The 112,500-nt window shown below is 44.7% G+C and overlaps 4 protein-coding genes across 5 annotated transcripts in view; 1 reads left to right on the plus strand and 3 right to left on the minus strand.

Annotated features, from left to right (window-relative positions):
* Window positions 1-12,356, minus strand: part of kalrna (kalirin RhoGEF kinase a) — a 103,444-nt gene extending 91,088 nt beyond the window's left edge. The window contains exon 1 of one of the 2 annotated variants that reach the window (XM_035603616.2): window positions 12,014-12,356. In XM_035603616.2, coding sequence (XP_035459509.2) covers window positions 12,014-12,080 — 67 coding nt within the window. In that variant the 5' untranslated portion in view covers window positions 12,081-12,356. The remainder of the gene's footprint in view (window positions 1-12,013) is intronic. The other variant, XM_035603615.2, reaches the window with a different exon arrangement.
* Window positions 12,357-15,871: 3,515 nt separating this feature from the next.
* Window positions 15,872-48,751, minus strand: LOC118283127 (aryl hydrocarbon receptor-like). Its single transcript, XM_035604844.2, has 11 exons — window positions 48,108-48,751; window positions 44,629-44,816; window positions 28,729-28,838; window positions 27,059-27,148; window positions 25,790-25,922; window positions 24,205-24,338; window positions 23,321-23,523; window positions 23,115-23,224; window positions 21,232-21,373; window positions 19,398-21,015; window positions 15,872-18,693 (listed from the first exon to the last, which is right to left on the minus strand). The coding sequence occupies exons 1-11, from the start codon at window positions 48,146-48,148 to the stop codon at window positions 18,541-18,543; spliced, it is 2,922 nt and encodes a 973-aa protein (XP_035460737.2). The 5' UTR covers window positions 48,149-48,751; the 3' UTR covers window positions 15,872-18,540.
* A 7,479-nt stretch (window positions 48,752-56,230) lies between these two features.
* LOC118320367 (aryl hydrocarbon receptor) lies at window positions 56,231-79,462 on the minus strand. The gene is made up of 11 exons (XM_035651057.2): window positions 78,838-79,462; window positions 71,432-71,622; window positions 63,385-63,485; window positions 61,273-61,362; window positions 60,644-60,758; window positions 60,417-60,544; window positions 60,104-60,306; window positions 59,881-59,990; window positions 59,619-59,760; window positions 57,577-59,248; window positions 56,231-56,720 (listed from the first exon to the last, which is right to left on the minus strand). Exons 1-11 carry the CDS (start codon window positions 78,894-78,896, stop codon window positions 56,640-56,642), a joined length of 2,892 nt encoding a protein of 963 aa, XP_035506950.2. The 5' UTR covers window positions 78,897-79,462; the 3' UTR covers window positions 56,231-56,639.
* Window positions 79,463-87,759: 8,297 nt separating this feature from the next.
* Window positions 87,760-96,531, plus strand: ndufa10 (NADH:ubiquinone oxidoreductase subunit A10). Its single transcript, XM_035651058.2, has 10 exons — window positions 87,760-87,917; window positions 89,573-89,741; window positions 90,084-90,299; window positions 90,607-90,693; window positions 90,905-91,026; window positions 91,903-91,982; window positions 92,529-92,583; window positions 92,700-92,785; window positions 92,894-93,002; window positions 96,316-96,531. The coding sequence occupies exons 1-10, from the start codon at window positions 87,843-87,845 to the stop codon at window positions 96,382-96,384; spliced, it is 1,068 nt and encodes a 355-aa protein (XP_035506951.1). The 5' UTR covers window positions 87,760-87,842; the 3' UTR covers window positions 96,385-96,531.
* The last annotated feature ends 15,969 nt before the right edge of the window (window positions 96,532-112,500 follow it).

The raw sequence follows: 112,500 nt of genomic DNA on the forward strand, positions 1-112,500 counted from the left end.
TGAACATATGGCTCATGTTCGCACACACACGCGCGCTCCTGTCGGCGGGAGACTGTGGATGAACACACGCCGTCTTCCTCTGGTCTGTCCAGGTTTCCTCTCAGTGGCAGCTCGATGTTGTTGTTGTTGTTTTTATTCCCTGCGACTAATGAGCGTCGCCGGAGGACGAACAGCGAGACGGAAACTGTCAGATCGCCGAGGCAAAGCCCCCGAAAAGATCAGATGATAATTGAGGCCCTGAACTCGGGAATATTACGGATTAATGTTTCCACTCGCGTTCTCTTTGTTCTATTAATACTCGGCAGGTTCTGTTCGCTCAATTACCGCCTGACACAAACGCTCCTGTGTGTGTGTGTGTGTGTGTGTGTGTGTGCGTGTGTGTGTGTGTGCGTGTGTGTGTGTGTGTGTGCGTGCGTGTGTGTGTGTGCGTGTGTGTGTGTGTGTGTGTGTGTGTGTGCGTGTGTGTGTGTGCGTGTGTGTGTGTGTGTGCGTGCGTGTGTGTGTGTGCGTGTGTGTGTAGCCTCCTCTAAGAATGAGCTTTATCAAAGCTCGGTTCAAAGAAAAGAAAGATTAGAAGCAACGACAGCAGAAACGCTTCCACGCTTGTTGGAGGTGAATAAAATAAAGAGACGCACAAAGAAAGAGGGAGTGAGAGGAAGAGGAGGTGGAAGAAGAAGAAGAAGAAGAGGATGGCGATGGTGAATCAGTCCCAGCTGCTTCATTCATTCGCTCCGCACGGAAACTATGAACAGAACTTTTGAAAATGAATGAAATTTCGGGATTCACGCGCGCCCACAAACGCACCACGGCGGCAGCGCAGCGACTTTTGTTTTCCAACAGTCTCACACACACACACACACACACACACCGCAGCACACACTAAATCTTCGTCTGCCCGAGAGGCTCAAAGCTTTAGGATGAACCGAAGTTAAACTGAGGACAACGATCCGCCAGTAAACCTAGAAAAAAACGGCGAGTTCGCGAGACGCGTCAGTCGTCACGTTTTCGCAAACCGTCCATCGGTCGGGTCGTCCGTCGGCCCACAGTCTCCGATCGTGTCGATTGTTCTGACTCTGTGAAGACGACGTCGTGAACGTGACATGAGCTTCGAGTGGGAGTTGTGTTGTGTTCAGGGACCAAACGAGTAACGCCAGGAACAGTGAGGGTTAGGGTCAGGGGGGTCAGCGGGGTTAGGGTTAGGGTCAGGGTCAGGGGGGTCAGGGGGGTTAGGGTTAGGGTCAGGGTCAGGGGGGTCAGGGGGGTCAGGGGGGTTAGGGTTAGGGTTGGCCAGAAGGTTCACATGAATTTCAACACCACAGTCGAAAAATTCAACACTTTCTTTTCAATCAATCCTTCTGTCGGCCCTTCGACCAATCAATCAATCAATCGACTGATTTCACATCAGCCACACAATCAATATCAAGTCGGCAAACATGATAAACGTTGTTAAAGATGTCATTCGAAGAGATTGTCGGATGGTCAGATATCTTCGGAAACTCCCCCACATACACACACACACACACACACACACACACACACACACACACACACACACACACACACACACACACACACACACACACACACACACACACAGAGTCTGGCAGGAAATGAGTTGGAAATGTGATGAAATGACAATTTTTTTCTTCACGGCCCCGTTCAAGACAGACTTTGTGTACAATTGCGTCCGGACATTTTAACGTGGCTCATCTTTCACACGTCACCCGACGCAGCATCGGCCGGACGTCGGTGGATGTGGGACAGCAGTCGTGTCCGTCAACCGGCAGACGACGCAGAAAAACGAGTCAGACAAGAAATCCCTTCATGCGTTTCATCACGTCGGAGTCAGAGCACATGCTTTTCATACACCTCATTTGCACCCACACACACTTGTAAACACACAGTAGTTTCCCTGTTTACTAATGTCGGCCAATAAAGTGTTTTTACTGCCGCGTTGTGCAGGATAAGAGGCTAATTACTGACGGCAGTGAACTAATGAGCGGCGCCGGCGTGAGCACATGGCGACGGCAGTAAAATAAAAACCAAACTAACCCACCGACAGACGGACGGGTCACGTGTCGGGAGGCTGGAGCGCGTGGGGACCTGGTTCGTGTCGGATGGAAACTACAGGTCAATACACGCACGAGCATTTGTCCAATCCACTTCCTGATTCTCTTGGATTGGTTGGATTTTTGGTATTAAGCGCGCGGTGTTCGTCCCTCTGTACTCGTGACATTGTCATGTAATGTGCCATGTGATCAATAAAATCACGCCGCTTGTCATCACGGTCGACAGACACTGCGGTTCCCATGTACTGTAGGTCCACACTAGATGATTCTACAGTGTTTGATTTGATCTTCGTGACTCGAAAAAGTTAAAACAGTGGACGTAATATGTTGAAGCAAAGCTTCCGAACGCGGTGCGATTCGGGCGACTGGGCCGCGAGGGTTCTCTTCATAACCCGATCATGTTTGAGTTGTGGACTCCTTGACGTCATCGGTATCAGGCCCGGAACCTCAGAGTTTAACAGTTGAATTGAGAAAATAATTGGATCAGCAGATGAACGGATGATGGAGATGAATAACCGTTAGTTTCCCAGGTGGCGATATGGCGTTTCCCGAGAAGCACCTGAAGGTGGAGTCCCATCGGTTCAGAGTCGACAAGTGTAAAGACACGGGGCTTCAAATCTCGTCTGCTGGCTACTTGTGAATGTTTCGAGTTGTTTTCCAAATTCAAATTTTTCGAGGCCACTTTGTTGACGACGATTACACGGAGGAGAGTGAGCGTGCAACAGAGCAGGAGAAGCCGGAGTCGGCAACACGGACAAAATCAAGGAGCTCGTGCCTACAAGGAAAGAGCACGCAAAACAACCTTTTAACCTCCTACGAAATAACCATGACAAACCAAAACCCCCTATAGACTTCAACCCAAAAGATCACTGCACTATCCCTTTAACATTGGCCAGTGGAAGAGGGGGTTTTAACCCACATCAGCACATGTGGCGATGAAAAAAGAATCAAGAAGATGGAGGAAGAGGAAAACAGCTGCTGTTACAAATTAGATCTGCAAAGATGTGCCCCCCCCGGTTTACAGAAAAGGTCCGAGCAACACGCAGCGTTATGTGTGGCTGACGGGACGTGACATGACCCGTATCAGGGGTATGAGATTTTGATTTATCGCAGCGACCGTTCCAAGACACGCGTCAATGTCAAACATCTGGATGTCTGACTGTGTCTTCATCCGCGGCAACGAGACATTCACCAATCAATTCCAGCGTCACAATGGAACAGAGATTATTTGTATTTTTTTATTGCCCGACAGACACGGACTCCAAAGTATCTACCGACGAAATTGAGCTTCGCTAAAACGTGGCGAGCGAAGGATCGGCCCACGTGACGTCGTTCTGCTTCGAGACGGAGCGAGACAAGAGGAATCGATGGCAGATGAGGAGGCGAGAGAGAGAGAGAGAGTACAGGTCTGACTGACTCGCCCTCAGGACGCTTATCTGCTCTCTGACAGCTCAGCCCGCCACAGGGGAGCCATCACACACACACACACACACACACACACACACACACACACACACACACACACACACACACACACACACACACACACACTGGTGCTCTCACAGGAAGCCCTATTAGGAGGGCGTGTGTTGACAGGACCACTCGAGCTGTGATTGGTCGCAGGGGGAAAAAACACCACTCTGATTGGATGATTGGGCCCCAGAAAAGAATAACTGCCAACTATTTTGATAATCGATTAATCGGTTAGAGTCGGGTTTTTCTTGGGGGGGGGGGGTAAAAAAAGATCTGATTTCAGATGGCGGACAATCAACCTAACCTTTTATTCAATTTCATACTCATTTTAATGCTGCATTTCCCTTCAATCGTGTGAAGGTTGTGGCGCCTTAAAGACTAAAGTGAACATTCCAAAAACAAATAATCACTAAAGCTTTCCGCCATATTTCTATTTTCCAATGCTACATGATATGTTCTGAACATTGTCAAAGGTCTTGTTAGCGTTGAGTGTTTCTAATCTGAAACACTTTCGCCAATCAAAGTTGATTTGAACGGATAAATATGATTCAATTCTATATCATTCCCCATTTTTGCCTGATAGTCCGCTTATCTGTGGCTTCGGCTTTCAGCGGCTCGGTGCTGCTCCGTCAATCAGGGTGAGAGCTTCCTGTCTCCGACACACACACACAACACACAACACACACACACACACACACACACACAGAGGCAAACACCTGCCCACAGCAGTTAATAACATCAAAGTCTATTAGCCAGCAGCACTAAGCAGCTACTGACACACACACACACACACACACACACACACTCGTGTCTGTAAAATGTCTTTGTGATCGATTATAGTCAAAACGGATGCTCATTAGACACACACACACACACACACACACACACACACACACACACACACGGCCACATGCACACACCATATGGCTGCAGCTGTCCGAACACTAGAAAGCTTTTAAGGAGGGAGGAGACAAAAGGAGGAGGAGGAGGAGGAGAGGAAATCCTTTCTTTGTATTTATCTATTTAACAATCTCTCTCTCTCTCTGTGTGTCTCTGAGTGTCTCTCGCCCCCTCTGTCTCTCACTTGTCCCCTGGTGGGTAATAAGGGATAATCCACTTAAGCTGTTTCTCTCTCTCTCTCTGTTGCTGTCTGTCACACACACACACACACACACACACACACACACACACACACTTCAGTCTTCACACCCATCTGCCACTGGGTCAGACAAAGAAGGAGATGGATGGAGGGAATCCCTCTCTCTCTCTCTCTCTCTCTTTTTTCATTTCATTTGTAGAGGGCCGTGATGTTCTCTGGTAAATCTTAATAAACATTGTGTTTTCAAATCAAAATCAAAAATCTCTCATGGAAGGAATCTCTCTCTCTCTCTCTCTCTCTCTCTCTCTCTTCTCTCTCTCTCTCTCCTCAGCAGCATCTTATTGTTCCTGATGACGGTGAGGGCGACGGAGAGACTATCTGAATCTCTCTCTCTCTCACACACACTTCAATAATTGATGAGTGGCTCCTCCCTCCATGTTTCCTCACCATGACTCAGGAGCGAGGCCTCATTTAAAGGGACAGCGCCGCCGCGCCGCTCGCCGGGCGTCGCTCTCGCTGTAAACCTCACGACAAGAGCGCTCGGGCGTCACGACTGCATATGGTGTATGATTTATTGCTCAGCAGTCACGGGTCATACGTCGGACGTGGTTCCAGCAGATGCAGCTGCATTTGACCATGACACAGGCACGCACACACACACACTAACTAACACACACACACACTAACTAACACACACACACACACACACACACACACACACACACGGCAGGTAACACCAAGGCAAGTCCGGCGTTGATCCTACCGATGTCCAACTCCACACTGGGGGACATGCTCCTTCAGTAATATGAATATGGAAACTCTTTCGACCGGAGCATGTTGTGTGGATGACGTACAGTAGACGTCGAAACTTACACAACGTTGGTCAAACTCGAGTGAATAGAAGCCGCTGGTGCACATTCGGTGGCTGCATTAGCCGCTAACTGACAGATCATACAAATGGGGAGGATTAGCTCCGGCACCAAAGCTGCTTTTGGGGGGGAAATTACATTTTAATGACGAGATATTCCGACATGCCGTCCGGTTGTCCCCCAGCGGCCCTTGTCGGCGGCGGCGGCGTTGAAGTCGCTCGATGTTCAGTTGTAAAAAAAAAAAGTCAAATCATATGTTAACATGTATAATGCACGCCGGCAGCACGTGGTCGGGGGTGTCGGTGTAATGCCGGTGGATTAGTGTAAGTCCAGGCCAGTGTTACCGACGCTGTGATCTCATTAAACTTTCATTTAAACAGCAGCCTTTTTTCATCATTAGCCTTAATCCCGCCGCATGAAACTGGGCTCATCGATTTTTAACGTTCAAACGTTGCAGCCGGAGATTCTGAAACTTAAGAATCACACATCATAATTATAATGCATCCAACTTCTTCCTCTCTCTCTCTCTCTCAGAGTTTCCGCGCTTACATCGCAGGTTAATCCGGCTGCAAGACCGGAGGAAACGGTGTGTGTGTGTGTGTGTGTGTGTGTGTGTGTGTGTGTGTGTGTAGAATGAATGGATTACTGGTCGTTCATCCGTGTAATGTCACTGCTCGCAAAACCCACTCAAACACACTCACATACTGTACGTTTTCCACTCTTATACACAGGCTAGTCTTTCTCTCACACACACACACACACACGCACACAATATGTCTGCAATGTCAAGCAGGAGAATGAAATCTTTTTAATCATTTCCCCGTCATTGAAAGGAGCCTCGGGGCGAAACGAGGTGCGGCCGGCCCAGGACGCTTCGCCCTCGGGGTGAAGCGAGGTCTCCGCTCTCCCGACTTTCTTTCCTCTCAAGAGTCCGCGGACGTTTGCTGCTCAGGGTGAGACCAGGTCTCGTCCACTCCTGAGTGAAATGAGATCTCTCCTCCTAAGGCTGAAATGAAATCTGACTTTCAGGGACGTGGTATGCATCAAATGAAACGGGTCTTAAAAAAAGGAGCCTTCAGGGCTGTGGGGCAACGGTGGTTGTTGCGCGGGATGGGACAACTAAAACCCTGGTGCGTAGTCGCACCTTGATGGCCTGCATTTATAAAGCACTCTATATGTACAGTCTACACACGTACTACTGGGGGTTGGGGGGCAGACTACCCAGCTCCTGGAAAGCCTGGCAAGACCGGTCCAATCACAACCGACTATCTGATAAAGGGGCGGGGTTTATACGGTGACGCGGAGAGCAGCAAACAAGATGGCTGCCGCTGACGAACGAGCATTTGGAGCTCTGGTTGAGGTCGTGTTCTTGGGCCACAGCCAGCTAAGAGATCGCAACGTGATTGGCTGTACACGCTTCTTTCATCTTCTTCTTCTTCTTCTTCTTCTTCTTCGTTTTTGATGGCGGTTGGCAACCAAGCGTAACAGGCGCATTAGCGGCACCTTAACTGCCCCGGAGTTTTCCCCCTGTCCTCCGACAGCGGCAGATATTAAAATGTGGCGGAAAAGCGAAAGAACAGCGCTAGATGTACTGGCTTTTTTATTTGTAGTGCTGTCGGTAGAAAGAAGTTGTCGTTTGATGTTGGTGTACAGCGACAACTAACCCTAACCGAATGAAACGCCGCATTTAAATGCTCTTAAAAGTGTGAAATCAAAGAAAATATGTGAGACGCAACGTCGTCATCGGACCGATGAACGAGCTCATTCCTGGTCGCAGGTGCCGTGTTCTCGGCCGCAGACGTACCTCAGCATTGGACTGGTTCACAGACATCGTGGAATCATCCTCACAGACATCACCTCCTCTCTGCTCTAAGCCTGTTGGCGGTGACAGACGTCACGTGATGCGTTGCTCTCGCCCGGCTGGTGGTCTGTCCAACTGCTGTGTCCGTTGGTAACGGCTCTCCACCACGGACGTTTTCAAGTTCGCGTCTCGTACTAATCGGCCGAATTCCCGCAGTGTGTGAAGGGAACCACTGACTACCAATCTGATCCGGCAGATTGTTTTCGTGCGTCGACACCGGCCTGATTAGACGGACCCCACGTTCCCGCGCTGGCCTTTTTCTCGTCCTCATTAGAAAGGTCATTGTTTTCCGTGTCAGCGGGGGGGAAACAGTGTGCGTCACCATGGCTACAGACGTTGCTCGTGGCTCTCGGCAGATCAGCTGAGAGGAATGAAATCGAATTACCTGCTCATGCAGACAAGGCGAGTGAGAGTGTTTCTGTCTCCTCGCTGCTGGAACATGGAGAAAGAAACAACGCGCCGGGATTCAACCTCAATGCCGAAGAGCAACAGTGTGAGGTCGCGATGAAACCAAGTGTTAACCCTGTACTTCGGGGAGAAGTTGGTCTTTTCATAATTTTGAATCTATAGAGAAGACTTGTATGAATCTGGTTCCCCTTCTTTTAGCGCGTCGCCGCCGCGGATGCTCTTAATCTCCCGGCATGCCTGAGCGACGAGCCGCTGCGCTTCACCTGCTCACCGAGCAGAAAGACACAACCAGCTTCCACTTGTTACGTCTGTTGTTCTAATAAAAGAAGAAGAAGAAGAAGAAGAAGAAATACATGAGACAAGAGTGACTAATGATTATTGTGGCAGCTGATTAAACAGCAGCTGGCGTCGGTCGTCGCCGGGGCAAAGGGAGTGTGGGTACGAAGGCGTGCGTGTCACTTCCTGCCCCCCCCCCAGATCATTTGGGATCCTATTTATAGACGGACTGATTAGCATAGCGTTCAGCAGCCGCGCCTCCTGCGAGTGTGCGAGTGTGTGTGTGTGTGTGTGTGTGTGTGTGTGTGCTGTTGCTCATTTCTTTATGGAAGCGAGGATTCTCGGTGTATAATTTCCATTTAATATTTCTCGTTTCACTCACTTCCTGTAGATTCGAAAAGATCAACTTCACTTTTCCGAGTGCGATGAAAGGAAACCGGAATGACACAGAAACTGAACGGAAGGAACACGAGTAAAGTAAATGTTGACTGTTAGATTTTTATAAAAGAAATTGTGGAAATCCTACAAAGTCTTCAGTCTGTAAAAAGCACGTTACGATTGATGAGCTGAAACTGCAGCTATGATTTAGAAGTTTATGTGGCCAATGAAAAGATATGAGATGAAAAAAAGTTGTGGGCGGACAGAATTAGGAAGAATCCATTGTGGCGGCAAAGGGGGGGACGTTACATGCATATGGCCAACGTACGGTTAAAACTTCACTTCACGAGACAATGTCAGAAACACGCGAAGGGATTTATGATGGGCTCATTAACAGATGATGATGCTCGTCTCCAGTTTTCTCTGAACCATAAAGTCAGAGAGACGTTGAGCTCAGACGAGGACGTCGGCCCGCTGCTCAGACTCAGCGGCACGTTTAAACGTCTTCACGTGGCTTCTGTTTGTTTTTATGCGGGGAAAAAAAAACCCCATTCAATTTCAATTTACTGAGCAGAGCAGCTGTGACAAAGATCCATTCAAGTACTGAACGCGGTTCATGCAACATTGATCCACAGTTATTAAATATCCATCCATCGTCTACCGCGTTATCCATTGAAGGGTCGCGGGGGGGCTGGAGCCAATCCCAGCTGACATTGGGCGAGAGGCGGGGTTCACCCTGGACAGGTCTCCAGCCTATCACAGGGCCACATACAGAGACGGACAACCATTCACTCTCACATTCACACCTACGGTCAATTCAGAGTCTCCAATGAACCTGACCCCATTCTCATGTCTCTGGACTGTGGGAGGAAGCCGGAGAACCTGGAGAGAACCCACGCACACACGGGGAGAACATGCAAACTGCACACAGAAAGGCCCTGGTTGGTTCGAACCGGGACTCGAACCCAGAACCTTCTGGGTGCTAACCACTACGCCGCCGTGCAGCCCCAGTTATAAAATATGTTTCATTCAAACTTAGGAAACTTGAGCCTAATCATTTCGCTGACATTCAGGGCCCACACCGGATCTCGGACCAGGAATCGAACCGCCGACCTTCGGTAACCAAAGTCACAGGTGTAACTCACACGAATTTGTTTCACCGTCAGAGCAGATCTCATTAATGGTCAGGAGGAGTCGGCTGGAAGATTTCCACGGATGTAATATATGAAGTTGGAAGAGGAGACCATCCCACTAGGAGGAGGAGGAGGAGTCCTGTTACTGGTCTAGACCATATACGCTCGACGTGTCTCACAGAGAGAGAGAGAGAGAGAGAAAGAGTTAAGTGTGTGTTTGATTTAATAAACTGCCTTGGCTTGGATTGTCCATAATAAAGTAACGGAAGTGAATTACAGAGAGTCAGGGTGTGTCCCCCTCCAGCTCAGCTGCATCTTCCTCATCAGTGTTTAGTCTATATAACATACACCTACATCTTCAGAACGTCAACGTAGGTTCCCCTCATTTAAATGTCTGCCTCTGTCAGAGGACACAGGAAATACCAAACGACTGTACAGCACAGCAGGAAAATCTCCGCACCACGAATTCACGGCGAGCGGCGACTGTAAGCGAAAAAAAAAACCCACCACTTTTCCGCGGCAGGATTATTGTAACGCGTGGCTCGACGCAGACGCAGCAGAATATTCCGCGAAATGTTCCTGGCGGTGTGAACGCGGCCCGACTCCCGACCGCCTCCTGCTGCGTTTTTTTCGGGGACATTTCCCGGAGTTCACGTCCGAAGGCAGCTCTGGACAAAAGAAGCAAACGAAGACTTCACTTGGCCACCATCTTGGACGACTGTGTCTGCAAGGGGGACCAACCGGGGACTGTTGTTCTCGAGGAGGTCGAGGGGACTAAAGGTTGACCACATCGCTCGTGAAATCTTTTACTGAGTCCATTTCAGATTTTGCAACCATCTGCTCGTATTACAACGTCAGTGCGGCTGACGAGAACAGGATACGGAAGTTTGTTAAACCCTAAGTTTATGACATTAGAGCCCACTCACCGTCTCCTGCCCTCGGGGGTCAGGTGAACCTTCCTCAGGACGACCTGAGCTCATGTGTCCCGTCAGCTGTTGGGAATTTTAAACAGACTCTTATTGTTTCTAATGTTTCATGATGATGTCAAAGTCATGACTCCAGCTGTGCGTCTACGTATCTATGACCTTTGTTTGTCATGTTGTCTTGTTTCGTCGGTCATGTGCGCCTTTGTGTCGACTCCGACTGGGAGCCAAACGGCCCCTTAGGGATAATCAAGACCATCCAGTCGGACATTTATAAAGGACAAATTATCATTTTGTGCAAATTAATCAATTATTCCTTTGGTTTCTTTAGGACAGGGAGACGGTTATGGGAAGAAGAACGAAAAAACAAACGGCAATCACAAGTTCCCAGAACTCAGAAGAAATTGAATCTACGATGATTCACGACGACAAAGACGAAGAAGAGCAGCCGGAGCTGGAGAGAATTATTGATGTTTTTATATTTCATCATCATCATCATCATCATCATCTGCTGCCAGTTTGAGTCCACGACTCAAAGTCGTTTCAGCAGCTGTGAAAACAAACGGACGTTCACTCTGCTTCTCTTGTTTTTCCATCGTGTGGCCGATTGAAGACGTCAGGTCAGAGTCAAATATTGATCGACCCCCAAATCAATGTGATCAATGGTGAAGAGAAGTTGCCAGTTGCAGCAACCGCTTTTTGGTGGTTTAGGCCCCATTATGCACTGGTGGGACACACGCACACGCGCACACACACACACACACACACACACACACACACACACACACACACACACACTCTTCTTACCAAAACACACACACACCATCACACCCTGCACATATAAACACTCTCTCACCTTCAGACCGTTTACATCAGTTCAGTCCGACTCATCAGTTCCCTTTCCTTCGAAATGCATCAGCAGAAGACGCACACACACACACACACACACACACAAACTAACACACACACACACACACACACACACACACACACACACACACACACACCCTGCTCATTTTAAAAACCAATGGTTTGTCGTCATCTAGCAGAGTATTTAACAGATTCTTTGGGATTTTCATCCTGCAGCTGATCTCAATTCCTTATCCTTCCTTTGTAGAGACCATCAGCATCATCAGGCACATGAGCTCTCAACACACACACACACACACACACACACACACACTGTAGGCTACATGCATGTAGAACCCTTTACCCGTTTCCACATCATTGTTGCAGCTGAATCGGAACGACTCCCTGCTGGATTCCCACCCGGAACACACACACACACACACACAACAACACAGACACACACACACACACACACACCAACACACACACACACAACAACACACACACACACACACACACACACAACAACACACACACACACACACACACACACACACACATGATTTTGCTTCTCTCCTGTATATTCCTGCTGATCGGTGACATTCATTCTTTCTTTCTGTCTGTGGCACATTTCTTTTCTTTTCATTTCATTTCCTTTCCTTTCTTTTCTTCTACCTGTTTTGTAGAACGCATCCGCGTCGGGGTCGCCGGGCGCCTCCTCGGCCGCCTCTGCAGGGTTCATGCCGGGATCCGGTTCGATACAATCCCCCGACAAAGAGAAAGGCAGGCAGAGAGGGACGAGGGGTCCGTGCAGCTCCTCCGCTCCCTCCGGTACAATCCTCCGGTGGTGGCTCCTCACATGTTCTCCGTCCGCCGGCCCGCGCCCTCCATCCCCCCGCGCTTCTTTCTCTCCGTCGCCCGCTCGGTTTTCTTCGCTGTTCCAGGAGGTTGGCTTCGCTTCTCTCTATTGTTCCCGGTCCAACCTCCCTCCGCTGCTGCTGCTGCTGCTGCTGTCCGCCTGGGTCTCTCCTCCTCCCTCCTCCCTCCTTCTCCCCCTCCCCTCCCTCCCTCCCTCCCTCTCACTCGCTGTGTGTGTCGCTCGCTGTGTCGCTCGCTCACTCGCTCCGTCACTCTCTCTCTCTACCAAATTCAATTCATTGACCTTTATTGGGATGTTTTCTTCAAATTATGTTATTTTTTTAGTTTTTTGTCATAACGACAATCAGATTACTTTCAAATGTAATCAGGTTACGGAATCCAAATGACATGGCAATTACATTTTTTTAGTAATCAGTAACTTAATGCATTGGATTTAAAAAAGTGATCTGAAAACAGTTGGATTACTTTAGAATCAAACAATATCAAAATATTGCACATTATAGTTTACCTTTTTAAATGGGCGCAAACAACAAACTTTGGAGTTGCATAAATGTAAACGTCTTGAAACATCGAAAACATTTTCAATGCAAATCAAATGCGTTTAGTATATTCAGAATTGGTTATTATATAAATATTTGTTTACTTTTAAATCTCGATTTTTAAAAATGCCATATCTTAAAGACATAATAAAAAAGGAAACAAGTAATCATTGACAATTTTTTTCTAAATGCAATCTTGTCTTGATTTCTTTAATCAGATTAAGTAATCCAGATTACATGTAATTTGTTACTACCCAACCCTGGGTTTGGCTTCAATCTCCGGACCCTGTGACTTTGTCCATTTTTATATACAGTCTATGGTTCTTTCATTTTGTCTTTATTGTCTTGGCATCTTTCTTGCTAATGATCTCATGTCTCTTTGCCCTGTTGTGCAAATAGTATCTTCAAAATTTAGCCTCTCACATGATTGTTCTTTATTACTGCACTCGTTTCCTCCAGGTGATCCAGTTTCCTCCTGGAAGGTTGAGTGTGTACAATTTAGGGACATCTAGTGGTGAGGGTGCAGATTGCAAGCAACTAATACCCCTCACCTTACCTCCATTTCCAAGCCACAAAGACACTCTCTCTCTCTCAGATTTTTTGCGAACAAATTAGCCCTTACAAGCTTGTATCCTTGTAAGGCTACGGCAGATTGTTGTGGTTCCCAAAATGAAGAAATAGCGACAAGTCTGAGTTGAAAAGCTCAGTGGGTTGCACCGTTGAAAATAATAGAAAGACCAGTTATTGGAAGTCATATTGGACAAAAGCGTCAGCTAAGAATGAATGAATGAATGTCATAAATGTTGCGGCAGTATGTGATGCTTTGGCAGAACAAGACGTATTTCTATAAGTTTTGTTAATTCAGAGTTTTAAATCACAACTATTCTGCTCTTTTTGTCTATATCTGCTTTCTTGTGTTTCGTTCTGGGTAATGTATGAGATGTGGTTGGTGACATTTAAAATCATGAATCCATTTGTATCTCCAACGCCTCCTCACCTCATCAGCATGCAGGCCGTGTACCCTACCAGCCTCTCCAGTGTCTGTGTGAAGCTTCTCGCTGTATTTTACTGCCACCTAGTGACACATACCGCACAGAACAGAGAGCTGAGCGAGGTCCTTTTAAAACGGTCTTGTCCTATGATTTGTTTGTTACACTTGACCCCCCTCAAAGGGCCTCGTTAAATCCTCGCACCAGTCGGTTTTAATGGATGATTTTGCCCTTTTCCCTAAATAATAAAATGCTCACTGACTCGCTCAATGACGCAGAGGACACAAAAAGAGAAGCAGCTCTGCTTTTTCATCATTAACGTTCTGGCCCTGAATCATTGCCCACTTACAATAGATTGTAACGGCTCCTTTTTCTCAAACTCTATCTGTTGCATTTCTTTCTTCTTTTTTAAACTTTTCTCGTTGTCTCTAAAAGTTGTGTTGCAGGCATGAATTCAGAGATGTGTCCCAAAATGTGAGGAGGTTGTGGCTGTCTCTCGTTAACTCTTAATATATGAAATTCATGACGACTACCTTGACTCTCTTTTATCACTGCTGCCCTCTGGCCCGTGTTGTCTCCAGTCCTTGGTCCAGTCCTTGTATATTATAAGGCAAAAAGCAAACACATAGAAAACTCTCGTAAAATCCTGTCACACTACATTGATGTAGAAAAGGAAATCATCATATCATCATATTCACGCTCTGAAATCGAGTTTTGCAGGATTGAGAAGGAAGGAGTTTGATCTGCTCGATATTCTCAACACAAAGGAAGTGACTCGAATTGTCTCTCCTACGGTGGAAGAAACTTCTCAATAAAGGTTTTCAATCCTCCACACGGCTGTTAAACTGGTCCCACAGTTCATAAACAGAGACCCTCTCATTATACCGTCTTATATTGCTTGTTAACAATGAACCAAACAAAGGCGTAATAAGCAGCCCTGCCGTAAAAAAAAAAAACGGCCCTTAGAGGTAACAGTAAATACCCGCAGGGGGGCTTTTTACAGCAGGGTTGCTTATTACAGCAAAACAACAGCGAGTCTCCTCCTCCTCCTCTTCCTCCTCGTCAATACTCCGACTTCCAACCCCGCATTCCGAGAATCCAACATCCAGTCGGTGCATTAAATATCCAACGTCACGCTGCCGCGGCGGGATCCTTTCAGGAGAACCGACTCGAGGGCTTCTACAAACGTGAACTTAAAGGTCAGGAGCTCGGAGCATCTTTGGGCAGCGGCAAAGCCAGGACGGTGGTTTTCTTTTAGGGTTTAGTTGACGTGGTCACGATTTATCTGTCGTATCTACAACTCTTTGTCTTAAACTTGTCATTATGATGTTAAAAACTGACACCAGCTGCGTTCACATTGGTCCTTTACGCCTTGATTTCACTCTTGGCCACCTGGACGCAGTTTTCCGTGGGAAAATGTCGACTTGATTTACTTGATTGCGTGACTAATATAAGGTAGAGAGTAGCGTTCTGCCGGTATCTCTCCTCATTGATGGAACAGCAGAATTGACCAAAACCTCAACCCCCGAGAAAAAAAAGTAGAGTGAATGAAAAAGAGATAAAACAAAAGTGGTACCTCTTACGAACATTCGCTCCGCGGAGAGAAGCTCGGGGACTTGAGAGGCTTCGAGTCCAACATGCGGATGGTTTTCGTTCGTCTACATCAGTAAGTAACAAAACCAGATACTCAATAATGTGACCAGACATTTAACTCGGATTCATTTGTTCAAATTGTGATTTTTACGGCCGATTTCTGCTCCGGACAGTAGCCAGGCTGCCGGCGTCGAGTTAGCCATGATGCTAACGCTGCCGCTAGCCAACGCCAGGAGCCAGAAAACGAGGTGGGAGGTTCAGCGGACCAACTTCTTTCCTCTCCTCCGTTATATTCAAAGTGTTGTTGAGAAGCGCCTGCGTCCTTACCGGCGCCTTCATGACAGGGACCAAACCGTCGTACCAACCGGGGGCGCGAAGCGTTTTTCTCGGCGTTTTTTTCCCCGTTGTCTCTTCAAAAAACCGCGCCACAAGCCGAACCTTCACACGTCAGGTCCCCACAGGTTAGAGCCGCTGACGGAGGTGGTTTGAGTTGACGTGAGTTCATGTACTCGCGAGACGTTTGTGTTGTTTTTTTTCCCACTGTGATTGAAGAGAGCCTTTATTTTCAAAGGAAGAGAAATGATACATTTGAAACAAGCAGTCAAAGGACAACGGGTCAAATCTACAACACCTACACCTCGTCCTGTTCACATGTTAACGTCAGAACTGTGGCTAAGCAGAGAAGACAAAGGTAAAACTCTCCAACACTGTAGCCTATTCAACAAGTCTCAGTAGTATGGCACCATTTTCAGGCTGTCATAGAGTCCAGTGTTTCTGTGATGACAATACTATTTACAATCTTAAACAAAAAGAGAAAAGGAAAAAAATGGAATCAACAAAGGAGTTTGATAAGCGTGTGTTTTAAAAATAGTGCTTGAAACGAGTGACTCGACGTAAAACTATGTACATACCTGTATTTGTCAAAGCCAGTTTGCCTTTTTATATATACACACATCTTTTTTTATTTTCTTTTCACACCGTTAATAAGTCACATCGATCATATTAAATATAGCAAACATTGCCGCTGTAGAAAATAAAAAGAAAGGGAAGGAGGAGAAAAATGAAAGTCAATTCAAAAAAATAAAGACGCGTGTATCACATTGTCAACATAAAACATAGAGCAATAATATTAATACCAACAGTAATGAACATTGTTTGAACAATTCAGTGTAAAATCTCTTTTCAGCATCTTTTCTTGATGAAATAATTCTAACTCTGCATCGTTTTTCCAGTCGTTTCACTATTTACAAGAAACATTCAGAACTAAATCCTTCCAGTTGAGACGAGATCTCCTTTTTTTAATACTCACATTTGGTTTTTTTCAGTGTTTTACCATTCTGTACCTTCCCCAAGATCCAGTGTAGACCGGAAATTACTCACCTGATGATATATATATATATACACACATAAATATATATATATATCACAAAGTTTTCTACCATTCAAAAGGAAAAGTCTGACATTTTGGGTGAAGAATTTTTGATCTCCAAGCGACAACACATCAGATGAAAAGATCGATATCATTTCATCTCTCTGTATGTATTTTTTTTCCAAACATGTTAGACTTTTTCTTTAAAAACTCGGATCTGATTGTAATCTAACGGATTCGGGTTTGGATTTACTGTAAAAAAACAAAAAAAATTAAAGATTTTGCTGATTCCCCTCAGGAGAGCTGAACATTACATTTTCTATATTTTTTTTTCCATACAAGAACCTTTCTTACACATAAACTTCATAAACAATCCAGAATGCTTACTTGCTGTTGGACACGAATAAATACAGTAAATTAAAACTAAGTGACTTCATCTAATCAAGTCAAGTTAAACTTTTTTTTTAACAAAATAGAATTTTAAAAAAAGAAAAGAAAAAAAAAACTCATCCAAGAGGTCCAACATTTTTTCACCATTATCAACGACGACAAAAATAATTCAAGTGGAGAAAGATGAAAATGATTACACTAAAAAAAAATCGTACAGGAGTGTTTGTGCTCATGAGGACATTGACGCATCACCTGAAATGTACCTCAACATAGGAATCAAAAATACAAACTTGTCCATCTCGCATCAGCTGCTTCAAAGATAAACAATAACAACAACAACGGGAAAAAAACAGGGTCTGTCGTTCGCCAGTGTCCCTGACTACAGATCTGCGTTAAGTGGGTGCTTGAAATAAAGTGCAGGATAATTTCTAGCCACAATTTCCGCATTCTATACTTGTTTTCGTCAAACACATACGGAATAATCTCATCGTTGACAAGTGAAACCGTTCAACAAGGAAATCACTGAACACTGAAAGGTTACATTCTTGTTGCGTGACGAGGAACTAGATGAGCGGCTGCTGACTTTTCCCGTCGACCTTCAGTACCAAAAAAAACCAAAAACCTGGAGTCACGTTGGAGTTGCACTGGGGGGGGGACGGTGTGTTGCATTCAGATACGATGACAGAGTTGTCATAACCCTAACCACAATTGGAATTTGAATCTGGAAAAATTCAGGACAAAAGTAGAACCCTGTAAACTCAGAAGACAAAGAACTGCATACGATAGCTGACGTCTTCCAATGTCTTGCTTTGTTCGACCGACAGTCTAAAACTCAGAGAAATTCAAAAGCAGCAGCAAATCCTGACATTTGAGAAGTTGGAACAGGAAATGTTTCGTATCTCTTTTTTGCTTCGAATGTGATTAAACTGATTCATACATGTCTTCTTCTTCTTCTTCGAGCTTCCAGGAGGTATCAATATCAATCATCCATCCACCAACCATCACCGTTAATCCCAACGTTTTCCGGAGATCTCCTCCTCGGCTTATCTCGATCGTGGTACGCACAATCCCAGAGCGATACGAATTTTTTTCTCGCTGACTCTAAATCTAAACTTTGCGTTGTATCTGTGACCTCAGATTTATAAAAACTTTTTTTTTTTTTTACCTCTGTACGTCTTCAAACAAACTTCAACTCAGCTCTCCTGACTGCATTATTGTAAACAAAGGACTCATATGATAATCTGACTTGAAACACGACACATTGATCCAAATTAAAAATGAAAAAAAAAAAAGAAGGAGAGAAAAAGAAATACACATAGGCCTACGTTTTATTCAGCTTTGTTCGTTGTGGTATCTAGTTGTATAAGGCTGGTCCAGTCATTGTGTGTCTCTGGCCGTTTTTAACAAGTGTCCTGCTGCGTGACTGTTCCCGGGTCGGGGTGGTCAGAGGTAGAAGCCAGTGGCTGGCGGGTCGGGGAGGCCGGACAGGGCCTCGGGGCCGGGCATCTGGACAGCAGGGGGCGCCGCTGGGCCGTTTCCGTTGGGCAGGGCGCAGCCTCCTGGGTACGCACTGTTCAGGATGCAGCCGTTCTCCATCTGCACAGGGTGGAGGAGGAAGTATCATGAGTAATGTTATAAAATACAGTAATACAGTAAATCTTTAGCAGCTGTAAGTTTGGAACACTCATCTTTTCTATATCATATTAATCAGTTCTGGAAAAGATATTCAAACCCAAGATGCTTTGCATATCTAAAATTAAAATATGCATTGTTTATTTCTACATACATTCCCCCCAAAATTAAGGTAATATGGGTTTGGCTTTAACTTTTAAGCAAACGAGGGTCACCTTCATCAGAAGGGGGTAGTTTTGTGGGGAGTATGAATTAAATGTCACATCTGCCTTTCTGTTAAGAGTTTGTATGACATGTTGACAGATGAACCTGAAGCGGCTGCAACTGGACACATTTTTAGCATAACCATCGGTGGAAAGGTCAGGGTGAGACGGAATCATCAGTCATCTACTGTGTCAGGACAATCGACAGCTGATGTAATTTCCTCATTTTATTATAAGTTAAAATGTTGGACAAATAAAATTTCTTCATATTGACTAATCAACTAATTGTTGCAGTTCTCGACCAAAGTATTTGGAACAACCTGTAAGACAAAACCTGTTATAACAAAGAGCAAAAGAAACAAAACTAAAAACACTGACTGTTCCCAGAGCTCGAGGGGGAACTTCCAAACAAACTATTTTAAACTGCCAATTATTTCAAATCCACGACGACACCGGTGAGCTCACCTTACTGTGACCGGGGTCGTGAGCGATCTCCGAGGTTACCATGGCGTAGTGGTCCAGCTGCCAGGAGGCCTTGCCCACGCTGAGGATCTGCTCCAGGGAGGCGTTGGGGGGCGGGGGGCACTGCGACAGGCCCGAGATGACCTGGGCCAACGGGACCGGGATCTGCTCCTGCTGCTGCCGCTTGTGGTTCATCACCTGGAAGGACGAAACCATGGGCTCCGCCCCCCCGTGCTGCTGCTGCTGCCCTCTCCGCCCGAACAAACCGTTCCCGCCTAGGGCGTAATCTGCATTCTCAATACCGGACATACTGTAATCCATGCTAGAGTCTAGTGAGGTGCTCGTAAGAGGTTTTTGGCTGTTATCAAGGCAGGGGTTGCCGGACAGACTCTCGCTGAAGCCATAGTCCTGCCACTGGGATTTGCCCGCCGCGTGCTCTGTGCCGGAGACGCCGCTCAGTCCGTTGAGGTTGGCTGCCTTCTGTTTGGCGTGGCACTGCTGTGAGAGCTGGTTGTTCTGCATCCTGGGCTGCTGCTGCTGCTGAAGGAAGTGTTGATGTGTCTGATCCCCCTCCGAGGCCTTGCCGTTGAAAACAGTCTGCTGTGTGTTAAAGTGTCCCAGTTGTATCCCCGCAGTGACCAGAATGTCTTGGGCCACCCATTGACCGTTGGCGAGGGATTGACTTTGCCCAAGCAGCTCTCCGTTAACTATGGTGGCGGTCAGGCGATCGCTCTGCTGCTGGCCCCAGTCGTGCGCCGCTTTCGCCGTTCGCATGTTCAGGTGCTGCTGCATCTGCTGCGACAGCTGGAGGATCGGCGCCTGCCCCACCAGGGGAGGCTTGTGCTGAGAGAACTGCATTTGCAAACTAGTGTCAGAGGAGGGGTTGCTTTGAGGAAGTGACAACGTCGTGGCCGTCGCCGAGGGCGTGCTCGGAGGTGCCTGTCCAACTCCGTGCTCTGAGGAATCGATCTTTCCCTCGATGGAGTCGTAGATGTACGAGAGGATCTCGTCGTTCGTCAGCAGGTCGTCCAGAGTGGGCACGCGCTCGGGGTCCATCTCGACTCGGATCATCCGCTCGTCGAGCAGAAGCAGCTCCAGGTCCTCCGCGCTAAGCCCCAACCCCTCCAGAGCGCCGAACAGGTCGCCGTTCGAACAGCCCCCCTCCTCTGCGTCCACCACACCCTGGCCCTCCAAGGAGAGGGAGTCCAGCGTGGCCAGCAGCGGATCGAAGCTCGTGTTCGGCTCCGCGATGCCCGGACCCACCACACCGTTGCTCGGCTCGTCCCAGCTCCTGTGCAGGCCGGAGGGTTCCGAGTCGGAGAAGCCCATTTGCTCTCCGAAGAAGCTGTGGAAGGACATCTTGGGCTCCAGGGCGGGCTGACAGACGTACACCGACTCGTCCTGACTCATGAGCGCCCCCAGGAGGGAGCCGGGGTCCAGGCCGTCCCTCACCAGCCTCTCAGTCCGGCTCTTCTTTGATTTGCTGCCGTTTTTCTCGTGGCCTCCGTCTCCGAAGGCTGCGATGGGATGGTTGGACTGGTAGAGCAGAGCCTCACCGGTGGCATAGGTGAACGGTAGATGCATGGAGCGCTTACGCAGGTTTTCTCCCCCCTCTTCGTCCCTACAATGACAGAGAAAACATGATTATTATCATCTGGAGTCCTCGGATGGAGGATTTGGTACTTACCCACTTTCCCAGTCACACATAATTTAAAATGTAAAATGTAAAATGTGAAATTAAAAGAATGCTTTCTTCTGGAGATGAACCAGATTCATGAGAAGGTAAGAGAGGTTCTGTTTATCTATGAACACAACGTGAAGGCGACGGGGAACGTACAAGAGAGGCCTCTGGGTGGCGATGATGTAGTCCGGTTTGCCGTTCTTGTACACCAGTCGGGCGTTAGCCTGGACCCATTTCCAGCGGTTCTCCTTGGTGAGGAGCCGGAACACGGTCAGACCACTCTCCCCCGTCTTCATCACTGCGAACAGAGAATAGAATTAAAATAGAACAGAAACACAGTCGGGAGGACTATGAACCATCATGAAAGCACCTGTAATGACGCCTTCACACCAAACCTTAAGCGACAAAGATGCAAGTGCGCGATTTTGCGTCACTTTCCTGCGGGTCATGCCCCAAACCCCTGCACACAATGTCATGGAAATCAGTTCTGTAGTTTTTGTGAACTCCTTCTGACGGACAGACAAACAAACGCCAATGAAGACACCAGAACTCAATAGAGAAATACCTCCACCAAGGTCTAACTGTCTCCTTAAATTCAATCAAGCTGCACCAAACTGAACTCACTAATAGACATCAGTCCCTTCTATATGCCAGATTTTTTCCAAGAAGATCCATGCTCTATTCCTTGGGAAATGTCGGTGAAACTGTCAAAAAAAAGCGCCAAAATTTCGCAATATCAAAGAAGTGGGGGAAGAAAAATCCTTGTTCCGCCCCAAGATTTAATGGGCTCTCTCTTGGATCCATGTCCCAAACCTGAATTCTGGCCAACTGTTGTTGAGGAAGCTATGGATTGACAACCCAACTGACTTGGCATCCTCCAGGGATTCATTACTTATTATTAATATATTCAGTCATGTCCTTTCACTGCTTTATATTACAACGGAGAGAAATTTGGGTTCTACTTGGATCATCGAAAAAAGATTATCCCTCAAGCCCACGAACAACGTTCCGTCATCCTGTTGTACAATTTCGAGAAGAATGAAAAACTAATTCTGAAGGTGACCCAGGGCACAAAATCCTGCTCTGACGTAACACCACGTCCGACTGACTGGACGAGATCAGTCGTCTGCGTACGAGCTCCACTCGCTTCTCGCATCTTGATTAAAACGGCGCCGATCGGTCGGTAACATCGCGTCCGACCCTTGTGAAATGTTTGTGTTGTTGTTGGCTGTGCGGTTATGGATCATCTCTCGCTCTTTGCTCATGCACTGGATTTGCGGCTCCCTATCCTCTCTGCTGGCAGCTCCGCAAGCTTTGCTCAATCTGCTTCGTAATCCAGCGGGATTACTCGTGAAAGCTGTCTGAACTCTCTGACCAGGTTTCGACCAAACCGCCTCAACTTTTCATATCTGAACTAAAATTGAAAATAGCAAAACGTGGTTCTGCCCAATAAACATCAAGGACAGAGGACGTCTTATTACATTTCGTCTTCGTTGTTAAACAGCCTCCGATTTCAGGACCATAATCTCTCTCGGACAGGTTCTTCATGAGGCTGCAGGATTATGTTTTGCTCGTGTCAAGTCTTCAAGATCATTCAATCATATCAAGTCTGATAAAATGCTGCTTGTGGAACAACTGTGTGTGTCTTGTTTATTTTTATTGAGTTGATGTCTAGAGCTGCAACTAACGATTATTTTCTAGATTAATCGATTCGTTGTTTGGTCCATAAAATGTCATAAAACGGTGAAAAAAGTCGATCGTGTTTCCCCAAAACTCCAGCATGATGTTTTGTGTTGTCCAGACGCCAAAGATATTCAGTTCACAGTCACAGAGCAGCAAAGAAACCAGAAAATATTCACATTTAAGAAGCTGAAACCAGAGAATTTTGACTTTTTTTTTCATAAAAACTACTTCAGCCGATTCATCGATTATCAAAATAGTTGTGCCTGGCAAAATTTAAGGGAGTCAGTTAAAGTGATTTTCTTGGCTTCAACTTCACGTGGTATTGATATGATATCGACATTGCAACAACGACTTACTCCTGACGTGGTTCTCCGCGCAGTACAACATATCCGCCGCGTGGATGAACTGATAGCCAGATCCCCGAACCCGCAGTTCCGCCTCCGTGTAGCCCAACACGATCTTCCCCCTGTGCACAAAGACAGTGATTCAACAGACGGTTCATCATATACATGTATATTTACATTCAAACACAAAGCACTGGAACAGAAGGATGTTCCATTACTTTGCGTCGCAGGCCAGCGGCGTGAAGTCCAGCTTGTGTTTGGTCCTGAAGATCATGTTCTTGGTCCGGATCTCCAGGATGGACGGAGGCTGCAGGGGAGTGGCGATGGCGAAGAGGGCGAGCTGCGGCGGCGCCTTCCCCCCGTTCTCCTGCCGCTGGTTCTGCCCGTGCAGGAACTTGAGCCTGCCCTGGATGTTCAACGCCTGGGGAGGAAGGACGACGAATACAGATTCAAACAGAGTCCACTTGCACATAAGGACAAAGGATTGTCGTGTTTCCATGTGAATCACAAAACATGTGATATTGGAAAAGTTATCCCCCATCCCCCCTTGTATTCTTTCAACCATTTTTTCTCTCCCGATATTAATTCTTTCTCAAAAAAGAATCTTGAAAGTTCTCCTGTCTCGGCTTGAAGCTATTTTTTTAAAATATATATATATACATTTAAGAGCACATTTCTTCACATCTCTAGAATATAATAGAATGATCTTTATTGTCATTATACTCGGACATAATGACATTTCGTCTTCTGTCATATAGGAAAAGAAATAAGAAAAAAAAGTGGGAATATATATTTACACATTTACAGAGAATGTATTTACATTTAGGTAGAATAGGCCTCTGACTGTAGTAGTATTTCTATAATCCATAGAAGCTACGTGTGCCTTCTTTTTTGTTTACATAGATATTTATGTAAAGAAAACCTAAGTGTGAGTGGAACATGTGTGGGAGCAGCTGGAGATCTTGCAGAATTGGACTCAAGATTCTGGAAGACATCTTTAAAAACCCGTCACATGATATAAAAAGTCAGCAAAAGCAGAAATCAAGTTAAAAAAAAAGAATCTATAAATCTCTTCTCTCCCTGGTTCCTGCGTGAAACTCACCAGGAAGCCGGACGAGTTGTCCAGGAGGCAGCGGAAGCGACACATGAAGCTCCGCTCGAGGAACGAGGAGTTCTCTGGGGGAAGCTGCTCGGGCTTGTAGGTGACGAGAGCCGAGCCGCTGTCGGGTTCCATCTCTGAGGCGGAGAAGAAAATATGTACGGCCCAACCGTCAGTGAGAATGATTATTATGATATATTATTATACTAAAATCAAGAATAGAAGAAAGAAAAGACTCACCGTTAATGATTTTTGACTTTTTTTAACGACTGTTATAGTTCACTGGAACACTTGAACAATATTAATTTTAATATTAATTCATATTTTACTATTTAATATTTCATACTCCCATGTGCAATTATTCTTACTGTTGATCTTGTTTATAGTGTTTATATTCATATGTATATTTAGGCTTGTGGCACTTACATCTTTTACTTATCATATGTTATTGCCTTTTTACTGTATTTTTGTCTTGATAGAGATTTCCTTTTTCTGCTTTCCACTTTGCTGCCGTAAAATGATCCCGGGGGGACGGATAAAGGAATATTTTATATTATCTTATCCTAATATGGAATCACATTCTGGAGGCTGAAGACGGTTGAGCTGTAACTTTAAAAAGCACAAAGCCCTGGGATCAGGCCGCCTTCTGTATTTCCACACCGAGCGAGTGCATTTGTTGCCGTCGCGGCCCGTGAACACGCCCCCGGTGTGTGTGTGTGTGTGTGTGTGTGTGTGTGTGTATGGGGGGGGGTTAGTCTTGTCGGAGCTGTGGGTCTTTAACCTGAACACGCTGCTCAGTAACCAAAGCGTCGAGAGACACGTAAGCATCTTAAAACCCCAAATACAGATCTGAGATCTGGGACCACTTCACCTCGTAAGCCACCGTGGAGGATTACGGGGTCATGTGACCTGACCTGAGGATGGTGTTACAGTTTAATGCCTGAACTGTGTGTACTTAACCATCTAATGTTGATGTCCCAACGCGTGTAATCACACACACACACACACACACACACACACACACACACACACACACACACACACACACACACACACACACACACACACACACACACACACACACACACACACACACACACACACACACACACACACACACAGGGCTGCAGGGGAGTGCAGCACATTTAGCAGCGGTGCAGATTTTGCGCTTGCAACGATTCTAATTTTGACGAAAGGACATTTTGTTTGGACAAAAATATAAAAACCTGTTCAAAGTACATGTTATATGCATATTCGCAGACACTGTCCTTACCTTTCAATCTCAGAGGGGGAGAAAGGAAGAGTCTTTGCATACATAAAAAAAATATCTACATCACCTCTTGTGTCTAATAGTAGATATTTCTCTGAAGCCAATTTTTTTTTGCATAAAATAATCCAATTCAGAAGGACTCTCACGAGCTCGGTTCAAATACTGATGAAACCCTCATCTCTGCAAACTCTCTCCCAGAAGTTTGACCCATAACTTCTCGATTTAGTGTTTTGTTGTTTCAGTTTAGAGAGATTCCTGAGTTGTGGTGCTGATGAGAAGCTCGTGTCGGATGGAGACGGGAGGGGAGGGAGCGAGCACCTTGGGGGGAGTCCTGGGTGACGGCAGGTGCGGCGGCGGCAGGAGGGTTCAAGGCCCAGTGCAAGTTTCTCCTGAGCTCCTGCTGGTCCTCGGTGTGGACCAGCTCATACACGCTCTGGTGCATGACGTCCGTCTGAGGGGGGGGAAAAGAACAGCGAGAGGACGAATTAGAACGTGACAATCTCATCGATGCTGTTTGTCTGTCTCCTCCCTGAACAGTTTGTCTTTGTCGTCTTTGCAGGACAATGCATCTTCTTCTAGTTACTAAGGTGTGTTGATAAAAGTCTTGGAAGGCCGTTGCTACCTGATTGTTGGCATGTTTGGATGCAGCTACTGCTGGTTTGTGAATGGCTGCTCAGTCCACAATGGAAGGTGGTTGCTAAGGTGACGCTAAAAACATGCTACAGCTGTATGAGATGGTTATTAAAGATTTTTCCTGGATGTTCCCGTTGTGTTGCTTTGAAAGGTTTGATCGGTCGGGCAGAGTTGTGTTGTTGCTCACTGTGACTGGTGGTTTCTGCAAAAGGCCAAGCTATAAATAGCTCATGTCTTTTTTCTTGTTTCTTTTCGCTGTTGTTGGAGCCTCTGACTCTGCACCATGCAGGGAGTAAACCGATAGATCGCACAAGACCCCTGAGCGGCTCCCAGCGGATGCTGCACGCAAGCCATCCACCCAAAACCCCACAGTCGACGGCTACAACAGAGCCTCCACGTGTCCAACACTGGACTCAGGAAATGTAGGAGTAGGAGGTAAATGGAGGCTAGGGTAGATGATGAACACGAGGACATTGAATGCCGTTGTCGTCCACCGCTAGCGGTTCTACCAACTGTCGGAACACTTGCCAAGCTGTCTGATTTTAAAATGGAATCTCTTAAGGTCATGACTATGCAAGTATATGTAACTGACTAAGGTCGCCAAAGCTAGCACTAAACATATTCTAACTTATTCTTAATAGGTTTACTCCAATTAGGACTCCAATATTTTGGACGACCCCAACGAAGGAGCGATAGCAAGGAAAGGACGCCTTCCTTTGTCTGCAGCTCGGGATGCCTGATTCACTACAGAATTGGTCCGGTTGACTGTCAGATGGTCTTTACGGTACCAGTACCAAAAAGAAGCAGCCATTGTTGTTGCTCTGTCAGCCACAGGGTTTTGTTCACGCTCATCACCTCATCGCCCTCAAGAGTGTCCATGTTCGGGAGACAACCTCGGTCCTTGGATTGCACAGAGAAAAAGTCAAAAAGAAGATCGAGGTAGTGATACGATACCTGGTGGAAGCCCAGGTAGTCCTGGATGGTGTGGGAGGAGAAGAAGATGGTTCCGCTCGCAGTGATGACCATGACGAACCCGTTGAGAGCCTGCGAAGGGAATCAAAGGGAGTTTAGAGAGACTGTCCTGTTGAAAAATGTTGAGGAAAGGAAAATGATTTAGCATGTAAAGTGAAATGGAGCGCACTCATGGTTTCTCTTCAAAGGGGGAACAGCTGGTCCAAAATTTCCACTTCACTAAACGCACTCGTGCCCCCCCCCCTCCCCTGGCATGGCAACGAAACCCCCCACACCGACAGACATGTAGACACAAACACAACTGTACAAATATATATATATATATATATATATATATATACAAACATTCCTACAAGCACAGTTAATGTCTTTTTTCTAAACCAGCCCACGGGGTGGAGGGATGATTGATGCTGGCGACGCCATGTTGTTCTTATTACTGATGCATCAGGGATTCAGTTATTTGCAACACTTCCTCCAGAGCAAACACATACAACAGAGTGTCGATTATTGAAAAAAAATATTTAAAATGTTCAGTTATCGAGAGACGGGATGTTATGACACGACAGTTTCCTGTTCACTTGTTGATCTCCGAGCCGCAGTCACGAGCGACGGCTTCGAAAACGTTGCAATGACACAGAGGAACAGATAAATATGCGAAAGGGGCCAGTTCATATCGTCGGACGTCACAATTGAACCACGTCTCCTCCATTTTTTTTCCCCCTCCGTCTGAATAATTGATGCGCTCACGCAGCTCTTCTATAATTCACACGCGTCTGATGTGAGCATCAGCAAAGACTCAGACTTCAAGGTTCAGAAATAAACCTGGAGCGATTCCTCTGCCCGTGAACCAGAGGTCCCGTGTCCATCAGCAGGAGGAGGAGGAGGAGGAGGAGGAGAAGGAGGAAGACTGAGTCTGTTTCATCCAAATCAGCTTTCATTTCTCATTGCGAGCGAGCCGCGGGGAAACGTAGGGCTTGTTATAATAACCCCACCTCGCCGGTAAGGACCCGGGGGGGGGGGGGGGGGGCAGGCTGTTCCCTCTCCTCTCCTGGAATGCCAGTGTGATGCACATTGGGAGGAACTGGACTGGAAAATCAGTGACTCGGGCAGATCCCGAAAAGATCTGGCAGCCGGCGAGCGCCGCCCTCGCTGCGCCCGCTCACACGTACCGTCGGTACGCCGGCGTTTCCGTTGCAGTGGGAAACAGGTCTGTCGGTCGCCTCCTCCTGAAACAAAAAAGCTGGAATTCCAGTGCCATGTCCGGTTTCAGAGAGATTTGAACTCTGCTGCAGGCAATAGAGACAGTTGTTTCTGTACAGACTTTGTGCTCACATCGTCTACAACACAGACTGACTGGTTTGACCGAACGCCTCACTGATGTGGGATGAGGGCGCCGCCGACAGCGCCACGCGTGTCGAGGGGGAAGCCGCCCTGAGCCGCTCGGCCTCTGTCATCGGCCTAAATCGATTTTGGCCCCAAGAAATAAAACAGCAACAAAAACAAAGAACTGAAAACACAGAGGAAGGGTCCCGACATTCGCAGCCACTGTCCTCTAATATCAGACATAGTGCACGTGGCTGTTTGAGTGACCTGAAGAGACAAACACGTGGAAGGGAAATAACTGCTAGATGTCGTGTTTTCATAATACCGACCTGCAGCAGAAGTTCTCCCTCGGGGATCTTGGCGTCGGCCGCGCCTGCTGCTTTACTGTTGCCATCGCTGCCGCCGGCTGGAGTCGCTCCGCTCCGACTGGTCAGGGCGACTGGAGGGCGGGAGGAGGGGGGGGGGGGGGGGGCGACAGGCTTTAGTCCTGTGATAATGTTTGCGAAGCACTGCTGTGACTGTCGTCTTTTGCCTTATGCTTCGTACGCCGAGGATTTTATTACATTGCACATAAATATGATTTTTTTTTTATGCAATCATGATGTCAAATGTCATCTACATGGAAAAAAAGAATTGGTTAAACACACAGATTAATTAAGTTGGTTCAACTAAAAGTTAGGACGATTGAAAACTTTGATTTGAAACTTTTTTGGGGGGATTGGAAAAGCATTTTCTTTTTTCAGTTTACAAAAATGATTTAACATATTTTTCAGATCTCAAAGACCCAGAGAAGATTTTCTCCTGTTGAGATCTTTTATTGGAGTTGACTGTACTTAACTGTCCCTCCCCCAATCCTAAATAAAATTATTTGTGTTTCTGTTATTGGAGTTTTATAATAGTTTTGTTCATTGGACGACGTCTCTGAGCTGTAATATCAATGTGAAGAATAACATTTGGCAACAAAAGAAATTCATGTTTGCTCATACAGGATCCACATTATCGATAAAACGTGATGTATCTGAGTAACCGCTTAATCTTCTTACTTTTTTAAATGAGGTGAGAAGAAAAGTCAAATATATGTGTTTTAAGGTTATGATTAAGTGTTATAATCTTTACACATAACAATGTGACCTGTGGGTTCCTTAAAGACAACAAGGAAGTAAAACCAGTGTCCACAGAAAACAAAAATGTAATAAATCATATTAAGGCAGAATGAGACTTTTGTGCAAAAATTATTTTGTGTTGCACATTTTGCCCCAAACTATGATTAAAGTGTGTTTGTGTTCACAGGGACTCTATCGGCTGAGCTAAGCCCCGCCCCCTTCCCCAGCCTTACTCCTCCCCCCTGGCCCCTCCCCCCCTCCAGCCCCTTCCCCCTCCCTGCCTCCCGGTCGCTCATTGGCTGGTGGCCCCCAGCTGTTCTCATCCTGATGGGATTCTCCCTTTTTTCCCAGCATGACATCATAACGTGTGCGTGAAGGGTTCGACAGATAGTGTAAGAAAATGTGACGTTACAGTCAGAGGATGACGAGACAATTAATGGAAAGCAAAGATTCTGTCAACTATGTGCATCACACGGGGGAAAACATCAAAAACGTTGCACAAACAAATAATTCTAAGCGATTTGAGCTGTTGCCATGATACAATTTTAGAGAAGACATTTTGAAAAGGCCCTGATTTTTTTTTAAAAACCAAAATGAGAAAAATTTGAGATTAAAAATAAAAGTGATGTTTATTTAGTGATTCAGATTCATGCAAAAATCATGAGCATTGTTCAACATTCATTTCCCTCGGCTCTGATCAACTTCCTGTCTGTGCACGTTTCGACCACTAGAGGCACCGTGGAGCAAACTTCATTAGCAGGCGACGATTGTTCACAAAGACGGAGAACGTATGAACTCGACTCCAGTATTTTCCATAACTTCTGACATTCATAACATAACCATGTGAAGGTTCTTCATCCTTTGTTAAAGCCTCATCTTCTTGCGATCTCCTTTTTCAGTGTGTTCATATTTTTGCTCCAAGCTTCCGACCTTATTAGGGGATCTTGGATATTCAGTCTTCTGATTCAGAACATACTTATATATATATATATATATATATATATAGCACAGTTCCAAACATCAACACTCTTATAAGTATCTCTTTTCTTGCAGACTACTACTGTACTTTGGTACATTTCCCTAAAATCTGTTTGTCAGCTGAGCAGCAGCTCACTCTGCTGTTGAAGAGATTTCAGCTTTGCATGAAGGCGTCTGATTCCTGGATCCTTTGTTATTTCTTCCTCCTTTAATAGATCTGAATCCATTGTCCTTGATTTTCTTTTAAAAACCCAAATCTGACAGAGCATCTCTCTCTGACTATTTTTGCGGGAAACAATGATGTCCCAGTGTCCATGATTCCTCCTCTTTATTGTTTTTCTACAAAACTTTACTAAAGAAAAAAACCTGTTCCTGATTCCTGATCCATGAATCAAACTTCCTGCGTCACCTGGACTTTGCTTGGAAACAGTATCACTGAACATATTTCTGGTTATATCTGGGCACTAGGTAAAGGACATTAATATTTATATATAAGCCTGTAAGAATATACAATTATGAATTTGTTATTTTCTATTAATCAACAGTTTCTGTCCAGTTTCTCCAGTTGTGAGGATCAGCTGCGTATCTGGACAGAAAAGAAACTGATGATGTGACAATTTCAGCATTTTCGATCGACACAGATCATCTGTTGATCGATCGTAATGCAATAGGCCGTTAGCTGCAGCTCATATCATCACCATAACAATTGGTTATGTCTCTAACGATGTGACGATTAGCGGCGGTGATGTCATGAGAGAGAGGGAGAGGGCGAGGGAGCGCCGGTCAGGCACATTAATCTCTGACCCCTGCAGGACCGCGGTGCCGTGACCCGCGGTGACCTTTGGCCCCGAAGGTGATGTCTGACATGATTGGGTGACTGGGTTCTGGGTCAGACCTTTTGTTGTCTGCGTTGCGGGTTAACTCGGAGTCCATCGGCGGAGCGGGGCGGGTGTCAGGAGTGTCGGCGCAGACACTGGAGAGCATATGGGCTTCTACCTTCACACGGGACGGAGCTTTGGCCGGGACACCCCTGACCTTATTCCCATACACACATCTCGTCTCGGATCGACTTCTGGAGCGGCCGGGCCCTCGCGAGCGAGCGAGCGTGTGACATAATCCCGACCAACTGGTGCGGGGCAACGGCGTCGGGGCGATGCCGTTCGCATATGCCAGATGCGCTCGAGTGTGGCGTTGTTGACTCACAAACCGAGAGAATGTCCAGGTGCCACTCGGAGCAGGAGCGACGGTGGGAAACAAAAAGGCGATGGCTCCGATGAGGCTTTACAAAGAAACGTGCAAATAAACGTATAGTTGTATTTAAGTAATTTACAGCCATTTATGCAAAGTAATAAAAATGCTTTGTTTAAAAGGATATCAAAAGATAAATAAATACAATTAATTACTCGTAATAATTATTTGAGGAAATCTACTAAGTTGCAGTAGTTCTTGATGTCTCTTTGTTGTTTTTTTAAAGTACATTTATTTGCGCATTTAACCAATGCGATGTCCAGATTATTGAAAATTGTACCAAAGATAATAATAATAATTTAAACTGCTGAGACAAACAAGTTTATCCTATTTTACAAAGACAATATAATTCAATTGTATTGTGTTTGTAAACCTATTTATCTTATTTGCAAAACGCCAAATCACAACATATATTATATTAAGGCACTTTACATAGTAAGGTCATTTTGTGAAAATGTCTCATGCTGAAGGATATTTACTTATATTTACAAATCTCATCTCAACACTACATCTGACGCTTCAACAAGGATCATCTCATTTTCAGTTAATCCGTCATCAATAGAAAACAAAGTTTATCGTATCGTGGTCGTGTAATAACTACTTACGATCGAGAGAAAACAAAGGTTTCAACGTTAAGATCGTACAGAAACTACTTCACCACTGTTTCTACTGTTTCTAAGTGTTGTGGTCCGTTGACATCAGAAACCGCAGGTACTCGGCAGCAGCAGCAGCAGCAGAGTCAGTAGCACAATCCAGCCAAAAAAGAAAAAAAAGTGGGCCAACACAAAGCCTCTTGAACGGCCAGAGGAGCACAAAGAGCAGATCTTGTTATCGAGCTTCAGTGGGCACATAATGAAGACTTTACATTCCCACTGCCGTCACAGTCTCACACACACACACACACACACACACACACACGCACGCACGCACGCACGCACGCACGCACGCACGCACGCACGCACGCGCGCGCGGCGTAATGGCGTTTCAGCAATCACCCAGAGGCGTTCCCAGCAAACTGAAGAGAACAGCTTGGCTTTCCCATGTACTTGTGCTGGCTTAACGGAGGCCAAAAGTTACTGGACAACACACCAAAGGGCCGTTATGGAGAGGCCAGCGGCCCCAAACCCTCTGCCAGACCCTTCTCTTTCTTTTTCTACCGACACCTGGAAAATATACCAACTAAAATCAAAGAATTTACGGACAAATGTGACATTTTACTTTGTGGGAGCATGTTTTTTAGTCCCAAAAAAAATGTGTTGCATCATTATGGATCATTAAACTGTACGTATCTTTAATCACCAAACTTTGTCGGGTTTTAATCTTAAACCCGCCAACACGACGTTGACATATCGTCACGTTTTAAATCAACGATGGTGAACTCTTCCAAAAATTGAGCAGTTATGGAAATTGTTGACGGCCTCATGATGACGAATGCTACACGTCCAAATATTTGCTCTGTTCGCTCTCTGAGTTTGGTCTCCACCACCTCCCGAGGGAAACATCCGGCTCTTGAGCTGCTAAACGGGGAGTCGGGGAGTTTGACGGTGAAACAACGATCTCACGTTGAGGCCGACGGGAGCTGCAACTTCAGGAGATACAATTCTTTGTAGGTTGATCACTTGTAGGGTCATTTGAAAGTTTATTATAAAAATATAGATCATAGTCCCTTTCAAATCTGGTACTGCTGATACCAAGCGTTTGTGAACTTCAAAAATCTCCATCTCAATAGGGAACGTTTTCAATTAGTCTAATAAAGGCTGTTGGCAGCCTTTTGATTTACCAGCTACTGTACGGTGCCAAGTTCTGATTCCAGAATTCTATATCTTCTCCTGTTGGAGCCATTAAGACTTTAAATCTTGGGGGCAAAAAATATATTTGCAGAACGTCGAACGGAATGACTCGTTCTTCAATCTTCTTCTGGAGAAATGAAAACGCTTCGTGAGGCGTGAGGCCGGTCGACCTCTCCTCTCTCCGGGCCCCCAGCCGTCGGCCCTCGGCCAAACCTATCTGACGCTCCGGTATTTGAAGGATCAAACCTGACAAACGAGCGGTGACCCGGAAAATCAGACAGTTTGTCATATTTCAGCTGCGTTTGGAAGCAATTGGGTTGTTTTTTTAGTGCACCGTGTTGCTCCTGGAAGGCAGCGATGCAGCGATGCAGCGATGCAGCGACGTGACTCGAAGCTGATGTTTGTTTTCATTTAGAGAAGAGTCAAACAAGTTCAAGGTTCTTTCTTTTTCCTCCTTTGAGAAGCTGATAACCATGAAAATATGTAGAGTTGAGCCTGGAGAATATTTTAGTTTTAACTGATGTTTTTTTGCATCTAATATGACGTTTATGGTAATTTGATGATCCAATTAACTTTTTCTGAATGGTGCAGTCTTAAATGAGGTCCTAGTATCTCAGAAGGCTGCAGAGAAGAAACCATCTGGATTTCAACACTTCATACATTTTAGTTAATATCTGTAAAGAGCCATAACAGCAATGAACCTGGAGCCCTGAATTTGTTTTGCATGTGCCAAGCACAAGTTCACACGAACCACTCGAAAGAATTTGTGAGTGGTTCGGCGCTAGCGCCCAGTGGCACCCCGCCGTTGTCTTGCGAGCCTCCACTTTGGAGCCACATGTTCGGGCATTTCGGCCGACGCCATCTTGGATTGTGGAAACCAGAAGTAACCATATTTAGGGGGTGGGGCCTGACTCGTCCCCTGCACGTCCACCTACACCTGGGACCTTCCCCCAGGCGGAAGGTACTAGCTAGCAATCAAATGATTTCCACGCCCACCCCAATGGATACGCTGCTTTAGCGTCTACTCGACTGTAAATGGACCATAATTCGTGCTGTTATTGGAGAAAACTAGAGATTGAACCATATAAATACTGACGTTATGAATCAGGTGAGTCACTCTCTCGATGACTACCTCCATGTTAACATCGTCTTTGAGTTGGCATTCAGCTTGCTCACGTTAGCCCGGCCCATGTAGCTATGGCATCGCTAGTGTGGCAAACACATCGGACAATACATCCTTAATCTTCAAGGTTCCCTAATGAGGAAAAATGACGATTTTGCTTTGACTTGAAGAACAAAGAAGTTTTAGTATCTCCAAGCTAACGGCACATGGGATCCAGTCTGTGGTGTCAAACTCCTGCTTTTTGTACACAGAGCCTCCACCACCGCACAACGTGGCACTTCTGGAATTAATAAAATCCAGACAGGAATCACAAACGTCCTCCAAGTAAAAAAAAATTGAAGGACCCAGTTGCAGAAACACGTCGACCCGCCAAAACCGAGATCCAGTTGTCAACAACTCCTGAAGTCTCAGAGTATTTCACTGCTTGGCTCTGGTCCCGTCCAGCACGAAGCTTACCGACACCGCCCCGCAGAGCGGCGGGCCAGGGTTCACCGGGGGCTTATCCCCACGGAGGGCTCTGCCGTGCTGGCGGGCCGAGACCCAGAGGAAAACATTTAAGCACACGGCAAATATTTATCAAATGTTTGTCCACTTTCAATTTGTCCCATCATGCTATTTACAACGGGATTAGGGGCGGATTTTCCTGCGCTTCAGCCTCCTCGCCCCAATCCCTTACATGTCACCCTGGCATTCTGTCCCAGCGGGCGCAACGGGGCCGCGTAACCTCCACGGAACACCGACGGGACACGACGCTGCCAAAAGAGACGTTGGGTTCGTTTTTCCGACCAATCGTGGCAAAGATTGGGGCATGAAAAATGGTAACGTAACGCAAAGAGGGAGAGGTATGATGATCAGGGAGAGGTATTTTTGGACAGAAGGGCGTTGTGCAGACTTCACTAAGCTTCGCCCAGATTGACAAGTTCACTCAGTGCATCCGCTATTAATAGTACGGAACACGTCTGATTACAGATCAATATACTTATCAACCCAAATGCCCCCGAAAAATATAAATGCCTCAAATGGAGCAGCTGAAGAACTGACGTCCTGCCACGTCCCCGCTGTCGGGTCACGTGCGACAACAATAGCAGGAGTCTGAATCATGAAACAGTTCTATATTTGGACGCATTAACCCAGCGTATTAAGCTTTGTGGGGGGGGGGGGGGGGGGGGGGGGCGTCTGGTGACACAGACCCGCTGGTGGTGGACATCCTCAGCCGCCACCGCGCCGCGTTAATGCCGGCGATTAGGAGAGGAGAGGACACGCCCCCCCCTCCTCCCACATGGCGGAAAGCAAACGCTAACCCCAAAGTTTACTTTGGCCCGTTGCCAGGCCGGACTCAGGGCGGCGGCGAGGACGAGCGCGCGCGCAACAAAGACTTTACTTTTACTTTCTCGCGGCTCAGAGGGGGGCCGTCGGCCCGTCGTGGCTGAAGTCGTACACTTCCTGGTTATTCATACGTAGGTTTGCACAATTCCCTGGAGTGTCTGTGACTCACTGTCCATACGACTGAACCACAGAAGACGGTCAACTGTTGTTTTCTTTACTGAAGCATCATAACAGAACCATTTCCTCCGAAATGTTGTTTGACGGCCGTTGCGTCCACGTGGCCTCGACAGATTGGCTCCAACAATATTTTTTTTCAGATTTCTGATCAACGTTACCAACCATCGGGACCCAAAGAGTCAAATTTAATTTTTCATTTTAATTCCCTATTTCAATCTTTTTGAATTCTTTTCGGAAAGCTTCTCTTTTGCTGTCGTTGCTTTTACAATTGGAAATTTGTGCTAAATAGATAAATCTGTCGTGGAATCTGTTTCCGCTTCATACCTTAACATTTCTGTACAATAAACCGAAGCGAACGAAAAGCTCGAGGAAAACAATAAGAAATGACAGAATCCACAAGAAGACTTCTCTCGTAACATTCACTCGACTTAAGTGAGTGACGACAGCCTCACCAGATAATAATAAATAATAATACATTAATAGAGATCTGCTGCACGGTGGTGTAGTGGTTAGCACCTTCGCCTCACAGCAAGAAGGTTCTGGGTTCGAATCCCGGTTCAACCAGGGCCTTTCTGTGTGGAGTTTGCATGTTCTCCCCGTGTATGCGTGGGTTCTCTCCGGGTTCTCCGGCTTCTTCCCACACACCAAAGACATGCAGAATGGGGTTAGGTTCATTGGAGACTCTAAATTGACCGTAGGTGTGAATGTGAGAGTGAATGATTGTCCGTGTCTGTATGTGGCCCTGCGATAGGCTGGCGACCTGTCCAGGGTGTACCCCGCCTCTCGCCCAATGTTAGCTGGGATTGGCTCCAGCGACCCCCCGCGACCCTTAAATGGATAAAGCGGTAGACGATGAATGAATGAATGAATAATAGAGATCTCAGCAGAGATGTGATTGGATGATCCAGGATCAATTATGAGGATAACGTCCATGGGATCTGTTTGCTTGTTTCTTTTATAAAACTTCTTCGAGTCTCACACTGTTTTCCAGGAAGTGTAAATGCGTTTTAAAGCTTTCTCCTTAGCTCAGGTCTTAATCTTCACGGCAAACATGTTCGCAGCTAATCAGGAAGTGCTGGTCAGTGAAGACAGAAAGAACACTCTGGATCCAGATCAGTAGTGACAATCGACATCCCGTGTGCGTGTGTGTGTGTGCGCGTGTGTGTGCGTGTGTGCGTGTGTGCGTGTGTGTGCGTGTGTGCGTGTGTGCGTGTGTGCGTGTGTGTGCGTGTGTGCGTGTGTGCGTGTGTGTGTGTGTGTGTGTGTGCGTGTGTGCGTGTGTGTGTGTGTGCTCATTCAAAGTATTGTTGCTTTGAGAATCTATTAAAACAAAACTACATCCCATTTTTCCCCCTCCGTACGGCCTTGCAGGGACATCAGCAGCCAATGACGGGGCGACGTGGGTGAAATTCATTTCCATAAGTTCACTCCATGCACATGCAGCGACACACACACACACACACACACACACACACACACACACACACACACACACACACACACACACACACAGAGCAACGCATGCATACAGTATGTGTGAGTGTGTTTGTGCGTTAATTATTCTAGCGGAGTGTGAATGGCAGCGAGTAAATATAGAACGTTTCCAACTCCTTCACCCCCCCCCCCCCCCCCCCCGCCTCCTCCTCCTCCACCCCCACCCCTCTGCACACTGCAGTAGATGAACACGCGATGCACACGTACCACCCCCCAACATACACATGGATGCACGCAACATACACAGTCCCACATATAGAGGCTGAGCATGAACACGCGGTCGCTAATGCAGGAGGGGGGAAAGCACGCACACCCTGCGCTGCCTTCGTGTCTCCTGAGGTTGTTTTTTCTCCCCCCTTTCGATCACATGGCTGCATATTTGCTTATGAGGGGCGATCCAGAGAGATGGGAGGAGGAGGAGGAGGAGAGGAGGAGGTGAGGAGGGGTGATGGGATTCGGGGCGGGGTAAGGTGGGGAGGGGGGTCACTCCTGATGACCAGTCTTTTTTTTCCCTTTTGGTGGCCTGCATTCCTCTCAGAGCCGTATCGTGATCAGCGGGGCTGGGGGAGGGGGGGGGGGGGGGGGGGGGGGGGGGTTAAGCCCCTGTAGGGGAAGGACGGAGGGAGGGACGGGCGCAGGGAGGGAGGGGGTCGTCATGACGGGATGACCCACTGCCGATCGTGTAGCCCGCTCGGTTGTGCGCAGATAAGACGACCCGACAGGAAGGTGGGGGAGGGGCTGTGTCCAATGGTCGTCGCCTCGTCCGGGGCGGGAGGAAAAAAACAAAGACGTGTATCATGACATGTCACAAGACCTTTTTTTTGTCTCGCAGCCGCCGCGCAGCTTACGTCACAAATCCCAGAAGCGCGGAAACTCTGACGGTCACGCTCCAGCTGTGTGCCAGTGCCGCGTCGCGTCGGCAATGTGTGGACATTCATCTCGTTGAAATGGAGTTGTGTGGCCTCGTTTCCTCTCAGACAACACGTCCCGCCCTCCCACCGAAACACATCGATTGGCATGAATTCGGCTCCATTATTTTGCCACGATACACTGGTTAACAACGGCCGTCGAGTGACGCTGCTTCAGCGCACACACCAAACTTCACGAGCACAACAAAGCCGCTGTACGTTTTCTATTAGGAGCAGAATGGGCTTTTACATAATTCATTTTCCTATATCCACGGCCTCCTGTGGGAGTTGCATAATGCGTGAGCTGTGCAGGTCCATGTTCCCCGTCTCTCTATTAATGGAAGGCGGCATTATTGCCGCTGCTTTTTTAATAAAGAGAATCGTCTACCTTTACGGAAACTTTAAAAAAGAATGAAAGATTAATTTCTCCTCTTCTGCTCTGGTTATATTTTAGTAAGTTAGTTAGTTTTTGTGCAAAAGCTCCTTGTGGTTGGTAGCTTAAGTGGAAATCCCACTTGAAATTATATAAAAAACATATATATTATTATATAATGTTTCACTTTCAGTATAATTGATTGGGGCTTGATATTTTTTCATTATTTTTTTTTTGTAATAAATAAACAATTAATCCCAAAAGGGATAAAAATAATTAGAAAAAATGTAAGGATTTAAGTAAATTTTGGATTATGTTGTATATTACAATCACAATATACGGGAAGAAATTGTCGCCCGGTGTCAGTGTGAGATTGGCTCCATCCTCCAACGACCGTCAAAGAATAAGCAGTGTGACGAATTAATAAATGGGTAGAAATGCGGGTGAATTGTTCCGATACACGGATTTAATTCATTTGTAACTCTTTTTGATTTTTGGCCAGTTGGGGGCAGCAAAACAACAACAAGCTGTAAAAACAACATTCACATTTTATCACTTCATTTAGTTTTCACGGCAACATTGTTGTTATATGTGATTCATTCAAGACCAATTTTAACTCCACTTTTGGCTCCATTTTGGTCTCCACCTCCGGAAATATGTGGCCGTTAAGCTGCAAAATGCTGCACTTTGTTCACCAGCTAGCTGCAAATTGTGCTCGTCTGCCGTTTGGTGCCGAGCAGTTGGCGTAGAACAACCTCTGCCGTCCACAGGGATTATTTCTCCTAATCTCCATCTATATTTGCAATGGAGTGCAGTTCACTTTGACAACAGCCATGCTGTTACGATGGAAAAAAAAAATCACAGGATTAATCATAATTTCATCTCCTGTCCATCACAGGAGTTTTTCTACTCTGTGATCTATGAACTACAATCACTGCAGCGTTAGCTGAAGCTCATCTGACATGTATGAGAGAGAGTGACCGTTACCTAACCGCAGTCACCTGACGGCAGGTTTGACTTCTTGCATCTAAAACTCACGGAACCTTTTTCCACACAGACAAGAGGAAAGGGATCAGGGGGTGAACGAGGGGGCACAGGAAAAGGAAAAAGGGGACGGTCGAGCCATTTGGCTGCGGGCGAGGACTCTTCCAGGAAACCCAGGAGAGCTCGTATTGGCTTAGTTGTGTCATCCAGGATCTCGTCAGGGTTTCCTCCGCCGTAAACGCCACAACAATTTGCCCCACAGGACCGATCCTCGCTGCGATCTCTGCAGGATGACCGAGTGAGGATGTGAGATTTAACTTCATTAAGCCACGTTGTTGTTGTTTTCACTTTCCCTCTGATGTGGAAGAAATATTCCACATTAAACAAGATGTATCTGAATCATCAACCGCTCCGCTTGAGCAGGTTGATGGAAGGTTTTAGAGTAACAGCACAAATCTAAAGGAACTAAACCTTGTCACGTTGGAGCAGCTTGGGAGGAGGAAACATTGGAGGGGGGATGCATACCCCAATTAGGTAATTTTCTCATTTCATTGTGACTTCTTCATGTGACAGTCGCAACCCACTGTAATATTTAAAAAAAACCCAGATCTGTAACTTAGAGCTGTGTGCAGCGCTCTTTGCCTCACTGTCGCTCTCGCTCTCTCTCTCTCACACAAACACATTGGTATGTCTTGTCACATTGAACATCCCGCCCACGTCGGTGGCCCCTAAAAACATCCATAAAGTTTGTACCGTTTCTCGTCCACATGTAAAAGAATACAGTTCTCAGCAGGTAGCATGACCTGCACCGGGTGCGCATGGCTACTGCGCAAAATAACCGGCAAGGTAAAAAGCCACAATGTGTTTAAGTGTCTTGCTTTAATTGCAAGATAAAACACTTACAGAATAATAACTAAAGGTCTGTAGGCCTTGCATGTTGTCTTTCGGACCTATCCTACGTATCCTGCATTACATACAAGTCTGTCCTATCTCTTGCACCTTACCAGCAGTATAGGCCTGCGAATGGAAATTATAATTTGTCCCAAAGGTGACACTAGAAGATATGAACTGTTCCTCATCTGCTAGGCATGAATGTGTTCAGTAAACCTATTCGTTTTCAAGAAACTTCAGTAACACAAAGTGCTGGTCCGTGGAAAATCTGAGCCTAAATGAGAGGGAAGCTCAGGGTGTCGAATTTGATGGAAATCTCATAATTTAGATATGTCTTTCTGGACCAGCGTTTGACACAACACGCGTGGATATAAAGAGGAGAGAGCAGACTAATTCTAACAAGCGTTTCAGTGATTCTCCACGCCTGATTATCGGTGACCGTGCCAACACCGCTGGAAAACCACCAGCGATGGCGCTCTCGGACCAAAATGCAACTCCTGCAGAAGTTGACTGGGCTTCACATCCATGGGGTGGGGTGATCCCAGTGTTTTAATGGTGTTAAGAGAGGTGACGTCCCTCTCGTCTCGTCTGACTGACTGAAAGGAACAATGCCATTGTGCAGCTCCAGACAATAACAAAGATGGCCGCCGGGCTGGATAATATACCGTAATAATAACTGGGCTCCACAAGGGACTTTGTTCAACTCTTGCGATATATATTCAATTCCACGCAAACAGCCATGGTGGCGAGTGTTTCGGCTGCGACAAACCTCAAATATTAAAACCATACGAGAAGTGTACCTCTGCACAGCACAAAGCAAATCTAATGCATTTTAATACTTAATGAAGGACGGAGCTCCGCGGGGCGTTTAACAGCTTCCTCTACACATCCAAACAAACGATTCAACAGCGGAGCGTTGGAGCAGTGGCAGCGTTCCCAGACTGTACTGGAGCTAAGTCTTCGCCCCGCTGACCACCCCGGGTCGGATGCCTGGGACGGGCGGGATTTTGCGCTGTTTACATACAACAAATTATGGCTTACCACAAAAGGCGGACCCGAGCGTCGGCCCTCGGGGACCTTACGGAGCTTTCCCTCCGAGGAGCCGCCTCGTCAATGTAAAGAGCCCTGAGCTCGTTAATTACTTAGACACTGTCCAGGAAGTAGGCTAATGCAGTTAGACAAGAGGGCTTGTCTATAGGCTCCACTGTGACCTGTTGGTACTGAAATCCACTATCAATAATTCGCCCTGACAGGTAGTCAATGACTTCCATATGTTACAGAATGGGAAATAACAAAAACGCAAATCCTATTCGCGGGGCTGAAATGAATGGAGGCAAATTAATCCGATGAAAGGAAAATCTTGCCGACCTCAGCGACTTCCGCCCACTTCAGGAGTCGCCACATGTACAAAACATACGGACCGCACACAGCTACCACACAACACACAGGCAATAACGATATATGAAATGCATAAACGCAGCGAACACACTCCTATCACCGGGCGCTGCGTCCTGTCCTGTCCCCGCCCCCCCCCCCCCCTCCCCCAGCCCCAACAGCCATTTCAAAAAAGCCGCCACCTTAAACAAACATTGCTCTGCTTCCATTTCATAAATTCTTTAAACTCAAGGGTTTCTCTCAATAATTCATGCGCCGAGAGCATCCGACGGCCGCATTGCAGCATTCTCTTTGAAAGATCGCCGCCTAAAATAACAATGTCCTCACTCCGCACAGTAGAGAAAACTGTACACATTCAGTCCGCTGGCATGCGACTCCTGCTCGATGCTTCGGTGTTCGGTTTCTAATGGACATCCTCATCTTCGTCACACACACACACACACACACACACACACACACACATTCGTAGACCAGGGTCTGGATGAAATATTGAGGGCCTCTCCCTGGTATGAAATCATCTGGATAAGGCGGTGGCTGCCTTGCTCCCCTCTCTCTCTCTCTCTGTGTGTGGTGGTCTCTCCACATCTCTGGCTGATGAGATGAGCCGTGAGATGTCGGCAAACATATCCAGCGCAAATAGAGCGAGCGAGCGAGCGGGCAACTCGGCTCGTTGTGACATTCTTGTAATGGCTGCAGGGACCGGAGCAAAAACTGAGCTCGTTCCGCAACAGCCGCCACTTAAATAAAACAAAGTGCTGCTTCCTGATCCTCGTTTTCCTTCCTTCCCGAGTGTACAGCGACTGACAAGAGATGCTGTAGGCTTCTGTTTTGCTTTCATCCAGAAATGAAGTTGAGGTTGGAAACTTATAGCCAAAAGAAAATAAACCAAAACATCTTCACCTGTTATATAATAATAATAATAATAATTTTCATTTATAGAGCACTTTTCATTGCTAAAAGCAATCTCAAAGTTTTCACACATGGCTGCTAAGCCATAGCCACCAGTTCATGGTGGCACTGTGAAGAACAGACTGTGATCACAGACTCTTCTTCTTCTCCGGGACGTTGGGGATTTAATGTTGATAGTTCTCTCCTGAAAATCTCTTGAGTATCATTTCTTGAACCAGTTGACATCAATCTAACCAGAACGGGCTATTGGGACGTGTTTGGGACGTGAGGCCATTTTGGCGAACACGACACCTTCGGAGTTTTGTCTCCTGCCATTAGAGAGGAGGCATCACTCTGCATATTAATACTTCCAGACGTTTAACTTGAGGTTATTTTTAAAAAGTTGGTATTTCTACAGTATTTTTCCGCTTCGGACAGTATCCAGGCTGCTGGCGTTTAGTTAGCCATGATGCTAACACTGCCGCTAGTTAACCTCTAGTCGCCAGAAAAACGAAGCTTCAGTGTAAATTCTTCTTTCTCTGTTATCTCCAAAGTGGCGTTGACAACTTCCTCAGGAGCTCTGAGGGAAAAGTATACCTGCGTCCGTAGTGCCGTCTTTACGACGGAGACCAAACTGTCATACCACATGGACCCACCAGGGGGCACCAACGTTGTCTGTTACCTCTTTAAGCTCATTCTTCCCATCAGCTGTCAACTGGCTATTGCATAACAAGGAGGAACAGACTTGTATTGTTCTTTTGTATTTCATTACAATGTCAAAGTTATGAATCCCACTGTATGTCCATGTATTTTTGTCCTGTATTTATTTTTTTTATTTTTTTTATTTGTGTTGACTACTACCATAAACCAAATTGCCCCTTTGGAGATAATCCATCCCTCCATCCACCCAAGCTATGAATTCTTTCTCTTCATATTCTCAGGTAAAGCTGTCATGACATTTTCCAGTGTTTATTGTCTTTTGTCCATAACATCCGAACTTCCAGACTCATTTAATTTCATTACTCCCTAATTTGTTCGTCTCAAAAATAAGCCCACTGTGGTGTCGTAGGGCTGGATCTCCAGGCATTGATCATCGATCAAGAAACATCCAACATTAGCTGCCCCCTAAAATCTCTTTCCCACTGCTTTTCAACAAGCAAAATGCAAAATGTGAAAAGGTCGACATGGGAATTGATGGGCAGATTTTTTTTCCATGCATCATGGAGGCTAGGCTAACAGTGTCCTCCCCTCTCTCTGTGTGTGCTGGCCACACAACTCATTAATTTGATATTGATCTTCTGTGAGTTTCCCAGCAAACAGGATGATTTCCCAAAACTGTGCTACTAATCAGGTTTATGTGACAGATGAGAACATTGCCATCGGTGCAACTGTCGTTACGCGAAAGAGTCAACCAATACCGAACAATCAGAGACAGCACTGGTCCGGCTGAGAGTAGATACAGTATAATTCATGAGCAACGCTCAAGTTTTTGGGGCTGAGCGTGGCCTTTCAACTCTCGTTTAACTTTCGTAACAAGGACTGGACCTTTACCGGAGAAGAAGTTCTTGGCGCGCAGGTAGCTGACGCTCAGGCGGAGGATGGACAGCTTGTCCAGACTGGCGGTGACCTCTTCGGGGAAAGGCAGCAGGCTGGCCAGCCGCTCCAGCTCGCCATTCAGCCGGTCTCGGTGCCGTTTGGACGGGTTGGATTTGGCCCCTTCGGTCGGCGCCTGCTTCACCCTGATGAACATTGTAAAAGAGGACAAAGTGTCAGCTTGGGGCCACTCTTGGGCCATTCAGGGGCCCCAAACAAACACAAAGAAACAGTGAGATCTCTTTAGGCTTTTCTCACTTTTGCCGTTGTTTAATTGTGAGCTTGGAGGACATTTTGGGTCAATTGACTATTTTTGGGTATGCCAAAATAAAGTATAAAAAATTAAGAAGATACAACTGAATTAGGATTAAATCCTGGGATTGCAGCAAATATATTTTATAGTCCACTATACCAAATATTGGGATTAAAACAACACATTTTTGGGGTTATTATCCCAGATATTTGGGGATCTTGGTCATCCTACAAAAAAAATTGGAAAGGGTATTTTTAAGGTCATGATTAACTTTGAACATACTTTTGTTATTTGCACTTTCCTTTTGATACATTGCTACTGTTAATTAAAGCAGCATTATCTTTTTAAATTTAGATACCTATTTATTTTCACCTGTTTGTTCGTTTGTTAGCAGGATTAGCCAAAAAGTAAAGAACTGATTTCCACCAAACTTGGTGGAGGGGTGGGGCCTATCTCTGGGAAGAACCTGTACAATTTTGGTGCTAATGTTGATTAAGTGTCAGATCCAGAAATTTTTGTCTACTTTATTTAACGTTGCAACACGGGGCATTTTTCCACATTTTCGTAAATTTTTCTGGGAATAAATCTTGATGTTGTTAGGAAAAACAAAAAAAGCAAGTATTATGCTGGACAGATATTTAAGAGTGTGTGCAATTTGGTGGTGATCCAAATAAAAATGAGAATCTTGCAGATTTTTTATATTTTAGTCTTTTTTTTGCCAGCGTACGTTAAAAAACAGAGCCAGAAACCTCCATCTGCATCTTTGATCGTTTTTAGAAAGTATAAAGAAACAAATATGACATATTTGTTCTTTTATATTTATACTATAGGAACAAGACAATCATGTTTGGATTGTTGGGCCTTGGCGTGAGGCATGTGCTCTACATTGTACCACTCTAGTTTATCATATGTGAAAACACATACAACATATGTCTAGTCATTAGTTATAGTTATCTTTAATTTGATATCTTATATAATTAGATGTAGTTTAAATCTCTAGTTATTTGCTTGTACTTGCGTCTGTGTCATCCTAAGTAAAGTGTCCTTGAGGATTGTTAAAAGCGCCATATAAATAAAATGTATTATTATTATTATTATCATTAACAAAACTAATGATTTTTTGATCATATTATTAAAGGTTTAATTCTTAAAGAAATGTTGTGTAAGCAAACAACCATGTAACAGACGGAAACATTAGTGAACAGGATGAAGTTGCTGATAAAAGGCCTTGTCAATTGTTTGGCCTACATTTGGCCGGAGGTTCAACGTTTGGATCAAAGACTTTGTGCATCAGAGGTTATTAATATTTGTACACAGCCGAGAGAAGGTGAAGAACGTAATGGAGATGCGAGTTGACGGGATACAGTGTGTCGGCCATGGCTGCTCCCAAATCATACACACTGACACTGTCACATTTCATCACCGGGCCTGAATGTGGACGGATGGAGAGATGTTTACACTGAACCTGACCTCCACTGCTGTTCTTTCTCTGTGTGTGTGTGTGTGTGTGTGTGTTTACTACCATAAAATGTATCACTATCAATTCTATTATCTGTTTAATCTATACCATCATAACACAATCGCATCAAATCATTTCATATATTTCAGGATGTCTTACAGCTTCTTATTGAATTTTGATTAATCCAGAAACCAGAACATATTTTAGAGACCAGTTTTAATCTGCACTGTACGTGTTGTAAATTCCATGTTCAATGTTTTTATTTTTTTATGTTTGTACACATTGTTGTCGTACATATTTAAAAAATATATATCTTTAGATATTGTAAATATTCTTGATGAATATTGTCATTGTACAATAATTACAATGTCAATAAAGCCTCTTATGTCTTATATCTTATGTTTATACAGTAAATCTTCATAATAGGAAATGATAATGAAAATAGTAATTATTCAATTAATTTATTTGAGTTTAATTTCAGCATCTTTGTGTCTGTGTGAGTCTTACTGAACGTCTGCAGAGGCCTCAGCCTCCTTTTTGTTAATTTTTTTCTTTGAGGGAATCACCATCAACCTTCGAGCACAAATGTTCAGAGGAGACTGAAATTAATCATCACTTCACAGGTGACGAAGCATGAACCTGCAGCTATTGACACATACAGTACAGTACAGTACAGTAGAGTGCAGCTGTAGTCGAGTTCATGCAGCATCAACACAGTCTGACTCACTGAGTCCTGCTGTGCACAGTTCAAAGCTTTTTCCAAAAGTCAGTCACATGTTATACATATGGAAATGAACATAGACACAGTTTTTGATTCACTGTCCATTTTCCTTTCACCCTGACAATTATTGTTTATATTATTATTTTTTTTAACTCATATTCCTGAAATATTGGCGTCAATGATGTCATACCAGAGGTGTTAGACTATACTGTAAGGATAAATTAAATTTAAATATCACAATATTTTTTATATATACATCTTAAGTTTATTGCCAAGTAGGTTCTCAAATACAAGGAATTTGCTTTGGTGACTGGTGGATAACAAATATAGCAAATAATAAATACAATAAAATAAAATAATAGAGGATAAAGCAAAGCTGAAGACTAATTAAGATGTAATTTAATGTTTGAGACAATTATAGCCTTGGAGTCACTTCAAAGAAATCAGGGCCAAAATATTATTTATGTGGTCATATTATGATTTTTTTTTTTCCAGTACCGATGATAAAAATTGAATACGACTGAACATTTATTATCCCAAACTGACCAACCAACTGTCAGTCTGATCCGGTGAAGGGGGTTTGACAGAAAAATGGCGCAACACGCTGCGGGACATGTAGAGAAGAGGGGGAAATAAATAATAATCTTCATATATCTTTATGAATCGTGTTTTTTTTCGTGCATTAGTCATAAACAGCTTTATGAACATTATGTAATTCAAAAGGGAGAGAAGTGTTGAAGGTTAGAATCTCTGTGCTGCCGCTGCAGGCCTGGAATAATCCGCAGGCATTAAAGACACAGCAGCTCCGGGAAGTGACAATATTAAAATGAATACAGATAATATAATTCATTTGGCTTAAAATAATTAAACGGATGTATTTTCCAAGAACTTTTCCCGGGTGTATTAAACAAAACATTTTCTTTTTACACTTGACAACGAGGCTGTTTTTTTTTTTAATTGTGTGTTTTCTTGACAATGAAAAAATCAAACATGGATGAACTCACGCTCTCTGGACCGGTTTTCTCCTCTTGCGTCCTGCATACATGACGACCGAGCTTATATAAGCCTCTGACGAATCCCCTCACACACACACACACACACACACACACACACAGGGAGGGAGAGCCTCGTCTACATGTAGAAGGAAAAATCAGCTGTAATCCTCAAAATCAACACTTGCACACACATTGTTTATTAAAAAAAAAAAAAAAATGAAGAAGACGAAAAAGAAAAGTGGGTAAAGAAAGATGAAGTGCAGCTGGAGCGCGACGTCCTTGAGCCTTGTTTGGTTTGTTTTGACGAGCCGCGTCACTTCACGGGATTAAAATAAAATCGGAACAAAGTGACGCACATTAGAATCCGACCCGCTAGAAGCGCTCAAAGTTGGAAGAAGAGAAAGAACCCAGCCGACGTGGTCCCGTCCATCGGGCCTCGTGGAACGAACATCCACCTGCTCCAAGGAAAAGGAAGAAGAGAACGAGAAGGACGTGCTGTTTTCATCCGCGGGGAGAGATCTGGATGGGATTATGAGAGGAGGCGCGGTGTGCGCACGATCCCTCCTCGTCTCCACCTGCGCGGCGCAAACACGAAACGACGCAAGTTGAAATAACCGCAAGAGGAGAAAGAAGAAGAGGAAAAAAAAACCTTCCTCCACCATCTACATTTCATAATCTACATCAGCGGTTCTCTCCAATTAGCGGCGGAGCTGCAGAGGAGGAGGAGGAGGAGGAGGAGGAGGAGGGCCAGCGGGGCCGCGCATTCCACTGACGGGCACGCCCCGGCCGCGCGCTCAGGAAGCTTCTTATGTACATGCGCGCGGGCACGTGGGAGAGTCTCCTGGAAACACGGGCCGGTTGCGCGCTCACGCCCCGGGCCGGGCGCCGCCGCCGACCAATCAGCGCGCAGCTCGAGCAGCGATGGAGGGTTTCTGTGCGGAGCCCCGTGAATGTGGGTCAGGGGTTAGACTTTTTAAATTATGTAGGTGAATTCTGTTTTTAAGGCGTTCAGCAGCAGCAGCAGAGGGGGGGGGGGGGGGGGGGGGGGGGGGGGGGCACGTCTTCTTCTTCTTCTTCTTCTTCTTCGTGGGCCTGCGTGAAGCTGCAGTCGGTGGGAAAGAAGGATGAAACCTGCGGTCGGTGTCGCTCTCGTCAGGAGGCTAAATAAATAAAAAAATAGCCAAAATGAAATATTCTTTTGAGAGATTAATCCCTATTTTGATCCCGTTTTCAGTACAGTAACAATTTGCGTTAAAGAGGAAAACAGACGACTTTGGTGCCCCCTGGTGGTTCCAGGTGGTATGACTGTTTGGTCCAAGTCGTAAAGACGGCGGTATAATAATAATAATAATAATAAATTTCATTATAGAGCACTTTTCATTGCTAAAAGCAATCTATGCAGGTACTCTTTCCTCCTCCTGAGGAAGTTGTCAAAAACGGTTTGGAGATAATTAGTTATCTTAATTTTTTCCACTGTAGCTCCTACTTCGTTTTTCTGGCTCCTAGCGTTAACTAGTGGAAAGCGTTAGCATCAGGGCTAACTCAACTCAACGGCGATTAGTCGATTAGCAGACAAATACAATGAATTGGAGAAAAAAATGTTAGAATTTTGTAATTTTTAAAGTTTAAATACCCTCCCCCCCAAAAAAACTGGCACCAGCTTTATTTACTTTGCAAAATTTTCTATCATAGTAAAGTCACATTTTTGTCTATTGAATATTTGAATATGCGACAACAATAGTTCTCTGCGGTCTTACAGTAGGTCTGCGTAGGAATCAATACAACCTCGCCCTGGAAGCTTTTGAAAGTTTTTTTAAACTTTCCTGCGAAATGTCACACTTCTTCCTTTTAATTATTAAAAACAACAAAAATCAAAGATGTTGCTTGGTTTTGAAGGTGTGGAATGCTGGAGGAAAAATATATACATTATATTAATTGTTTTGCATAATATTAACATTACAAAAAGATGCTGCTATCCTCTGCCTGGAGGACTGAAGCCCACGGCTCTGAGCTCGTGGTCGTGTGCGTCAGTGACTCAGACGAATGAATCAGCATTTCCTATCAGCTCCCATCTTTTCTCATCTCCAACGATGAAATGAAAATTATAATCCACAACTAAAAAAACAACCTTTAGTCACAGGCCTGAACCTCACAGCTGTGGACGGCGTGCGGTCGGCTCGTGTTGTGGGTGGTTTGATTTCAGGCAGTTGTGTTTAACGAAAAAGACAGCAGACAAAGACAGATGACACTAAATGTGCAGCTGTACATGGAAATGCATATATTGAGTCATGTGACCAGATGAGACCCTCGAGGCGGCAGAAGACCCCCCACAACACATGTAGGAAGAAAACTAGGCCAACGTGCTGATGGGCCGCGTCGCAGTCGACTCAGTGTTTTTACTGTTTGGTTTTTTTGTGGAAAGTGCCTGAAGCCTGTATTACCTGTAATGACCAGCGGAGGGCGACTCCACTGGTTGTTTCTAGAGAAGTCTACGAGAAAATGACTCGCCTTCTTCTCACTTGATTCATAACGTCAGTAGAACATTTTCCTGAGGAGTGTATGGTTCAACCTCTCAGTTTCAAGTCTTCTTCAATAACAGCGTGACGTGTTCATTTTGTAAATTAATGATCTCATTTAGAGTCAAATAGACGATAAAGCAGCGGATGAACTGGGGCGTGGACACAGCGCGATTGACAGCTGGTACCGTCCAATAGGTGCAGGTTGCGGGCGTAGGTGGACGTACAGTGGACGAGCTCTCAGTCAGGCCACACCCCCTGCTCCTCCAAATATGGTTACTTTTGGTTAAAAAAACAACAAAAAACAAGATGGCGCCGGCCAAATTTCTAAACAAGAGGCTTCAAAATGGCAGCTTACAAACAAATAGGGTGACGTCCATCCACCACAGTGAGGGTGATATTTTTTAGGTTGTCTTTGTGACAAGGGTCTATCCTCTGGGGTACAGGAATATGCCCTAACAATGTTACGGCAAGCTGCTTGTTACATTACAGATACATGATGTGCAAAGTTGGCATTTTGTTGGAAGGATACAACAATTTAAAACACCAATTCATGTGAACCTCTTCTTCTCCTCCAACCGCAACACACACAGTTGTTCTTCAGCGTCCTGCAGACTGCCAATCATCCTGAGCGGTGGCCACTCTAAACACACATTTGTGTTGCACACACACACACACACACACACACACACACACACACACACACACACACACACACACACACACACACACACACACACACACACACACACACACACACACACACACACACACACACACACACACACACACACACACACACACACACACACACACACACACACTTTGCCCTTCATGCCTCCAGGAGCGGCGGGTCGGGAACAAGAGAGGGTTTGTGTTTGTTTGGACACAGTGCGTCCCGGGGGACGGACGCCACCGCAGCTGCAAATGTGTTTTCTGTGCTCCGAGCGTCGGCAGAGCGGCGAGGAACAGAGAGCTGTGGTCTTGTTAAGAAGTCTGTCTGCCCCGGTCAAGGTCGTCAAGGTCGTCAAGGTCGTCGGCCTGCAGGGGAGCGTGCGCGCGGGCCGAGGACTTCACAAAGAGCGCGAGGAAACACGCCGAGCTCCTTCTACGTTGTACGGGTGAAAGAAGAACGACCTCCGCGTTACAGAATGACCAGACAAACGCGATGCACATTTTTCGTGCGATGAGATTACATACGAAGTCGATGCAATTCGATGCATTTCGTGTTGCGCGGGGTTTGTGCCGCCTGAATTGTTATTATTATTAATAATTCTATTATAATAATTTACTGCCGTGGGTAACGCGAGTGATCGCAACCCGAGAATATCCGTCCGCTCTCTGTCGGATGCAGACGTCAGTGACGTTAGCGAGGAGCTCAACGCTATAATCGCTAGTTTCGTGACATCGCGCAAATATTTCACTCGAGTCCAAATATTGGAGTGGCCCTGGAAAGCCTGGAATTAGTGTTTTCTAAGTAATTAGTGTCATAACGTAAATTTAAAATTGGCCCAACACTTTCGTGAGAGACTGAACAATGTATTTCGTAGTGGAGGTTCTCCGAGGGTCCTCTCACTGAAATGGTTTAGTCCGCCCACCAGGACTCAGCACGAGAATCTGTCCGCTGATCTACTGACCAGTGACTTCGTAATGTCTCCCCTCAAGAAGGTAACGTCTGGGCTCCAGAAGAGGAAAGAGAGAGAAAGAGGAAAAACAACTGTTAATTAATGCAGAATTAAATTCAGTTGAATTCTGCAGAAACACAATCTGAGGAGACCTGGTGAACTCGACACACACTCAGCTGTACAGTATATAATATAATATCAGCATGCAGCATCTTTCTCTGTAAACCCGGGGATCTCCCTTCGCAGGGGGGGGGGGCTGTTGAAATATGCATGAAGGTTGTGGCTTCGTAAGTGATCATTTAAATTGTGGCTTGGAGCCAAACTGTGTTTGGGACAAAACAAGAGAAACATTAAATAATATGAAAAATTATGTAGCAGCTATATAGTCTTTTTTTCAACAAATAAAAGCAGATGAAGGATCCTGTGAGCTGGTCACAGATAAACAATATATAATTACTATAAAAACCAGACGGAGGTTTTCTGCAGCCTGTCAATCATATTTGAAGATTTGTGAAGCTTTTCACTTTCTGTTTTATGTTATAAATAATTCAACCTCTTTTTTTTTGTTGCACTGGATAAAGACAATTGTTGACCAAATTACACACAAATGATTTAAGTTTGTTCAATTCAAAGTTTACAGGCTCAAACAACTGAAAGCTGTTAAGCAACTTCCTTTTTCTTTCTGTCATGAAGAATCTCGGACATTTTAATTCAGTTACTTGATGAAACAAGTGTAGAATTCAAGTGGACAAAATAGAAGGTACATTAGGCATTGCATAAAGGCATTGAGTTGATATTTCCAAATGTCATTAATGCAATTTATAATCAGATTATATTACTAAATGCAGCCAAAAGCCAGGTTCGTGTTTTCATCCATGATTGATTGAAAACATTAAAAGATATGCACATTGTTATCCTGTAAATTCTTATTTGAATATTTAAATACACTATGTGCAGAATCCTTGTAGGTGAGGACAGGGAGAGTGAGCCCCCTGGTGGACACAAACCATCATTACTTTCGACACACACACACACACACACACACACACACACACACACACACACACACACACACACACACACACACACACACACACACACACACACACACACACACACACACACACACACACACACACACACCATTTAAATCCTCTTTCATCACTTTGAAATTGAACACACCTGACACCTGTTTCATTATCGATTAAATCCGCTGACTATTTTCCTCGAATAATTTCTCGGTCTAATGGTGAAAAAAAATTCCATTATGTTTTTCCCCCCGCAGCCCAGGGCGACGCCATCGAACTGCGTGGAAACACATATCATTGTTAACAGCAGAGAGAAAATGTCTCCGACAACCTGAAAGATGAAGGTTAAGGTCGGACAGGAACAGGAAGTTCTACAAACTTAATTTTTAAGTTACTGTAAATATCCAATAGATATAATTAACAAGCAAAAAAATTTGTCAATATTTCAAGATGTAGATTTTTTCTACAAACCAAACCACTGCACATCTTAGTCTCTTTTTCACAATTCACTCTTTGTATATAATGAACTGAATTTAGTCATTTGTATAGTTCTCCTCTATTTTAAAAAAAATATATATTAGTATTGACCTCATTTCCCTGAAGCCTTTGATTCTTGCTGCTGCTGTAACGGGTGAATTTCCTCAGTGTCGGATTATTTTAACAGTGACTTTACAATAAAATGAGCCAAACACAGTTTTTAATCGTTGCACACATGTATTTATGAAAAAAAAAGAAGCATTGAACAGTATATAGACAAAGGGTGGTTACTTTTGCTGAGCATATATATATTGTATTATGATATAGAAAGTTCGACTACTTGGCTAAATAAATGTGGTTTATATCGAACTGAGCAAAGTTCCTGTACAATATGGCAGCGGACGAGGCACAAGTTAGTTTTTATAAAATATCAACACCACGGTGAGGAAATCCTTTTGGCTCCGGCCAAATACCCCGTAGAGTTCGACGTTCCTGACGCGTCCGTATCAAAAAGTCCGACATGACGGACGTTACCATCGCTGCTCCTCCATCACAACAAACAACAACCAGGACAGAGAGACGGCGGCGGCCATTTTGATCTGTCTCCTCAGACGTTCTATTCCGTTTTTTAAAAACCAAAATTTGCTAAAAGAGAGAGGTTTTTTTCTTGTTTGTTTTTTTATGAAAAGGTATAAGAGTGATTTCCCAGACTGCATCAGGAAATGCGGTAAAAGCTGCCATGTTAATGCTGTTCCCGCTCAGGGTTAATCCAGAAACCGTTAATGTCATTTTTTTCGTAGTGTGGATGTTTGCGAACGTGGTGATGAAAAAGTTCGTATCTCCCCATTCGTGAAATACTCCGATTGGTTTATTGATGAAGACATGTTGCATGTGTCACGACTCCAGATTTTCCCTTTGTTAAGGATGTATTTCGTATTATGGAAAATAGGACTTGCGTAGATTCCCCAGACGCCGGAAATTGCACTTTTAGGATAAAATCGTTTTAAATTCACAGAAATTAGACCGGATCAATCTACGAAAAAACAAGCCTTTTTTTTTTTACGTAAATCAGTTCACGTGAGAGAGGAATCGCCTCAGAAAAACAAAAGCTACTGAGAAAGAACGACGCTTTATAGAGAGAGAAGCAAAGATGTTTTATAAGAAGAGATGTTTTTTCCAGCTGCCTGTAAGACGGCACAAGAAGAAAACATTTTTTATAGGGTTATACTGTATATGGCTATGTGAGAAAAAAATATATTTGCAAAGGTCGCAAAATACGAGAGGATGGAATTGAACCTTTTTTTTGGTTGAGAGCTGCAGCAAAAAAAATAAAAAAAGATTCCGCTGCATCTTTGATGCAAAGTGTTGAAATTGAGCCGTAGGTTCAGAGGACGTCACAATTCAGTGACGTGTGTGAACAGAACCAGGCAGGAAATCTCGATTCATATTTATATATCACCTGTCCAGCACATGTTTAAGTAAGTTTAATTGACCACCGGGCTGTTTCTTTATCACCTTGTCGTCCCATTGGACGTGAAGGGGGAGCCTCACGTTCGGTAACGAAACTTCCGGTAACTTTTGTCGAAAAGGTCGTACGGACCAGTGTGAGTAAATCTGTGTGTGCTGGACGAACACAGGGCTGCCCAAAACACTTTTGCCCGAGAAGAAGTGTTACGAAATCGGTGATTTCTCAAAGCTAACTTTACGTGCGGCAAACTGTTGACGTGATGTGAGCGAGAGCTTCCATTAGCGCACGTGCATTCATATAAGCCCAACTGCAGCTATGCTCATGTATCAGTTTTAAGTAGACACGTAGCTCAAAAGGAAATAAAGAAAAATCAAACTGCGATTTCCTCTGCTTGTTCCCGACCACGTTCACTGCGGAGCTGCTTTTCAGACATGTGACCGAGGTCCGGACATCTTCCGTAGGAGCTGCTACGAAAATGACAATGTCTGCAGACGCTGCTCCGGACGTTCTGCGGAATTTTTCCGGTCAAATGTCGGAGTGAGCCCATAGAAGGACGACCTCGGCGAGCGAGTTGGCGCGTTGATGTCTGTAAACCCCCCCCAAAAAAACTCTGCTTTCCACAGCAGAGGTATCGTCAGGTCCCGCTTGCTCTTCCCGGAATATTGTGGAGAGTTTCCTTCTGTCGTTGGAAGGCGTCTGACGTGCACAGAAAAAAATGTCCCAACGCAATTTTCGTGTCTGAAAACAGCTTTGGTCTCGATTATTGGGAAGGCAAACTTTCTAGTGAAGCAAATATATAATAAACAGTGACTTACAGACTGTATTCATACACTTAAATCAGCCACTTAAGGATTTCTTTTAAAATATACAGGTAGTTTCATCTGTAATAACATTGTTTTTTTATGCTGCAGCTGCGTTTTCAGGCATTTATCACTTTCAGTGATTCTTTATACTTATATTTTATATTTTACTTTCTTTAGAAAAAATTCTCAACATTTAGACGGATTTGATCACATTCTTTTTTTTTTTTTCGCTTTTTTTTTAATGTATATAAATCTGGAAAATAGGTGGACGTGACCACTGTGGTTTCCCTTGTAAAAAAACAAACATAAATCTTTGGCTATTTGGATTCACAATCTCACTTAGCTCCATCCTGGTACAGGCACTTGAGGCTTTATATACTTCATTATCATTCTTATGATTATTGTCATCATCATAGTGTATCTATAACTAGAAACTGAGTGAAATTAAAACATATGATATTAAAAGGAGGGGGGAATCGTGAGAGTCTGAGGATGAAAAGGCACCGATTCAGGAAAACTCCGGTTCCCGGCGAAGCAGCGTCGTCGTGGTCGTGGTCGTGGTCGTGGTCGTCGTCGTGGTCGTCGTCGTGGTCGTGTTGGTGCTGCAGTTTGCTGCTGATGCTGCTACTCCGCCAGGAACATGGCGACGTCATGCGGAGGAGCAGCGGCGAAGATTCCACCGAGTTCAGCCGAGAGTCTGTCGTCCTGCGGAGGAAGAGGAGGAGAGAGGAAACACAGTGAGAGGAAGTCACATCTTCACTCCTGTTAACCAACAGCCACAGAGCTGGAAAAGAAAGAAATTCACAAAAGAGTAAAAAGTAATAGTGGAGTATAAATAGAACATTTTAAATAACAGTCTGTTATTGCATATTGATTTTTTGAATACACATTTTATTCTGTATATTTATCTTTGATTATTATTGTTCTGTCTTTTATTACCAACTTTAATTTGGCTATTTAAGCCATTATTACATGTTATGGAAGAAAAATGCAAACTTGTAAACAGATTGATTCTGATTCAAATCTGTGATCAATGACAATAAATTTGTTTCTACTATTTTCTTTGTTTATTCATTTGAGTGAACAAACCACTTACGCTTTTTAAAAAAAATTTAAAAGAAGTTTTCATGAAAGTTTTTTTAAATATTTCATATTTTTTTCAACTGTCAACTGTCATTATTTATTTATTTTCCCAAAATATTTTTTAAAACAACTCAAAATCTATTCAATTTTTATTTTTGAATGGTTGGTCTGAAAAAATATAGAATGTATTTTTGGATCTTGGAAATTGTACAAGGCAGTTTTTTCCAATTTTATTATAGATATTAAATATTTTAGATTATTAGATATTTCATAGATTTAACAATTAATTTATTAGTTTAGAAAAATAATTGGCATAATTGATCATGAACGTTTATTTATAACAGAGCCCCGGAGAGGACATGAAAAAATTTACTTTTGCGAGATCTGGCAAAACCTCCCCCCCTCCATGTCCTCTCCACGGCTCCGTAATTTATGGCCTGAAAACAATCATTGTTATGAATCGTTCTGGTGTGTTAACCTGCGTCTGCCTGTGGTTTTCCTGGTAGTGCTGGATGTTAAGTGCAAGCTCCGAGGGGCCCATGATGTTGGCTTTGTCCCGGTCGGTGGCGGGCGTCCCGACCGCCGGCTCGCCGCGGCTCCACTGGAAGCAGCAGGAACCTTGGAGACAACTTGGATCCAGAGTCGCCAGGTCTGCCTCACTCAGGCCCGCGGAGCCGGCGAACGCCAGCATGTCGCCCACTGCTGGAGCGGAGGAGAAGTGCTGGTCGAACATGCAGCTGCTCTGAGCGGCTGCCTTGCCACACGCCAGCCCCCCCTGCTGACTTTGGTTCAGTCGGTTGACGTGCCGCGGCCAGAGGCCGTTGTTGTGCGGGAATGTTTGACTGTCAGGAGTTTGGCCGTGGCGCGCCGTCTCCGCGTGTCCGTTGTGCGTGACGCCCGTTCGTGGCAGCTTCTGCAGCTGCTGGCTCTGCGGCCACGGCTGAACCTTGTGCGTTTCGAACGGGGCGCTCGCCTGCAGACACGCCGCGGCGAAGGGAACGGGAATATTAGGTGCGGTGGAGGAACTCAAGTCATTGCAAGGGATCAGTGGCGGCAAAATGTCCATCACGCTGGGCGCGCCGCGGTTCGGTTGTCTGACGGAGCTCGGCAGCATGTGTCCGTTTGCTGCGATGGCGTGAGACTGCAGATTGTTCCCGGGATGCGGCAGCTGGTGACTGGACTGCGTCTGTCCCATGTGGCCAACGGACGCCTGCCCGCAGGACGGAAAAGAGGCAAAGGCATCGTCAGCCGAGGCGACAAACTCGGGCAGCTCTATGGACGGGCTGAAAATGTCCCGGAGCTCCAGCGGCTGCAGCGGCGGCAGGTTGGTGTCCGCCTGAGCAATGAGCGGACCTTGGTGGGAGAGTTTCTGGCTGCTGTTGAAGATCTGAGCAGACTCCTGCTGGCGAGCGCAGAGTACGTTCTCCGCAGCGTACGTACGACCGGGGCTCGGCGTCTTGAACAACTGCGGCTCGCAGAGCGGAGCGGCGGGGAACAGGGCGTTGTGATTACTATAGTCCTGCGTGAGGCCGCCGCCGCCTCCTCCGCCGACGCCTCCGCCTCCCTTCTCCTGACACAAGACCCTGTCGATGTAGTCGAAGATGTCGTTGGTGAGGATGCTGTCCAGCTCATACCTGGCGTTGTTCTGATGGTCCTCGTCCTGACCGAGCCTTTTCAGGGTGTTTTCCCACTCCATCAGCTCGGCGTCGTCCACCTCCAGGTTCTGCAGCGCCGCGCTCAAGTCGCCGCTGTTCGCCATCTTCTCCAGGTTGTCGATCACGGCCATCACCGACTGCTTGGCCTTGTCCTTCACCACGACGGGGTCGACCGTGAGGGCCGCGGCGCCGCTCTCCTGCCACCCGTCGCCGGACACGCTGACCAGGGCGTGGCTGTCCATGAACACCTGGTCCACGGGCAGGGGGAGATCCGGTGTCTGCATGTAGGCCGTCTCGTCCTGTTTCAGGAAGCAGTCCAGCAGCGAGCCGGGCGCCACGTCCTTGCTCATGTCGCCGTCGCTGAACATCTTGTTGAACTGGAACAGCGTGACGTCCACGGTCGGGCCCGTGTTGTAGAGGATGGCCTCTCCCGTGGTGAAGTCGAAGGGAAGCTGTAGCCTCCTCTGACGCAGATACTCCTCTCCCTCAGCGTTCCTGGAAAACACCAAATTATGGACAACTTGTCAAGGAGGCGTCTTATTTATTTGGTCGACAGTCATTTCATAATTTGAGGAACAAAGGTTCCTGTGAAGACCCAGGTGTCCTGAGAGATCCGGACACAAGTGGAAAGCTCTAAAGCTTCATCCACATGACTACGCTTTTGTTTTAAAACCCCTGACATCCACGCTACTCAGGAGTTTCCCAGTTCCTTAAGTGGAGAAGTTTGGAGACGCTGCTTGCCCCGTTTTAGTTTAAAAAACTCCGGGGACTCCACTTGTAATCTGGACGGACAAAGACTGAGACGTTTGGACACGATGAATGATTAAACTCGTGGAAAGAGAGGTTGTAATTATTAACCACTCACACTAGAGCTTTCTGATACGCGATGATGAATTCAGGTCGTCCTCCTTTGTAGATGAGCTTGGCGTTGGACTTGACCCACACCCAGCCGTTGGACTTACTCAGGAGCCTGAACACGGTCAGTCCGCTCTCGCCCGTTTTAATCACTGTGGTGGAAAAGAAAACACACACACAATGAGAGATTAATGACGTGGCGTCGTAACGTTAAACCAGGTGAACTAACTTTACAACTGCCAGAAAGACAATCACTGCGCTGCGAAACGTACTGCGGATGTGGTTGTCGGCGCAGTGCATCATGTCGGCCGCGTGGATGAACTGGTAGCCGGAGCCTTTCATACACAGTTCAGTCTCCGAGTAGCCCAGGACGATCTTCCCCCTGGAGAGAGAGAGAGGGAGAGAGAGACGTAAATAAAAAGTTTGACTAAAATGACCTGCCAAGAGAAACAACAACAACAACGAGATGGCATAAAAAGGAAGAATCCGTGGCACCTGCTGTCGACGCCCGTGGGCGTGAAGTCCAGCTTGTGTTTGGTCTGGAAGAGGAGCATCTTGGCTCTGATCTCCACGATGGACGGCGGCTGAACGGGCATGGCGATGGTGAGCAGCGCCAGCTGGGGCTTGTTGCAGGTCCGGTTGTCCCTCAGGAAACTCTGGCCGTGGAGGTACTTCAGTCGCCCCTGGAACTTCAAGGCCTGGAAAAGAGAAATAACATATTCAGGGGACTGATATCGATGAGCGGCTTGATTGAATCTAAGGGGTCTGGTGAAAGTTTAAGGTTTGAGGTTACAAGCGTTGTATTCACCAGAAAGCCAGAGGAGTTGTCCAGGAGGCAGCGGAAGCGACACACGAAGCTCCGCTCCAGGAAGGAGGAGTTCTCCGGGGGAAGCTGCTCCGGACTGTACATCACCGTGGTCCCACAACTCTGCACGGCTGAGAACAAGGAGATAAACTTATCACAACCACGAAACCAGAACTGACGGACACTGGACTTCGTGATTAAAAAACCTTGCGTTTGCCGCCATTGCTCACCGTTGCCGCCCGTGTCGGCGGACGGGGGGTCCAGGGCGAAGTGCAGCTGCTGTCTGAAGATGTCCCGGTCGTCGGTGTGGATGAGATCGAACACGCTCATGTGAACCACGTCCGACTGTTGGCAGAGGAGGGAACGCAAAACACTTTATCTGGTCTGTACATGATTTATAGACGTGAGGCAGTTTACGGAACTTGGGGCTCCGCCTCCTATGAAAGTTTTTAGCCATTTACCAGGTATACAACGAGAGTTTTAGAACATAAAGAAAAAAAGAAAATGTCCATGTTAGCTGATCAATAGTTATTTGATTTTATAAAATTGGTTGACCGGGTGGCGCTCTTATCCCGAGATCATTTCGGGAGTAAAGAGAAGACTCGTCGTCCATCTTTATTTACCGTCTCGACAGTCTCGCTCATCCGATCGACTTCAAGAGTTATATATATCATAACACGGCAGTGACGTGAAATTATCGGAGGATGATCGGATATAATATTGAAACTGTTCGGGAGAAAATCTTTTTGTGAATTCAAGGGAGAAAAAAGTTTTAACGGCAAAATTCCAAGTGAAGACAGGATGAGATTAATATTGTATTTAATATTAAAAGTGCTTTACGGGAGGTCCGGCAGCTCACCTGGTTGAAGCCCAGGTAATCCTTGATTGTGGCTGATGTGTAAAAGACCAAACCCTCCGATGTGACGACCATCGCAAACCCATTCAACGCCTGCACAGGAAACAGAAACACACAACCAAAGCTTTCTGTAAGTGGACAGTAGCCAATAATAATCTTTCACCATCACCATAAAAAAAAGTATATTGACATGGGATATTGTTCATATTCATATAGCTCGTCATATCATTTGCTACCAGCCTGCAGAGCAGTGACAAGTGGATTCGAGTTGAACTGATTTTCGTCTGGATTTTCTTCTGCAGATCTTTATTGATCCCTCTGGATCAATGAAAGTATTTATCCCATGTATCTATCTCTATGTCTCTAGAATGACAAACAGTGGAGCTCATACCTCCGCCCAAGGGCTAACGCCCTGACTGGCCACGTTTAAGAAAGTGAAAATGAATTTTAAAAAATTTCCCGGATCCGCCTGTTTATCTGGATCCGCAACAAAATGTAATGAGTTCTTCCTTAATCCTGCTAACTAACAAATACACACACACACACACACACAAACGTGTGTGTGTATAAATATAGATTAAGTCCCACACAACTGCTACATATGTTATATTGTATTTTAAACTCATTTCCTTGTCTCAGTCATTCAGACGCTTTGCAGAACAGAGCGAGTCAGTTTACGTCAGCAGCTGCTGCTGCTGCTTCTCAAAGGCCCTTTGTGTTACATAATCACCTCGTTGTTGTTGATCATTATTATGCGGCGCAACGTGTGAAAACGTCGCTGACAGGTGAGCTTCAGTAAACAAGGCGCAGGTTTTGTTTGACACCCCGAAGCGTGGACGAGCTGAGGGCTGAGCGGCGGCACCTGTCAGTTTAACTTCCTCCCTAAAACTGGATACACCTGGATTAGTCTCAACACAACACGGCCGGCGCACAAATAAACACACCGTCTGACTTGTGCGTATTGTGCACCTGCTGCCAGCCTCGGGCCAATCAGAGATTTATTTCTTCAGTAAACAACAGAAACAGCGAGGAACTGTCAACATGTGTCCGGGCAATTTGTTTTTTAAAATTTATTCACTTTGGCAAAGACCACCTCCGGTCAAATAATCTGCTATGCCTAATATTTTGTTTAACATTGTTTACCTCTGAAATGGGGCTGGAAACCATACACTATCTCTCCGTCATTGAGGGATTCTGAGACTGAATATTCATGATATGCAAATAACACAGGCCTCGTCCACCACAGCTGCTTGCGCCAAGTCGACTGGTGGAAGAATGTACGCAACAAGACGGTTAGAGGCAACATCTATGAGTTTCAGCCATAGAACTTTCACGAGCTGCTAATGCTAACGCTAACTGTCTGCTGACACACCTGCCGTCCTCTCGTGGATGCTAACTGTTAATGCTAACGCTAACGGTCTGCTAACTCACCCGCCGTCCTCACGTGGATGCTAACTGCTAATGCTAACGCTAACTGTCTGCTGACACACCTGCCGTCCTCTCGTGGATACTAATGCTAACGCTAACTGTCTGCTGACACACCTGCCGTCCTCTCGTGGATACTAATGCTAACGCTAACTGTCTGCTGACACACCTGCCGTCCTCTCGTGGATACTAATGCTAACGCTAACTGTCTTCTGACACACCTGCCGTCCTCTCGTGGATACTAATGCTAACGCTAACTGTCTGCTGACACACCTGCCGTCCTCTCGTGGATACTAATGCTAACGCTAACTGTCTGCTGACACACCTGCCGTCCTCTCATGATTCGCTGCCTCTGCTGCACTTGAAGTAAGGATTCTTTGCCTGACATTTGCATATTCGACAGGTTTTCTGCGACTGGTTTTCTGTATATGTCACGTACCAAATCTAGCTTGGACAGGATTCGTTTTGAATTTCAAATTGCAGAGAAGTGAAACAGAAATCTCCTCCTCCCGGAGAGGGATGTGAAAACACCAGATACAAATTCCCTATAGTCATTTTCTCATAGACTTCTATAGAATCAACCAGTGCAGTCGCCCTCTGCTGTTTCTGCAGGTTCCAGCCACTTCCACATTGGCTTCACTTCCATCCACTATGTCCATTTTTACAAATACAGTCGATCTACGCTCGTACCTGGAGCAGCAGGTCGCCCTCAGAGAAGCCTGCGGTGTCCGCGTTGTTCCCATTCTGCCCGTTCAGTCCAGGAAACATCAGGCTGCTGCTCTTCATGGTCGCTGCAAACAGAGCAGAGGAAAACATCATCATCACAGACGTTTGAAGAAAAGGATTTTTTATTTGAATCCCTCAGCTACATCAGTGCGAGTGACAGGGACGTGATCAGGATTGATATATTTTAAAGTATTACTTTGGAAACTACCTCCAGATGTAAATCCACACTACATAGTTTAAACTGTGGGGTTTTTTGTGGGATGACTGCATTTTTTACATCCCTGTGCAAATTTTTTGTGGCTCAATAAATAATATGGATGTTAGATCGTGAGTTTGCAAAAGAAAAAGCAAAGGCGGCTCTCTGGCTCGGTCGAGCTGTGATTGTCGGGCCCCCCCCACACCAACCCCCCAACAGGGAACAGGTTTTCTCATTGCTGGAAAACTGATCTGGCATCCTGCACATCCGCCAACACACACACAGAACACGTACCCAGAAATCTCTCTCTCTCACACACACACACACACACACACACACACACACACACACACACACACACACACACACACACACACACACACACACACACACACACACACACACACACACACACACACACACACACACACACACACACACACACACACACACACACTTGCATCTGTCCCTGAAGGGTTTTTTTTTTGTTTTTTTTTTTGTAAGCAATAGTTGCCAAGAGTGCTTCCCTTATCTGGAAGGCCACTACAGGAAAATCCCAGGATGTGGCCTCTCCCAACACATCGGTGCAGTCCTGTCACGCTATTTCTTAAAGGAGGGAAAGGGGCCCCCTGAAAACACACTGGGACACCCCCCTCAGAGAGAACTCACACGGCGTTTCACACACAAACACCTGCACGCATCCAACGCCGCACGGAGCGGCAGGCCTGACACACAATGCAGGATTAACATTGGCTTCAAATGTGACCTGCTGCATGTGCGGCCAGCGCGCTGTCATCGAAAAACAAAACTTAGGAATCGCGTCAGGAACAAACAGATGTGCACACACACGGTTAACTCTTCCAAACATTCCTGCAAATGTGGACCACGCTACTTCAAGTTAACGTCCGTGTAATCCAACACATCCCTCGTGTTGTATTTCTTTTCGTTTTTTCCACTCTCTGCTCAGCGTTCGCGTGAGTGAGTGGGCCTCTCTGTGGTCGTCTGTTTGTTTTCATTCTGTTTTTTTTTTGTTCCCCCAGCGGTGAGGACTCTCGGCTCCGCGTTCTCTCCTCCCCGTCTTTTTTCCCCCCATTGTGAGCGCCGGCGTCGCACTCTGGTTTTTGTGCCGAGCTGCTCGTGTATGTGCACTTTTACACTTCTACCGCCGCCGCTGCCGGAGAAAAGACGTCGAACGATACTTGACCAGAGGGCCGCGGAGACATTCCTGCCAGTTTGTGAGGAGGCAGTGAGGGAAGCAAACACAGGACGCCGTCTTCGCGGAGCAGGGAGAGGACGTTCAGGTTTTTTTTAATCAAGACTGGACCGACGTGATGTTTTAACGGGAAACTCTTAAATGTTTTGAGGTGTTGAAGCCTGATTTACAACTGAACGTGAGATTTAGATTGACGCACATCTAGAATTTAGCTGGATGGTCACTAATCCTGAAACGGTTTTGTTTACATGATTCACTACATTTCCCAATTTGTCTAAATAAGAAACAGCACTTCCTGGTTACATTTTCTGGCATAAGGTCACACTCGGAATAAGCAATAATCAAATGAAGAGGTGGCGTTTTATGTAGACATGTATACGTCTTGAACGGCTGTTACTGCTTGACGTCATAATCGGACTATGCTTTATGATGTGTAAACTGGAATATGAATGGAATATTTAACTGGCAACTCATGGAAACATGTTTGATATACTGTCTTATTCAGAGGTCAACAGGTCAACAGTCTATAGCTGCTCTCAGACGTGAACTGTAGTCCGGGTATTTTCCTGAACTCTTTTCCGGAGGAGCTGTACGTGAGAAATCGTGTTGCTCCAGCCGGCCCGCCTTGGAAAAGTTTTCCGGAATATGTCAGACATTTTTTTTTCCGGAGTTCATGTCTGAAAACAGCTATTGAGAGTGATTGTGACGGAGAGAAGGTTTCAAAGCGATGACACACTTGCAGACTAAAAACAACAACAAAAAAGAAGAAAATGGCACACGATGGAAAATATAAAAAGTTTGGCACTTTATAGTTGCTTAAAATTAACATTTTACAGCCGACCTAAAAGAGTGTTCCTCCACTACTTCCACATAGTTTGTTCTTTTTAAGCCACAGTGTAACCTGACACCAACAGAGGCCGTGTCTCGGCATCAAACTGCAGCTTCCTGTTTCTGAAAACAGGCCATTACAGGATGATGGTGAAATGCAGTGATTGTTTTTTTAAAAAGCAGGTTTGGTTGCACGAGGAACAACAGCCTTTAAAAGGGATTTGACGTCTTTTCAATGTCGGGAGGTGATGAAGAGAAATCCAATGAACTACGGAGGTGCCAGAGTTTGTCTCCATGAAATCTAGTAAAGTTTGAATCACTGAATTGTGAGATTACAACACGAGACATAAAGTGGCTAAAGTCATAAAAACCAAACAGAACCCGAATCGCTGTGAGATTTAGCGTTAAAACACGAGCATTGTAAACAGTGTCTACTTTGAAGTATCCGCTGACACACTGAAACTAAGGAGAGACGAAAAAAAAGAAAGAAAGAAAGAAAAGGAAATGCTGTCACGGACTGGACGCCTGCCACGGTCAAAGGTTGGGAGAGAGAGCGAGAGAGAGAGAGAGAGAGAGAGAGAGAGAGAGAGAGAGAGAGAGAGAGAGAGAGAGAGAGAGAGAGAGAGAGAGAGAGAGAGCATAAAGCATGCCAGCAACGCATGGGGGAATATTATCTTGATTTGAAAACATTTAGTTCCAGTAGATCCTGTAGCGAGATCTGGGTTTCTCACGCAGATGTGCAGGAAAGGGGCGGAGCTCGCAGAGCGAATAAACCAGCCAATGAGCTGGGTCAGCCGAGGTCCACAGGTTCGTCCTTCCATCGGCCTTTCTGATTAATGTCCCTGTTTACTTTCATCGACTTTGGCGAAAAAGGAAGCGGCTCCCACCGGGGGGGGGGGGGGGGGGGGGGGGGGGGGTGATCAGGCAAAGTGTCATGTAGGTATTTCAAAGAAGAATTAAAAAAGGGTTGTTATGAACATGGGGCAACAATTAATAAGAACGATAGTTTAAGAACTGCAACAGGTAATTGATTAGTTATTGATTATTAAATTAATCGGCAACTATTTTTGATAATCGATTAATCGGTTCAAGTAGTTTGTATGAAAATAAAAGGCAAAATTCTCTGATTTCAGCTTTTTAAATATGATTTTTTGGGGTTTCTTTGCTCATCTATGACAGTACTCCGGGTTTGGGAAACACAATCGACATTTTTCACCATTTTATGACATTTTTTGAACCTATTCATTCATCAATTAATCAGGGAAATAATCGACAGATTAATCAATTATGAAAATAATCGTTAGTTGCAGCCTTGGATAGTTTTATTCATCACAACATTGTGGAGCATGTTAAAATTACAAGTTATAAGATTCCCTCAACAATGACACCATTTGTTTATTTATTTTCTTAACTTGTCTATGTGAACATTGTCATCATGCCCCTTTTCTTTTCAGGGCTCCAAGTCCCGGCAGGTTTTTCGAATACATAAAAAAACCCTTGATCATCCTGAGTCAAAATAAACAGCAATTATCTGCTATTCAAGATACAATGTCTGCTTCTTGTGGTGGTGGAGGTGGAGGAGTCAGGTGGCACCAACAGCTATTTTTGGCCATCTGTCTTTTTTAAGCTGCTTTGAAATGTAATTGTGTCTTGTACTGGAAAAAAAACAAAAGCTGTTATGCTCAGAAATTATTCTTATCGTTCTCCAGGTGCTAAGTCAAAGAGCAGGAATACAACCAGGCAAGTTGTAGCTGTTGGTAGATGGAATATTAAAATAATATGATTAAAAAAATATGCTTCAAAGTCTGGAAAATGTATGCAAATTATAATCAACACACTATTTCACTGCCCCTGAATAACAAAACCACTGTTTACATTTTTCACAATCCCTGTCCCCCATTTGAAATTACAGCCGTTTAAATAAATATAATAATACATCTTCTGTGTTTCTGATTCCCCCCGACCAAACGTTTTTGTGGGACGACAGCTGATTTTGGTTCGGCACATAAACAAACAAAAGCGGGGTTGTTTTTATTCTTTCCTTTTCTTTTTTGGACGACTGTAAAATGTCACAGAAAGCCTTGGTGGGCGAGCGGGTTCGGCTCGGAACAGGAATGAAGTTCGGGTACCGAGGGGGAGGATGAAGCGCTGTGGTTCAAAGCTGGAGAGAAGACGGAGAACAAACCTTCCAGAGAATGGAAATTGTTTAAAAAAATGAAAACATGATTAAATCCGTCTCCCAGCGGTTGTTAACATTCTCACGATATAGTAAAAAGGCGAGTCGTGAATCGAAAGCCGTCACCCCAGTTAGATGTCCTCTTCTTCAGACTTTGACAGGTGATTTATTGTTGAGGTTTTTAAAGGAGCTTGTATATGTTATCCTCCCAATGATCCCATCGGGATTCAAAAAGGACAAGACCGGGCTTCCCCACAACCGATACGTGTCCTTACCTCCGTAGTCCTTCTCTCACACTTGTGTCGTGTGTACACGGTTCAGAAATACCAAAATACCAAATTATATTAAATTATAGCAACATAATATGGTGTTACCACATCAACCCTGATTGCTAACAGGCCCTGGATGTTTTTCGATGGACTTGGAGAGAGCCGGTCCACATTTTTTCCCCCCCTCAAATTTCTAACAGCGTCACGCAAACATGTCAGCGGCAGCTGCCTCTCGAGCTCACGCTATGGAGGCGGACGGTCCGGCTTCTTGAGGCAAAAAAGAACCTTAAACAGCTTGTTTCATTATCAGGTCTGTAAATCTTAACGTGCTGCTTATGTTTGATCTTTTCTCTAAAGCTTTTTCTTTTGCCTTTTCAACGGTTTATAAGATCTTTATCTCAAACTCGAGGCATGTCCCCGCTTGAACACCCATCCCAGGCTCATGTTTTGGCTGGGATAACCCCCTGAGAGTCAACGTTCGACGATGTTGTTTAGATAAACGGGCGAAGGCTCCGCGTTTTTTTGGGGGGAGTCTATCATCCGACTAAACGTTTCATCTTAATCCAACTTGATAGAATTCAAATTAGGGCCGAGTTTATACTCTTCATATCTACAGTTTCGTAACGAGGGGAAAGATAAGAGCTTTATTAACACTGTACAGCTGTTGCCATGTGTTTTGCGTGTAAGCGTGTTGTTAACTTTAAGCCACTGCTCTCCAGAGTGTAGGCCACCGTGTCTTTAAACACATCACCCCCCCCCCCACGGTGGTCCCAAGCCAGTTGCGCCCGAAGTCGGAGTTTTCAGAGACGAGGTTATGCAAGCCCAATCAATCTTTTACACCTAAATTAGCCGGTATTTCAAACAAAAAAGACGATTGACTCCTTTACCATTACGAGAGGGGGAGTTTGCCTTTCTGTTGTTCATGTTCGCCGTAGAGGAAGCGGCATACACAACACAAAGTGCCAGTGTTGCACCTTGCATGACTCGACCAAAACAAATCGCTGTTGCATGTAGTTCCCAAGATGTAAAAATACCCCCAGAAAAGTACACAAACAAATTCATGGCTGTTACTGCGCCAACCCTTGGGAATTCAATACCCGCCATGATGTTGCATTAGCTAGAAGGCTTATCAGCGGTGCGCCACCATAAGGTGTCCCCTGGGGCATTAAAAAGAATATTTTTGTAGCCATTTGATGAAATGTCCAACAAATCAAGAGCGACACGCTGCCATCCCTCCCAATTATATTACCCTTACCCAGGTGTGTGTTCTGGCGCTACAGTAGTGTGTGTTGTTGGGAGGAACCAAAGGAAACGTTTGTCTATGAACAGAATTCCCCCAGTCTGATAATTAACCTGCTCAAATTTGAAGGCAGGGCGTTAACTTTAATATAAATTTCATGATGTAGGGATGTGCAAAACGGTTGACTCTGTCAACATTGTCTTTGCAGGGTCCAAGACGGTTTAAACCACTAGGTGGCGTAATAAGCCATGTTCCTTTCTATTGTTGTTTCTGTCACCCACACGTGCAATATTTCCCTTTCTTTCTTTCTTCTTTAAAAGAGTCAACGTTTCAAATTACGTTTGAACGTTTAATTGAGTTTCCAGCCCTAATACAGAGCCGTCCGTGGTCAGCGGAGCCAGACAGCGTCTGACCCAGTTTTGCCCCAGTTCAAGGGGAGTGACAAAACACAGAGCTTGAAAATCAGCCAGCAGGTGACGACCTTCACAAACACATCACTCGTAATGCGATTAAAGCTGTAGTCCGGTGATTTAGCGTGTCAATTCCATTAGGCGGGGGTTCTCACAAGATTAGAGAAAGAATGGTAAAAAAATTTAAGCAGCGGCCGTTGAGGTATCCTAGCTAATGGATAACGTGGCTCAGGCTTCGAGAACACAAGCTCCTACATTTCTCATAATTCACTGCGAACAACAACGACTCCTTGTCCCTGGTTAGTATCTCAAATGATCTGTTAAAGCCGAGATCATGTCTCAACCGACTGACCTTTATGTGTAAAGGCAGTGAGTGATTTGTAGAGGCAGTACTGCGAGTAATGTAAGGTGCAACCTCCATATTTCATTTGGTTTTCCAGAAAAACATTCCAGGACATTTCGCCGCTGCTGCAGTTGTTAGCATTTCCCACAGTTTTAATGATGACTTGTGGTCACGACTCCAGAAATTCGACGACAAAAGACCCAGTTAGCTGGAAAACAGCACTGCATTCCATTTACGAGCAAAACTGATTGGGGGGGAAGTTCAACAGCTCGACATGAATCCACCGTTATTGCAGACTCATTACTTTTGTCTTGCTGATTTAAGTTTCCTGTTTTATAACTTTTATCAGTTTCCAAAGAAAAATAAGCTACTTTAAGGCTTTGTCTCTGCAGCTGCTGCCTGGTCAAAGCATATTTTCACCATTTTCCCGAATTTGCCACCATCAGGCCACAGTTGGTACACGTTGCCGCATATAAAATGATAATGATTTAAAAGAGGTGTATAACCCGGTTAATATCATGGTGTTGGAACACATTTTGTGTACTTATAAGGCCGCTTCTTCACTACAAGTCTTGATATTTATTCTTGGCAAGTGAACTACTCATTAATCCATTCACGTGGGTTTTTTATGGACGGGCAGAGCACACAATTTAGTGCAGTAAAACTGCAAGATTACAAAGTCTGAACAATGCGCACACAATGATACCAAAAGGCAACAGAGACATGACACACAACTTCTAAAGTCAGCGAAGCCACAGGCACCGAAACAACTGACTCACCATCTCGTCTGCCAACACCTCAACTAGTCCGTATAACTCAAAGAAAACTATCATTTGCAGGTGGTGATATTATGCGAATGACTCATCACATTTCCTCAGCCTGAGTACCTGCCAGTCTGCTCGACTTGAGGCCTGAAAAATCTTTCATTGTGACTTCTCATTGTAGTCGTTGTTCACAGAGAGGGTGGAGTAAGGTTGCAAGAACTGAGGATGTGTTGTTTCCTAAAACCAGATTCCTACGTGCTTCTCATTCCTCCCTTGTCTGTCAAAGGTACAGCCCGTACATTTGCATGTGCTACTCTCAGATCACGTACAGTTCCAGCAGTTGTTGAAATTGTTTCCCTGAATTTGTATTGTACAGCTTTAATTCTACGCAATTCATGTTTTTGTTATGACTTATTACTTATAGTACTAAATCTTCGTCAGTAGTTTTAGTACAGTTTTAAGTAGGGGCACGTGTGGCGGAAGGGCCCAGGTTCACGTCCTGTGTCATTTGGGCACAAAAAATCTTGGGAAACGCAGTTGTGAACTTGTGTTTGACCCGGGCTGGTCCTCACCTTTGAAGTAGCTCTTGACCCTCAGGTATCCGACACTGAGGCGAAGGACTGAGAGTTTGTCCAGACGAGAGCGGACATCCTCGGAGAAGGGCAGGAGGTCCGTCAGGCGGTCCAGCTCCCCGTTCAGCCGATCCCGGTGTCGCTTTGAAGGGTTTGATTTAACAACTTCATTGCCTTCAGAGGGCTTCTTTCTGTGGGGGCAAAAAGAGAGAAGTCATTGAGATTGTGGACCAGGGCCGATTCAGTTCAGGCTAACTGGCCCTTTCAGAGCGTAGCATCTGTTGGGGGCTGAAGTATGACACACTCTGATTAAACATATTAACTTGTGGCAATGCTCCAAACAGCTTCAGACCTACTGGAGTGAAAAAATATACGCTGTCATAGAAGTGACTAACAAATATACGGCTGAGTCAACAGTACATCAGGTCCCGTGTTACTGTTAGGGTCTTTTAACACCTGCTTGTTTCAGGTTAGATCCGACTCTGGTTCATTCACTTCCCCCCTTGGTATGATTCATTTGTGCAGGTGTGAACACTGCAATCGCACTCAGGTGCAGACCAAAACAACGGCAGAAAGACCTTTCAGAGGAAGTGGTCTCAGGCTACATTTTTGCGAGTTTTCATTTTACGATCTCTGTCCAGACGAGCGTTTTAGGTCCTTATCAGTATTAATCCTCGTCCATAGTAACACACCTTAAACCATATCCATACTACAATGCAGGTCCAGAGTTGTAGCTAGCACGCAGCTAGCAATATAGCAACAAGGAACAAGTTGCCTTTCTTCCTGTACAATTGCTTCTCGTGTGAGATGCCCGTGAGCAGACGAGCGACACAGGAGTTGACAAAATTACCGTGAGTAATTTCATGGGCTACTCACGTAGCTTGTCAAAATTTGAACCCAGTTTTTGTCATGACAGCAGCTTTTATTTGCTCTGGCTTTGGACTCGGAGCAAGGGTGGTCCGAGTGCAAAATACAAACTCACGAGGCTCACTGGCGATGTCACAAATCAGACACACATGCTACGCCAGGAATGTAACCGAGTGTAGAGAAAGGGAGCAATTGGGGCGACACACAACACACCACTGCAGTAATACCTCCACCACACACCTGCTGAAAAGTCTTTATATTCACAAATAGTAATCCCGACGGTTGACGGTAAAAGAACCCTGTTGGAGAAATCAGAACCCAAGCAACCTCAAAATATACACAAACCTCATTCCTGACAAGAACAAAACAACTAGTTAACTAACACGGAATAAGTGTCAAGGGTATACGACGAGTATCTTATTATGAAAGTGAACCGAAAGTGAGATGTTATGATAAATATTGAATCTTGCATTCATAACTTAAGTCAAAATGACCCTCGGCTGATTTTCATTACAAATTATCCAGTTATTCGATTTCAAAAAAAGACTATCTCATAACAGATAAGGCAACTAAATAAACATCCCCTCAGGCTCAAGTGTAGACGAGCGCAGAACCCAGAGTTTTATCAGTTAAGACATTATGGTGTGACAGGGCTCGGGGGCAGAGCCGAAGGTTTACTGTCTGTCGGAGTGTCCTTGAGATAGACCAACCCCCATCAAGAATTATACAGACGATGTAAAGCACGAATAGTGGTTGACAAACTAGAAAATCACTGTATGTAGCAATTAAAACGGTCAATAAATTTACTATTTACCAGTCTAAGAAATCACATGTCTTTTTATATAACTGGTTATGATCACAATGGAAGGCACGATAATTGGAAAAAAATATTAAAAAACAAACATAGGACTACATCAATAGAAAAAACCTGATTGTACGGATAACCTTCAAAGTCAGTGTCTCTTTCAGATGTTCTCTGTATGGAGGAACCAATCAGAGATCTATATCAGTCTGAGCAGTTTTAATCCCAGTAAATAATTTCATTTCAGCCCCTACAGTGCATCAGCGCAGCATCGGCAGCTTTAGTCATTTCTTTGCATTTGTGAAGTTTCCGGCTGCAAAATTCTCCACCTTTCCCATAAATTTCTCTCTTTACCAAAACCCATGCTAATGGAACGCTAATGCGTTTCCTCCTCTGCCACTGACTGGTGCACAGGGAATGCAGACTAAACTCAGCGTTGTTGGCCTCCGATCCGAGCTGTATACCTTTTCCCAGAAATGGAGCGGGACTGACCTCACTCTGAAGAAATGCCTGGCGGAGACAAAAGCCAGCATTCACAACCATTTTTTTTCTCCACCTTGATTTGCTATGGATCACGGGGTAGAGCAGCAGACACCAGGGCATTCATTGTCAGACACAGAACCATGTTTTACCTTATCCATTAATTTCTATTGGGATTCCTTATCTCGAGAGCAGAAGAGTAGAACTTTGCCCGAGAAATGAACTCAAACACCCCTCTCTCAAGTATGAGGCAGCCCATGTTGCGCCTCAGTCTGCTGTTATGACACTGACACATATTTGTCTACTTAAAGAAGATGAAGTGTCTGCAAGAAACCAGAGGAATGACTCAGTGGCTCAAAAGTATTGAATGCGTGCTTTCTGCATACACATGTTTGGCTGCAGACGAGAAAAAAAAAAAAAGACTGCAAAATTGGACGCAAGATAGTTTACAAGAGCAAAAATCTTTCCAGACAGAAATAGAATAGAGAACTCGCACAAAATAACTTGTTGCACAAAAACAAAGAATCATGTAAGGGGTTACAAAAAAGAGCAATTCTATTTACCATCATCCTACAGAGGAGCGGCGCAGCAGTTTTTGTTGATCGCCCAAAGCGTAATGCAGTAACTAAAACTTGAAGTCCTCTATCATTTTCTGCTCACGCTAAGAGGAAACCAATCTTGTTCACTGCACACATGAATCATGCTCAACCACTGCATCATTCAGCATATAACAAAGTTAAGAGGTGCCATGAAAGCTTACAACAAACACGGGTAGATACAATCTAGGGGTCAGGGTGTCAGGATTCCGAAACGGAAACAAAAAAGGAAACAGCAACTCAAACTTTCGCAATCTTTCATTGTGATAAGGAACTGACGCCAACCCCCCCCCATCACCTCTTCAAGTCCAGCCTGGTGAACTCATTACTTTGCTAATGTAACAAAAACCCATGTTTTAATTTCACAATCAACACTTCAACTTGTAAATCATGAAATTGCTATTCTATTTAAAGTTAGGGCAAGCTGTATATATTGTAAGTATAACACATCACACCTCATTGCTTTAATAAGTTTAAGATGGACAACAACCCTACGGGTGCGTTCACACCAAATGTGAGGCCAATTATTTATTCAATGAGATTACGTACAAAGTCAATGCAATGGTGCGGGTCGACAAGAATTTTGATCCATTCGCTCAATCGCTAGATTTCAAATATTTGAAGCGAGTAAAACATTTACGCAATATCACGAAAGCCAGTCTTGCATCTGACAGAGAACGGGCGGATATTCTTGAGTTGAGTTTACTCACATTATCACGGCGGCAAAATTCCCTTTTTGTATTGTGTGAATGCAGCATTAGACTGCAAACCCCCAGGGGAACATTAAAGTCAGCAGTGTTGGAACATTTTCACCCACACTTCCCTTAGAAACAAAACACCACCAAAATAAAGGAAGGTATGAACCAAACTGTGGCTCAAAAATCAAGGTCTAAACTAAACTGTTACACTCGTAAAGCTGCGGCATTGCCTTGCCACGAAATTGCTAGATGTGAACTTGCAGAGCTATGCAGAGGCAATAGCGTGACATGAAAGTAGGGTATTAAATCACAATATGTTCTGGAGAAACTATGGACTGTGTGGCCAGACATTGGAGAATTGGGATGCAAGAGTTTCTATCACAAGTTTCTATTGATTCTTTCCATCTTTTGGAGAAGGGGGGGGGGGGGGGGGGGGGGGGGGGGGGGGGGGGGGGGGGGGGGGTGGCTTTGGTAGTCCACTTAAAAACGATCATCCTCTGGGAAAGGAGCAAACCAAAAACACTTTTTTTTTTTTAGGGGGCAGTCAAGTTTGTGCCAAGAGGTTTTAAAAGCTCTTTGGGCTGAAACTTCTGGCTTGTGTGGTAAGAAGCAGCTTCTTGAATTGTCCAAGAGAAAAGGGAGGGAGGCAAAGAAATGTACCCAGCTTGAGATATGCATTTGGCAAACACTTTTTCTGAGGGGATTTTACTTTACCCCTACACTTGGGGGCAATTTGAGCTTCAGCGTCTTGCTAAAGGGCTTTAATGGCTTCACCTGCGAGCAACAACCTGCCTCCTCCTTTGTTTCACCCCGCTCTGCCATCAGACAGAGACAATGATATATCAGACTAATTCAAAAATAATTACACCTTTCATTTTTAATGATAAAATAACAATGTAATTGTCAACAAAACAAGTTTTACTCAAAGTTACAGTGGTTTAATGTTCCAATTATAACGCAGTTCTGACATACGGAAGAAACAACGTTGTCACTCTATTGTTAGTTACTAGTCTTATTTATGAAAACCCGTCATTTAGGTGAGATTTCAAAGTCTGGCTCTGAAGGCAACGATTTTTCCTGTAAGAGTGTGTAGGAGGTAAGATTAAAAAAAAAAAAGAGGACTCCTCTTTGAAAATGACACAATGGGCAAAGAACAAAGGGTAACTGTGTTGGCGTTCACCAGGAGTGTGTTGGCTTTCTGCCACACCCCTTATCAGCATGTGTGTGTGCGTGTGTGTGTCTCACTAGATTTCTATGCAAAACAATATTTCCAAATGGTGAGGCTAAGTATCCCGTCTTATTCAGGATACACATGCTTGCCAGGAAATAGTCACTACATTATAAAATCATATAACGTATAATCTACATCCACGGGGTTAAGCACATATTCACACACGTTACTGTAGCTGTTTTAATGAGCCCTATAAACCACTATTGACTCATATGTTCATAAAGTGACTGCTTTGACTTAAGATACATAAGATAATGTACTGAGTGATGCAATAAATTGGACGACTGCTGTAGCGTTATAAATGTGGGCTCCTGATAAAATGGTTGTCGCCAATTTGGAACAACAAGTGACTTTGCATTTTCGGAAAGTTATGACTGAGTGCTTGAATAGTTCAATGCACAAGAGCAACGTTGCCTGCAAACTCAGTAAAAAATGGTTGCTGCAACATTGGGAAGTACATATATTACATTAAATGAATACTTTGTCATGGCGAAAGAGACTGGTAAAATCCACAGAAGGCATCCGGGTAATACAGAGAGAGAATTTTTTGGGACGGCCAGATCTGCCGTGGAATTCCCCTGTGTGGTGACCACAGCCTTTTACAGCCGGGCTCAGTCACTGCAGCCGAGCACAGCTGGGCCGTCCAGCAGAAACCTCAGCCTGCCCTGCACTGCACAGTCCCACATCTGCATACAGGCCAAATTTGTATTTTAGGATCAACATTGTGAACAGCCCATTTTTAATTTTACATTGATGGAGACATGTCGTCCATCTTTAATCACTGTCTATGATTCAGCATCCAAGAGAAGAAGAAATCTCTGCTCTTACTTTTCACCATTGTTGTTTCTGTAACCAAGTAACCGACTGCAGAGTAGAGAATCTACTTCCTGTTTACACGGGCATGCACATGCTCAGTGTACTTAGCTGGTCATGGACGATTAATACTGATACCGGGCGATTAGGTTCTTCAGGATGGAGATCATGTCAGATTTAAAAACGAAAACTTAGTTTGGATGTGCCATTCAAGTTGCATTGTTTATTACCTACCACACTGACCTTTACCTTTGTGACTGTCTGTTTACCTACCTACCTACCTACCTAACTATCTACCTACCTACCTACCTACCAACCTCAAGTGGCAGGCCACCGTGACTTCACCCACGGGATTCTAAACTGCTGCATGGAAGCCTTGAGTTCCAAAACATATTTGGCGGAGCTGGGGGTTGGGCCTCACTGACCTATTGGACAGTACTAGCTGTCAATCACGCTGTATCCACGCCTCCAAAGCAAACTTCATAATCTACCTCTACTCTAAATGAGACCATAATGTACAATATCAACATCGTGTTGTATTACAGAAGACTTGAAACTAGAGATTGAACCAAAAAAATACTCAGGAAAATTCTGGCTGACGTTATAAATCAAGTGAGACTTCTAAAGACACAACCAGCGGAGTCGCCCTCTGCTGGTCATTACAGAGAATAGACTTCAGGTACTTATGAATGATTAATCTGTCGATTATTATTATTATTATTAGTTGTTTGGTCCATTAAATGGTGGAAATGTCAATTGTGTTTTCACAAACACCAAGATATTTAGTTTACTGTCATATAGGAGCAAAGAACCAGAAAAATGTTACATTTAAGAAGCTGAAATCACAACATTTTGATTCCCCCCCAAAAAAACTACTTGAACCAATTAATCGATTATCAAAATAGTTTGCAATTAATTTAGTTGTCGATTACTAATCGATGAATCGATCAACTGTTGCAGCTCTACTATCTACACATATCTAAAAGTCCTAGGTTGACTCAGATTAAATCAAGTGGTGTTAAAAAAGTATTTTATACTCTGGTGAAGAATGAGCCAATGTCCACGTCACGTGTACAGTGTTTGAGAGAGCAAACGCATTGCAGACTTTTCCGCCACTTATGTCACAGTTCGCTTAGTTATAATAAACATTGTGAAGTTACGAAAAGAAGAAGGGAGGAGGAGGCCTGACTTATATATACAGTACACATGCAGCCAGCTCGGATCCCACAGCGGGGAAGGCGGGGCCATATCAGATTACAATAACATATTCTCAGCCCGCGACCAGGCTGCAGCAGCAGCGGGGGCCCCGGCGGCCCCCCTCCACCCCCCCCTCGCCCCGTCCCGTCCCGGAGCATCGCGTGAGAGCAGCAGCCGATTCTCCGACTTGATTGTGATTAATGCGCGAGGGCAACATATCCATGCCAGACCCGAGCCGCGCGCATCAGGTCCTGTTTTCAAAAAAAATGTTAAGGTAGTCCCCAAAAAACAACAACAACGGAGTTGAAATACATAACCAACGCACGGGATCATACTTTTACAGTTCGCTTAGTTATAAGAACTTTTACACAATTTGTTTGTGTATATAGTTATATATAACTATCCATCTATCTTAATATAACCAAGTATTAATAAATAACATCACAACAACGCTCCTGCTTATGGACGCACAGCCGAAAATATCGATGTGCAGACGAAAATATGGATTTTTTTTTTTTAAATGTTACAATTTAATTTTACAAGTTTATGATTTTGTAGAAACTTTGTAGGAGTCGCGTCAAGTTCGGGACATTTAATATTTTATAAATTACATTTTTTTTTAAAAAGCAAAGTTGCGTCATACGTGTTCGACGAAAGTGTCGCCGCGAAAAAGAACCGAGCAACTTGACGGCGACGTGTCCCTTGAGTGTCCGGCGTCTTACTGTTTGAGCACGGGCTTCTTCCTCTTCTTGTTGGCGTAGGTGCCCGCGTTCCCCGACATGGTGTCGCTGTGGGGGGGTTTTGACGTTTGACGGCTGTTAGACTGTCTCGCGGTTCACTCCTCCGCCGACACCTCCACCGGGGCTTCCTCCATCCAGCGGCGGCGCGGCGTCGTCGTCGTGTGTTCCGCCCCGGCCAGCGAGCTCATACCCCGGTGTTCTACTTCTTCTGCTTCTCCTCCCCGCCGGGGGGGGGGGGGGTCGCGGAGGTCCTGCTGCCGCGTTGACAGACCCTGCGGGCGGTCACCGCCGCTGACCTTGGTCGGTGAGTTGTGTGGAAGACGAGACAGCGATATAGTCCCTCGCGCCGCCGCCGCGGAGGTTTCTGTGCGAAGGACGAAGAAGCGGAGGGTTTTTAAAAAAGAGCGACAGAGAGAGAGAAAAAAAAAAGTTTGGGCCCCCAGCTCAGTTTTAAGTCCAACCTCCTCCTCCTCCTCGTTTTAGATCAACAGCGCCGCTTTAATAGTATTATTAGTATTATTGTTGTTATTCAGAGTCACTCTGAGTCAAGTTTTCCCCCCTTTCTCTCTCCTCCGTGGGGCGTTTTCAGGAAATGTGTGCGCTCGGTGTGACGGAGCGCTTCTTAAGGTGGACCGGACCCGGGGCCGCTGCCCTCGTATGGAAGCGAATCAGTGTCACGAGGCTTGGAGATATCAAAGACACTTTTTGCGTTCTTTCTTCTTTTTTTTTTTACGGAAAAAAAATACGGAAGAGTATTAGGGCCAGGCATGAGGAAAAGAAATGAGAGGAGGAAGATATATATATTTTTTATCTTGCATTTCGAGAATAAAGTCGAAATGTTGAGAATAAAGTCGAAGTGACGAGAATAAAGTTGTTAACGGGGATGAGTGACAGCTAGCTGACCACAACACAGCCGTTAAGGGCTATTTCAACTTTATTCTCAACATTTCAACTTCTAACATATGGAAGCGTATTAGGGCCAAGCATAAGAAGAAGAAAAATAAGAGGAGGAGGATTTTTTTTTTATCTTGCATTTCGAGAATAAGGTCGAAGTTGTGAAAACCCAGAAGCACTTTTTACCAGAAGCAAACAACGAGATGTTGATATTTTGCTATTTTTTCCAATTCTTTTATTTTACATTTATTTGTGTAGATATTGTATATATTTTGTGCTGTGTGAAATGTGCGTCGGATGAATAAAGTAACTATCTTTCTATCTATCTATCCATCTAACGCTAGCTGTTAACCAAGTGGGAAAGTTCCGATATTATTATTGACAGGCTGAATCTTGAAGATAAGATGCGGGACAACGGGTGTTTGCACGTGAGCGTCAACGTGTGTCCTGACACAATAATGTCCAATTGAAAACAACCGTAGCGTAGTTTTGCTCACGTTAGTTAACGTGGATGTGTGACAGCTAGCTGACCACAACACGGCCGTTTAGGGGTATTACAACTTCATTCTCAACATTTCAAGTTTAATCTTGACATTTCGACTTTATTCACGAAATGTTAAATATTTTTTTTTAAATCTTCACCGCATTTTTTTTCTTATGCCTGGCCCTAATTACTCTACTTCTACTACATATTATTTTTTGCATTATTGCATTGAACTAGAAAATGGGTCGTTATGATGGATAATAATGCTGTAGCTCATTGTGAACCTCCTTTTTTAACATTGAAAAACTCAGCTGAAAATCAGTTATTGAAATTTTGAAGTTTTGAATTCCAATTCAATGGAAAAAAAAATTTCAGTAGTAGAAATTCTGTGTCTTTTACATTTTAAAGTCTGGTGAGACAGATTCGCTTCCATACTCTGTAACATCCACAGTGTGTTGTGATTGTTTGGGGGAAAAGTGTATTTCTGTTGAGATTTCCTACCAGAGCAGAAACTATCATTACGATTTATCCCGTTAATTGATGGATGGAAGTTCATACAAAGTGTGAAAACCCAAATCCAATCGACATTTGACGTGACCACCCTCGGAACACTCACACAGTTTTTCGATGTATTTTGCAGGTAGGTCGTTCCAAGCATCTTCTGAGGATTTAGTTTGTCTCATCATCATCTGTGGAGGCGACATCAGCGACAGTTTGACACATGTTGCCGAGTTGCCATGGAGACTATTCACACCCTCGGCCCCTCAGTGTTGTTTATCTTGGGGCACACTTCACTTCCTCATAACAGTCGTCTGTCATGTTCACATTCCCTGCGCGGTGTTTGTCACTCGCTGAAAACTGAACACTTGTGACGGCATTAAAAAAGCGAGCGCTCTTACTTTTTAATCGCAATGGGGCGAGGTTGTATTTACAGACACAGGTTTTTGTGTCACTATTGTCAAAACATCAGGTGACTGCTTCCCAATTTACATCTGAATAAGAAGAGGACCTGTGACACAGACACACGGCAACAAAGCGTAAAGCACAAAACATCAAGAACAACAACCGACATTTCATGTTCTCTAAAAAGACTTCTTTTTTTCTGCACCTCGGCAGTGTTTGCAGTTTATTCTTGACAGCTGAAAATCAGATTTGTGGTGGGGGCGGGGGGTTTGAGAGACGCCTGGAGCTGGAGGCTTTTCCCTCTGATACGTTTCGCCCTCAGGCCATATGATGTGAACAATCCCAAAAGGACGCGTTCAGAGGCACGGTTACATTCTCCTGATCTTGAGGCTCTTTCTGGCACCAACTTCCATCTTTGTAGACGGTGGACAAACAGAACAGAAAAAGATATCTATAGATATTTTTGAGTTGGCCCTCAGTGGAGCACACTGTGAAAGACGAGTACATAGTCGTACACTTGTACACATTAGGTACTCATTAGAGTATGGAATCGCCCTCAGTCACCATCTGTTCTGAACACAGACTTTAAAGCTACAGTGTGTAATATTTAGAAGAACTTATTCACAGAAATTGAATATATTATTTTATATATGTATAATCACAATGTTTTTTCGTCAACTTTGAATGAGTTAAATATAGTTACTTGCGGTGGACCCGACCTCCGCGTAAGTCTCCATGTTTGCTAAGTCGTGTTGAAGACAGTTGTTTCACAAAACGCTCCAGAATACGTTGCGTTGACTTTTCAGGCGCTGCCAGAACCGAAAATGGAATCAGCGGTGCGCCGCCATGAAGTGTCCCCTGTCGGTTTCTCAGTTGGTTGCGATTTGCAACTGTACCACATTTTTGCGTCTGTCACGTCATTAGGAGCCGTAGTCTGTGAAGTAGTGATCGCGAGAATCAGTCTCGTCTGTCAATCGTGACGTTTCGCCCTGTTTTTATAGCACTAAATAACTAATTAAAACAAACATATAAGAAAGACCAACATGTGAACATGCGTCCGTGAGATATGAAATACCAGAAATTACAGAAACAATCTTTGGGAAAAAACTATTTAACGTTTACTTTCACCTTTTAGTTCGGTCCATGTCCCATCTTCTAACGTGGAGGGGGCGGGGTTTATGACCTGCTTATGACCTGCAGCCAGCCACCAGGGGGCGATCCAGATGATTTGGCCGCACTATTTTTGGAAGGTGTCATGTCGTCCATCTTTATATACAGTCTAAGGTTCTGAACAAAGTAAAAAATAATCAATAATGATATTGTATTGTTTTTAAAAATCTTTTTTTCGGACACAAGTGTGGTTACGGGGCCTCCGTACCGAGGAATTTGATGTGTGGTCGCTGGTGCAGCTGTTCCCATGGGTTCAATCCACCATGTCTTCTGGTTTATTTGGCCTGGTGCATTCTTGTGTGAGAGCCATCATCACCAGGCTCAATGTCTTTATCTCACACCAACTCTAGAGGAATATTTCGTCCCGCTCGGTCCAGTGTTTGTTCTCTAATTTAGGGCCACCAGCTACCTCACTGGCTTTTTATCCCCCCGCACCCACGGCAGAACCTCACAGAACTCAGGCCATTACAACACAACTGTGTTTTGTGTGTTTTGATTTCATCATCTGAACAGTTTCGGTCTTGTCCTGAGGCCTTTTTTCGCACTCATAAATTATTTAAAACTTTCTGAGATGTCTGCGATTAATTATGTTCTTTGTTCTGAGCAAGATTTATGGACCTTCTTTCCCATAAACCACGATGTTTTAATTATCAGATATGAAGTCATTATTTTTTTTAACTTAACCTACGTAGACACTGCATGATTTAAGTCTTACGATAACGGACGTGGATATTTTTTTTAATTTACGCATTCTACACCTCATCAAGCGGTGGGAATATGGCTTCTGTGAGATTTGCTGCTGCAGTTTAGGAACTAGGTTTAAAGAGTGGACAACCCGCCATTGACCATCATGTGCGGCTGTTTTGACACAGTGCCCCCCCCCCCCCCCCCCCCCCCCCCCCACAACCACAGCGTCATTAAACTGAATGCCATGAGCATCACGGTTTCTGTTTCAGCTGCACTTTGTGTGGTCCGAGAGTCTTTTTGCAGTGTGATGTTATTCTCTCGGTATGGAAGTTACTACTGTGCAGCTGGTGGGAAGCTGGAGGCAGAGACCCGAGAGTCGGAGGGGGGGGGTTTAAAGTCCAAAACCTGGTCACTGGGACAGGACCCTTTGCAGGAAGCACATACCACAAGTACACAAACAGGAGGCACATGGGTTTTCATCCTGCGTCCCAAGTTGCGGTCGAGCAACTTCGACTCTAAGTTCCTATGGGAAGGTCATGGTCCTGGTTCAGTGGTGGGAAACGATGCTGATGCATGAGCAGTACCTTAAAATGTCCTACCAGGATCTTAATTATTCCCCGATTCTGACTAAGTGCTGTAAACGGCCCTTTAAATAGCCGTTGTTCTGCATCAGTAGCAGAGAGGGGCTCTGACAGGGGGAAAGAAAGGATTTCATCAATATGAACATTTTTGCGCCGTCTGTGAGCACTTACACTACAGTAATATAGAGGAGTTGTTGTCACAATGATAAGACGTGCAATCTCTGTGGTGTTATATTTACTGTGGGATGCTAAGACTTTGCACTTTACAGATGGATATGCAACATGTGAAACTATACATTTTGCACAGTGGGAGAAACTCCAACACATATTGGTAATCCATATTCGATTAGCTACAAACTAATTTCCACGTTGATTCATTTTTTTTATTAAATGTTTAATCTAGAAAAAAAGTAGAACACTCACAGATAGAACCAAACAAAAAAACAACCCATAAAACTGGGACTGGAAAAATTCTGCCAATAAACAAATGAAATAATCCTCTAATTATTTCAGCTCTATTCATTATAACTTCCCAACATTCAAGTCAACCGGGTATGTTGCAAAACACACACACACGCACACAAAATTTGATTTAATATTCAGCAGGTTTTTTTCCCCAATGTTGCTTTTTCTTAATACTTTTCCACCAACACTAAAACTGTACGTAACGTTAAGCGCTGACACAGACGCTGCCTGTTTCAGAGTATGAAACTCCACGGACAGTGAAATGTTTCCAAACAGCGTCAATACGCACACGGCGTCACGCTCCCGTGAGTTCGCGAATAAATCATAGAATTGTGAAAACACAGTTAAACGCTTCAAATTATGGAACAGCAGAGAAACAAAAACGTTATCTGACACGAGTAGCCCAAAGTTGTGCGTGTACATTAACCGTAGACATATACTCCAATGACCGTAAAGTGTACTGCTGCTACTGCGGTAGTAGGTTTCTTGGTACGCCTCGGAGGCAGAGCTGCGGAGCAGAACGCGTCGGCTGCTATTTCGGTTGCCGTGCCATTCGGTTGTTTTAATGATAAACAGCGCGGACAAAACCTCCTCCCCGCTGGCACTGTTAAAAGTCGGTCCAAACTGCAGAACAGTGAAATAAAATCTGCTATAAAACCGGAGGAAATTTGGCCAGCGTGTCGCTGCCAAACCCCCTCAGCCGGCCTCACGGCGTTTCAGCTGTGAGAGCTGAATGTTGAGTATTGTTGGTTTTTTTTTTACCGTTGACTAATTAGTCTGGTTCCTGTGTAGGGGTGTTTGTCTTTGTGTGTCCGGATGCATGTGCTGTGTAACCGTGTGCGTGTGAATTTTAATCTCTCAGCATTGGCTGCAGAAGATCTTTCACGACTTGCACGCATTTCCTTCACAGCGCCGTCCACTTTTCTGACACGTCACCGCTACTTTTCGATCCGCTGGATTGTACCTGACACTTTGAGACTGGCGAATAGACGTGTGTTGGTGGAAAAACAGTCAGTCAGTGAACGAATTCATCCGTTCAAAACACGGTGCGAACATCAAGTTAGAATTTTCACTTGTCTGAAACACCTGGTGAAACCTGCCGATCATATAGTCAACTTCTCAAAAGGATGAAAAGAAATATTGAAAAAAATCTTTTGAAGATATTTTTTTTTTTTCCAACCATCAGAACAACATAGTTGACTGACAGTCATGTTGTGGGGTGTAACACACATGCCAGCCTCTAGGGGCCGCTATTGAGGCCTGCGATTTTGATTTCTGTTGAAGCTACAACTACAAATTGCCCTAAATGTGTTGGGGCTTTAATAGAGCTGAACGCAGGTGACTGCAACATCTCATTGGAGCATCAAATCTGGGTGTTTGAGTTGATAGAAAGATTGTTAAGACATTTACAGGTTTGCGTGTATAATCACAAATCTCAGTACATTCGCGAATTCACAAAATAAAACACACTTTAGCAGTTTCCTTTTCTAGACTATATTAAGATGACGACATGACAGTACATGTTAAATGGCTCTCATTTCACTGACCTATGTTCAAGTGTTAATGTTTCTTATGAGTTGGTTTTAATTAGTTATTGGATGCTGTAAAGACGAGGTCAAACATCATGATTGACAGCTGAGACTAACTCACCATTGGTCCAGCACCTGTATGGGCGAATTGAGATACAGCTTCACAACTTTTTCCACACGTCTGCAAATAGTACTACACTAATAGCCCCTCATAAGAGAGGAAGAAAAAGTTAGAGGATGAGCAAGGGGAACATAAATAGCAGCAAGATGACAGGGAAGCCAGTTCTGAGCAGTTTCACACGCTCGATCTGTCGGGTTTCTGCGAGCGGACTCGACGGTGAATATGGCGCTCACGTCGTCAAATGGCCCTGGGAAATATGAAGTGGTGCAGTTGATTGTCAGCTGTGTTTACACGGGTGGTTTCCTAGACGACGTTTGAAGCCAGGTATTATGCAAAGGGCTTGTGTGAACATAATGAGCTTGTAGCCGAAGGGGCAAGTGCACGGGAAAAGATGAGCCCATAAACAGAAGGTGAGAGTATTCACTGGTGCCGTGGTCAAGTCAGAATTTGGAAGATAATAGGATTATTTACAATCATTTGTCTGAGTAGCGTCTATTTGTTCATTCAACCTAGTGTAGATTAAATGTGACAAAAGCCTTGACAGAGAGACCGAAGCCCTATTCCTTGAGCCAAATCAGAAGTAGGCGTGGTTTTATCTAAACTAGGTTAGAAAAAATATACAAGCATCTTGGTGTCATCCTCTGTCGGCAACTACCTGTCCCATTGGTGAGTCATTCATGTTCTACCAGGACATAATGAGATGTCAGGCTTTGTTCAAACTCACGTTAGGTAGATTACAGGCCAGTTGGGGAAGATCCAAACATATTTTCACGCTGAGTCACAGAAACACTGATGGAAATGATTTGCTTGTCTTGTTGGGATGTTCCCTTCAGATGTAACGATTAATTCAACTAACACAAAAGAAGAAACTGACATCACGTAGTTTCAGGTTCCAGAAGGGGTGGCATCAGGGGACATCACCTCCAGGGTAACGCCGCTGTTCACACACAAACCTCAGAGATTTGACCCGTGTTGTGTCAAGACCATCAACATTTACTTTTGATCTAGTATTGGCCATATAGCCCAAATATATAGTCACAGCGGACCCTCAGCAGGATAGATGGACATGTATAGACTGCAGTATTAAGGGTGGAGTCTATCATCAGAGCCGAAGATAAGTGCAGGAACGAGTCTAATAGTCATTATTTGTGGAATTTGGCACCAAGATATTTGATTGCAGAAAGCAAATTATGAGTCAATTTATCGATGTGTTGTTGATCATCATAAAAATCAGGGTTAGTCAACTATTTGGATAGGCTTCGTGTTTTCAAGCAAAATAAGCCATTGGCTGGTCCGCCTTAAATATGGGTATTCATATATATGAGTTGACTAAGTAAAGGTCGGGGGAAAAAAGCAACTTGATTATGGGACATTAAAATTTTCGTGTATTTTATAGATAAAACAATAATTATCAACACAATTGAGCAATGATCTGTTACTAAAACAGTGCCACAGGGTTTTTAATTAAAACGTTTTTTGTTGTGGGTTTTTTTACAAAACAAATCTATCAATCTATCTATTATCTGCTATGTATTGTGATTATTATTTAGATTGTTGCTTTTAAAAACAAGTTATTTGGTTCATAAATAAATGAAACTGATTCAGTCAAATAACTACACCTTTCTTTTTAATCAAGCATTCGCCTAAATGTTATACTTTTTCTTTTAGCAATGTTTTTTTAACCTGTTTTTTAAATTGATATCTTGTTTTTACTCTGTAGCACTTTGAGATTGCTTTTAGCAATGAAAAGTTCTCCATAAATAAAATATTATTATTATTATTATTATTATTATTATTATTATTATTATTATTATTATTATTATTATTAGACGCAAACAAAAGCTAATTTGTATGAGACACGACCAGCCATAGGCCCCGGACTGTGACGTATAACTCGACCTATCTGTTATCTGCTATGTATTGTGATTATTATGTAGATTGTTGCTTTTAAAAAGTTATTTGGTTCATAAATTTTTTTTTTTTAAAAATGAAACCGATTCAGGCAAACAACTAGACACAAACAACCGTACGTTTGTATGAGACACGACCAGACAAAGGCCCCGCACTGTGACGTATTATTCAGTCGCCGTCAGGGCTAGCGGTGATTCCTCGGGTCAGGTCGGTCGGAGGGATCTTTGGAGGACAGTTCAGTCATGGCGCTGCGGGTGATCCGGCTGGTGCCCCCGTCGGGAGCTGCTGCTGTCAGAGCGCTGAACACAGCACAGAAGGTGAGGACACGGAACACGCACACGGAAGTGGAGAAACTCGTTGCTCTTGCCGCGCGTTTCTAATTCGCAAGGACAAGTTGAGCTAGCCGGCTAGCTAGCTAGCTAGCTAGCAAGCTAGCTTCAGTGGCCGCTAGCATCACAATTGGTCCAACAACAACAACAACAACACTGTTAACGATGCTGATGACAGTCTACAACCAGGAAGTCAGCTAACAAAGTTGTCAGTACATTGACGTAGTAGATGTCATAATATTATTGAGTGAACGTCGAGACAACTCGTTTCTAGCTAATCCAGATACACTGCTAGCGGACTTCATCCAGAAACCTGTTAGTTTTAGTTTGTTGTTAGCTCCGTTGCTTACCTCAGCACACCAGGGTTTATTCAGTTCACTACCTTTGTTAATGGCATATTTACACGTTATTCGGCAGATTCAAACCCGCTTATTAATCCGACTAATATTTCCACAGAATCTAATCAGAACATGGAGCGGGTTTAAAAAGTGGAGCGACCTCATCTTCGCACAAAGCTTATCTTTTCTAAAGTGATGAAACTGACAACTTGTTATTAATTGATTTTAAGATACAATAACGTGAACTGCCCTTGTCCTGCAAAGGTACGACAGAGTTTTACTAAAAGTTTAAATAGAAGTGAAACTTGGCGAACAAAGTTGTAATACTATGAGAACGAAGACGAAATATTACAAGAATAAAGTCGTAATACTATGAGAATGAAGACGAAATATTACAAGAATAAAGTCGTAATGCTATGAGAATAAGTCCGTAAATTTACATGAAAACAGTCATAACAGAATATTACAATATTAAAGTCATAGCATTAAGAGAATAAAGTTGTAATATTAGGAGATTAAATTCATAAATTTACGTGAAAACGTTGTAACGTAATATTTAAAGAATTAAGTCGTAATAATACGAGATTACATTCGTAAATTTATCTGAAAAAAAAGACATTATACCGTGATAGTAAACTCATTATTTTACGAGAATAAAGTCGTGATTTTATTCGAAAAATTCTAAATTTTATTTAATATTATATTACGGAAATAAACAGCAACCCAGGAAACAGACGTGAGCCCCGACAACCGCTCTCTCTGGTGTCGTGTCACACTGACAGCAGGTACGTTAACGTCATGTTATCATATGTTAAACGTTTAGTAATCGTCTTTTGCTCGTTGACCCAGACATGTACATGTTCCTCATTTTAACACATGGGACTGTTCATCTGACCTTCCTCCACTAAATAACACGGAGACCAAATTTACAACTTTATTCAAAAAATATTTTGACTTCATTCTCGTGATGTCATGCCGTTTTTCTTGGAATATAATGTTGTTTTTTTTCAACAGTACGACTTTATTCTCGTAATATTATTACTTTATTCTCATAAATTTATGACTTTATTCTCAAAGTTTCCAATTTTTTTTCTCTCAATGTGGCACTAATACTCCATCCACAACAAATTAGAATTAAATCCAAATTCTTTCAAGGTAATTAATTAATGTTAAACTATTCTTCCATTGCAGAAATACTTGGTTGGAACCTATGTTAGAGGCTAAAACCTTTTTTCCCTCCGGAGCCCAGAAGTGAGTTTAGTACTTTTCATTAAAGTGTGTGGTTGTTTTCTTCATGTCCTCCAGGCAGGTGTTCACACAAGTTCCGCGAGAAGCCTCCAGTATGGCTGGTTGTCCTATATTCTGGGCGAGAGGACGACGCCACGGTTAAGTCAGTACAGCAAAATCATCTCTGTGGACGGCAACTTGGCTTCGGGGAAAGGAGCGCTGGCCCAGAAACTGGCCGACCAGCTGGGTAACTATCCGACCGCAAGGGATCAATCGCCTGATCGAATCAAATTTCTCTGATTTCAGCTTCTTAAATGTGAATATTTTCTGGTTTCTTTGCCCCTCTGTGACAGTGAACTTAATATCTTTTGTGTGTGGACAAAACAAAACATCATCTTGGTGGTTTTGGGAAACACGATCAACATTTTTCACCATTTTATGGACCAAACAACTAATCGATTAATTGAGAAAATAACCGACAGATTCATCGATGATGAAAATAATTGTTAGCTGCAGCCCTGAGCGTATGCGGGACAATGTGTCCTGTATGTGTGGCGCACGCAATAACCGGTGATTTGTGTATCCGCAGGGATGCTCTACATGCCCGAGGCCGACACGACCTACGTGGACAAGATGATGGGGGAGAAGGAGCCGCTCCCCGAGATCTTCAACGGGATGTGCAACCTGGAGAAGTTCTACAAGGACCCCAAAGCTGCAGACGGAAACAGCTACAGGCTGCAGCTGTGGATGTATCTCATGAGGCTGCTTCAGTACTCCGACGCCCTGGAACACTTGATCAGCACAGGTATCGCAAGAGACTCTGAGGTTTCAGGTCGTTAACTAGCCCTGGCGTAGCCAGACTGATACTCAAATGCGTATTTGTCTTGGATTTTTCGATTTCCAAGAGCCATTAACAACAGACGCAGACCAAAATCATTATTGTGGGAGAAATGTGAAAAAACGCCAGGCGTTTACACGACAAACATTCGATTTGTACCTATTGTTTAAAAAAAATGCTTGGTAAAAATATTCATCTTTCCTTGTGTGTTTGAAGCGATTCACACTATATTAAAGAGCATCGTCGTCTTCATCCTGATCTTCTGTGTTTCAAGGCCAAGGCGTGATCCTGGAGCGTTCCCCCTACAGCGACGTGGTCTTCCTGGATGCCATGTTCAAAGAGGGCTACATCAGGAAGGCGTGTGAGTATCTCAAAAAATATAAGATGCAAACAAATTGTCTTGATTTAACTTCCCATCAACGTAGAGCTAATCGAGCACGAGCATTGGACGTAATTATCTTTATTTCAGTGGGCCAGAAACAGGTTTTCCTTAATTAAGGGAAATTCATTTTCATGTCCAATAACATTGGTTACACACATCTCCTGAAAGAATCTGTCCTGTGGTTTTGCAGGTGTGCAGCACTACAACGAGGTGAAGGGCATCAGCATCTGTGAGTTCCTGCCTCCTCACCTCGTCATCTACTTAGACGTTCCCGCCGAGGAAGTGCAGAAGAATTTGAAACAGAGCAGCAAGGTAGTGAAATTATTTCATCAAAGTCCCCCTCTGCACCAAAAAGTGTTTTTCCTCTGTGTCTGTCCTCTAAAATGTCTGATATTGACTACAGTGACTTGTATCTGGTGTTTTCACATTCCTCTCCTGGAGGAGGAGATTTCTGTTTCACTTCTGTGCAATTTGAAATTCAAACGAATCCTGTTCAAGCTAGATTTGGTACGTGACAAATACAGAAAACCAATCGCTGTCGAATATGCAAATGTGAGGCGAAGAAACCATAAACTTCCAGTGCAGCAGAGGCAGCGCATTATGAGAGGAAGGCAGCTGTCAGCAGACAACTAGCGTTAGTATTAGCAGTTAGCATCATGAGAGGACGACAGGTGTGTCAGCAGACAGTCGGCGTTAGCATTAGCAGTTAGCATCATGAGAGGACGGCAGGTGTGTCAGCGGACAGTTAGCGTTAGCATTAGGAGTTAGCATCATGAGAGGACGACAGGTGTGTCAGCAGACAGTCGGCGTTAGTATTAGCAGTTAGCATCATGAGAGGACGACAGGTGTGTCAGCAGACAGTCGGCGTTAGCAGTTGGTGAAAGTTTTATGTCTGAATCTGTCCGATGTTGCCTCTAGCCATCTTGTTGTCGCAACATTCTTCCACCGGTCAACCTAGTGTTAGCATCTGTGGTGGGCGGGGCCTGTGTTATTTGTGTATCATGAATATTCATAGTGTCAGAATTCCTCAATGAGGGAGAGAGAGTGGATGGTTTACAGCCCCATTTCAGAGGTTTTTAAAACACTTTTTGGGGTGTTGTTATGGGATGTTAAACAAAATATTAGGCATATGGATAATTTTTGTATTATTCACTGAAACTGATTGAAATTGAATCACTTTCTCCACAGCCTTATCTTCAGGACGTGCCCCTGACGTATCTGAAGAGCATCGAGGAAGCATACAAAAAGTCTTTTCTGCCCCAGATCAGGTGAGGCAAACTTCCGAATGACCAATTTCAAACTCCCTCAAACTGGAGCCGATAAACATCTGGATCGCCCCCTGGTGGCTAGTTGCAGTACGGGCCAACGTAAACCCTGTCTCCTCCATGTCAGCGGATCGGGACATGGGCCAAACCTAAAAAAGACAAATTACGCACCAAATACTTTTTTTTCTCTCTCTAAAGATAGTTTCTGTCAGTTTAGGTAGCTCCTGTTCTAGTTTTAATTATTCTTCAGTTTGTTTTTAATCAAGTAGAGTGAGACGACACGATTGACAGATGAGAATCGCTCACAATCGGTGTGTCACTGAAACTCCACGCTACGATCATCGCTTGTGCGAGATGATGACGATTTGCAGCCGCGCCCTGGATATTTTGGTTTCATTTTTGTGGAGATGTGTCGTACATCTTTTCTGCACAAATGACATTGCTCAAACTTCATGGGATTCAACCACGATTCATATTCCATATTGAAAAAGCATCCTAGCCTGAACAGAGGTTTGTATTTATTTATATTCTCTTTTCTTTTTGTTTTAGCGAAACATCAGAGCTGCTCACTTACAACACAACCCAAGCCCAAGATGTTGAAAAGGTAAAGAGTGAAGTTTGACAGTTGCTGAGTGAAAAATTATTTGGATGTCCAAAAAAAACCCCCAGCTTCTGTAGACCTGCGTATTTAATGTGTGTGTGTGCTCTCCTCCTCAACAGATCTTAGAAGACATTGAAATTTTGAAGTTCAACAAAGGGCCGTGGTTGGAGCAGGACGATGTCACCTTCCACTACCTGAGGGTGCTGTGAGTTGTCGCACATCGTCACATTATCAAAAAATCTTAAATGACACAAACGGGAGGGGTTTCAGCGGGCTGATTAATTTATTTTCATTTTTGTATTTTGTTTTACAGTGTGGAGAACAAGCAGCATGTTGCATCGCTGCCCCACATACCCCGTTTCCTGCCAGAGATAACCGTCGGGGCCCACGAAGACGACAAAAAATACTACGCCTACAGAGGGGTACGTAGATTCAAGTTGGTTTGACTGCCCTGGCGCGGTTCCTTCGCTGTCACGCCACGTCTCTCTCTCTCTCTCTCTCTCTCTCTCTCTCTCTCTCTCTCTCTCTCTCTCTCTCTCTCTCTCTCTCTCTCTCTCTCTCTCTCTCTCTCTCTCTCTCTCTCTCTCTCTCTCTCTCTCTCTCTCTCTCTCTCTCTCTCTCTCTCTCTCTCTCTCTCTCTCTCTCTCTCTCTCTCTCTCTCTCTCTCTCTCTCTCTCTCTCTTCTCTCTCTCTCTCTCTCTCTCTCTCTCTCTCTCTCTCTCTCTCTCTCTCTCTCTCTCTCTCTCTCTCTCTCTCTCTCTCTCTCTCTCTCTCTCTCTCTCTCTCTCTCTCTCTCTCTCTCTCTCTCTCTCTCTCTCTCTCTCTCTCTCTCTCTCTCTCTCTCTCTCTCTCTCTCTCTCTCTCTCTCTCTCTCTCTCTCTCTCTCTCTCTCTCTCTCTGTGTGTGTGTGTGTGTGTTAGCTTCAGAATTCAGGCCCCTTCACTTGTGTTGTACATTTCATCGCGTTGGGAGATTTGAAATGGATCAAATTTGCCTTTTTGGTGATACACGAATGGTGAACTCTGGAGAATGTTTTCTTCTGAGGTCATGTCTGAAAACATATTTTAAGTTATGCATTTATATCGAACCCGATTAGTAGAATTTAGTAGTGGCAGCGTAGCTCCATCATCGAATAACTCAGAAATGAAATAGGAATTATGTACAGAGGTTTTCAAGGTTTTCCACAATCTATTATGTAATAATTATAGGTCAAATGTATACTGAGTTCTCTTTTGCTAAAACACATGCTCTTATTTATTGCATTATATGAACTCAAAAAGTCCACAACATTCTTTAATTTAGGGCAAAAATGGATCTATATTTTATTATTATTATAATTTATAAACATTTGTTTAGTTTTGAATGAAGTAATTCCAGGTGCACAAAATGAAAAAGAATTTCTGATGCAATACAAATCTATACATATTATGGTGACGCTAATAATAATCAGCTTGGTGTGTGTGCGTTCCTGCTGTTCCACTCTTTGGACAGTTGGTGGCAGCAACGCGCAGCAAGAACATTTTACCAATGTGCCACAAAGGTTGAATCAGAGTATGTACCGTTTTTGGACAATGGTGATGATGCCTTCACTGGCATCACGTAAAGTTTGCAAGGCTGGCAGGGCCACGAGGGAATTCGATGCAACTTTATTTTACTGTGTAGCGCCAAAACGCAAACATACATTATTATCTCATGTCCCGTTATATAACAAAAGGTCAAGACCTCGTGATACTACAGAAGGAACTTGAGCAGGTCTCACATTGAGGAAGCACCTGGTGAAAGAGGAGAGAGAAAATAAAAAGACAACAACAACTCTGTTCTTAACAAGATGAAACGCACAAATTGGACTTGAGGACTCTGTGTTTCTATGGAGACCCTGTAATTTATTATACTGAGTTTCCTCACATCAGAGCGACCTGTACATAATAATTAGAGCCCGACCGACGTGGGGAGAATAATATTTTCCGATACCGATACATCGACCAATATATGTTTTTATTTGAATCTGTCAATTATTCCTAAAATTTGGTTATCCCTGACCCCCCCCCCCCTTTTATTTTTAAGATGAAGAAATGTAATTGATGCTTGATATTTTAGTATCATTAATAACTCTAAGTTATAAATAAATAAAAAAACACATTTTCCACCAAATAAGACAAGAAAATAAGCAATTTATTTAAACGTAAAATGTAAAATATAAATGCAAATTTTTGGGGCAAGTTTAAACGATTTGTAATCGACTACTAAATTAATCGGCAACTATTTTCATAATCTATTAATTGGTTCAAGTAGTTTTTATGGGGGGGGGAGGATTCTCAAAATTCTCTGATTTCAGCCTCTTAAATCTGGTTTCTTTGCTCTATGACAGTAAACTGAATATCTTTGGTGTGGACCAAAAGAAAACGTCATGTCGCATTTTGGGAAAAACGATCGACATCTTTCACCATTTTATGAACCAAACAACTAATTGTTTAATCTGGAAAATATTCAACAGATTAATGGATAATGAAAATAATCACTAGTGTCTGTGAAAGGCTCATATCGGTCGATATTATCGACCAACCGATATATCGGTCGTGCTCTAATTATAACAAAACTAAATTATTCAGCTTATGTACATAAATGCACACATGTTTTGTTTTAGATAAAACTATACAAAAAAAAGTGTTGCACCCATTAAGTTCACGAAACTGCCGCTGTGGTGAAGTCCTGACGTCACCGGCGGACGAGTTGCCCTTTTCGTCTCATCATTTTGTAATTATTCCCCACGATTTATTAAAAACCAACAAAATCCTATGTGGAGGATTTGTTTAAAATCCATACTGTTGTATACTTTGATATATTTCTCCACCTTCTCTCTGTGCAGCAGCGTCGTCGTCGTGGTGATTGAAATCATTTTCCTCCGCGGAAATATTGAGCGACTCGTAGTTACAAGAAGGCAAATGTCAGATGTGGAATATTCTGCAGGGCTTTCGGTATCATCAGTCTTGCAGGGGAACATTTGGGTTTGACCTTTTCTGTTTATTGACAGGGGACTTTTTTTTTCTTATGTGTCTCCCCTGTTGCAAAAATCAAGCTGCATTATGCTGCAGGAGGCTGCGACCCGACATTTTGTCGCGAGGCCGGATCTCCATTGAGACAATGAGAAACGGAGACACGTGGTGGCGTGAATTCCCCTCGGCGCATTTTGAACTCGCAGAGTAAAGTCGTGGAGGACATTGGCAGGACTGATGCATTGCGGCTTACAATCGAAAATACTGACAGTCCCCAACAAAATTATGAAATATTCTTTTTAAAATCTTGAGGAAAATGTAATCAAACAATTTGTGATTTAAGCATTTAAAAAATTATATATATATATATATATATATATAACAATTATTTTCATTGTTCGATTAATCTGTTGATTCTTTTCTCTCCATAAAACATCATAAAATGGTTAAAAATAGTTGGCGATTAGTTTAGTAGGCGATTGCTTATCGATAAATCTATTAACTGTTGCAGCTCTAATATATATATATATATATATACTGTATATATATATATACTGTATATCACTCGCTGATTATTAACTGTCAAACTAACGATTTTATGCTGATAAAGTAAACTTTTCTTTTAAATTAAACGTCATTATATTTCAGTATTAAAAGTGTCACATTTTATTCTGCTGCTTTTTAAATCTGCTTTTGTTCCTTTTTTAAAAATGTAATAATTTTTTTCTTTTTATCCTTGTAGCTTCCTGGTAAGATGTACGCGCGTGGTTATAATGCAGATATTGGAGACAAAAACATCTGGTTCAAGTAAACGAGTTCACAGGCTGATGTCACTAAGCTGATCTGCTCGCCGGGTGAACTCCGGACCGCTCGTCTGGTATTGATCCGCTTGTCCTCTGTTGTACATCCTAAATAATATGTGTATGTATTAAAATAATAAATTTTGAAATCAAGTAAATGTCACGTCTCTGTTCTGAGTCTGTATGCCGACGAGATGATGGAAAGATAATGACATAGTGTCTTATTGTCATACATTCTCTTTTTACAAACTAAACATATTTCCACAAGTGGAGCTGTAGTTATTAAATACATTATTTAAACACTCTAAACAGGTTAATTGATGTATATGAACTGCTCATAAGAGCTAAAGGGACATTTCAAGGTTTCCCCGGGTTGTGAAAGTTTATTTGGTTTTACCAAAAATCTCAAATTCAAACATGACAACGTATAACTACATTTACATTGACTCATTTGGCAGCTGTTTCTATCCAGAGTGACTCACAACTGGTGGACAATGTTTACCATCCGAAATATTCAACTTGTTATGGAATATTTCATGATTTCATGATCCCCACTTCTTTCTTATCTTAGTTTAGACATTTAGACTTTTGAAAATATCATATAATTTCCTAACATCACCTTTACTGTCGTCACCAACCCCTTCTCCACTCATCACTCAACCATTTTCAGCCTCTCAAAGCTCAACAATGTGTTCCTTCAGTTAAAGTCTCACTTATTTGGCCTTGAGTCTTATTGTGAAGGACTGGGCCCAGAGCTCCGCTTCTTGGAAAGACTTGATTAGTTTGTGTTCCTCCTACTTCCTGGAGGAGGAGGCCGACATGGGGGCTCTTTTTGTAATCGAGAATTGATCACCGGCGCAGACACACAAGGATGAACCGGGCTCAGCGGCGGTGTGGGCGAATCTCCGGTGACTTGCTGCTTCCTTCCCGCCGTCAGATCTCGGCGAAGATCTCGCTCAAATGTGCCCTTCATCATCTGGCTCAGCTCCCTTCTTTATCACAACGGTCTGGTGACGGCACTCGAGACTCTACAATCGGATGTAGCCGCGCTCGATTGATCACCAGTGGACAGGGAAGCACAGGGGCGTCTCAACCGGGGGGGTAGGCCAGGCCGGCAATCACCCGGGGCCCCCGAGCTGAGGGGGGCTCCCTTGAAAATGGCTGATGATGTTTGTCCACAGCTATGGCAGTTTTCTGAGAACCCCCTTAAATTCTATGATGACTGCAAAGACACCATGGTCGGGAACCCCCCCCCCCCCCCCCCCAAGAAGGCCCCAGGCAATTTCACGAAACGTACTTACGGCTAATTTATGTTGCCTTCACCTACAAAAAGAGATATGCGTCCGTTTCAAGCGGTGTCACCGCCATTGCCCACAGACGTCCACGGGTCCTTTACGTTGGCCCGGTTGTTTATCAATGCATCCACCAGAAGAGTCGAGAGTTTCTAGTTGTGGAAGAGGTTCTGATAAATGTAAATCTTCAGAAAGAGACAAAAGCCGTTTTAACCAACGGTGGTAGCGAGGTCTCGCCTCCTCAAAATGATTCAGAGTTTCGTTCGGTGCACAAAACTTTGCAAGGCCCCTGCGGATTCCTTGAAACCCCGCTGGCGAACAGGTTGAAGCCATGTTACAGGCAGGATGCCACAAGGCCAGCGCTTCCCCGCATCAGCGACCTTGAGGAGCTGGCGCACCGAGACGACCTCTGAAGCCCCTACGATGAAGAACGTAGTGAGGACCAGGGAGACGACAGAATCACTCCGCATCACCAGGTGTGAAATGCAACGTTGAATTCGTCACGGATGTGTCGGACGCATTCGAGGCAGCGGGCCGGATCACGACGCCTCGTTTTTGCCTTCGGCGCCCGACAATAGTCGATTAGTTTGACCCTGAAAGGCTGTTTCTGAGGACATCAAAAGCCCCCGAGCGCCCCGCAGAGCAACAGAAAGAAATAACAAGCTTTTGAGTTCAGCTTTCCTGTGCCGCTGCAGAAGCAATTTGCATAATCCTTTAATTAATGTGAGTTGCGAATGCGGCTCGATGTGTGTTAGCGGCGAGGAGAGCGATCAAAGTCACACGATCTGTTAATCCAAAGCGGAGAGCCACCTTGTCTCCGCCCTCAGAGCATCAAGAGGGTTCGTTCTTTCCTTTCTAGCATCTTGAAGACGTGACACGCACGACCCTTTTGATGCGGAACAAGCTGCTCCCGCCGGAAGCTGGAATCTCGTTTGTTTTTTAACAGAAGGTGACAATCACTCATTCACGCTGACAAAGCTCCGTAAGGCAAATCGTTGGAAGAGACGTTTCAGAAGATGTGTCTCCATTCACACATTCTTCCCTCTGAATTTTGGTGTGGTGTCTTGACGGGACCTGCTGATCAGGATGACTACCACCTGTAGTCAATTGATACTTGTATTAATAATCCCTCCATAAATTAGTCTTCAACATTAATTGGCCCAGAAATATCCAAAAAGCTGTCAAGGGCCCCCCGTCCCCGTCGTAATCGCTGCTTCCTTCCAAAGTAGTGATTAACATGAAACCCCTTCGTTTTCCTGTCACTTTAATGACCAGCTCCTAATTATCGCCTTCAGGCCCCGGACTTCTCTCCCTGCCCAAGAGTTCTGCAACTGACAGGCTTGGATGACGCAAAGTCCAACACAGGGTCCGGGTTCTTAAAAGTTGTTTTCTTTCCCAAGACCAGCGAGTCGGTCGCGGCCCGGGACCAGCGAGTCGGTCGCGGGCCAGAGAGAAGACTCGGGACCCAAAGTGCCGCAAACAAGCCCAAAGGGGGCGGAGAGGTGTCAGAAGTGTTTCTTTGACGGATCAAAGTCCTCCGAGTTGAAGGGGAAGTCGCTGCCGAGCAGCAGCTCCAGAGGGGTCTCTGTCTGAGGAGTAGCTATATATTCTCAGGTTGTGGGAGACAGTTACATCCCTTACAACAACCTGGAACTGCCCCGGGGAAGTGAAGAGGTGGGAAACGGTAGTGACAGGAAAAAGCAACCCAAAGTCAAAAGTGGCAAGAGAAGGACCTAAATGTGCTCCAGTGTGTTGCTGTATCATGTACAATACAGGTGTAACTTACTGTACAGCCCTGTGCAGCTTCCGAGCCCCCTGGTGGTTCCAGGTGGTATCGTTTGGTCGGAAAAAAGACCCAAGACGCCGCTAACGACGCCGCTTACGACGCAGCTACTTTCTCCTCCTGAGGAAAGTCGTCCAACACCACTGAACGGAGATAGCGGAGGACAAAGGACAAGTACAAACACTGAAAAAGCTGCCCCTTCGTTTTTCTGGCTCCGAGCGTTAACTAGCGGCAGCGTTAGCATCGTGGCTAACTCAACGCCAGCGGACTGGCTACTGTCCGGGAGCAGAAAACCTCCGTCAAAATCCCAATTGGAACAAATAAACCTGGAGGTAAACGTCTGGTCGTATGAATACAAGTAGACCGGTTGTGTTACCAACTGATCTAGATTAAAGAAAAACAAACTGCATGTCGTCTTTCGAGCCTCCCGAGTTCCGGGGCTTCTTTCCACAAAGTGAATGTCCGTCAGAGGTTCACTGTCGTTCGATCTCTTCCTCCTCCTCCTCCTTCGCCTGGATCCCGCCTGGTGTAATGCAACACTGAGAGGTCTTATCGCCAGCGAGATGAGTCAGAGGAACGGAGGTGGTTGTGCCTCTCTGCAAACGTTTCAGGAGGTGGACTGTCGGAGGCTAGTCCACCCTTTTAATACATTATTTGCCAGGTATCTGAATCAGTGAGTAAACACTGTAGTAGCTACAGGGTGTCTATAACACATTCAGTCTGCCCAATCTGAAGTCTTTGCATATTTTAGTCCCTTTGTTCACAAAATACTGTAAGTATGTAAGTACTGTAGGTCGTCATTCATACCTTGAGTGTTCAAAATAAGACTTGGAATGCTCCTTTATTTGCAGAATTAAGGTTTCCAATTAGTTTCCAACTTTTGCAGCCCGGTTCATTGATCAATCAATATACTGTAGGAGTAGTATAATAAAAACTTTAGCTATTTTGCTAACGTCACAGAATGTAATCCTGTTGTTAAAGGAGTAGTTCAACATTTGTATTCCCCTTCCTGGCGGAGAGTTAGACAAGAAGATCTGTACCAATCTAACTTGTACACAGAAAAGTCTTTCAGCCGATGATGTAGAGGTGTCAAAAACGTTACTATTTATACAATACAAATACACACTTTAATATTTATACTATAAACCTGGTGTTTCATCCATTTAGATTCGTGACATTCTGACCTGACAGAAGTTCATCGGAACCAGATTATGACCCTGGTTACTTCACCCTCCGTTCATGTAAGTGGTTCCGTTTCGATCGAATAACATAAAACCCCGTCAGAATTCATTCACCATCACCTCACATCTCCGACATGTGTTGTGTGCACTGTACGCTGCGCTTCATCTAATCCCACTAAGGCCCGAGAGAGTGTCAGCATTATAGCGTTCAGCTTACATGACAACAAAAAGACTAGGATTTAGGAGATTAGAAAAAAATAAGAAAAATCCCGCCACTAATCAGCGGCCTGAGTTCGCAGCATGAAGCTGAACGGAGCATTTCTAGGTTTCCGAAGGCAAAGGATGGCTGCAGGAGCTTCGCCGTGTGTCAGGGATTTGGTAAATTGACATCCCCGGCAGAGCGCTTCACTAAAAGCCGCCGCCGCTAAACTTTCCTCTAAAAACTCACGGCCTCCTGGATTAAAACTAATTTAACGCCGCGCGGCAGATTGATAGTGAACACGTTTCCACAAGAAAAGCAAATGTGGTTCCACACAAGCGCCTCGGGAAGCTTTGCAGTGACTCGATGGTGGTGAAGCCGGGGGGGGGGGGGGGGGGGGGGGGGGTTGCTGCTCTGCATCATGGGAGTCGCTGGGCCGGGGAGAGGAAAACCACTGCAAGGGGCGGGGAAAGGGAAGAGGAAGGCACTGTACTCGAGGAGGCTAATTACTATTAATTAACCACCTCAACATTACTGATTCATAAATAATTTCCTCGCGCAGGCCTCTGTGTATGCGTATATGAATAAACTTATGGGAGGCTCAAAAAGGGACGCTGCATCCCGTCAGGCGGCGGTGCGGATGCAGCAGATGGCAGTGTTGCTATCCGGGAACGTGCCGCTCGAGAGCATTGTCTAGGGGGACGCTTTTGTTTTGACAATATGTATGTAGCTCTGGGCGAATGTGCCTCTGGGTAACGCCACGGAAAATGGAAAGTACACACCGCCAGATGCCGGAGTTTCATTGGGTGAAATAGCAACACTTAATTTTTTAAGTCCCCAGTATTTAGCGTGTTCATAAACACGGTTTAAAAATATATATGCAGTGATAATAAGCTGATATATAAGTGAATGTGTTCGGTAACAACTACGACTCCTCCTCCTAAAACACAGCTGCTATCGACACAACGTGTTATTAAAATATACGTCTTTGAAGGGGCCAAGTCATAATTGGTTGACACGCTGCACATTAATAAGCAGTTAGAATGCCCTTTAAATCCAAGTGACAGCTGGAGTATTTACTTATCTGCTTCAGATTTTAATCGTGAAGTGTAACTTTTAGTCATAGTCAGGACAGGAGGTCGCCAGGATGATGGACAGTACTGTACGTGTAGAGCTGCAACAGTTAACCGATTAGTAATCGACTCCTTAATTAATCGCCGACTATTTTGATAATCGATTAATCGGTTTCAAGTAGTTTTTATGATAAAAAGTCTTAATCCTCTGATTTCAGCTTCTTCAATGTGAATATCTTCTGGTTTCTTTGCTCCTCTGTGACAGTGAACTGAAGATCTCTGGTGTGTGGACGAAACAAAACATCATCTCAAGGTTTTGGGGGAAACACGATCAACATTTTTCACCATTTTATGACATTTATGAACCAAGCAACTCATCGATTAATCGAGAAAATATTTGAGAGATTAATCGGTGATTAAATGTCATCGTTAGTTGCAGCTCTATGTATGTGTGTTCTATGCCCATCTTGTCTAAATCCTTTCAGTTTTCATCTGCGAAAATCATCGTTTCTCGTGAAAAGCTACAACGCTCAGCGACTGTCGCTGTGGACGAGCAGTCGATGAAATCTGAGCCTTTTCAAGTTTCAAACTTTTACCGTCATTCATCCTCGTCACTCCTCACGGACCCACGTGTGAAAATAGTGCAACAAAACATGCGGAGGTACGAAGCAGAAACGAGATCACGGCGACGTGATGGAGATGCTTGGTGCTCAATCCGTAAGTAAACAGTAAAACCCCCCCCCCCAAAAAAAAACAGACGCCACGATTGGCAGAATGAAAACAGCAGATGTTTGATTGATGTCGCCGCTGGTAACGCTGCACCACAGTTGCTGACTTCATCCCATATCGGCAGCGGGCGGGTTCGCGAACCTTAATTGATTTAAACTGCCGAACGATGTATCTGCTTCCCGCAGAGCGTCCGGGCCGCTGTGCATTAAAAAAAACAACTAATAAGGCTGTAAAAAAACTTGGTGACTGTTTATCTTTGTTTAAGCTAAATGCTCCTCGGAAACTGGAGTTTACGTCTCCTCATAAAAGGATGGTGTTATCCTTTCTTCTTATACTCAGCAGAAAACAACAACTGGGTGTTGCTCAGGCTCCCGGTTCCTCCTCCTACTCCTCCTCTTCCTCCTCCTCCTGCTCCTCCTCTTCCTCCTCCTCCTGCTCCTCCTCTTCCTCCTCCTCCTCCTTCTCCTCCTCCTCCTCTTCCTCCTCCTCCTCCTCTTCGTCCTCCTCCTCCTCTTCCTCCTCTTCCTCCTCCTCCTCCTCTATCTCCCCCTCCTCCTCCTCCTCTTCCTCCTCCTCCTCCTCCTCCTTCTCCTCCCCCTCCTCTTCCTCCTCCTCCCCCTCCTCCTCCTCCTCTTCGTCCTCCTCCTCCTCTTCCTCCTCTTCCTCCTCCTCCTCCTCCTCCTCCTCTTCCTCCTCCTCCTCCTCCTCCTTCTCCTCCTCCTCCCCCTCCTCTTCCTCCTCCTCCCCCTCCTCCTCTTCCTCCTCCTCTTCCCCCGCCTCCTCCTCCTCCTCCTCTTCGTCCTCCTCCTCCTCTTCGTCCTCCTCCTCCTCTTCCTCCTCTTCCTCCTCCTCCTCCTCTATCTCCTCCTCTTCCTCCTCCTCTTCCCCCGCCTCCTCCTCCTCCTCCTCTTCGTCCTCCTCCTCCTCTTCGTCCTCCTCCTCCTCTTCCTCCTCTTCCTCCTCCTCCTCCTCTATCTCCTCCTCTTCCTCCTCCTCCTCCTCCTCGTCCTCGTCCTCCTCCTCCTCCTCCTCGTCCTCGTCCTCCTCCTCCTCCTCCTCTTCCTCCTCCTCCTCCTCGTTCCGGCAGCTCAGCAGAAACATCCAAACCCCAGAGCCCAGACACGTCCCAAAAAAACTCCCCAAATTACTCTTTTACAAAGAATGTGAGTTATGTCTTGAGACGCAATCTATTAAATTAGCCGGTGAGACCGTGCCGGAATATCAATATCACTTTGTAAACCTCCTCAAGTTATAGCCATAGACAATGGCATTGTCGAAGGGTTCTTGGTGGTGTAGTTTAGTCCACCTCTCATCGTCCCTTCATTCCCAATTCACTGACGCTAATTATGCAGGGATCCGAGAACAGCATCTTTTAATTATGAATAAATATATACAGTAAATTAGTTTTAATAGTAAACACATATTTGTGGATTTAGCTTTGAGCTGTAGGGCAGATATCAGAAAACGATTAGTTCCCCCTCCCACATCCTCCCTCCAAACTGATTTATTCTGCATCATTTCACCCATCAATATATCGATTGATCTTATTTCTGTGTGCTGTGTTTTTTGGTTTTCCCCCTCAAGAATCCATCTCACGACGGGGGACGTGTCAGAAATGATGAGACGACACGGTTTGTGTTTTGTGAAGACGGCGACAACGCGAGCCTTCGCTTTCGGATTGCTAACTGTAAGAGAATTGACGACGCGTGTTGCTTCCAGCGTGTTGCGGTGTGACGCGGTCCGCCGAGTCCTCCGTCATATCCCGTGACAGCTCATATAATAGGGTTATTGATAATCTGTCACCTCGGGTGCTTTATGTGTTGCTCCGGTTCTAAGTGTGATATTTCAGTGAAAGCGCCTCCAGTTGTCGCGGATGTTTGCGGCGTTCGACTGTACATCTCATCGACGCCGCGCGCCATTAATCTGACCTGTTTTTTTCACCCCGTCGGAGCCCTAAAGGTGTTGCTAAAAAAAACATTTTCTCTGGAATATAGAGGAGCTGTGTGGGATTAGTATTGATATCTAAAATAAGGGGCCACATACCTTGCGAGGCCGCGCAGCGTTAAGTTTAACGGAAACCAGATAAGAGTTGATAAAGGACGGTGAACTGAGGAGACAACAGCCCTGAGTTTAGAGCCACAGTGTGTCATTTTTGTACTTTTCTGGCGGCATCTGGTGGTAAAGTGGCCAACAGCAAACCAACCGAGCACCCGACAGGGGACACTTTATGGTGGTGCACCGCTAATTCCATTTCCTGTTTCCAGCAGCAATGGAAATTCAACATGGCGACTCACAGGGAGGTCGGGTCCACCTCAAAGTTCATTATTCATATATAAACACACAGTTATGGACAATATATTCAATTTCTGTGAATAAGTTCTTCTAAATATTACACACTGTAGCTTTAACGTTTGTCTGCCATTTTAATATGTATATATATCATACTGTATTTTATATATCCATGTCAAAACGTGCAGTTTTAAGGATTTAAAATTCTGTGTTTGCCATCTGCTGACAGTTTCATGAGTAAAAGTAAATTGCCTAAATATTACACCACTTTTCCCTGCGTGGATTTCCCGCCTGCTGTGTGGCAGAGGTCATGTGGCGGCGGCGGCGGCGGCGGCGGCGTCCAGGAGGCTCTGCAGAATGTGCGCTACACAGACGGGGGAAGAAGAAAAGGCTAACTGTACCTCGTCCTTTGTGCGAACGCCGCCCTGCGTGCCACTTTCAAACTGTAATCGAGTGTCCTCCAGCCTTCTGAGGCCGCCGCCGCTTCCCCGGGCTGCTTCAGTCAATTTCGTCGTGACACTTCCTTTTGACGCGCTTTCAAAAGACGGCATCAATATGTCAACTGGGAGTATTGGGGCCCAAGTGAAGATTTCCTCTTCTTTGATTTCTTTCTTTTTTTTTTTGCATGATTTTCCAGAAGGGTAATAGAGCGGAAGAAGAGGAAATGTGACTGTTTTGGTCGCACTGCATATATCTGACAAAGAGAAAGGTCCTATTACGGTCATACACTCACGTGTTGTACACTTTGTGAGTTCTGACAAACCAATCATGGCCGTCAGGCCATGATTGGAAAAAAGATGACCGCAACATGTGACTGCGATTGTCACATACTTGCTTCTTTGTGCCTCCTGTGTGGAGAATGTAGGTCTTTATGTTTGCTGATTTTTTGCAGAAAACCACTTTGGCTGTTGGTATTATTATTATTCTAATCACGATTTTTGTTCAATGATCAATAGACTGGTTTACAGAGATGTTTACAACGCGCTGTTTGCGGGTTGTGTAACCGACAAATGCAGACAAATGGCGAGGCGAATTTATTTCGAGTAGATCTACTGAACAACAGGTTCAATCACAAAGTAAATGAAAAGTTTGTTGGCAGAAAATCCAAAAAGTCCTTCAAAAGTTCTTTTGTGTTTATACCATCTTACTTTGTAGTTGTATTTGATGGCATTCATGGTTAAAGGGTAGAACATCAAGCCTCTCGCATATATTTTGTCATGAGAGTTTGATAACAGCATCTTAGGAATCATTGCCAATTTTTTCCCCCAAAAAATGATATGTATTTGCAGATGTATCGGTATGGGAATTTTGGCTTCGGGCCCCAAAAAAATCCATATCCTGTAGACTCCAATTCCTGCGTCACGCTGCATCGGAATCTTTTTTACTTTTCTGGCAGCATCTGGTGGTAAAGGTACAAACCGCAAGCCGACCGAGAAACCGACAGGGGACACTTTATGGTTACGTCGACGGCCCCTCTCTTTGGAACGTTTTCCACGCGGGCGCACGCCTCACGTGCACTCTACTCGTCAGCCTGAGCAACGCTACACTGAAAAGTCAAGCGGGAAAAAAAAGAAAAAACAGCGCGAGCGTGGAAAGTCCGCAGATTGAGACACGGCACATGTCTCGGAGTCGTCCGCTAATTAACGCGCGTGATACGAGCTCGCCGGATAAATTCGCGGGGTTTGCGTTTGGCGATAAGCCCGAGAGGGACGATACCGTGAATAGAAAATTTCCCCTTGTTATCTTGTGACGGATACAAATGGTTGTATGGGGAATGTAATTTCCAGGCCATTTCCTTATCTGAGCCGTGCTCTCCCGTATGAAAGCATTGCTTCTCACACTCGAGGAGCAATGCGACCGTGGCATGAATGACAACCACCACCCCCCCCCCCCCCCTTCATCTTAAACTTGTGGGTTTTTTAAAAATTCTTCATCCTCCATTCTTTCTCTCGGCGCACTTCTTCAGTAACGGATATCCTGGGGAGGAGAAGAAAGTTGCGAGTGACGGACACGAGTCAAGTGCCCTTTGCATCAGCTCAAAGAACGAAGCGGCGACTTGCCTGATTGACAAGCTGCAGCCGAGCCCCTCTGAGGGGGTTGTTAATCCCCCCCCCCCCCCGTTAGTGCTGGAATCATCTCGCCGGACCTCCTGCCCTTTCACTGAGAATAAGCCAAGTTTGGGAATTAGACAGCGACAAGGACGTGCTGCGTCGTCTCAGCTGCGGAAGGGAAGAATTTCAGGTGAATAAAAAGAAATAACCTCAAAGTAAAGGTTTGAATCCAGATGCCAGGAGTTTAGGGGTGAGGTTGGCAGGGGAAGACCTGAACAACGAACCAGGCGTCTTTGTCAAACATGTATTTTGCACTAAAATAAAAAATGCTGCATCATTACCATAGATTGGTATGGATCTTCTCATCTCGACTCTCAAACTGAAGCAGATTACCGTACCCTTTGTCTCGCCTACATGTTTTTTTAGAATCCTGCTCGTTCGTTTCATTTGAACCAGCATTACATTTTAATTTGCCTAGTTCATTTGGAGGTGCGAGAGACTGCTCAAAGAATATCATCCACATCAGCTCGGGTCACGCTTCGATCGCGCTGCGATCACGAGCAAGACAGTCGGATGTTACTTTGAGCCAATACAATAATTACCTCAGCATCGAGCGAGAACAACTTCCCAGCTTGTCATGTCGATCAGGCGCTGATTATTTTCGTATCACACGAAGCCTGCTACCTTGTTGTGCGAAAACGAATTCCTTTGTCGAGTTACCAGCCCGTTACTTTGCGCCTCTCCTGGCGTGGATGTGGGGTTGAGCGACCCGCGAGGCGTGAGGCTGGCTGATGATTAATGTTGCCAGTGAAGCGCAGCAGGCCTCAGTGAGCTAATCAGACGGAACACGTCAAAGTTGAACCTGGCGCGTGGACGTCCATCGCTTACGGACGCCTACACACTGATTGTGATATTCAAAAGGGTCCTCAAGGTCCTGCGCTGTAGGAGGGATCACGTCTTCTACTTGTCACTGGATAATTGACGCCGACCGGCGTCGACACCTGGAGCTGATTGAATTCAGTAGGTCAGTCGCTCACAGTATCAACATCTGATGAATGGGTGAAACCTCATGGAAACAAGGGGTTGGGCCCAGTTGTTCACCTGGATTGGGACTTGGGAAGCCTATGTCTTGCTATCGGGATCACGCAATCCAGATTACCTTTGTCCCGGTTGGATTGGCTCATCCTAATCCAGAGACAGACTTTTCAAGAATGACCGAACCCGGATTACAAGCGCGTGATTGTTTGATCTAGATTTCGTCTGACATTGCCAGCTACTGTTTGTAAGGAATCATCTAAGGGGGACAAAATCCTTTTGTTTCATTTTACTGTACTGGAAGCTGATTTTCTACTTAGTCTACTGATGATGAAAAAATCCAGTGCAAAATATGAATAAATGTACATATACTACATGATATAAACTTTTATGTCAACAATTTTAGAGTTTTATTACATTTCGTTCCAGAAATCCATTCTGAACCCCCCCTCTGCCGGGATCAGAATAATACAGATGAACAACGCAAACTGACAAATCCAAATCCATAATCCACAAGCATTTTTTTCACGATTCGATCAAATCTATTATCCAGAATCCAGTCCGGTAGCTTCTGAACAACTGGGCCCCGATGTTTATAACAGGATCTGCTCCAAACATTAATGAGTCCTTCCGTTGGGTCCCGGCCCGCCCCTCCACAGAATGTCATGGAAATCCAATGTGTTCTTTTTGGGTAATCCTGCTCACAGACAGACAAACCAACAGCGATGGAAAAACCTTACAGGAAGTGTCTTTGGTTCCTTATGAAGACCAAAAATTGAGCTCGGAGGATTTGAGCGGATGCAGTTAAACAAGCAGATCCCGGAATTATCGCGTCAGCCCTGGTGGAGGTATGTGCTCTCCGACCTGGGGGGGTCCCGACACCCGTAGTGTCCAAGATTATATCTTGGTTTCGGCAGAGGGTTGTGAACAAAAAAAATAAATAATATCATATACTTAAAATAAGATTACAAATACAGACGTTATATTGTTTGCAGCAGCCGGAGTATTCTGGTCGATTGTGGCTCCAGGAGTTCAAGAGCTGGTTGCTGTGACGCTCCCAACTGTGACGTATCTGCTGTCTCGTATTTGCTTGGTGAAGTTTTTGTCTTTGAAAAAAAACTGCTGCTTCCCCCTGCGGCGATATTGCCGCTGTTCGAGATCATTACATCGTGATTATCATGCACACGTGCTGTAAACCACGCGCACATGTTAAGAACCCACCGGTGGGCTGGAGATGTGTTGCACTTCCAAAAATAATGTGTCGCCCAATTGTTATTCCAGTCTGTTCGGTGCCTCTGCTTTTGTCTAAATTTCTCAATTTCTCACTTCCACTTGAGAGCAAGCTGTTGTTAATTGGATTTTTTTCTTTTTTTTTCTCCTCGACTGGCAAACGAGGATTGTGACGGGGGTAGGCGCGCACACACACACACACACACGCACACTCACACACACACACACACACACACACACACACACACACACCCTGCCATAGTTCCCTTCTGGGGACATTACGTAGACTTGGATTCATTTCCTGCCGACTCCCTTAGTCTAACCTTAACCACTGACCCGATAATCAGACATGGCCTTTAAAGACCAGGCGTCCCCTCTTTATTCTGAAGTCTGTCTCCAAATGTAGCCTATGACGTACACACACACTCACTGTCCTGCTTGGACTCAATCTTACCTTAAAACACGTCTTTGCCTTTAATATTTAACTTATCCCATGCTACATGGTGGTGTAGCAGTCGGCGCTGTCGCCTCACAGCAAGAAGGTTCTTGGTTCGAGTCCCGGTTCAAACCAACCAGGGCCTTTCTGTGTGGAGTTTGCATGTTCTCCCCGTGTGTGCGTGGGTTCTCTCCGGGTTCTCCGTCTTCCTCCCACAGTCCAGAGACATGCAGAATGGGGTCAGGTTCATTGAGACTCTAAATTGACCGTAGGTGTGAATGTGAGAGTGAATGGTTGTCCGTCTCTGTATGTGGCCCTGTGATAGGCTGGCGACCTGTCCAGGGTGAACCCCGCCTCTCGCCCAATGTCAGCTGGGATTGGCTCCAAAAAATCCCTTTCATTTTCAGTCTGTGTCCTCCGTCTGTACTCACAGTCCACATGCAGCTCTACGGGAAAAGCATCTTTGCCTTCGAAATATGAATATGGATGATGCACTAGTAGGTGGTAAGAATTATTTTGCAGGTACGCCTAAAAGATGGATGTTTCATGTTTTAGTCATTCTGCATTGCCAGAGATCCCCCCACCCCCCCCCCCCCCCCAGTTTAATGACTTGTAGAAAAATGTGGCTTTTAAATTTTTAAATACAAACCGTCATATATACGCTCTTCGCACATTTCATATGCGGGGAAAACAACGGTGTTGAAAGTTTATAAGAAATTCATCCCGGCATGAGGTCGCCCCCCCCCTCGCCGTGGTCACTGGACACTTTACCGTCTCTCTGCGAAGTCGGAACCTTCTTCCCCGAGTGCGGAGATAAGAGAGCGTTCGAGATAAATAAAACCAACACAGGCGGCGAGGTCCCGGCGAGCGCTCTGTCACCAGCGGTTGGTCTCAGCCGAGTGGTCTGTTGTTGTTAATAACCTTCTTCTGTCACACTTCCAGCAATTTAAAGGCCCATTCGCAGCGACCTTATTTCTTCCCGCTCGAGGAGGTTGGGTGGTTTCACCATTACCTGCGCTGGTCAGTGGTTTTAATCCCACCGAGTGTGTGCGAGGGTCATTTCTCACTCCCGCCCCTGTAATAATTACAGCTGCAATTACCCTACAGTTCTTTTGCGAGCCCACTGGCCCGCTTGTAATTTAAATTACATCTGGAGAGAGGTCCTTGTATTTTTCTTTTGGAGTGGACCTCTGAGTTTGCTCGCCGCGAAGGGCTGCTTGTCCTTCCACTCTCTGTTTTGTTTTTCTTCCTCGTCCGCCCGCTGGGAAATTTGACTCGAGTGCGAAAGCGGGGTGGGGTCAGAACATGCTTCCCCCCCCCCCCCCCCCCCGTCAGGCCGATAGACGCGGATGCACTAACTTCACACGCACTCGCACATTGGAGGGTGTGATTTCGAGGCAGATTTATGCACAGAGGACGTCGGAGATCATGATTTCCTCTCCCGAGTGTGAATCGCAATGAATGTTCAGATTTGAGTATTTCTTAACTCGAATTCACCTCCTTTCCTTTCGCCTCCTCTTCGACTTTGCCCTGCTGAATGTCTGTAACACACCATGTCCTGCAATATTCAGTAAGATCTCCTTCAGAATGATGAGTTTTAAATGTCAGAGTTGCACAGTGAAATGTGTCACAACAAGCAAATATTGGCGAGCCTCTTTCCATCTCCTCTCTGAGTGACCTTGATGGACTATTATCTGCAATATCTCTTACTTCCAGTTCACAAAGCAAGCAAACAAATCCAGCCATGATTAAACTCTCGGTCCGTCTGGAGTCACCAGGGAATTTAGAATACAGGGAGAACTGGCGTGTTCTGCTCTCCCTGCCTCACATTCCATGACGGACCGTGGGAGGGTAGGGAAGTGTGCTCTCCCTACCTCAGTGCAGGGAGAGTCCAGAACAGAGCCCATACCGCCAAATATAACTGATTGTGACCATTGAAATGAATTAACTTTAACTTTTGTGGTCCTGACTGAGTTAGATTTGTGCCTTTTCATTCGTAGTTGAATACATTTCTGTACGTATTTGTGACGTCACGCACCAAAAGTCATTTTCGACGATCGCCCCCCGCTCCTCCTTCAGTCAGTCAATCCGCAATCGGTTGTGAATCGTTGACTGACCAATCAAGGCATTATGGGCAAAACGTCCCTACCTGGGACCACGGGGCCTTTTTTTGTCAAGAAGCGGGTGAAAACAATTATTGTAGCCATTCAGCTCCATTCACTTCTGTTCAGCGAGGACAACCTCTCTGGTCTTACCGATACAATACTCTAACTTTCCTAATTCACAGTTGGGATGTGTGTTTGATTCCTTTTCTTGCGGCTGCTTCCTGGATTAATCACCGCGTTGTGCTTTACTTCCTGTGAGCGATTAATGATCATCAATCTCTCCTGGTTTGTCTCGTGGCGAGCGACGGCGCAGCCCGTTTCACTGCAATTAGCATATTGTCCTAATAAATCAATTCTCCTTCCAGTGTATTTTAATAAGACGTCCTGTCCACACGTCTCGCTCTCATCGGCATCGTATCTTTTGCATCGCATGTTGACGACAACCACCTCCGGATTTGTCTTTTTTATTTTCTTATTTCTCCCACGGTTGCTCCGAGTTGCTGCTTCCAGTAACAGAACAACAAAGACCGGCTCCTGTCGTCAACCTGCGGATTGAGGAGTGTTGTCTCAGCTCGATGCACATTTCACACATAACGAGGGCGGAAGACTCTCGTACGCTTTAGAATAAATGAATGTATTGTTTTTCTTCCCCTCCTTAAATAACTCCAAACAGAAGCAGCAGCCTCCGCATTATTCCACGTCACCGCGAGCCGGGGGCTGGGGG

Source organism: Scophthalmus maximus, chromosome 14 (assembly GCF_022379125.1).
Source record: "Scophthalmus maximus strain ysfricsl-2021 chromosome 14, ASM2237912v1, whole genome shotgun sequence".
Lineage (NCBI taxonomy): Eukaryota > Metazoa > Chordata > Actinopteri > Pleuronectiformes > Scophthalmidae > Scophthalmus > Scophthalmus maximus.

Bases quoted from the DNA above. Each gene is read 5' to 3' on its own strand.
- LOC118283127 (XM_035604844.2), bottom strand. From the start codon at position 48,148: ATGTATGCAGGACGCAAGAGGAGAAAACCGGTCCAGAGAGC. The intron at 23,524-24,204 runs GTGAGTTTCACG...CTTCCTCCCCAG, and splicing joins ACAACTCGTCCGGCTTCCTG to GCGTTGAACATCCAGGGCAG. The intron at 23,225-23,320 runs GTAATGGAACAT...CTTTGTGCACAG, and splicing joins CCGCTGGCCTGCGACGCAAA to GGGGAAGATCGTGTTGGGCT.
- LOC118320367 (XM_035651057.2), bottom strand. From the start codon at position 78,896: ATGTCGGGGAACGCGGGCACCTACGCCAACAAGAAGAGGAAGAAGCCC. The intron at 60,759-61,272 runs GTGAGCTGCCGG...CTCTGCCAACAG, and splicing joins ATTACCTGGGCTTCAACCAG to TCGGACGTGGTTCACATGAG. The intron at 60,307-60,416 runs GTGAATACAACG...TCTCTTTTCCAG, and splicing joins ACAACTCCTCTGGCTTTCTG to GCCTTGAAGTTCCAGGGGCG.
- ndufa10 (XM_035651058.2), top strand. From the start codon at position 87,843: ATGGCGCTGCGGGTGATCCGGCTGGTGCCCCCGTCGGGAGCTGCTGCT. The intron at 90,300-90,606 runs GTATCGCAAGAG...CTGTGTTTCAAG, and splicing joins GGAACACTTGATCAGCACAG to GCCAAGGCGTGATCCTGGAG. The intron at 92,786-92,893 runs GTGAGTTGTCGC...TTTGTTTTACAG, and splicing joins TTCCACTACCTGAGGGTGCT to TGTGGAGAACAAGCAGCATG.